General features: G+C 25.9%; 4 protein-coding genes and 1 pseudogene across 5 annotated transcripts; 2 read left to right on the plus strand and 3 right to left on the minus strand.

Annotated features, from left to right (window-relative positions):
* Positions 1–36,449: 36,449 nt before the first annotated feature.
* Positions 36,450–58,748, minus strand: LOC145837765 (uncharacterized). Of its 2 annotated transcripts, XM_082945207.1 has the most exons (4): positions 58,694–58,748; positions 57,466–57,531; positions 40,020–40,226; positions 36,450–38,832 (listed from the first exon to the last, which is right to left on the minus strand). In XM_082945207.1, exons 3-4 carry the CDS (start codon positions 40,141–40,143, stop codon positions 37,955–37,957), a joined length of 1,002 nt encoding a protein of 333 aa, XP_082801333.1. In that variant the 5' UTR covers positions 40,144–40,226; positions 57,466–57,531; positions 58,694–58,748; the 3' UTR covers positions 36,450–37,954. The 2 variants fall into 2 exon arrangements, with proteins under 2 accessions (XP_082801333.1, XP_082801332.1); XM_082945206.1 differs by lacking the exons at positions 57,466–57,531; positions 58,694–58,748 and adding an exon at positions 41,087–41,141.
* A 17,062-nt stretch (positions 58,749–75,810) lies between these two features.
* Positions 75,811–79,943, plus strand: LOC145839056 (ADP/ATP translocase 2-like). The gene is made up of 5 exons (XM_082946668.1): positions 75,811–76,000; positions 76,673–76,873; positions 77,106–77,307; positions 77,537–77,674; positions 79,742–79,943. The coding sequence occupies exons 1-5, from the start codon at positions 75,811–75,813 to the stop codon at positions 79,941–79,943; spliced, it is 933 nt and encodes a 310-aa protein (XP_082802794.1).
* Positions 79,944–92,045: 12,102 nt separating this feature from the next.
* LOC145839057 (uncharacterized) lies at positions 92,046–93,382 on the minus strand. Its single transcript, XM_082946669.1, has 3 exons — positions 93,157–93,382; positions 92,521–92,656; positions 92,046–92,337 (listed from the first exon to the last, which is right to left on the minus strand). Exons 1-3 carry the CDS (start codon positions 93,380–93,382, stop codon positions 92,046–92,048), a joined length of 654 nt encoding a protein of 217 aa, XP_082802795.1.
* Positions 93,383–112,272: 18,890 nt separating this feature from the next.
* On the minus strand, positions 112,273–115,534 carry LOC145839384 (uncharacterized). Its single transcript, XM_082946960.1, has 7 exons — positions 115,342–115,534; positions 114,265–114,396; positions 113,833–113,889; positions 113,332–113,451; positions 112,965–113,093; positions 112,611–112,686; positions 112,273–112,392 (listed from the first exon to the last, which is right to left on the minus strand). The coding sequence occupies exons 1-7, from the start codon at positions 115,471–115,473 to the stop codon at positions 112,337–112,339; spliced, it is 702 nt and encodes a 233-aa protein (XP_082803086.1). The 5' UTR covers positions 115,474–115,534; the 3' UTR covers positions 112,273–112,336.
* A 16,863-nt stretch (positions 115,535–132,397) lies between these two features.
* LOC145839058 (uncharacterized) lies at positions 132,398–134,251 on the plus strand (annotated as a pseudogene).
* Positions 134,252–144,179: the final 9,928 nt, after the last annotated feature.

Consider the following 144,179-nt stretch of genomic DNA (forward strand, 5'->3'; position numbering starts at 1 on the left):
ACATGCAACTACGGAGCTGATGGTTTGCAGGGAGTTACCCAAACATGCAACCACGATTCTGATTGTTTTGAGGGAGCTACCCAAACATGCGACCATGGTGCTGATGGCTTGGAGGGAGTTAGCCAGAGATGCAACTACGGAGCTGATGGTTTTGAGGAAATTACCCCAACATGAAACCATTAAGCTGATGATTTAGAGGGAATTACTTAAATGTGCAACCACTAGTTTGGAAGGAATTGACCCGACTAATTGCCTGGTTAGTTTATGTTACAGTAAAACTAATAAAATGACTTTTTCTAAATAATAACAATTCAGCCATGGTTTGCTGCAATAGTAAGATTTTAAAAACTTTACCATTTACAATATTATGCATATAAAATAGTAATACAGCAGTACACTTAAAAAGTTAAATTTTAACCTAACTTAACGGTTTACTATCATTTCTAACTCGCTATCATTTCTAACCCGATCACTTCTAACCCGATCACTTCTAACACGATCACTTCTAACCCGATCATTTCTAACCTGATCACTTCTGATCCGATCATTTCTAACCCGATCACTTCTAACCCGATCATTTCTAACCCGATCACTTCTAACCCGATCACTTTAAACCCGATCACTTCTAACCCAATCACTTCTAACCCGATCACTTCTAACCCGATCATTTCTAACCTGATCACTTCTAACCCGATCATTTCTAACCCGATCACTTCTAACCCGATCATTTCTAACCCGATCATTTCTAACCCGATCATTTCTAACCCGATCACTTCTAACCCGATCACTTCTAGCCCGATCATTTCTAACCCGATTATTTCTAACCTGATCACTTCTAACCCGATTTAACCCTATCACTTCTAACCCGATCATTTCTAACCCGATCGTTTCTAACCCGACTATTATTAATTTGATCTTGATTAATATGTTTATGTATTATTGTAATAAAGAAAACAGGTAAGCCGTACTCCGGGGTCCAAAAACAACTCCAATTAACTATTGTTTCAGACAAAGCTATACTTAAATTTTCCAATACAAAAAAGCTAAACAATAGCCCTTAAATAGCTGTCTAATGAAACAATAACCAAAACACTTTAGTTGCAAAGCTTTCGTCCTTTATTTAGACATTTTCAATGCAAAAACACGGCTGTAAAAACAAAAATAAATACATAATATATATATATATATATATATATATATATATATATAAATGTTTTTAATTGATAAAATGACATCTATTAACAGCAAACAAAACACTTTATATAAAAAATTTTTACTAAATAAAAAATACATTTACTTTATTCCTATAATATTAAAAAGAGTTTTGTTTTATAAAATTACATATGTAATTAATATATAAATGTATGTTAAGAACTACTAAATGACACAAAGATATACAAAAAATATACAAAAAAGATGCATCTAACAATATGTACTTTAACTACTCTACCCCTATAAATCACTGTATTGTGTTTTAGCTAAATTAATATTTGATTTGAGTTTATTTATCCAAAAATATTCTTTATAGTCAAGGTTCTTAAAATTTGGTTCTTCCAAAATACAACTTCATACGCGTCATCAAAACAACACTCTTTCTGTAGATCGTTCTTGTGTTTAACATAGTAGTGTCTATATAAGGCATTTTCATCTGTTATATCGTTTGGGTTAAAATTTGACTTTGATTTATTCCAACTATATCTATGTGCTGTCCATCTTGTACTGAAGCTATTTTTAGTTTGTCCTACATAGTTGCTATTACTTTTTAATGAAATATGTTCATTTTAGAATTAACTTCAATTTCTTTTCAACAAACAACCTTCTCTGCAAAATTCAGCAATTTATATTGAGACAATTTAGTAAATATCTTCTATGATTTTAGTTCAGCAATCAGCAAAATAGTCTGAATCACGCACTTCTACATTAAAATAAGGTTCAGTATTATTTTTATGAAATTTATTTAAAATATACTACAGTGTCAGAATTCAAACAAACTACAAAAACTTCTTCTTGTTTATACATCTACCAGATGTTCATATCCTAACTTTTAGAATTAGGTTCTGCACGTTTGTGCAACCGTTTGGTATTTTATTGTTTTTTTATCATTTTTTTGTAGCTTTGCCAAAGCATATTCATAAAATTTAAATACACTGACTAACCCCTAAGTTTAAAACATTAAGTCCAAAGAACATTAATAATACAGGTCAAATAAACATTTATCGGAAACATTAGAAAATGATTTATTATTTACATAGGAAAAGCATTTATAATAAAATCAAACTATAGAATGAACAAAATCCTACATATTAAATCAATAGTTCATAAGTATAAAATTTGTTAAATTACTGAAAGTATCTACTATAAATTATCTTATTTTAATCAAGTAAGTTTCAATCAATTTTGTTCAACTTTATGTAAAGAATAGTTTTGTTTAAAAACTAAGTCAACATTTAAACTGAAAGATATTTATGACTGCATGCATTTTTCGTTTTATTTTCGTGGTAATTAATTACTTTTATAGGGTTAAAAAATTGATTATAGGGCAAATTTAAACGAAATACAATTTTTTAAGAGTATTAGTATGAGTATATATGAAACTTTAGATAATACAGTTAAAAAAATTTAATAATCGTAATTAGTATGGTAATTTAATTTAAAATTATCATCATTAAAATATAAGTATTTAAAACGAAAGTGTATACTGTTTAACACAAAGTAAAAAGTAGAGGTAAACGTTTATTTTTTTTTATAAATAGACCCTGTCATTTACTAGAACTTAAATTAGATTTTCTTTCTTTTAGCCAATGGTAAATTATATATGAAGATTAAATAAGAAATATTATATAATAAACTTAAATATGAAAGTTAAGTGTCGAAAACTTATTATTTTAATTTTTCCATATTTCTTTAAAAATAGGTTGTATATAGAGCAAAATAAATTTACATTTTTAATAAAAATTTAAAAGTTTTAAAAATTTAAAAATAATTTTACACGATTAATAGTAAAAACTTCTTCAATATTTTTGATATCTTTTAAAAGTTATTATTTTACAGATTTCCAAAAACACAAAACTTTAGATAATTTAGCGATCATTATGTATGAATTATAAATATAAGTTAATAGATTCGTTTATACAACTTAAAAAATGAGGTAAACAAAGTAAATTAATACTATGTTAAGTTAATACTAAAATAAAAAATTAAACAAAACAAATTTTTTACGTAACATATTAAATCATTATTTTTTAAAATATTAAAAACTGAAAGTTTTTTAATTGATTTAATTACTTTATTAAGATTTGTTTGTTTTTGCATTAGATCCTTAAAACAAATAAATGTAAATAAACAAGTAAAGTAGGCTAGAAACGATCGGACTAGAAACGATCAGGCTAGAAGTTATCAGGTTAGAAATGATCGGGTTAGAAATGATCGGGCTAAACTGGGTTAGAAATAATCGGGTTAGAAGTGATCTTGATAGAAGTGATCGGGTTAGAAATGATCGGGTTAGAAGTGATCGGGTTAGAAATGATCAGGTTAGAAGTGATCGGGTTAAAAGTGATCGGGTTAGAAATGATTGTGTTAGAAATGATCGTGTTAGAAGTGATCGGGTTAGAAGTGATCGTGTTAGAAGTGATCGGGTTAGAAGTGATCGGGTTAGAAATGATCGGGTTAGAAATGATCGTGTTAGAAATGATCGGGTTAGAAGTAATCGGGTTAGAAATGATAGCGGGTTAAAAATGATCGGCTCCCAACTTAACCTACCCTTATTTTAAATCTAAACTGTTACCCATTACCTCGCTTATCCAAACATATAACAAAAAAATATTATTCAATACTTAAAACAAACACAATCCAAACTTTATCCAATCAGAAACGCCTTGACTATGCAGCTGACCGGTCAGCAGTCAGCCTTTTAATTTTGATAAGCCTGATACCAGGTCGTTATTAATATTTAATGTGTTTGAAAATCATTATTTCATTTTACAAGTTACTCAATTTAATTTAAATAAGGGTATAATTATAACTGAATATCCTTAAGGGCAAAGTATGTTTTTACTTAAATTTGTAAAGTAAATCTTAATACTAATTACTCATTTAATTTAGATATACTGTTTGAAAATATTTGTGTTTGATTATCAAACTTGCTTCTAGTAATAAGACTAGCGGTCTTTATAGTGTGCACCTTAATCTATTGTTTAGTGTGCACAGAATATTTGGTGAGTTAAAATCATGTTTTAAAATGAAGTTCATTTTCTCATTTTCTGTTAAAATATCCTATCATAAAATAAACTACCAACTCTTAACAGTTTTTTTTTATACTAACACACATAGCATTTAAAAAATAGTGCTTTTTCTTCAACTTATATTTGTACAAATGTAAACGGCATAATATTTACTTTTTTAGTAATTTAGTGCGCCCAAATTTAAAAGACCACTAAAAAAATTTTAAATTTATTTAATTTTCAAAATACTTGTAATTTTATTAAAACAGTTGAAAAAAAGTTCATCAATATTTATAAATATTTTTGCTTATTGTTATCCAATTAAAAAAGTTTTCAATTATTGAAATGTAATTTGATTTGATTTTTTTTTAATATAGTTGAAATTTAAGCTTTAAGTACTAATTAGATAGAACAAGAACCTGTTGTGTTAGTATTTTATTCAAAAAAAGTCATGGTAGACAAAAATTGCAACTAAAAAATTTCAATAAAATTAACATAAGACAAAAAAATAGCAACACGTATATTAAAGACAAATAATAGGGAAAAATGCAGTTTTGTACATCAAGTAACGCTTAAGTACATTATAAATTTTATCTTAAAATAAAAACATATATTAACACTTTTAATAACATTACTTTAAAGACAACAAGATTTATTGAAGTTGATTTAAAATGTACAAACTAGATTTAATCTTAAAGCCATTTCATTCAAACAATTGTGTAAAACTAATAACTTGTGCTAAATAAATAAACTAATAGTTAACTGATTTATTTTTGTAAATATATATAACTCTGATTATAAAAATATATTTGAAATATAAAATTCTAAAATCATTTAGGAATACAATTATCATGAAACATGATTTAAATTAAATAAAGTGTAGAAAATTTTCATTAAAAGTTATAATAAAAATAAGTTATTCGAAAACTTAACAAAACCATCATTCATAAATAAACACAAGTTAGATTTGGCACAAAAAGCAAAAACAATTACTTGCATATAAAATTTATATTAATAAATAGTTTCACTAAAGTTTTTTACCTATTTGCAATGAAACTATCTTAAAGCAATATTTAAAAAATCTCATAAAGCAGGTAAGACCTTACGTATTATTAAAAAAATAAAAATAGGTAAAAATAAATTATAAAAAAAAGAAGAAGTTCAAATTCAAAAAGATGAAAAACGCCACAATTTTTTAACTTTTAAGTTTTAGTTTTTTTAAATTTACTGGAGACACTTGAATTTTGCTTTAGTTAATACACAAGATAAAAAATACATTAAAATCAAAAAAAAAAAAAACTTAAAAAAAAATACTTTCAATCTTTTTCAATTGGTGTGTTACCAACTAACAAAAAACAAACAAAATTTCATCTGATAATTGTAATCATAAATTGTTGACTACTTTTATTAAAAAAAAAGTATAACCTTTTTTTATTTTTTTAGAAGTCAACAAAAGTATAAGCAATTATTTAGACAAAATTCTTGATCAAAAAAAATCTTTTTTATTTAACTGGAAAGGATAAATACTAAGTAAAATTTTAAAAAAAACTAATCTTTTCTGCATTCATCGTCTTGTTTGATGAGGTAGGTTTCTTAATCTTTCTTGTTGGCGTTCCCTGATAAATAAATGATTTCTTTTTGAATTTCAGTTTTTTCTATAAATAATAAAGTTGTGCTAACTTACTTTATTAGACAAAATTGCAAAGACTATTTCAAACGATAGTATTTACAAGATAATAAAAATATAAAACTAATTAAAAGTGAACAATTTAAAACTGGTTAAAAGCTAGTACTTTATAAAGCTAACACCTGTAAAAATCACAAGATATTTATACTCTTTTTTTTTTTAAAATTGACCACATTTAAACTGTTAATCGTTTTAATAATTTTTCAAAAGTTTGTAAATGTATGCAATTTATAATTTAATTTTTTACCCACCATACAGAACTGTGCTGTTTGATCCGGCCTTGGCTTCACTGGACGGCGAACAGAGCACCTCATCCAAGATGGAGTGATCGATCTTTTCCAGCGGGGCACCCTCTTCTTCCTGAGGTTTCTGCGTATGGGGAAGAAGTTCTTCTAACTGGTTGGGTTTGTCTTCGGTGGAGTTGCCTGGTTAAACAATTCACTATTAGTTGAAAGTAGTTTACAATTTTTTTAAGGTATAAATTTTTGTGAATAACAAAATTGTAAAAAAGATTTTTAAAAAGTTAAATTTTTTCATACTACTTGATACTGATTAATTGAAAAAAAAAAATGATATAATTTAAAGTAAGCTGTTCTAAAAAGTCTAGTTTTTTACTCTTACTTGTACTTATCACTTTCGTCTCTTCGACGTTCATGACATCATCCTCATTCGAGTGGTTGTAGCCTGTAAACATGAAACAATCGTTAATATTTCACAACAAAATCAGTAAAAAATATCAGGTTTTTATATAAAAAAAATTACCTAGAGTACAAAAATCCTGAGAACTGGTGCCCGGCTTGTTTGGATCTTCTTCCTCGTGTTTGGCATCTTTAGCTGGACCTTCTGGTAAAAGAGTTTTGGTGAGTTAAACATAAAAAAAGAATTATTAACACTTAAATTTATAGGCTTGAAAATAAAGTTTTAAATGTGTATGAAAAATTATGCTGTAACTTTTTATTATTAGTTATATATAATTTTTTTTTTAGCATTAAGTTTCCAAAACTCTTAATAAAATCATTCTAAAAGTTCTTTTTTTCTTACTTGCGAAAATTTTTTGCATCACTTCTGGAGATAGAAAAGCTGTGGGGTTGTTCTCATCATCATCATCATCGGACAGCGTTTGTACGAACTTGTAGCCTTGAAAAATAATATTTTTTTAAAATAAATCATAAAAAAGTTTGCTGACACTGTACAACTTACCTAGTGTACGCGAACCGGAAGTGTGTGCCTGCCTTTTCAACGGTTTGCATTTAGTTAGGGGTGCGGACCTTTTTACGGGTGCACCTCTGTTCAAGTGCAAACCATTTGCAGCTGATTGATTTATGGCGTTCACTGGTGTTGAAGCACTTCCATTTGATGCATCCATTCCAGGATTGGAAACTTCAGAAGATCTAGTTTCTCTTGATGGTGCCAAGTTCAAATCTACTCCTATGTAAGTTTGATTGTTTTCATGAGATTATAATTTTTGTAAACAAAGTTAGTAGTTGCAAAACTTAATTTTATTCAAATATAATATATATACGTCTGTAACGTAATAACATTAACTTTAAACAAACTTTTCTACTTGACAAACACAAGCTACCTGATACTTGATCTACAGACTCCCCCACTACTTGCACGTTTTCTTCTCCGGAAGGACCCTGAGGATGTTGGGGAGCTTCTGCGCCAAATATGACATCAGTTACTTCTTGGGGGATCACGTGACTGTTTGTGGCGTTGGGATCAGACACCTCGATGTTCGCCGGCAGACTTGTGAAGTTTGTTAGTTCTGAAACAAGTTAGTATTTGTAATGCTGTTTACTATGACATTCTACACACAATACTATTGTTTTTACCTCTTCTAGCGTCCACTGGTGCTTTAGGTGTTCCACTTTGTAAGGTTGTGATCCTAAAACGAAAACTAAATTAAACAAATAATACGACGTTAATGTTTAGTTTAACATTTACTCCTTACTTATTAGCAAGTAGTGATTTTTTTACAACAGGTACATTTTTTTTTAGTTAGAGGAAACTTAAAATAAGTTCTTAATTTTTCATTTTATTTAAATTGTTGTGCTAAAAAAAGTTAATAAATAGACAAATATTTACTTAATAAAGAAAAATAAAACTAAAACAATAAAAAAAACAATGAAAAACCAAAAGAAATAAATACTAGTAAAAAATAAACAATATTTACAGATAATATTGATAATAAAAACGATAATGCTAAGAATAGTAAATATTAATAAAGACACTTTTGATACATTTTACCTTTTTTGCATGTTTCTGTTGGCTTTGTGGAGGCAATAAATCTGCTTATTTATATTTTGCATCCTTTTTTCATAATCCTCAATCTTTGACATTTGTTTTTCAAAAGTTGATTCCAAGAAAGCCAAAAGACTTTCGATCCTTTTGAGGTCTACAATGATAATAACAATATCACTAGTTTTGATGACTTATCTTATTTAACTGGCTTGTGTGGTATATTTTCAACTTTGAGAACAAACTTAACAGATTTTTGTTTAAAAATTAGTAAAAATTCAAAGGATTCTTTAAACTATGTACTTTGGCATCACAAATATTTATATTAAAATGAGTTGCTAAGTACAAGCTATAAAACATTTTCTCAACTGATTATTAAACTAACCATTAAAACTTTATTACACATGTAACTGGTGTAGATTCACTTTTATACAAACAAGTACATATTAAAAATTTTGAATACACTGTGTATTAGGATAACAAAAATCGAGTATTTTAAATTAAATGGTTTTTTTTTTATAAACAAATATTATTAAGCTTTAAAACATATTTAAGTACAATCTTACCAGTTCTATCAACTCGTGTGCCTGGTCTTTGGAGCTTTATGTAGTCTTGATGTTGCTTCTTCACAAGGTGTTTCAACTCTGTCAAGTGGAATTGATACGTGCCCAGCTCTGTGTAGATATAACAATTGCAATTGTTTTATTTTAATTGTACAATTCTTTTATGTTTAAACATTTAAAAGAAAATAACTTCATTTGACTGTGTTGAGGTTCTTTTTAACTATTAGTTTAGTATTCCTGAGATAATTTAAATTCTATTTACACATTCAATACCTTTGATAATTTCCGAAACGCATTTGACTTTCTCATTTCGTTCCATGAATTGCCAACTAAACAAAAAAATAGCATGTCGAAACAAGTGGTTAAAATAATTATACAAGGATGCTTTTGTTTACACGTGAAAAATTGTAAGTCAAAAGTAAAAATTAAGTAATTATTTTTTTAGACCTTTGTAGAAAATAAAACTAAAACATAAATATAATAATTAATAATAGTATATCACAGTGGTTTTTAACCTTTGTATCATGTTTTACCCCTTTTTTAAGGTTATTACCAAAACTAACTCTTTTTGGAAAGTAATTTCAAAATTTACCTCAAATATACATAAAAATGTTTAGTTTTGAGATAAAAAGCTAGATTTTTTAAACTTTAAGCTTATTAAAAATAAAGAATTGTGAAGTTTAAAGAGTAAATTTACTTTAAAAACAACTTATAGTAAAACAGCAACTTAAAAGCTGAAAGAAGTATTAGTAAACTTTTAATTATATATCTTGTATAATAAAAATTGACCCCTTATAATATAGTAATTTACCCCAGGGGTAAGTTTACTTCAGGATAAGAATCGCTAGTATAGCGCATTATAAATTCTAATACTATTCTAATCACATTTTAACCGTTCTATAACATGCTTTTTATTTTTTTTATAGAAATTAATTTTGAATTTTGAATTTAATGTTGAATATTGAAAACCGTAAAATATACAAACTCACTCAATTTGGCTCACCAAACTCTCAAAACCTTGCTCTATCAGGTGCCTCTTCTGGGAAACGTACCTCTGTAAGCAGTCAAAGTTCATCTTGTTCATTTTGAAGACCTCTTTTTCACATTTGTTGTTTTCTTCAAGAAAGTCATAGAAGCACCTTTTTAAATTAGAAAGCTCTGTCAGTGCGGATTTGATATCTGTAAATTGTACAAAAAAAAATATTTTTTATAGTTCAAATGAAATGATTATAATTGAAAAAAGGAATATGCCTTATTTTTACAAACTTATCTCATTTTAAACATTCTTTTACATAAACCTGGGTTTCTTAAAGTACGCCAAATGAATTGAGAAATTCACAAAAATTTAGGGGTCATGAGGTCATAGTTTGAAACTTAAACTAGATATTCTGGAGGTAATGATGAAAAACAAAAAAAAAGTCTAAGGTGTTTAAATGGTGGTATTAAATCTTCTACCAGATATTATGGAAAATATTTAGGAAATTTTGGGAGCCAAAAGCCGTAAAAAAGGGACCACAACACTATAATTTGAAACTTAAACTAGATATCCTGAAGTTGATTATGAAGAGGATAAAAAAAATGTCTTAGGCGTTTTTAATAGTAGCTTGAGAAATCTTGTTGTAGCTGTTTAATTACTTTAATAAGCGTGTTTTAAAAAAAATTAGGAAATTCTGATTTAAACTATTATACATATTTTTTTAATCGTTAATTACTTGAATTTTGATACACTATCATTATAAATTCAGCAATTGTCCTTTTTAAGCATTACCAAGCTTTTTTTGAAGATGATTAAAATAGTTTTTACTATATTAGTTACAAAGGGAGCTAGTAACAATATTTATATATTACAAACTTTGGTTTTCAAGTACTACAGGTTTGAGCCTGAAACACTTCAGATATTTCCTTCTTTTTTCTTGTTGCTGATGAAGTATTTGTTGCAGGTCATCAAATATTTTTGATATGGTTAAATCTGTAAATAAAACTATTAGTATATGCTTCAAATTATGTTGTTGAAGGCTAATGGAGATACACAAAATAAAAACATATCTAGTACTACAAAAAAAAAATTTAAAACAACACATAATTAAAACATACTTTCATGTTGATCTTGTCGAATATTCTCCATATTAAAGTAAGAGCTGATCCTATATATTACAAATAAAACCTATAGATAAATAAAACTTATATTAGGAAACATTAAGTGTAATTTTTGACTTACATTTTTTATACATGGCTACTTATAGACTTTTTTAAATAAAAAAAGTACTGGTTAACAATTAAAATTATTCAAACTAATCACTGAGTAGTTTATTATTGTTTTTACATTTAAGGAACTTCTTCTGTAGATTAGTTGTGGTACACAAAGATAATTTAACATATTTAAAATATAAGAAACACAACAGCTTTTAATTTATCAAGCTTTTTGCATGTAAATTTAAAAGTTGTTTTGTGCATTTTTAAAGTTGCACCGTAGCCATCGTTTTTATTTTAAGTACACATGTTTTTCTTGATCTAAATTGATCTTATAAGTTGACAAGAAGAATTTGGTTTAATATCATTCTGTTTTAGGTAGATTTTAATTGTTTTTTATATTTACAACATTTATTTTTAGCTAAGTTTTAATAAAAACTCCTAAAGAATACAGTATTCAATGTTTTGAAAAGTATATTTAAAAAGCTTTTTAAATATTTTTAACTAATAGTAACAGTTCTATACAAAAGAGTTATGTTCTGAAAGTTTGGTGTTCTGAAAACCCTTTTCAAAATACATTAAACTTGAATAGTATTAAAACATATTTTTCAAGCTCAAAATAATATAACAGAATATTTATTATTTTGTAAAAGAAGTAGAACTAGAGAAATTTGTTTAAAATTAACTAAAACTTAAGTAATTTGAGCTACTTTTAAGTACTAACATGGTACCCGCCACCAACAAAAATTTGAAAAAAATAAAAAATTTATAGGGTAGACTTGAACGAAAAGAATTTTACCATTTTTCCTAGTAACTGCTCTTGATAAATGAGAAATATAGTTGTAAACAATAAATCTATAGTATGTTATAAAAATAACAACACAAATTAAATATGATTTTAAAAGGATTGCTGTTTAAAAATAACTGAACTGGTTTTCAACATCTTGTGTGTAAGCAAATATATAATTGTTTATGTTTTTTTATATTATTTGTGTAGTCTTAATGACTGTACAACAACTAATTTTATAAAAATACTAACTTTTTCTTTAACAGAGCATGGGGCATTAGTTGTAGTATTATCTTTGTTTAAAGATAATTAAAAAAACAAATAATTTTTTATTTTAACACTTTTACTTGTAAACTTTTTCATTAAATTATTGTGTTAAGGATAATTAAAATAACTATTTTTAACACTTAATTTATACTTTTACAAAAAAAGATTCTAATTAAATTTTACAAAAAAAAGATACAAAGTAAAAACTTTACATTCTCAGTTTTCTTGTAACATATTAAGTTTATATTGCAACTCTAGATGATCTAGACATAGAGTGTCAGCCTTGAAGAAAAAGGGAATGTAAAAAGTCTACAAGAAAATTTGATTCTCAGAAATTCAACCAGACCTAACTTATTCTTTGGATGTTAAGCCACCAAGGTATATTTGGATTAATATTTATGTTTTTTTTTTGTATGAAATTTAGGTAAAAATTTTAGAAAAACTACTATTATCCCTTTAAAATACAGTTTCAAACTGATGAAGAAAAAAGTTATATTTTGAAACTATATATATAAAAAACATTTTAACAATTTTTTTTTATTCAAAAAATTATTTAAGTTATACTTTAAATGTAATTTTTCAATGATTTTAAAATAAAATATTTTATATTTAAATGAAAAAAAATTATATTTTAAGTTGATTTTTAAACCATTTTAGGCTATATTTTCCTTTAAAGTATGAGACAGGTAAATAAAGAAAATATTTGTACAAAAACATAAATAATTTTTTTTGTTGCAAAAAATATTCTTTTTGTTTTTTATTTAGTATACAAAATTGATTACAATACTACACTGCTATTTTTTTCGCAAAATAAAATAACTTTTATTCACAATTAAGGAATAACAGAACACAAAAAGTGTTTAATAAACTTTAAAAGAGAAAAATTAAAATACTAACTAACACAGCAATACTTTTTTACAACATAATTTTTATCTAAATTTTTTGTTATTCTTTTACAAATAGTAAAATTATCATTCCATATAACATGTTTATACATATTGTGTTTATTTATCAATTTGGTGTGCACAGGGGTATTATTTAATTATTTACTGCGTACATGTTTTTAAGAGTTAAGGGCATAAGGGAGGAAGGGTGAAACACTTTTTTCACAATTTGATCTTATTTTATTTAGTTTTTATTATACTATAAGGTGCTTTATACAGATTTTGGAAATTCAAAACAATTTTTGAGATAATAGCCGGTCGAAGTCAAGGCAACAATAGGTTCCTTATGGGAGGCGCAAACTAAAACAGGGAATAACTAGAAATCACTAAAAATCTATCTCCTGCTATGTTTTTTGAGACAACTACTGTTTTTTGAGATAATATATAAAATAGTCTATTTTTGCTGTTTTAGTTTGAGCCTCCCATAAGGTACCCATTGTTGCCTCTGACTTTGACCAGCTATATCTCAAAAATTATTTTGAATTTTTATAATCTGTAATAAGCATCTTGTAGCTTAGTTGAAACTATTTAAAACATTATCAAACTGTGAAAAAAGTGTTAACCCCCTTATGCCCTTAATACTGGGTGGCCACTTAACCTGGAATTCTAGAAACTTTGAAAAAAAAACCTGGAAACACCTGGAGTTTTTAACTAGTATCACTATAAAACCTGGAGTTTTTAACAATTTCTATATGTTTAGTAAGAAAGTTTTATTTGACACAAAAAATACATCATATAAACAAAAACTTTTTGTTATCCTCAAAGTTAAAAATCAAAACTTTTTAAAGTAGCTTTACAGTATCATTTCAATGTTATTAAACAATTAATTTAATTTTTGCCATATTCTTAATTTTTAACTAAAAATAGATCTAAAATGTGTACTTTTAAAAACTTAAAAGAAATTCAGAAAACCTTGAAGAATATTTGAAAAATTAGTAGCCACCCTGTTAATATTATACTCAATGACTTAGTTAATTTATGTAGTTCACCTTTATTCTATTTGATTTTAATGTAAACTGATTATAAACTTTAAGTTTACTTTTACAAAATAAAGTTTGCTTTCGAGAATAAATATGAGTAAAATGAAAAGCAATTTCACTTTAAAAATTAGTTCATTTCAATCTGTTTAAACAGGAATCTTAAAACTAGTCATTTATAAACTTATATAAACCATTAAAAACAGTTGTACAAACTTTTAAAAGTTGTTCCTCCACAAGGCAAAAAAAAAAATCAAGGGAAATAAATGTTTTTATATTTTAATCTGGGGGAACCAAGTTTTTTTTGTGGAATTTTAATTGTCCAGGGAAATTTAGGGAAATGAGTGCTAATAACATAATTAAGTATAGTTTTAAAAACGTTTTTGTAAAATTTACTTAGTTTATAACACTTATAATGACATAACAAAATTCATTTACACAAAAACTGTTAAATCAAGTTCAATAGTAGTATTTTAGAATTAATATTTTAAAAATATACATCATATGCTTTCTTAATTCTCATTAAAAACATATTAATTATTCACCTATAAAGATTTATAAAAAAATACCATAAGTAATTGTTTATATAACTAAGAATAAGTACAGTAGTTGGTTGAAAATAAATATCAAAATATAATTTAAGACCTATTAAGTTTATTCAGAATTTTTTTTTGTAAATATGTTGACCACTGGGTTTTGATTTTGCAACGCCAAACTCAGAGAGTTATTAGGACCCCCTAAACCCCCACATCAGGCCACATAGTTCCAGTTTTATTTATTAAAAGTTACAAAAGATAATACAGGGAACCTTTTTTCATGCTTGTTGCTCCAAAAAGGATTACTTTTTTTTTTTGCAACGGGATACAGTATCATTAATTTTCCAACAAAGTCTGAACAATATTTGACAATAAATTTACAAAGTAAGGAGGTAACTAGAGGGTCCCCTAGTTCTAAAACTTCACTGAATAAAGTCAAAATTTGCTGTAAAACACTAATACCCATTATGGCCCCTTTTGTGCAATAGCCATTGGTGCTTGACCAATTTATTGTAAAAAATTAATGGTCTCCCAAAAAGGGCAATATTGCCCCCTTACTTTGGTAACTATCTCAGCAGATTACAATAAGCAATTTACTAAAATTTGCTGAAAGGGCTCATCAGTGCATTAAAAAAAAACATGAAAAATTTAGCAGGAGTTTACTTTTAATTTAGCAGGAGTTAATATTTGAAATAAAAAATTTAAAATACAAATTAAATTATTTTGAGGCAGAATCTAAGCAACTAATTAAGTAAGTCTAATTAACTCCCAACCTTAGAACCCTAGTTTTTTTTTAAGCATACTTAAGAAATTAAATACTTTATTATGTATCTTTAATTAATTTTTTCAGTTTTAATAAAAGTATTATAAATAATATAATGAAAATTATAAAAACTTCAAGTTTTCTTATATAATTTTTACTTTTTACTTTTTTTTTTCAATTTCTTAAAAATCAAAGTTTCTATTAATTTTCATTTGTGTTCATTTTTTGAATTTTTATTTTAAAGCTAGTTTTGATATTTAATCTAAAAAATGGAAAAATTTGTTAGAAATTAAATGGTAATGTTGATAATTTGTGAATATCCATATGAGTGCATCATCAGCCATAACTTTGTATTTAAACCATTACAAAGCATGTTAAAAATAAAACTGCGTTAAAAAATTATTCTTTGGAACAAAAAAGTGTGCCTATTAATTTTATAAAATCCATATCTAGTTTTTTTCATTGGCTGCTTTATGTATTTCAAACAGAGCACATTCAGTTTGAATGCAATGTGCTAATTTTTGGCTTTGTTTAGGGACTTTCCCTAAAACAGTTACAGACATGTAAATGATACAAGAGCAATAAAATAAGCTTTTTTTTTTTTGGTTTATGTACTATTTTGGTTTATGGTAATTTAAGCTTTTTGTTACAATTATGTTTTGTTTTTAAAGCTTTCGAATATTTTTATCTATTAGAATTAAAGATAAAATTTTAAAACCCTTTAAACAATTTTACAATTTATGTCAGTTTATGCTCTGTGGTAAGTTTAAAATAATTTACAAAAAAATATTTACTTATGATTTAATATTGCTTAACAATTACTACTTTAATATGTCAACAAAATTATTTTCAATTACGTCTTACCTAATTTTTCTTATTAAAAAAATATATATTTGGTTAAATTTTAAGAACATTATTTATTATAAAACATATTTTAAGTAGAGTTAAAATGTATTTTCAATGTGTTTATACAGTTCAAGGCAGTAATTGACCTTATATTTAATTTCTCACTTTGAATGGACAAGAAAACTTAAATTTTCTGAAACCTGGAAGAAAGTCAGAAAATCTTGAAGAAATTTCTTTAAAACAAGTAGACACCATGTTAATGTTATAAAAAATTATTTTAAACAATTATAAGTTGCAGATGAACAGTAAACAATTCAATTTTTTCAAATTATTCTTGATTTACTTTACCAGTTTCTTCTTTTAAAATTTAACTTTTGTTTATAGCGATTAGAAACTTATAAATAACTATACATTTATACAAATTATTGAAAAAAATACCATTAAAAATAGTTGAAAAACCATCTAGTGCAGGGTTTCCCAAACTTTTTTGCAAATGGCCCCCTTTAAAGAAATTGAAAAAGCAATGGCCCCCTTTCACAAGATTACTTATAAACTACGATAAAAAACACCAAAGACTTTTTTTTTGCTCTTCGTCTGCAACTTATGAATATCTAGTGTAAGTTTCTAAATTACCATAAAATACACATAAGACCTTTTTTTTTTGCTCTTCATCTGCAACCCAAGAATATTAAGTGTAAGTTTCAAGCTATGGCCTCAAACCCCCTCTTACCCCTTTGCTGCTCGTGGCCCCCTGAGTGTCTTTCATTGCCCACTTTTGGAAACTCTGATTTAGTGAGTCCCTAGTTGGTATTAAATCAAACAGAAACTTCTAAAAACTAACTTCAAATGTAACTAAAAATTACAACTAATTATGTTGTATGAGGTTTTAGAAGAATCTTATGACAAGAACTATATTTGAAATTGCAATAAAATATTTTCTGTTAAAATTAAAAAAAAAAAACACCCTTTTAATTAGAGAGAGACAAAAAAAATTGTACTTTAAAAGTCTTGGAAAAAATAAAACGTTCTAAATAAAATTAAAAAAAAAAACAGTGGAACTTGAAGTTGAATCATGAGTTGTAATAATTTATTACAACTTCACAACAATTTACAATTATCCATACTTTTTTTTCGTGTTTTAGATTACATTATAAACCTAAGTATCTCATCCTTGACAATTCTAAAGTGTTTGATTGGATATTAATTAAATAAATTTTAAATCATAATGTGACTCTTGTAATGTACAAAATCAAAAAAAAAATAGGTAACTCATTCTTAAAGAGAGTCTATGAATAATATTTACATTATTTTATAAAACTTGTAATATAAATTTATGTGTAATATATATTGAAAAATAATAGTTATAATAAAAATTTAAAGTTTACTGTGAATACTAGACAAAATATGTTACTAAAAAAATATTTGTTAAAAAGTATAAAATTCAGTATTATTTCTAGTAAAAATTTTTTAAATTGTAGTACTTTGCAGATCAAATTATGGGTTAAAAGATCTGAGCAAACGTGATTTCAAAAATGGAATTATAGAAACAAAATTTATTTACATTATGTAGGTTTGTTCTTTTTTAAGTCAAAATAGCGGTTTTAAGTGACCATAAACTATCCTAAATCATGTTATGAAAATACATTAAAAAATATTGAAAATCATTTGAGTTGCCTAAAAATCTGGAATCATGGAAAAACTTGGAATAGAACATCTTAGGCTATAAACACCTGAAAAACCAGAAGTTCAAGTAATTATGAAAAAAAAATCTGAAATTTTGATCAAAAATCAGTAAAAAAACCTTAAAATTTTAAATAAAAATCACTAAAAAACTTAGAATTTTAAACAACTTATAGATGTTAAGTAGTAAAATTTCGATTTGACACAAACAAAAAAATCAATTTAGATAAAATGTTTTGTCATCATCAATTTTTTTTTATCAAAAAACACATTTAAAATAACTTAAATAATAGTAACTTTTCCATGTTATTATACTACTCAACACAGTTTTTTACCTTAATATAATTTTAAACAAAAAATTGTTCCTTATACTTCTAATTTTTAAAACCTGGAGAAAATTTACCAAAGACATTTGGCAACCCTGAATCATTAAAAACCAAGTTCTTTAACAAATCAGGTTGTAAAATAACAAAGTGTTGAAATTAAACCTCATACAAATATTTATAAAAAAAAAGCTAGGCCTGAGGTTTTAAGATATCTTTAAACTAAAATGATCTTATTATAAAAATTCTATACTGACCTTTGGTCATCATGAATTTTAAAAAAGTTCAAACAGTCCTGAATGATTGTGAGTAGTATCAAACTATCTTGAGATTTAAAAAACTTCAAACAGTTTTTAATATCTTGAAAAAGTGACATTCTTGATTACATTTTAATTAACTTTATTTAAATATGTACATGCAAAAAATTGTTAAAACGTACCAGATGAGCAATAAATGTTAGACAAAATAAAACATTATTTTTAAAAACTTAGACTTTTAACATCTTAATTAGATTTAAAGATTTTTTGTGCACAGGTGAGGAAATCTAACAGCCCTCCATCATTGAGCCCCGCATAGAAGTTGAAACTGATCATCTTGAAGGGTTGCAAAGTGGTGTGTTAGAAGTTGACTCACTTGAAATTATTGAAAACCTTTATAAAACTGTTTATGAAATAAGCTGGGTTAAAATGTTTTGTTGTAAACTTGTCAACTTAATCGGATACTATTTGACTTAAGTCACTTTCATTTGCTCAGCTATGTTTAGTTAAACAAAGTTTAAATTCTTAATAGCTGTGTTTAATAATTTTTCTGAAATTAGTAAAACTATTATTGTTAATTTCTATTTACTTTGAAATATTACTTCTTTACAGACTAAAAACTACAACTTGGATTTTATAATAGTTAAACGTTATTAGGTTTCAACTTTAGTTTTGTTTGATAAGTACATTTATTTTAAGTTAAAATATTAAATTCTGTCAGGTGTAGTTTGAAACTTAGTTAGGTTATTTAAAAGACTCAGGTGTTTGAAGTTTTTTGCAAAGCTATTTTTTATCTTTTTTGATAAGTATAAGGTTTTATCTCTAAAAATTATATATTTTTAGTTAATAAAATAGATAAAATAAAACACTAAAATAATTATATCAACAAAAATTATTTTTAATACAGGGATGCAACTGAAATCATAGAAAAACCTGGCATTTGACAACTTAGTCCAAAAATAACTGGAAAAACCTTGACTAGAGAAATTTTAAAAAGATCTAGAGTTTTGAAGAAAAATTCTTAAACAAAACCTGGAAAAACATGTATTTTAAACTATTTTTACATGTAAAGTAACGAATTGAAATTTGATTCGAAAAATCTGTCATTCAGATATCTTTTGTATCATTAAATTTTATTGTCATTCAAAAACAGATTTAAAGTATCTTTTCAATGTTCTTACACTATTTAAAACATTTTTTTTAACTGTAATTTAAGTTTATACTAAAAACAGAACAAAAAACTTATTTTTTTTAACCTGGAGAAAATCAGAAAACCTGCAAGAAATTTACAAAAAACATTTAGCAACCCTATAAATACCATAAACTTTAGTACAACCTTTTATTTAAATTAAAAAAATCTTTGAACCAACAATGTCTTTATTTTTGCTCATTTGGCTAAAAAGTGAAAGGCAAGGTCAAAATGACATTTTTAGTGACTTAAAAATGAAATCAAATGTTGTACATAGTTGTTTAAAACTTGAGTTCATCTTTCAAAAACTGGTTTTGCTCTTTTCTGCTTGAGTATTTCAGAACATCAGTAAGTTTTAATGTAGCCAGTTTTTGCAGCTTTTTTTTTTTATTTTCAAGTTACTTATAATTTCTTAATATTCTTAATTAGTTAAATAAACTACATAAAAGTACGTGGAACACTTACTTGTAACTATAATTTGTACCATGTTTTTTAAACATGAAAAAGTGTTTATTGAGAAATAAAATAGGGTTTTTAAGGCAAAAATTAAATATTTTTAACTTTTTTTAAATTTATTTTTAAAAAAATGTACAGGCTTCATGTTATTGATTGCAAATATAAGAAAAAAACCTGAAAATACACTGAAGCTTTGTAAAATTATTTTCACCTCATTTTGTATGTGTCATAGCCTGCTAATTTGAAAAAAAAATAATTTAACAGCTGCATGACCCTAACTATATGCTTAAACTTGCTTTTAGCATGCTTGAGTTTTCGAAAATACATATATGAAACTTTGAATTTTTAAACAAATATATATTTTTTTTAAACTCTATATCAAACCAACAAATATATTTTTTCAAGTAGCCATGCATTTAGTATTTTTAAATACATTATTATACTCTATTTTAGGTAATGTTGTGTAATATTTCTAGGCAAATACTTAAATTCAAAAAAAAAATTGGCCACACTTCAATTTACTAAACTTCTAAAATACTTTGAAGCATGAAAATTTCTTGAAAACAAGAAGTTAAGTTTTATTCAATTGTGAACAACAGTTGGTTTGATTTCATGGTGACCATATAAGTCAATTGCCGCTTGCCACCCCACTGTGGTACAAAAATACTGAGTAGTAAAAAAATTTCAAAACTTGACTGTTTTCATTTTTTATAACAATTGCTATATATTAACTATAACTAATATTTAATGATTAATTATGATTAGTTTTTTAGAGATGTTCACGTACAGTAAATTACTAGTAAAAAAGTATTTTGTACACTAGACAATTGACATATGTATTTTTGTACTACCAAAACATTTTTATTTGTAATTTTTATTTAAAGTTTATTTATGACTATCAACATTTAAATTTTGTATTTAAACTATGTTTTATATTGACATATTACAAGTTTAACTTAAATCTATATTACCATCTATATATTTTTTTGTGTTGAATATCATAAACTACTGTGCAGAGCTGTACATTTTGACAGAAACTGACTGGTCTAGTAGGTAGATTTTTCAATATTTCAATACATCATTTTTTTAATGTTTATAAAAATTCTTTGTTAAACAGCATAACAAACTGAGAGAGCTGTTAATAATTATTTTTGATGTAAAATAAACTAGAATATATTAGCAACTATTATTTTAAACTTGGTGTAATTAAAAATAAAATAACTTTGTTCAAAAGTTCTGTTACCATCATTTTTTATGTAACAACTGGACTAGACTAGTGCAGGGTTGCCACTCTTTAAGCCGAAAAAAAACATTTTTTTAGTTTTTTTAAATCGTTAAAAAAGATTTTTTTTCCTTTTCAATTAATTAAAATCAAGTTGTTTAACAGAACTGGTTATAAAATAACAAAATATTGAAACTAGATGATTTTAAAAATCTATGAAAAACTTGGCCTTGGATTTTTCAAACTCTTCAAACTATCCTGAGTTATTCTTAAATTAACAAACCTATCCGGAGCTGTCCTGAGATTAAAAAATTCAAAATATCCTCAGTTATTCTGAGTGTGTGGCAACACTGATAGAGCTTTTTAAAAGATGAAAAATTAAAAAAACACAAGTTAAAATTTATTTATTGAAACTTGCTTTTCAGAAAATAATTTACAAAAAATTGTGAAAACCAGTAAAAAAGTATACTAGTTTTTAGTAAAAGTGAATAATGAAGTTAAATCTTTTTTAAGAAAGAAAATCTTTAAAAGGTTTTTTTTAAGTATACAGGTTTTTAAATAACTGTACGGAGCAGAACGTTCAAACAATAGCCTGTTTGGCAGAAATACAAAAAGCTATGACCAACGTTTTTATAAATATTTCTTTCAAATGTTTGTTACTCATTTAATTTTTTGCCACCTTATTAGTTTTAACCCCTGATAATCACAGTCGCCCTTAAGGAGCAATATTGTCCATTTTTGATAACTTTAGACTAGAGAACAATATTACTAAACATTATTTTTGTTTTTTCTAAATGAAATTCTTAAAACTTTGTGACCATTGAAACTTAACTCTTTAAAGTGAGTGTAAATTTGAAACTTAAGTTTAATAACAGGTTTTCCACTTTTCTTAATTTGTGCAAAATTACGAATAACACTTGGTTTTCTAAAATACTGACATATACAAGTAGTTTTAATAATATTTTTTAATAACATAATTTAGCCTGAAAAGCGTTTATAAGTTTACAAAAGCAAACAAGTGGAGTTGTAAACTTAAACAAATTTTGTTACATCTGTATAATTTTAGTTATAGAAATTTACAGAGAACATCTAAAAGAATAGTATTTTATAAGAATTGAAATTAACATAGAGGTGGGCATAACGGGCCAGGTATAAAAAAATTTAGCCCATGGTTCATTGAATTCACAAAAACCACTCAACTATCAAATTGATTTCGACAAAATACTAATTCTTAAGGTTTTTTTTACTATGGCTAGTGTAAGTTCAAAATCTCATGTAAATCTCAAAAATCTTTTTTTGGTTTTAACTTTAAAATTTCAGAAAATCTAGTGAAAGTTTCTAAATTTCGTTTAGGAGAAAGAATTTACAATTTACATGCTCGTAGGCTGGATACCACTAAAGCTTTGAAAACATTGGCAACCGGTTTTGCCCCATTTGCCCATCCCTACATTAACTTCTTTGAATTAAAGTTTACATAAGTAGAGTTTAAAATTTTCGTTATATATATTTATTGAAGAAGTAATTTAACTTTTGTACTTGGTCCACCACTGGGTATTCATCTAAGAACTCAGATTTCAAAACCCTTTTTAGAACCCCTTATGCCATCAGACCACAAAGCATTTTACTCTTGTTTTTTTTTCTAACGTCTTATTTTATTATCAATACATGTATGTTTATACAGATTGCATGTAAAAATTTTCTTTTGATTTTTATGGAGAATTTGCTAAATTAACTTTTTTTTTTGTTTTTTTTTTTGATAAAGAACCTTAATTATCTAATCTTTCAAAGTGTGCACATTTTGGTTTCTGCTAAGGTGCTTTCTAGAAAAACATTTAAAAATACATAAAAGTCATTGAATTATGTGTTACTGCTAAATAAGGGAAAAAGTATTTTTTTATTTGTCCTTTCTTTATCTTTATTCTTTACCCAGTAAAGTAAGATTAATCCTATTCAAAAACGTTTGTTTTGTTTTCCATTTATTTGTTCATAAGAAATAATAAAGCTATTTAACATCATGTTTTTTCTAACTCTCTTTGTCTACTGAAATGATCTAAAGTTTTTTATATTTATACGAAATAATTTAGTTTTTTACTTAATTAAATGGCTTTCTACTATTTATAATTCATTGAGATTCTTTTTTATAAAATATTTTTATGAATGTCAATAATTTTATAATACTACAAAAATAAATTTTGATAATCATTATTGGCATTAATAATAAATTAAATTGTGCATTTTGCTATTTATGATGTCATTTAGACTATCTAACTTTACTTTAAAGTCAAATTTTTAAAAGTACTTTGAATTAATTCATTTGATTTTGGTATAGTGGTTTTGAAATACTCATAACCAATTAAACAACATAATGAATGTAAGATAAGTTTGTTCCGTGTTTATTAAACGACAAAAAATTAGCGCTCAAAAAGTTTGGTTTAGGACCTAGGTACCTGGTGTAAGGAAAAACCTTCAAGTCATCAAGTTATACACCGCATATACAGTTTAATACTTTGTCTAGAACTAATAAATCTTTTAATGTAATTAAATAGGTCTAAATCAATTAAGCAGTTGAAGTTTTAAAAGTAATCAACGGAAGACAAAATCGAAAAAAAAAAAAACAAAAGTATGAAAAAGTTCTTTGACTTAAAAGTGGTAAAATCTTAAGCGTATCTATTAGATCTAAAGTGTTACACAGTTTATTTACACTTCTAACAGGTTTATTTTCCTCTTTTCTACAGTATAAAGGATATTTTATGACAAAAAAAAAAACAAGTACTGTCTATGAAAATAATAAAAACTATTTGTTAGTTTTTTATTTTATTTTTAATCTTTTAGGTGTTAATCACACAATTATAACTTACTTTGCAATTAGACTGGCATTTAAACTGATATTTACTCTATTACCATAAGACTTCAATATATCAAAAGAGTTGCATGCTTGTTGTAGTTTTGAAAAAGTAGCTATTTATGCAAAATTAAGGCTATAACACTAAAAATAAAGTTTATATTTTTCTTTATATACCGTTTAGAAAAAAAAACAGACTGCTTGATTAACATGTTATTGAAAACAAGTTTTTTAGATTCAAGTAGTTTCAAAACACTGTGAACAGATTTGAACTATATCTCCTAATTCTAAAAAGTGTATCTCCATGACTTTAGAAGAAGAAAAACAGATAACCTTTTCTTCAATAAAGTTAAAAATTAGTAACAATATTGGTAAAAACTAATGTTTTTTATATAATTTCTTCGAGTCTTATAACATACTAATGTTTCAAGTTGTTGAACAATTCAAAATTTATACTGCTAACAAATTAACGGACCCATGAAAGGGCTAAAAAGCTTGTTAACCATTTAAAAGTAACCTGGTTCTGCCTGGCATACTTGTCATTCATTAAGTTGTTGTAAATTTAGCAGTTGTAATTACTGTGTCTTTTCATACTCATATGATCATGTTTATTATGTTTAAGAGTTAAGTACAAAATTAGAACGCTAGATTTTACAAAGTTATATATCAGAACATAATTGATTTGTAAACAAGTTTATGATTGGTCATGGACAAGACGTTGAAAGGTATCCGTGGTGTGCGGGTCTTCGTGCACCAGATCCTAGGACTAAATATTTTGAGCTTTTTTTTTTTGTTTAGTAAACTAGAATACTTATTTACGAAACTCTAGCTTTTACACAACTTAACTTTTTTGCACAAAAAAACTACTTTAAGTACTTTTTGGAGACAATAAAATCTTCAGCTCGGTACTTGTGAAAATAAGATAATACAAAAGTTCCTTGACTAAATAGCAACAATCAGATAAACTTGTCCTTATTTTGCTCTGAAAAAAATTTGTTAGGATAACTAAGCAAAGTTTTGATACAGTTACAATGCAAGGTAATCTTAAATATATGTTATAAAAGTATCAAAACTGTAGTTGTGGACTGTAAGTAAATAATAAACAATCTTCTTAGCTTTAAACTATAAGATAACGTAAAAATAAATGCCGTTTTAAAAAGCAAATGTGTAACTTGTTATACTTCACCAAGTCGTTTAGTTCTTTTTAAACCGTAGTCAAAGCTACACTAACAAAAACCAACCATTTAAGGTTTTTAAATGCTTTTTAGTGTAAGTATTTTGATATTTATGTAATTTTTGTTTTTTTTATAACAAGTCTACTTTAAATTCGAAAAATGCTGTTGTTTTGTTAGTTTTACCAAGTACTTATGTAGTAAGATTAGTTTAGTTAGTTGTTTTAGAGTTTTCAATTTGCAATTGCTTGTATTCGAAGTTTAATATAGTTTAATGATACAGTTTAAATTTTACTGAATATGTAGTTTATTTCTAAGATTAGTCATTAAATAAAGTGGACGACTTCAAAGTTGTAAACCTACAATTTTTGTTTATTACAAACCTACAAGAACTATTTTTTAAAGTTATGTTGAAATATCAAGGGTAATCACTTATACCATAGTTATTCTCAATGATATAAACAATATAAAGAAATTTAAGTTTTAATGGAAAACAGTAGTAGTTTGAAAAAACAAACAAAAAAACTGTGATATTTGCAATTACAAAGTATGTTTGTAAAAAATATCGTAACTGCTTATAATAATAGTTTGAAAAACTGTTTCTCACATTACTTCTTGGAACTTGTTTTTTATTACTTTTTGAAAATTACTTCACTGAAATCTAGTATAAACTGCAAATCCAATAGTGATTTCTCAATTATTAGATGAAGATGCAGTGAAAAGAGCATTTAGGTTAACAAAAATGACAAAACAATTCCTAATTAAAATAAAGAATACATACTTTGTGCAATTTTGGTTAAACTTAAAGCAATTTTAAACTAGCGTGTTATAAGCTGATTCGAAATTTTTTTTTAATTAAATTAGTTGGGTTTCGTTGATACCTACATCATTTAAGGAGAATTAACTAAAAATATAGGTTTAAGTAGCAAAAGGTAGGTTATAAAAAATTTGATAAAAATGAACTTATAATATCTTTTTGGTGAAATATATTGCATAAACCTACTTTGTAAAATAAAACTTATAATTGCAAACTTTTTCTTTTAGTGGTTACTTTTTAATGTTACAAAAGATATTAAGTAAAAGAATAAAAATGCTTCTAAAACGATTTTATTACTCAATACGGAGTAAGTAAGATTTGACGAAAAATTACTTTTCAGAGTTTATATTTTTCTTATTCAAGTTATTTCATACAAGTAAAAATACTTGCTGTGAAACAACATTTCTTTTTATAACACCAAATAAATATATTAAATAGTTTTAGTGTTTAACTCGATGACTGAGAGATCTTTCTACACTCAAGATCGTTTCTTCAGACATTTTAATTGTCCATTTTTCCACTGCGTTTGAGAAACTTTCTAGAAAGTTTTACGGTTTTAAATCACTTAAACGTATACCAAGTTCGGTTTTATATATTTTGGAAAAATTGGAATATAAAGAGTAAAACTTTAATGTTCAAAAGTGCTTTACGGTAAATTTTTAAAATAGAAATAGCCTACTAACTTTTCTTCTGAAAATTCATAAAAAGTTCCGCTTCAATAAAATAGGGTTTGAGTAAATTTAAACATGAAGTTTCGCGTGATTTAGTGTGAATTACTAGTTGGTTTCTTACTATTGGTCTTTCATCCGACCCCCGAGTTAGCTAAAACATTTTATTCAGGAATTATAAGTTTCGCCACCTAAACTATTACATTTACTGCATTAGAGATATTTGGTAAGTTGAACAAAATTGCACAAAATTACGTGGAGTAATTCAATTTATTAAAAAAAAGTGTATAAAATAATCTATTTATGACGTAAACCTAAGAAAGTAAGAGTCAGTTACTTTTTGTTATAATAAGCAGTTTTTTTTTTAATTTAAATTTTTCAATTTGAAGTTGGACCAAAAAAACTTCAACAAAATCAGATATGGATATTTCCATCTCTAAAGTCCAAGCTTAAAATATGGAAAAAGCTAAAAGGAGTAAGTATTTTACTTTATACATACTAGTTCTAATAATTTTTTTTGATGTATTTATTTTCAACATCAATAAACTTGTTTTTTAATAAAACAAAGAGATTAAATTATTCGAAAATAAGTATGTTTAAAAAATCCTTCATGTGCAGAAAACTACTGTAAATACTGTTGACCATATGCACAACAATTAATAAAATGTTTTCTAGCAACTTTTTTTAAAATTAGAATTGTCAAAAAGTAAACCAAATCTAGTGTTTTAACTATAGAATTTAGAACAAATAAATAGGACACAGTAATCTTTCCACTAATAGGAGATTGATAATTAATAAATCTAGTGTTTAACATAAAAACATAGACCTTACTAAGAAGATCAAGTATTTTTTATTCAATACTTTTTAAGTATTTTTGTTACTTTTTTATTATTTTCTAAACTATCAGCAATCAAAATCGATTGAAGTAACAAATCAAACCTGGGTTTGTAAAATGTTCTTTATTTTTACATGATAAACTTACAACTGTAATTTAAAGTTAACAAAACCAGTTTACCTATCATTAAGTAACAGTAAGTTCTTTTTTATTTGCGTATTATAATGTTTTATAGATATTTTGATTTGAAAGTATATTATGAGCTCATAGACACTAAAATGTAGAAATAAAATAGTAAAGAGTAAAAAAAATTACAGATGTTATATCAAAACGAAAATAAACGAAGAAAAAACTTACTAAAGTTTTAATAATTTTTTTTGAGCTGTTTGTGAATTCTGGATCTACTACAAAAAAGTTTGTACAAATTAAAAACAAAGATAAACTTCAAAGAGAGGAAGTTAATGAAAAGCAAAAGTTTGTTGTTTTAGCAAAATATAAACAGAGGACTAAAAAAAGATTGTTAAATAATCTGACTTACAAACCTGTGAAGGTTTTGCAAGTAGAACTACTCAGAGGTTTCGGTTCATACAAAGTACTGGATTTAATTCTAAGAAAATAATTTTGAGCAAAGTTTTTTACTCACGAAGTTTTTATAAGATTTTCAAAGTTTGAAAGCTTTATAACTGATAAAATAGTTAAAGGAAAACAGAAGCGTTAAATCTTTGAAGAAATTTAGAAAAACGAAATCATTAACAAAATTCAACTTGATCAAAAAAATCTAAAACAAGGAAGTTTAGAGCTAAAACAAAGTTAGTTATTGTATTTTCTACTTTTAATGTTTTTTTGTTGAAATATTTAAGATTAATAAGGTAAAGCCGATAAGTTATTTTTATCCACATTGTAAGTTTATAAATGTTTAGTTTTTTACCTACTCAAGTTTTGTTCACCGTATTGAAAAAAAGCATTTAATTTTTTTTTCTAGTTTTGTGCAGTATTCCACAATCAAATTAGAGAAAAAAGAGTTTATGTTTGATAAAATTTTGAAAACAACGTACACAATAGTTGAAACTATCTAAAAAACAGAAAAAAGGCAATAATTTTCTATTTAAGTTTAAATTTTAACGTTTGTTTCTTTATTTGTATCTTTAACAAGCCACTATTGTAACACTAGTAGTTGTATTTTTGTTAAGTATTTTTTATGATGTTTTGCATGAAAATATTTAATTTTTTCTTTCAAGTTAAACTATATTAGTGGTTTTAAATATCATAGATAGAAGAGTATTCAAGATTTTTAAACATAAAACCTTGTTCTGTTTTAATTTATAGATTTTACCATGACTATCATTTTTCATTATACTGTTGTTAGAATATATCTATAAATTAATTTAAGATGTAACGTTAAAAGGCGTTAAATCCTGGAGATCCTGATAAGCTAAGCTTATCGGAATAAATACCACAGATGTTCCTGTGCTAAAACTTTATTTCAACTAACGGCGTTTCACTGCTCTCAAATAAATTTAAGAACAGATCTACGGAGTCTATAAAATATTAACACACATTAGAAAAAAAGCAGAAAAAGCATGTATAATTATGTATAGTGTTTATGTAGGTAGTAACTATAAATGAACTTTATGGTTTAAAAACAAAGTTTGGGATAAAAACATAAAATTATAAAATTGTCTACAAAAAATACAAATTTAATAAAAGTTGGCACTAACCTCAAAAATCTCTATGAATAGGCAAGTTTTTAAAATGAAAATTAAATTGAGTTGTGCAGAAATGTTACGTCATAATAAATTTAACAAATTGGTCAATAATTTATACAGCTTAAAAACATGAAGTATTAAGCTTGCAAGTGTATGTAATTGTAATGTGAGTGTTGTGAAATAAATTAGTACATAAGTAGACAGAGTTATTTTAAGTAGAATCGTCGGTTGTGGGGACAAATATTCGATAAATCTTGCCGCTTATTCAGAAGTAGGTCTTTATCTTCTGCTGCAATTACTGCTCTTTCTGTATTGCAAGTTGGGCAAATTCTACTTACTCCGTTGGATGCATGTTTGATCTTTGAAACAATACTCCACTCCATGTTTGGCCTTTTACCGTACCTGTGAAAAAAGCTCGAGACATAATCCGATAAACGCGTGCTTTGTTTTTTATTTATATTTTTAAAAGTATCTTTATAGTTAGCATATCTATCCTTGAAACTACCTGCTGTACTTCCGAAATAAGTTTTATCTGGGCCCTTACTTTCAACTTTAACTTTATAAATTACATTTTTAATTAAACAATTACCTTTTAATGGGCAGTTATCTTTGTTTATTTATCGGCAATTACATGTTTTAGGCATATTACTTAACTTATTACTACTAGGGTTAGTTGGTTTTGAATATTTATTTATAGTTTTATTCTTATGCATTTTGCTTATACTTTTAGCTCTATTATCACTTACTTGTTCTAAGTTTTCATTTATCAGTTTAGAAATACTTCTAGTTATATGTTGATTATTATAATCTACACTATTATTAGTACTATTGATATGGATATTTTCATTATCATTAGTATTAAAGTTATCATTACAGCTTATATCTTTATTGTTTAAAGTTTTAATATGTTTTACATTATTGTTACCATAATTAAAATTTTTACTATTAGGATTATCATTATTATTACTGTTATTATTACTATTATTAAGATTATTATTTTTATTATTACTGTTATTATTAATATTATTAGTATAATTAGAAATATTGTACATATCTACGTTATTACTAACTTGATTACTAGAATTATTATTTGTATTAGCTTTGATATGTCTACTTTTAAAGTTTGAAATTACTGTTTTGTTGTGCGATTGTATTAAAGTTTTAACATTACTCACGCAACTATAAGAAATTTTAACTGTCTTTCTATTAAAAATTTTGTTATAAAAGTGGCTTTCGGGGAAGTCTTTATCGACTAGCTTTAAAATTTTTTTACCTAAATTTATATTAACTGAAGAGCAATATGGAGAATTATACCACATTATATTTTGGTTACCCGGTTTTTTGCGTTTTTTATCTACACCTAATTTTTCATACATTAATTTACATTTAAACCTCGATTTTTTAATTCATTTTCGTACAGTGCTTTTATTTCGTTAAATATCTTTTCATTCGAAGAGAGGGTAATTAAACGTTTTTGTGTATTACCGGGAGGCATTTCTTTACATGATAAGGGTGGTCAGAATTAATATTAATAAAGTTTAATAAAGAATTCGGTTTACGGTACGGACGGTAAGTATTATTAGATAAATTTAAAGTAACATCTAAAAAATTCGTTATTTGCGCTCCTATTTCTAAAGTTATTTTAAAACCGATATCAGACATCAATCTAAACGTTGACTTTTTAATTTGTCTTATACTAAAGTAAATTAAAGTATAAAAAATTAGATGTAGATAAAAAACGCAAAAAACCGCGTAACCGACATATAATGTGGTATAATCCTCCATATTGCTCTTCAGTTAATATAAACTTAGGTAAAAAAAATTTTAAAGCTAGTCGATAAAGACTTCCCCGAAAGCCACTTTTATTACAAAATTTTTAATAGAAAGACAGTTAAAATTTCTTATAGTTGCATGAGTAATGTTAAAACTTAAATACAATCGCACAACAAAACAGTAATTTCAAACTTTAAAAATAGACATATCAAAGCTAATACAAATAATAATTCTAGTAATAAAGTTAGTAATAACGTAGATATGTACAATATTTCTAATTATACTAATAATATTAATAATAACAGTAGTAATAAAAATAATAATCTTAATAATAGTAATAATAACAGTAATAATAATGATAATCCTAATAGTAAAAATTTTAATTATGGTAACAATAATGTAAAACATATTAAAACTTTAAACAATAAAGATATAAGCTGTAATGATAACTTTAATATTAATGATAATGAAAATATCCATATCAATAGTACTAATAATAGTGTAGATTATAATAATCAACGTATAACTAGAAGTATTTCTAAAATGATAAAAGAAAACTTAGAACAAGTAAGTGATAATAGAGCTAAAAGTATAAGCAAAATGCATAAGAATAAAACTATAAATAAATATTCAAAACCAACTAACCCTAGTAGTAATAAGTTAAGTAATATGCCTAAAACATGTAATTGCCGAAAAATAAGCAAAGATAACTGCCCATTAAAAGGTAATTGTTTAATTAAAAATGTAATTTATAAAGTTAAAGTTGAAAGTAAGGGCCCAGATAAAACTTATTTCGGAAGTACAGCAGGTAGTTTCAAGGATAGATATGCTAACTATAAAGATACTTTTAAAAATATAAATAAAAAACAAAGCACGCGTTTATCGGATTATGTCTCGAGCTTTTTTCACAGGTACGGTAAAAGGCCAAACATGGAGTGGAGTATTGTTTCAAAGATCAAACATGCATCCAACGGAGTAAGTAGAATTTGCCCAACTTGCAATACAGAAAGAGCAGTAATTGCAGCAGAAGATAAAGACCTACTTCTGAATAAGCGGCAAGATTTATCGAATATTTGTCCCCACAACCGACGATTCTACTTAAAATAACTCTGTCTACTTATGTACTAATTTATTTCACAACACTCACATTACAATTACATACACTTGCAAGCTTAATACTTCATGTTTTTAAGCTGTATAAATTATTGACCAATTTGTTAAATTTATTATGACGTAACATTTCTGCACAACTCAATTTAATTTTCATTTTAAAAACTTGCCTATTCATAGAGATTTTTGAGGTTAGTGCCAACTTTTATTAAATTTGTATTTTTTGTAGACAATTTTATAATTTTATGTTTTTATCCCAAACTTTGTTTTTAAACCATAAAGTTCATTTATAGTTACTACCTACATAAACACTATACATAATTATACATGCTTTTTCTGCTTTTTTTCTAATGTGTGTTAATATTTTATAGACTCCGTAGATCTGTTCTTAAATTTATTTGAGAGCAGTGAAACGCCGTTAGTTGAAATAAAGTTTTAGCACAAGAACATCTGTGGTATAAATTAGTATATAATTTTTTGATTATGTAATCCTTTAAAAAACTTTTATTTTACTTTTTTACAAATTTTAAAATGTTAAAAATAAAGTAATCCACTAAAAAATTTTAAGCTCCGACATTTAAAAAAATATTAAAACGTTGAAATAAATAAGCAATGAGTAAAAAGAAGTTTACAGAAATACATCAGAAAAAAAACTTACTAAAGTTTAAGTGAGACTCTGTTGAGCACTTTTCTTACTCAAGAATTACTTCAAATAAATAATTCAAATTTGAAATGTTGGAAAGTTAAAAAAAGCAAATTTTGTGGTTTCTTCAAAAATTAAAAAGAAAAGTACAGACATGAGTTTTTAAATGAACATAAATTACAAATAAATGAAGTTGTTGATGATCGTGCGGTGAAGTTCATGGTTTATATAGAATATACAATTGGAAAGATTTTTTTTTTATAAAGACTGAAATTTACTGTTGGATGGATTTTAGTTAAAAGAAAAATAAAAAAAGTTTCTTATTGTTTAAAAGTTCGATAATCGAAACGAATTTAAAGCCTGATAAGGCAAATTGAAACTAATCTATACTGACTGATGGATATTTTACAGAAAAAATGAGCCATAGTTAGTTATTGTATTGCATGTTGAAAAATCTTTTGTTCAAACAAATTTAAATTGAGGTATTAAAGCAAGAAGATTAGCTATTTTTATCTACAATTTTATCCACTTAATAGCATCTTAATTTAATTAATGTTTAGTGCTTTACCTACTGTAATCATGCTTATCAAACTGAAATATATAACACATAAAAACTACTCTCTGATTTTGTAATATTTAATTTTTGAAGTACGCAATCCTGTAAAAAGCTTCTATATCATATTTTTTTGTAAATTTTGTAATGTTAAAAAAAAGTTATGTACATAACGAAAAGTTTAAGCTTTAATTATTTAAACAATTATTTAAACGTTGAAATAAAGAAGCAATGAGTAAAAAGAAGTTTACAGGAATGTATCAAAAAAAGAAAACAAAAAATAAAAAACTTAATAAAATTAAAATGACACTCTGTTGAGTAATTTTCTTATTCAAGAATTACTATCAAAAGTGAATCATTTAAATTAAAAATTTGAAAAAGTTGAGGAAAAGCAAAACTTGGTGTTTTTTTCTAAATATTTAAATTGAATTTCAGACATGAATTTTCAAAAGAACGTAAATTACAAAAAATAGAAGATTATATGTTGATTTGATGGTACTCGGAGATTTTGATTCTGACAAGTTATTTGGACTATGTGGAATATAAATTGGGGAAAAAAATCAAATTTTAAAAAGATTGAAGTTTACAGTTGGATGGATCCTAGTTAAAAGAAAAATTAAAAAGTTTATTATTTCATAAAAATTCGATAATGGAATATAATTTAAAGCCTGGTAACGCAAATTCAAACAAACTTATGATTGATGGAGATTTTACAGTGAACCATAGTTAGTTGTTGTATTTCATATTGAATTTTTTTTTAATGAGTTTAGATTGAGGAAGAAGAGCAAGATATTTCCACCACAATGATACCGTAACAGTATTTAACTTAACAGTAGCTTTGTTTAATTAATGTTTAGTTTTTAACCTACTGAAATCATGCTTGTCATACTGAAAAAAATAACACAGAATAAATTCCTTTCTTATTGGCTGCATTATTTTAAAGAAGATTATTAGGAAGGCAAAATTTGTATTGAAAAAAAGTTAAAAAATTGGTATAAAGAAATGAAATCATACTTTTATATATAAAGAAAAACTTAACTTCATAAATTACAAAGAAAAAATTTTTAACACTATTTATTTATGCCTCAAAAAAACCGTAGTAATCATATATATATACAAAAAATGTTATTTGATACTGTACAAGACAATTTTTAAACATTTCGTTTGTATTAAACCATACTTATAATTTCAATTTCACAGTTTTAAAAAATCTAGCTATTTAAATCCAAAAGCCTTTCCATGTTTTACTTAGAAACTATCTTAGTTTTTTATAATAATATGATATTTTTTTGGTAAGTTTTTATTTTTTTGCAATATGTAGTTTGCTATTTTTTAACAAAGTTATAATGTAAAAGGAATGTTATGTTTTCAAAGAACATTTCAGTCTTCTGCTTCGTATCAATTACTAAAACAATAGAATAAAGAATTAATGAGTAAAATTAAGTTTCCAGAAAGTATATCAAAAATAAACGAAGGAAAAGATTACTAAAGTTGAAATGAGACTTTTTTGAGTGGCTTTTGAGTTCTAGATTCACTACCAAAAAGTTAATAATTCAAATTCAAAATGTAAGAAAGTTAAAGAAAATAAAGAAAAGAAAAATTTTGTTGTTCTTGCAAAATATTAAAACGCAAAGTACATTCATATATTATTGAAAGATTTCAAACTATAAACTGATGAAGGTTATGTGTTGATCTTATAGTATTTAAAGATTTTGATTAAAAAAAAATTATTTGGATTATTTGGAATAAAGAGTTGACGAAAAAATTCAAGGTTTTATAAGATTGATGTAATATCAAGAAATTGAAGTTTTAACTACTGTGAAAAAATTGAAAGTTTAAAGCCTGTTCACGTAAAAAAAAATTCTGATTGGATTTACCGTAAAACCTGAGCAAAGTTAGTTATTATATTGCATATTAAATCGCTTCATGTTGAAGTAAATTTGGGTTAAAAAGGTAAAGCTAGTAAGTTGTTTTTTATCCACAGATGTGTTTTTACTTTAAAAGCATATTATTTTTACAAAGTATTTAAGCCATCAAATTTGTTTTCTAATTGCAGTACTTCAAAAATTAAAACTTATTCAAAAAATAAAAATTCTAAAACACAGCAAATTTAAATACAAAGGAGCTATTTACTCAAGATTTTGTGGGAATCCTCAACAAAGTTAGTTTTTTTATTTATACGAAACACTCGTTACTTTAGTTATATTATCCAATAACCAACTTTTTTATGGTTGTTCGCATGTTTTGCTAAAAGTCAGTTTTGTGAATGCTTTGTATTTACAATCTTTAAATTTTCCTTGCAGATTAACTTTACTGTAGATGTTAAGCTTTATAGGTTGCAAAGTTGATTTATGTTTTGAGTTTGTAAGTCTTTGTTCTTAAAACTTTTTCATGTTAAAAGTAAAGAAAACCTTCCTTAAATTATGATCATACTTAATTTAAGTTTAATAGTTTTAAAAAACAATCTTAACTTTTAAAACTTCAATGACTTTTAGAGAAAAGTTTAATGAACTTTGTATTTTTAAACTACCAAATTATTTCTATTGGTATATTAATTTACAAAAAAAAAACATCTATTTAGGGTATTACAAATAAAATCTTGTTTTTCTATTTATAATATCTGTTTTGGTTATTTCAGGAGTAACTAATTTAAAATATTTTCTTGCTAATGTTTAAAGCACATTAATATCTATAAAATTTATTACTTACATATAAGTGTTTTTTGATGTTAAAAACTATAAAAGTTAAACAAGCGCTATGGTGCTGCTTTTTTACAATGTAAACATGCTAATAGAACATAGTTTAAATTTTCATATACTGTGCGGTCAATTCTAGTTTAATATCATCTTTAGTATAAGATTTCGGCTTGAGACATGGTTTAAGACATGATACTATTTCTGTAATTTTTTTGAATGTCTTGGTAAAGTTAGTTAGAGTATAGGTTCTAACTACTTTTTTTCAAACCTAAAGCTCATTAATCATACTTAAAAAAATACTTTTTAATAAGTTTTTTATCCAGTATTAAAAAAAATTTTTAACATATTTACTTTTTGCTTCTATAAACTATTCCTATAAAGTTTTGAAAAATTATGTTACTTATTAGTTATAAATTACTGGCAAATTAACTTTGTAATTTTCTTATATTATTACTAATTAAATTAATAATATACAACAAGTTACAAACGTGGTTTGTTTATTTTTTATAAAATCTGCAAACATTAATACTTGAATTTTTTAACAAAAATCCAGGACTGAATTACGAGAAAGAAAACATATATGTACAATATACACAAAAAAACGTAGATTTACGAATACAATATATACACACTTAAAAAACAAACTGTAAAGTTTAAGATTTTAGCATTGCTACAAAAACCTTAAATACAATAACATAAATATACAAACAACGTATTTAAAAAATTCATTACTTAATATGTATATTTGGTTTTCACTAGTCAAACAGAAAATTGTCAGGTTATAGGAACTTTTATAACTTTTTGAACACTTATTTTTGGTTAGAAATTTAACTTTTTATTAATTAATGACACATAACGACAAATTTTTCTTATGGGTTCACAGGAACCCCCCTATATGCGTCGAATTATCGACGGTTACTTGGCAACGATGAAAAACGTCAAAAACGCGTTGCTACCAATACAAAACTGAAAGTTACCATTGGAAAGAGAACTTTTGTAGTTTTGGTAACCCAAATAAAACTCTAATTTTAACTATAACTGGTAGTTTTGAGGTATAGAGCTGAACAAAGGTTATTTTGACAAAACTACAAAAGCCATCTTTTTAGGGTAAAATTTCAATTTCTCATCATTTTTTGTACTTTAATCAAAGTCAAAAAACTTTCACTTTCACGAATTAAATTGCGAATAAAACAGTGCAACAATAAAATAATATTACCATGACAACCAGTAAAATATATAAGGTTGAAACTGGGTTTGGACTCTGCAGGCGGCCGGGGTTCAGTCCTGTTTCTATAGTTACCAATGACGTCATAAATACCATATTAATAAAACTTTTGATATAGACAAAACTCTGTTTAACAATATTTTTTCCCCAATACTACTTTTGAAGTCTAGAAATTTAAAACGTTGTATCAACATAAGTTGAGCTACCAAAAAATTATTCAGTTTTTATGGAGTCAGAGGTAACATAAGAAACTTCAAATCCCAAGTTAACAAGGTTTTTAAACGATTTAATGAGAATAAATTCAAATAATAAAAGCTTGAAGAAACGTTCAAGACGCCCAATCTGTTCCCTATAAACGTTTGTAACGACATCGAGTTTCAAAAAAAGGGTTTGTTTAGAAATTAGCTTCAGGGGCAACCCAGTTTTTGAAACAAAAGGGGACGGAAACGGCGTCTGTGAAAATAAAATAACGACAAAAATTAAAATAGCAACGCAGCGCGTCTTTTATGAATTGCGGCTCGAAATATGACGTCACAAAGCTTTTGGCATTTGTGGCATCATAAACACCGCGAGACAACCAACCATTTCCTCAACATTTCAGGCTTCGACACGAATCAAGGCGGCTGAGATACTTTGTTGAAACCCGAAGGGAAAGCACGAGGAAAAAGAAGGTTGCCGCGCGATCAAAGATGTAGACGGCTGTTCAAAACAAATAATAAAAAACGAGAATGATGAAAGTGTTTATAGGCCCAGCGTGTCAAAAATTTTACGAGCAGAATCCCCTGGTGATGGTGTCCATCAGCTCCTTCTTCACCCTGTCGCGCTCCCTCTCCAGCTGCTCTATCTGCACCCGCAGCTTGTCGTTGTCCTCCGTCAGCGTCTGCACCTTCACCTCGTTCTCCTGCCTCTCGTTCTTCTTCTTCTTCCTCGACTCCCGGCACGCCTCGTTGTTCCTCCGCCTCTTCTTCTGAGGTTCCTGGTGGGAGGATCCCGCTTGGTAGGAGGAGGTGCAAGGTTGCTGGAGAGCCTGCTGCAGGTAGGACACCTGAGAAGGGGAACTACCCTGATCGAGAGACTGGTCGAACGAGTCGTAGCTCGAAGTTCTGCTTTCGGGGAATTCCGAAAACTCAAACTGCGGAGGAGGGCTGGATGTGATTCTTATCAGTTGGCTGACGTCAGTCCTTAACTCCGCGGAGGGTCGCGACCTTTTTCGTTGCTGGGGACTCACCTGGTGTTGCTGTGGCGACGACAAGTTGCATTGTGACGTCACGACCTTGTTACGAGGCTGCCTGACGGTCTGCGAGTAGTTGTGATCTAACGCGACCAGCTGAGGCGCTGCAGAGCTCGTCCCAGCAACAGCCTGGTTGCCTAGCGACTGATCGTTGCCAAACGAAGAGGAAAATGAACCGAAGAAATCGTCTTCCTGAGTGAACAGTTGGGGAGTGGGTGGGGTGAAGAGCTGGGGGTAGTTGCTGGTGGCAACTATCTTGCGGGGGCTGTTGGCAACTTGAGTGAGGAACTCGTCTGGGTCGGGGCACTCGCCGGGTGACTTCATAAATGTCGTCATAACCTGCGGTTGCTGGGAAGATGAGGCGTGGTTGCTATGGTGGAATGGAGGTTTGTTGAGGGATGATGTTGAAGTGTCTGTTTTGAAGAAAATATTTAAAATAATTTAAATAATATAAACAAAAATAACATTCTATTTCAATTAACAAATTAAGTTGTGATAAAAAATATAAAGGCTTTAGTTAAGATTTCCTTCCAATTACGTTTTTCAACAAAAAAGATGCTAGTCCCTAAATTAAAAGCCTATAAGCTTAAATTATGCTCTATTGTTAAATTATGCATTTTAGCTACCAACCAAGAATAGAAAGAAAAAATAAAATATTACAAATTAATGACTAAATTAATAGTCTGTCAATAAATTTATATCAAAAATATTTTTAAAAGACGTGGTTTTATGTACGCAAATTCGTCTAATAAATTTTGAGATACAAGCTACTCTTAACAGACTTGACCTTTAAAATAATAAAATATTAATGAATTTTTAGAGCATTGTAGAGCTTTTCGAATTTATTTAGTACGCCATTGGTAATTTTATAGATTTAGTAAAAATAAGACTCTTAGTAATGTTTTTTTTATAAATGACACAATTAAAATCATTTAAGTTGTATTACAGCTTTATCAATTTTTTAAGAGTTTTACAAGTAATTACTTATAGGTAAAAGTTTAAACAATTTTAATAACAATAGGTTTCATAAAAAAAAGGATAATTATGTAGAAAAATAAATTTTATAATGAAGAAGTTAAATTGATTGAAGGACTGCAATTTTTTTTTAGAAAGTGTTTTAAATAAATTATACATAAATAATTTTATGATTTTAGTCTGAAGAAAAAGGGTACAACTGAAGGTAGAAATCTATATAGCACCAAAAACATTTGTTTTCATACTGCTTGTATAGTTTAAGCACACAAAAATAAATGTTATATAACTACCACCATTCTGGAACTTGAAAAAATTCTCTAAACAAGTACCTCTTACATAAACACAAATGCTTCCCATGAAACTCCCATATCACAGTTATTTTTAATTTATGTATATTTTTAAAGTAAGATCTAAAAAGGGAATTCTTTGAATAAAGTTTTCAAAAAATCTGTAGCAATTCAAAAACCATATACAAAGATAAAACAAACAAAAACAATTATGAAAAAAATCCAGTACATTTTATATTTGACAAAATAACAAAACTATTTATTATTAAAAAACTATACAATGTGATAAATAAATAATATTATAATAAAAAACATACATAAAATTAAAATCAACTCACTTGTAGAAAACAGTTCTTCAAAATACAGTTCATCTTGGCTCAACTGTTGCTGGGTGACGATGTGTTGCTGGGGGGTTTGTAGCTGGTTGCTAGGGTGATATGGGAATACTCCTTGTGCTGCCATCTGGTGGTTTCCACCCAACGGTTGCTGGGGTGAACTGCTCTGTTGCTGGGCATTTTTCTTTTCTGAGTCAGTGTGCAGCCATTCTGTGGTGGAAAATTTAATCAATTTATTTTTTACTAATTATATTTTGATATATAAAATAAATGTTTTCTATTTTAAAATAAAACTAGTGAGGTTTGTATTATACTTATAACAACATCTAAAGACAAATTAAATTAGCCAAAGTCAGAAAAAACTAGGAATTAATAATAATTAAAGCAAACAGTCATATAATTTATTAATTTTATAAAAAATATATTTGAAATAAAATTAAACTTTATATGTTTTAATTACATTGCTTTATCTTAGATAAACGAAATTAAGAAAAAAAACTACGTAAAAATTACTATTAAATTCATAATCTCTTAAGTAAAAATTTGTCAGCACTTTTTTTAAATGACGTGTAGCAACTTGTGTGCTATAAAAAAGTTTTTTGAACAAACACTAAACATTTTACTATCATGGTTTATTTTGCTCTAACACCATGACTAGCACTTTAACTTAGAAAAAGTAAAACTTTATGTAGAATATTTATACAAAACAATTGTATCTAGTAAACTTCATATATATTTTTGAAGTAATGTTTTTATTAACTAAATTTGGTTTTAAAAGTACTCAATTTGTAGCAAAACACATTTAACAAATTACAAAAACATTTTAAATAAATAAAGCCTTTATTAAGAATAGAAACTAACTATTTAAACTACAGATCCAAAAAAATTAATAAACCAGATAATCAACTTAACTTTAAAAATCAAAAACACTAATTACAAATATGTTGTCTAAAAATCTGTATCAAATAAAATAACTTTAATTTTTTTATTTTATTTTAATACAGTTTTATTTAATACCAACTAAAACTAATCACATGTATATTTTCAAAAAAAAATCAACAAAAACGCACCTTCGCCGGAGAAGGGGTTCAAAAACATGTCTAACATCTTTCACAAAAACTTTTCAACAAATAAAGTGACTTTGCAGCGCGCACTCAGCTTATATACGACTTCGACGAGCTGCCTAGCACACGCCTCCAACTTAAAAAGTGAGAGAGCTCTCTCCTATTCTCTCTTACTGCCAATCTGCCTTGTGATGCTGTTTCTTTATTATCCGCGCGCGCTCTACAAAGCTGTGTTATGTAACGTACGACTACTTGGTGGGTGGAAGGCAGCTCTGCTAGTTTTTTCAATTGTTATACAACACGTAACACAGCTTTAATAGTCTACTAAGTTTGAGTGCTATGTTATATAATTTGTAATTATAACTAATTAACTATCTAACCTACTTAACTGAAAAAAAAAGAAACTTTGTTAATCATTGAACACTAATTCTCTGGTATAAATAATGTTAGTAGACTCGTGCGTGGCAATTTTTTTTTTTTGATTTTTGATTTTTAGAGGTGAATCATAAATATTCTAATTACAACTAGTTAACTATCTAACTGACTAATCTGGTAACAAATTTATCAAGTCTTTTTTTTTGTTTGGCCTTTTTTTTTATGGTAAAGAAAATTTGCAATATTTGCCAGACAACTTTAACGTGGCAATTTTCTATTTTTTTCACTAGACAATAAAAATTTAAGTTCTTAAACACTTTTCAGTCAACTTTTACGTTCTTTTGTATATACAATGTTTCTGCATAAAAAAGTAAAAAGTCTCAAGGAAAATCATTTCATGTTTAGACTGATCAATATATTCAAAATCTATAAAGTGTTATATTTAAACTTCGTCTTACTCAAGTTCTATTAGTAGAAGCCTACGTGGTTTCAATGCTGAACTTAAATTTTGTACTCGCACATACACACAATGTTAATATCACACAATTTTTTTAAATAACTATAAACCTATTGTAGTATTTATCTTTAAACTGCAGTGTATATTACTTTAGTCATTTTATATTAGTCAAGTTATACGTGATTTTAGTGCAGCCTTTTAAGATGATGTTGCTTTTAATATAAATTATTCAACACAACTTTAAACAAGTTTGTTTAAACTGCAATTACCGTAATCTCTACCTAAAACTTTCAACGTCTAGCCAAACTGGCATTTGTTTAATCAAGTTGAAATTTTGAATTCAACATCATCAATTTAAAAATTTTTTGATATATTGCATAAAAATCAAAAAATTATTTAGAAAAATCTACAAAATCTGTGTTTTAGTTGTATTAGCTTATTAAAAGTTTACTAAGGACGGATTATAAATCTGAAAACGTTTTGAACTTATGTAATATGCAATAAATTTGTAGATTTTTCTAAATTATCTTTTGATATTTCTAATTATTAATGCAGAAGAAAAAAAAAATGACTGTGTCCTGGGCTGATTTAAGCATTTTTATATACACCTTGTCTGGATAATTCTTAGACATGTGGAAAAGTAGAACTGTAGTATGCCCAAGCTACACCCTCTCAAATACTTGGAGTTTTTCGTGATTCAGAATTGCTCGCTTGTGGCTTGCAAGACAACAGATAAAAGGCTTCAGGCATTTTAAACAGTCGGCATAAGCTTAGTGGTTATTTTTCATTATTGTATATTATTTTGTACCAATAAATTATGACCGATTTAGGTACTATTATTTTTTATTTAGAAAAAAAATTATACAAGTACTTTTTGGTTTTTTTATTCCTTTTTATTTTAAAATCAAGACAATTTTTGACTTTTTCATAATATACTGGAACTTCTTTTAAGCAAAAATCAAGTTGATTGAAATAATTAATTAAGTTTTATGAGATTATTTGTTTCAAGGTTTTAAGTACAAAACTATAGTAATTTTTATTACATTAAATTTCACTTACATAATACCCTTTTTCAAAATAGCAAAACCTAAAAAAATGTAATTTAAACTTCATTCTATTTCTATTTTGAATAATATTTGATTTATATTTGATGATCTCTAACTTACTTAAATAAAGTTTTTCAATAAAGTGTGATTAAACAGAATATCGTAGTCAAAATATTAAAAATTATTATTTTTAAAAATACATGATTTAAGCTTTAAATGAATCATAATGACAGAAACAAAATATTTCTTATGTAAATTTTGAAAACACTTTTAGAAAAAATTTAGCTAATTTGTTATGTCTACCATTACTAAATAAAATACATATCTAATCAAGAGTATTTTAATTCAATATTTAGAGTGCATCACCTTATCCTTTTTCGTAATAAATACTTAAAAATAATATATTTTACAATTTTCACCAGTACACTCTGTATGAAGTTGAATTTATGTAATTAAACATACATCACTTACTGTTTAACCATTACTAATAGTGTTTATTTAAACTTTAATAAACATACTTAATGAATGTCTAATATTAATTAATTAAAACAAATTCTATTTTTCTTTGTGTTTACAAGATTTTTTCAGATTCTGAAACTTTAGTTATGTAACAACTAATTTTAAAGTGAAAATCTCTTAAAAGACTAACATTTTTTTTTTAAAATATATATAATTGAATTGCTAGATTTTTTGAGCTAGCATACATTTTAGTCATAAGTTTACCTAAAAAGTGAAATTAATTATATTACAATTCAATTAGGGACATAAGGGAAAATGCATTTTATAGAACAAATAGCACTATCATGTTAATTACATTTTATACAAAAGCTTAAATAAGAGAATAGTTAATTAACTTTTCAAATATAACAATCTTTGAAAAAAGTTTTATCTTTAACTAATTAACACTAAAACTTAAAATTAAGCAATTACTTATTGAGTATCAAATTAGTTACATTAGATAACTGATACTTCAACTAAAATGATACCTTTTATATTATACAGCAACATATTACGTATAGGTTAACATAATTCGTAAGTTCAACAGTATAGGTTAAGTTTGTAAGTTCAACGTGTAAAGTTTGATAATATCAATTAACTAAAATTTAAGTTCAAACTTAAAAATCATATACTTTGTGCTTCCAAGTTTTTTTTTCATAGTATGACGTCTTAGCTATATAACAAATAGATTTTATATAATATCCAGAAAGATAGATTTAGAGCAAAAACAAATTTTCAACCTAAAACAAAAAAGAACAAAAACTTTCTTTGAGCCAAGATACAATTTATTTATCAATTTATCTATGCAGTGAAACAAAATACTCTATAAATTAATTAATGCCACAGGCTATAAAGGTATTTTTTACAAAAACTAACATCGGTTCTCAAAATAAAAATTTATAAACAGAAGTATTGATTACTATCGTTAAAATATTAAATATTTAGCTTAGTTTCCAACTACAGTTAGTTTCGTAAAAAAAAATGCATTTGTGTTAGGATATTAGTATATCATCGTAAATTTTCTCAAAATAAAATACTGTGAAAATCAATTTAATTCAAAATTTTAAAAATACTTAAGCTTTGCTAAAATTATGAAAAAATACTTTTTATTTTCAAAATAAAAAATGTTCTATTAATGAATTATTTTTAATTTGTAAAATAAACTAACTGTAATATTTTAGAGAAGATTGGTTAAAAATTAAAGGAGAATTTAGATTTTTAATGAATTCGTCTTTTTTAATGTTCCGATTATTCTACTTGTATAAGATACTTATTATAACCGAGGATCTCTCTAACATATATTACTAAATGAGTCAAACATTGTTTCATAACTAATTCACGAATCAATAAGTTTGTTTTTAATGTTTCATAAACAACCTATTAAATCACCAGCAATGGTATATTATACCTCAAAACTATTTGAAATTTGTTGAGGGGTAAATGACTATCAGGCAGCTAAGATAAAACACTGCAAAGTAATATAAAACTGTAAAAACAAAGCGGATCCCATAACCACCTTTAAAAAAACACAACTAAGTATACCATTTAGAATTCAAGAACAAATTTGTTTACTTTTTTCAATAGAACTTATTTTAAATTTAGATTATATACATAATAAAAATACAACAATTTATTTATAGAATAGAAAATTAAAAAAAAACTGAATATCATGTGTAGAATAATTTGTTTTGTTAAAAGTTTTAATGTATAAATAATCAAACTTATATATTTTCATCTAGTTCTTACTAATACTGATTGAAAACACTATATTTATTTATCATAATTGCATTACATACAAAAAACTCTTTAAACCTTAAAGTAGAAAATAACTTAAAAAAGAACAAAAACAAAAAAAACTTAGGTACAAAGCTTATAGAAAAACTAATTTCTGATTAATATTTTAGCTAATTTAACAGAGCTTAACAACATGTGGATAAAAAATTTTAATTCGAGCGTGTTTTAATTTCTTATTTACACCTAAACGAATGAACATAGTAGGTTGAGCGAAACACACCAGTTGAAAACTTTTCGAAAAATTTCAACCTGTAGTTTTTCAAAACAATTTGCACCGCGGTAAAATACAGCTTGAAAAGTATTATTCTGCCAAGAATGCAGACTTGTTCCGCAGAATACACACAAAAAGCAGCAAACTTCAGAACAAACAAACGTTGTATAACGCTAAACCGCAGTAACTGTTAAACAACCACAATGTTTGTTGTGTTAACTAACGAAGTTTATTATTAATGATCATTTACTGAACGCGAATAAACTTCTGTAAAATTGAAAACAAACCGTTGAAACGATAACAGTTTGATTAATAAAAGTCACTAAAAAATTAACAAAACTATTGAATGCTGAAAAGAAAAAAATATATCAAAGAAGTTTGTTGTGCCATTGGAATTCTATACCTGTGGCGAAAGTTTATCGAAGTTTACAAGAGAATGACGCAGCAGAACTTCAACAAACAAAATTAGCAATTCAATCGCGTTATATAATCGCGGCAACGTTGCCAGCTACACGTTGGTTTTCATCAGTCTGCTGGTATAAAGTTTTGAAAGTGTAACTTCGAAACTTACCACGAGCAGTTTGAATGAACTTGCGTTGTGGCGGCCAACTTGTAAAAATACAAGTTCAATTAAACTTTCATTTGTAAAAACCAGTCGTTGAAGTTTAAAGTTATAACTAGAGTGAGAAATCGAACTAATTAATATTATTTTATGTTGTCAATTTCAGACCTTTTGAGGTTTAACTTTGAATTAACTTCAGTTTGTACTGAACAATTAAAATTAGAAAATAGAATTATTAAAATTAACTTTGGAAATACAAATAGTAAAACAAGATAAATATGTAAAGTACTTTTTTTTTGTTTTTGAAACATCAAAATTTATGACATTTTGGAAAATTTGTTTGTTTGTACAATTTCAAAAACATTTTATTTTTCAAGCAAAGCTTACATAACCAAATCCCGGATACAAATATGAGCACTTAAAACGCAACAAATAAAATCCACTTACATACAATTGCTAAATTTCGTCAAAAAATCAAGTACTAATGTTCAGTTTATTCATGAGCTATTACTCATGTTCAACAGAGATTTTTTGTCTAAAATTTAATTTTATTATAGTTTTTTTAAGGATTTGGTTTTTCTAATTCGTTTATTCCAACAAAATGCGTAACAACAATCTAATAATTTACTTATCAAAGATTATTTGCAAAAAATAAATAACATAAAAAGATCAAAATTAAGTTTAGTGACGTTGTATCTCGAAATTAATTATTAATACCTTACGCAATTAACAAAAGATCAACTGCATTTTGTGTAAGAGGTTCAATTAAAACGTTTATACAAAAGCGAATATAAAACCTATTTTCATATTTTATCCTCGACTATAAATAATAAATGAAATTTTTATTATAAGTTAAACTATTAATCTAAAACTTTTAATCTAATCAAGTAAATAATTTAATCTTTCAAAAAACAGGTTTGTTTACAGATGCTTTGAGATTAATTTTATTCATCAAACTAAAAATCAATCCCATTTAAACAGTATGACGTCAGTTTAAAAAAGCAATAAATTTGAAGCAAAAAAACAGTCAAATACAAAACGCGAGTTTTCCATTTTACATAAACAACCAAACAACAGTGAGAAATGCTCACCCAAAACATTTACGAAGTCGACAAAATTTAATCATTTATGCCGAAACATACGTATATGCTTTTGAAACGGAAGTAAAGTAAAGAATGACAAGGTCCGCATATTGATGCGTCTCAAATAACACCAAAATAACTTCAAATTTTATACCGCGTTTATAAAAGCATTTTTAATTGTTGCACCATTTGAAACATTTTCAAAGTTAACAGCTGTGGTGTGTAGGAGTTGAAAAAATAAATTAGTAGTGTTTATTAAAAGTGCTCATTGAAAATCTTTAGTTATCAAAAATGCGATAGCAAATACTATAGATATATAGATATACATTTTTAAATATTCTTGAGTATAAAATGGTTGTAAATTTTAGAATGAAAAAATTATCTATTCTGAATCAGCTTGAATTTATAAAAAAAATATAAAAAAAGTATGTATCTAAAAAAAAAAATATATCAACTAAAATTTAGAATTAAAATTATTTATGAACATAACAAAATTTTCAAGAGAAGACTTACTAAACCTGCATTCTTATTTTCAATTTTTATTTAAAAAAATGCAATTATTTTAACAAAAGTATTAAATATAAACGTTTTATTCGGTATAAATTAGATTAAATTCAACAAAAAATAATGGAGTGAAAAATAGTTTTAAAATAAATTTGTGAATCTATAAACTTAAAAAATAAAACTCGATAAAGTTATTGGGTTATTCTAAATAATATTTAAAAATTTTTGTAAAATATGGGTCTCTTTTGATATATAATTTTGTAGATTTTATACCATTTACTGTAGGCAACTATTGATATATATTCTTACATAGCTTGTATAAACTAGTATCTATTTAAAACTTTGTACTAGATGATCTAAATAAAAAAAACACAGTTGACACTCTTAGAGGCAAAAAACCAGCCTGAAAGACCAAAAGCTAGCCTAAGTTACATCAAAATAGCTTGAGTTTCTTTAAAACTGAAAAAAAAGAATATCCAAAACTAAAAAAAAACTATTAATCAAGATAAAACAGCTACCAGTTTTAAGTAATATCAAAATAAAATTAAATTTATAACACAGTACTCAGAATGAATCAAAAAATTTAAAGTCCTAAAAACTAGCCTTAAATTTATATAAGCTGTCCAAACCAGCCTGAGTTTCACAAAAAATCTTGAACATGCATGAATTTTTTGAAAAAGTTCAAACTAGCCTGAGTTGTCGTGAGTGAATTTAAAAGGTGCCTTAACATACACATTTGAGGTATAGTCACTTTGCACAATGAAAATCATAAGTCAAAGTAGTTTATAGACTTTTATTCAGTATATATGATTTTTGAGTAGTTATAATTTATAACTTAAAATCACTTTTTGTTTCATGAAAAAGTAGCCTTTAGAATTGTTTTTTGGTTGTAGTACAAGTTGCTACAAATACCAAATACATAAAAAATATGCCCGTAGTAAATAAATAAAAACAATGACAAAGTAAGTGATTGATGCAATTTTTATCACAAGCATAAAAACATAAACAAACAAAATTTACCATAACAATGACATTGAACTACTTATATTTACTTAAGAAAGCAAACTACATATTTTTAGTATTTTATGAACCTGGTTTATTTACTAGATTACTAAATTATATAAATTATTAACTTTATGACGAAACATATTGAACTAGTATTATATGTAAATTACTTTTTTTAGTTTAAAAATATATAGGTTGCAGACTTATAAATAAGTAACATGCGTACTAACTTTTGCTTTTATTAGTTTTTATTTGTTGTTAAAAAAAAACCACAATATTTGAATGCTTTGTAAATTTTAGTTGCATATATAAAGAATTTTGAAGTAAATAGATGCATAAGACATCTAGAAAAGACAAAATTTTCAAACAAACTTAAATGTAAAAGAGATTAATATTGTGGTACTTCAAGTTTTTTAGATTTTAGTTTTGTTTTACAAGTTTACAATAACATGATTTTAGATATAAACATTACAGAAATAAGCTATCAAATGAAGTGTCATCAACTTTAATAAAAAGTTGTTTAGTTATGATAATCTTTACAATAATTGGGTACAAACAACAATTTTTAAAAGTATAATTGTGAAATCATATTAAGAAATTAAAGTTGTAATCAGGGTTGCCACATATTTTTTTTAAGTTTTCTGAATTTTTTCCAGGATTTTTTGAAAGATAAGATTTTTGGTCCATTTTTAATATAATATTAAATTTAATGTAAAAAACTGTCTTAAGAAATATTACAGTATTGAAAAAATATTCTAAAACTACTTTTATTTATACAAAAAAATATTACCTGTAAATAATATATTTTTCTTATTCAATTAAAATTATATACTTGACATGTAAAAAAATAGTTTGAAATTTTAAGTACTCTAAGTCTTTTTATCATTTTTCTTTTAAATTTGAGTTTTTTTTGCCTATAATTTAAAATTACAGGTTTTCCAGTAATCCATGATTTTTTGAAACTCTGTGAAATGCTAGTTTAAATTAAACAAATAACAATGATTAAAATTATTGAGTAAGTGAGTTTAAATAGTTGAAAACATACTTCCATGTTAACTAGTTTACCCATTACCTAGCATTACTTAATTTTTACTACATTTGAAAAAAAACATATTAAATAGCAACCATAAACATTTTATCAATTTCAAATTTTTATAAATACTATTTTTGAACAACAAATAAATAAAAAGTTCAAGCCAAGTGAGCAACTTTTCCAGCTCACTATCACAACCAAACGGAAAGCTTTTATGAACTGTGACACACGTGATGACTAAAACATAATTATTTAGTAGTCTCGTGTGCACAAAAATTAAGTTAAAATTAAGTTCGAGCTAATATGATGAATTTTAAAACAGACAATGGCGTGGGCGTCACTGGCCACATAAACTGATATTCGATTAAATTATAGAAATGAGTATAAGCAATAGTTAAATGGCACCATGTGCGGATCAAATTAAACACAGAACAAATAAGAATTTGTAAACAAGAAGCAGTGTTTGGTATTGGATTTACGTACGTTTAGAACTATTTATTAACCTCAGTAATTCTATCTTTTGCTTTCGCAACTACGAACTTTTATATGCAATGTAAAATATTTTCAAGCTTTTAAATAACTCAAAAAAACCAGCTATAAAAGCTATAATTTATTTAAAACGTTTTTAAGTTAAATGCCCAAAGTTAAATTTTCTAACTTATTCAAACAGGGTTGCCACTGGTTTCTGAGAATTTTTCTTCAGGTTTTTGAAAATTATTCCAGGTTTTTAAAAATTCACGTTTTTGTGTCTATTTTTAGTTTAAAATTAAGTTTAAAGTAAAAAAATGTGATAAGAAGTATATCAACATTGAAATAATACTGTAAAGCTACTTTAAATGTGTTTTTTAATTTAAAATAAAGTTGATGATGACAAAAAAAAATTACCTATATGATAATTTTTTTGTATCAAATAAAGACTTTACTGCATAAAAATGTAAATATTGTTTAAAATTCCAGATTTTTTGCCTAAATTGACAAATTCCAGGTTTATCCAGGTAAAGTGGCAACCCTGATTAAAGTATAATTTATACTATTTAAATAAATCTAAATTAGTTAATATTCGAAATTTTGAACAAAATATAGGTAAAATGTTGTGATTTTACTATAAAAAAACTGAACTTGGTTTATACAGAAGGCATATAAATAAGATCAGATGTATATAACACATTTAAATTACAATAAGAGAGATGTCCTTTGTTGTAAAAAGTTCAAAATAAACACGTGCACAAATATACATAAGATATAATGTTAAATATCAATGGGTTTTAAGTATTATTTAAATTGCCATTTAGTTAGGAAATAGTCATACTTTTTTTCCAACAAAATGGTTAAAAAAATCACTGACCAAGTAGAAACCGTCTAAACTAAGGGTTGGCAATACATGACCTGCAGGCTGGCTTATATAAAAATACTATGGCGTATTTGAGGCCCTAACAATTTGAATTTTAGTATATGCTATTGCGTATTTAATGATTATTTCATCACAACTTTTTCAAAAAGGAGTTTTTCTAGGATTTATTATACAATATTTTTAAGACTTTTTATACAAGTCTAGTCTCCAAATGTAAAATTTGCCCTCCGGCAAAAAAATTTGCCCACCCGTAATTTAAATACTACATGCCATAGTTTTTTATTTCAACATAAAACTTCAGAAAGACAAACTAAACTTGAGTAGTTTAACTTAATGGGTTTTTGCAAAAAAAAAAAAACCCTACAAGACTTTATATTTTTTAACTTAGCAATTTTTTTTGACTAACTTCATTCAATGGAACTGACTTATCTAATAATATAGAAGTTTTATTTCTTTTAAAACAAACATATGAGAGGCTAAGTTTTAAACTTATTTGTGAAATAATTTAATTACTTTTTTTTTATTTCACTAGCTTTACTACCAAACAAAATTCAATGTGTAATTAAACATACTTTATTTTTAAACAACTTAACAACTTGTACTAAGAAACATGCAAAAAATAAATATTTCAATAAGGTATTTATAACACATACCTTTTGCATTTACTTTTAAGTGTAAAACCTTTCTATAATAAAAAAAATTATAAAAAAAATTCTGAAAAGTTTTTAAATAAAGATGTGCAAATTAAAAATTTTATTATTAAATATTTTAAACCGATTTCGGTAAAATTTTTTTTGACTTCTTCAAGTTAAATAAACTTTAAACTTTAAATACTTTAAAAAATTCTTAGTAATAAAACTCCAACTCCACACAAAAAATATCACTTAAAATATTTAAAAAACAAAAACGGTCTAACCATAAGGATTGTACATATTGAATGGCAATTATATCTTAGATTGCGAGCTTAAATTGCTAAATGCAAGAAAAAATCGATAGTATTATAAATAATTACTCTTTTTTTTTGCGCAGAAAACAAAAATTACACTCAAATTTTTAAATCAGTATTTAGTTACATTTTAATCGTTATGTATACGGTTTCAAAATAAAAAACTTTATTCAAGTTGACCAATACAAAAAAAAATTCAAAACATGCAAAACAATTTTTTTTTACAAATGCTTAGACTTTTTAACTATTTTGTTTTTTATGAACTCGAACTATAATATTAAGTTACACCAAAAATCATCAATACTAAAATGCATACAAAAACTGCTTGTTTAAGTAAAGTAGTTGTTTAAGATGTTAATAGAAAAATTTTGCAGTTTTATAAAGGATATTTTAGTAATTTTTATTAGATGAAGGCATTAGAAATTAAGTAATTTTGTAAGTTTCTAGGAAAATTTTGCAAATTTAGTCTGAATTTTAAGGATTTTTAAGAACATTTAAGTACAAAATAGTTCATAAATCTAACAACGTTAAAATCAAAACATTATGACGTAATAATAGATAGAATTTGTTATTTTTTGAAGACATGATATGTTTAGAAAAACTTGGTGTAACCTAAACAAATGAAATGTTTTTGAGAACTAACTGTTGCTACTGTTTATTCCCTCTTTATTGATTTTCCTTATTTTCAAGTTTGTTTAATAAAAAAATTTAGTAATTTCATAGTTGTTTATAATGTATTAGTGGTCTATATTAGTATTTTAGTGTTATTTATAGCTTAATTTATCAGTATTTATATATTATTATTTGGAATGATAAAATTATTTTCATATTCATATTGTTATTGATTATCAATTTGATATTCATATTGGTTTTCAAATTGATATTCATTTGGCATTTATAATTCTAATATTTGTTATCTTGTAAGTATGAGTATATTAAGACGATCGCAAGTGACTCAAAGGCAGTATCTGTTCCGCCGGTGCTACCAGGCTCTCCGAGCGGACAGGGGGTTCCAACAACTTTTTTACTAAAAAAACATTGGATCTTATATGAAAGCTTGAAGTACAAACTACAAGCCAGTTTTAAAGATTTTAAAAATTTTATTTAATCTTTGAGACATTGTAACTTTCGGAAAAAGTTACCAATACAAACGTATGGATCACAAATTTTCAATAGTCAATTTTCTCAGAAATTTTAAAAATCACTAAAAATCTATCTTTTCCTTCATTTTTGAGCTAGAGACCTCAAACTTTCAGGAAACGTTCCTTATATAGTTTTAAAGACTTTGAATGTTGAAATTTTAAAAATATTCAAAAATAAAAATTTTAGATAAAAAACAAAAAAAAAACAGATGGTTTTTTTTAATAAAATATTTTTTTTTTAAATTATGAAAATTTCTGCATTCAATCTTTTAAAAATTTTATGTTACTCTCTCTTTGAAAACTTGAAGATTGTTTAAAAAATGAAGGAGAAGATAGAATTTTAGTGAAATGGTCTTTTATTCTATTTTTAGTTTGAGCCTTACATTGAGGTCACCGACTTTGGTAGCTCATATCTTAAAAATTACTTTAAAATTTTCAAGCAGCAAAACATTTCTGATAGCTCAGATAAAACTCTATAAAACAAGATCAACTTGTAAAACTCAAGGTGGACCCCCGCCACTATGCCCTTAATAAATTTTCCACCATTTGAAGGCTTTGGAAGATAACAAACTTTGTAAATGTATTTGATTAGGCAAAATCTGACGTTTTTTTTCAAACTTTGTCAAACTAACAGACTTATGTCATTTTTTTTAGTTTTTCCTGACTTATTCTGATATTCCTGATCTTGTGGCAGCCCTGTCTTCTCCTTAATTATTTAACTAGATTTCTTCAAACTTTTACTGTTAGTCCAATACTAGTATTTAAATAATTTTAATGCACCCATTTTTTGGAACATTAAAAAAAATTTAAAAAAGCTAATATTTCAGATGCCAACAGTCAAAGTCTTTTCAAATTTATTAGGAATGTGCAATGAAGAGTTGTGGTCTCTAGCTACAAAATGTAGAAAGAAGTTTTTTATTGACTTTTTAAATTTTAAACAAAATTGGCAATGAAAAATTTGCAGTCCATACGTTTGTATTGCAAACCTTTTACAAAACTTACAATATATAAAAAAAGCTTTTAGATTAAGAGGCAATAATAAACCTTTGAAAAGAAAAATTAGATCCTCTTTGGCTTTTAGATGGTGTAGAATTTCGTACTATACTTCTAATTATAAAAATCTAGAAGTTTAATACCTGAATTTATCTAAAATACCTTAAATCTACATTTATATTTAAATTTTGAAAACATGTTATTCAGTATCATTGTGACAATTCCATGTTTGTTTATTTAAAACTTTATTTATTAAGATAAAATTATTTTTAACAGAGTTGCCACTAATTTTTGGCAAATTTTCTCCACAACTTTAAAACTTCTTCCAGGTTTTTAAAAGTACTTGTTTTTGGGTCTATTTTTAGTCTAAAGTTAAGTTCAAGGTAAAAAACTGTATTAAATAAATTAAAATATTGAAAAGATACTGTAAAGCTACTTCAAATGCGTTTTTTAATAAATGTTTTTTGATGAGGACAAAAAACTTTATCTAAATGGTAGATTTTTTGTGTCAAAGAATTTTTTTTTACAAAACATGTAAAAGTTGTTTAAAATTTTAATTTCACAGTGATTTTGTTCAAAATTCCAGATTTTTCCAGATTTTTTAGCCTAAATTATCAAATTCCGGGTTTCTAATATTTTTATAATGTTAGTTTTTAACATTCAAGTATACTTTTTAACTATTTTTTGTAGATTTTATTATGAATTAAATTTCCTTTTCTATTCCTACTTAATGGTAGCCACTATCAAGACATATTTTGCAGCAAAGAGCATACAATAAACAAGTAAAATAACAAATAACAAAATAAATGTTTAAATAATTGTATAATCAGTGTTGTTATACTTTAAAGAATTATATAAGTTACAACATGTCATGTTACTGTAAAGACAACTAAAACTTAAAAAAAAAATATTTTTTACCGTGATGAATAACTTAATTAAAAGTAGACTGTTCAGATTTTATTGTAATAGATTGTGAAACTTGTTTGTAATGTAACAGATTTCGAAGTAATGTAATAGATTTGTATTTGCAATTACTTTTCAATTTTTGAAAGTCATAGATTATGAAAAGTCATAGATTGTGCAAAATGCTATATATTCACAACATAATTTAAATCACTAGGAGCAGGACTATAAACATATTTATGTTTTTATATTTACTATAGGCTATGAAAATTATATTTTTATTTTAAAAGGGGCTAGCCAAAGGCTAGAAAATTTATCTAGTAATCAAAATAAACACTGTAAGATGTTACTAAAACAATATAAAATAACAAAAAAGTAAAAAAAAACTTAGTTCAAATCCAAGATATAAAAAAATCTTAAAAGTGAATTCAACTCACGCTCAATTAAAATCTAACAAAAACAGCATGAGTTTATCAAAAAAAAAGCATTTTGAAAATATAATAAGTAATTTTTCTTCTTAAGTTTTTAAAACAATTTATATCAAGTGTTTTTTTTTTTTTTTTTGAAAATTTAAAACATTTAAACTAATATGTAAAATAAATTTTAGAACAAGTATAATTTTTTGACTATAAAAATAAAGTAAATAACTTATTTAAAGATGATTATAAAACTAATTTTTGATAGAAGTAAAAAATTTACTTCATTGTAGAATCGAAATACAACTGTTTAATGTTTAAACTTAAAAAACTTGAAAACAAAAGGTAAAAAAATTAAGAAGATTTAGTTCAGAAGAATTATGATTTTTGACATACATTATGACCCTTTTGAACTGTATAACTTTAGTTGCTTACACTGAAAAGTAACTGTGAATTAAAAAAAAGCTGTAAGAAAAATCAATGTAGGTCAGCTATAAATGTAAACAAAAAGAACAATTTTTAAAAACACTATCTACCACCTTATGATCTCAATTTAAAAAACCTTATAACTTTTATATTTCGTTATGAAATTTAAATTTTTCTGTAATTACCCAACAAATAAAAATTATACCTAAGAAACAATATATAACACAAACAATATAAATTGAATATTATGATAAGACATTTTAATGCGTATTGATTTTCAGCTCTTTTAAGAGGTGTGGACTGATAAAATGTTATACAGGTAAACATACAAATTTAATTGCAAAAAATTATAACAGTTATATTTCACCAAAAAATTTTTAACCCACAGCAAAAAAAAAGCGTTTACTTATCAACTACTAAAATATTTCAAGTATCTATTTGTTGATTGTATTTAGCAATAACATTACAATAATGTTGCCTTTTATAACAACTAAATATTCATCTATAAATAATGAATTTTACTGTATACAGAGTCGTCAGAGGTGATTTGAAAAAATTTTCAAGTTTATCTTAATTTCTTTCAGGTTTTAGAAAGCTTTTCAAGCTTTTCAGTCTATTTAAAAATAAAATAAAATTTAAGTTTATATATTGGTATACAAGTATTGAAAAGATACTGCAATGATATACAAGAAAATAATTAGATGTATAATAATTGTTTTATAATAATAAAAAAATTATTATTACAAAAAACAAATTATTGTATATGATAGATTTTTAATACTTAGTCTAAGTTTCATTTTTTTACATTTTAATTTTTTTTTAATTCTAGATGTGTTTAAGGATTTTTGTAGAATTTCTTTCAAAATTTCAGGTTTTTTCGAAAATTTTTAAACATTTAGTTTCTCCAGGTACTTTTTGCCTAAACTATCAAATTTCAGGTATTTCCAGGTTTCTTGGCAAATCTGTATATATAGCTAATTTGTATAAAACTATACCATAAATTTATTACAATTTTTATAAGGTGAGTAGAAACTGTTAAAAAACTAAGTGCACATTAAGTTGTGATTTTTTTTTCAATAATTAGAACTTTTTTAATCTTAGTTTTTTTGTAAAATAAAATATATCAGTCTTAATTTTTTCAATGCTATTGTTTTGAAAAAGCTTTGAAACTGGTTGACAAGCAAAGAACCAATGTAAACAAATATAAAAAATGTACTTTAATCTGAATAAAATGTCTTAAGAATACTTATAATTTTCATTCTTGAAGTATGTACATGCCAACAGACTTATTTTTAACCTAATAAACTAGTATTCGATATAAGTATTTGAAAAACAAGAAAAAAAAAAGTTTAATACAAAAATCTTGTTATCATTTTTTTATCTGGAATGATTTTAAATTAGAAATTTTGATAGCTTACAAAAAAGAACTATTTTCAAAAACAAATTTATATCAAAAAATAAACAAACAACAGTTTTGAAAGCAAATACCACAAACTTTAAAATAAACAGTTGTTTTGACATTCAAATGTGCTATGCTTGCTTGGATTTTGTGTCATACTAGTTATATGTTTAAAAATTGAAATTTTAATGAGATTTTGCATATGTTAACCATTTTAAAACATTTATTGAGACAACACGTACCTTTTAGGAAGTAAGATCCTCATTTAGAGCAGTTTTGTAGCGAGTTCTCTGGAAAACGCTCCACACCTGAAATGCACATATAACAAAGTTTTAAATGGTCTTATTTTTCTCATTTCAGTATACTTTTCATTTTTAAATTAAGTTAAAAAACAGATCTAATAGTAATAGTTTTCTTATAATTATCAAGATATATAATTAATAAAAAATTTACAAATAATTTATTGTTTTCTATTTTAAACTTAAACAAGTATTTTCATTATGATATTTTTACAACTACTTTTTACATATTAACTTTAACAATATAATAAACCAATGTATAAAAATCCTGTTCAAAGTAAAAATTTTTTGAAAAATAACTTAAAATGCCTTACCTATTAAAAATAAATAAATGTTACTAAATAGAGCAAATCTACATACATCAGGGTGGCCACTGGTTTTTGAAAAAAATATTCAAAGTTTTCTGAATATCTCAAAGTTTTTGAAAGTCAGGGTTGCCAAATGTTTTGGCTAACTTTATCCAGGTTTTCTTAATTATCTCCAGGTTTTTTTAAGTACATATTTTTGGGTCTATCTTTAGTTTTCAGTTGAGTTTAAGGTAAGAAACTGGGTTAATAGTATAAAAAAAATTAAAAAGATATTGTATAGCTTCTTTAAATGCGTTTTTTAGTAAAAAAAGTTAGATAATAAAAAAAAATTATCTATATGATAGACTTTTTGTGTCAAATCAAAGTTTAACTACTGAACATGTTAAAATTATTTAAAATTCCAGGTTTTTTGGGAACCCTGGAAAGTACACTTTTTTTGGTCTATCTTTAGATTAAAGTTAATTTTGAAGTAAAAAAATGTTATAAATAGTATCAGAACATTAAAAAGATACTGTAAAGCTACTTAAAATATGTTTTTTAATAAAAAAAAATTTGATGATGACAAAAAATGTTTTATTCATATGAAAATTTTTCAGATAAAACTAAAGTTTTACAACTTAATATGTAAAGTAATTTGGTAGTTTAGGTAATTAATTGTTTAAAATTAATGGTTTTTTTAGGTATTTTTTTCAAAATTTCTCAATTCCGTGGTTATTTTAGCCTTAATTGTCAAATTTTAGGTTTTTACAGGATTCTAGGTCTTGTGGCAACCCTAAAACATGCATAAAGCTATAACTAATTTATTAATTGCATATTAAACAATTTTTAACTGATCTTATTAAATGTACATATAAAAAACTTACTGAGAAAATCTGGTAGTAGAATTTGGAACTTAGTTATTTAGAAAATATTATGTCTGTAAAAATATACTGTTAAAACAAGCTAATTGAGTAAAAACACTTTAATGTTTTTAATCATAAATAAGTAAATAATATAAGTAAAACTTGTAACTTAAATGCTTTACTTAGAAGTTAAATTAAAAAATATATTAAACCAAACTTTTTAATGTGTAAAATTACAGCTGTTTTAGAAATGAGTAGTTCTATACTTTATTAAGACACATAGGGAAGATAATAAATTATCTTAGTAGTGTTTTTTACATGAATAACTAAAAACCGAATACTTCTACTGTTTTTAAAGTTATATGAAACTTTCAATCTAAAATCAATCAATCAAAGTTTAAGAGTTCTTTGTTCCTAATGGAAAATGCAAACCAAAATAAAATGACTAGTTCACTGAAAATCTACACCCTCATATAACTTTTGAGCAACTGATTTTAAAACATTTCAAGTCTATATTTAAAAAAATAATCTGCTAAAAGAAATTATAATGATCTTAATTTACACTTTTTGAAAAATATACTTTAAAAATAACTTTTTGACAAAAAAAAATGTCTGGTGAAATAACTTTTCACAACGTTTGTTAACTATTGTAAGTTAAGTTTCCCAGAAGTTTGAAGTCTCTAGCTGAAAAGATAAAAATAATATAGATAAACTTTTTGTTAAACTTAAAATTTCAAAGAAAGTTGAATTCTTCAGCTGTTTGTATTGCACAAGATCTACAAATATTACTATACTTTCAAAGTAAATTGTAATTAATTTTTATAAAAAAAAATTTACTTGTAAGTTTTTATATTTCCAACGAATTATTAAAAACTGACTTACTATACCAGAGACACTCTAAGATCTTGATTATATCTAAGATCTACTATCTTGATTTGCTGTACTATCTAAACTAGTAAATTTATAAAAGTTTACAAACACAAACAAAAACTTTCAAAGTAAAGTCTACAGAAAGGGTTCCTACTTAAATTTCAGTAAACATTAAATGTGCAAATATTTTGAAATATGTTTTCAACTATTAATAAGACACTGTACAACACTGCTAGCTGCTGTATAAATTTTATTATATGGTAATTAAGTTGTTCAGCCAGTTTGTATCAGGGTTGCCACAACTTTAGTCAAAGAAAAAAAACTATCTTGAGTCATCTTTAGTATTTTAATTCTTTTTTTTTGCCTATGGTGCAAATACAATGTTATTTCTTAGAATACTGAAGAGCCTGCTGCTTGGCTAAAATAAAATAAGCATTTTAAAATCAATCTAACTGATTTTTTGAACAAAATTAGTAGTATAAAATAATAAAATATTGAAATAAGATCAATAAATTGTATAAGTATTTGCCTAGCTATAATGGTAGGTTTATGGTAATAGTTAAACTAATTATGTTTTATTATATTTCAGATTTGATCATTCTTGTAGTTAATCTATAAATAAAGATTAACCAAAAAACAAATTTATTTATAAATCTGTCTTGAGATTTAAATAAATCTTAAAACTATCCTGAGTTTTTTATAAAAATGAAAATTATCCTGAGTCAGCCTGAGTTTAAAAAAAAATTATAACTTTCTTATTTATCCTAAGATTTTAAAAAAACTTGAAAATATTTCAAGTTATACTGAGTGTGTGCCAACTCTGTGGTCCCTGGTAGCTCAAGTCAATGTTTCTATAACAGATTTAAAAAAATCAAAATAATTTTTGAGATATAGTCAAAGTCGAACGCAACAATAAACAAAATTCGGTCGGAAAGAATTTCATAAATATATAAAAGAACACTTCTTGAAATTTTTAAGTAATTATCTCCAAAAATATAGGAGAAGATAGAATTTTATGAAAATAGTCTATTTTTGTTGTTTTAGTTTGCGCCTCCCATAACAAACCTAGTGTTGCCTCTGACTTTGACTAGCTATATCCGAAAAGTTATAATAACTTTTCTAAATATATAAAAAGCATTTTGTAGCTTAGTAAAAACTATTTAAATTAAGTTCAAATTGTGAAAAAATTGTTTAACCCCCCTATGCCCTTAATACTTACTTTTTATTGATTATATATATTTATTCAAAGTGTTAGTTTTTAAAAATTTACAAAACTTTACGCAGTATGTTTCTTTCAACACTTATAACAGGGTTTGTCAGCATTTGTATCAAAAGAGTCAGCCTCAGTGAACAATGTTTAGCCTGAGGGTTGAAAAGAAAATTCAAAGATTAGTCAGATCCAAAAGCAGAAAAAAAACTTGTTAATCAAGAATATTTCCAAAGTCTTAAAGCAACATTATCTATTATTTAGGAAAACACTTTTTTTTAACACTTTGAAAATTTCAAACTAGCCTAAGATTTAGGGAAAACTTCATTTAGGCCTAACTTTTGCTAAAAAAATTCAAAGAAGCATGAGTTTTTAAAATAGTCTCAAAAAAATTCTAACTATCCTGAGTTTTCTTGAAATTTAATATTTTGGCAGAATTGTCTTAAGTTTGTGGCTACCCTTTATAAGCAAGTTGCTAACTTTTCAGGCACATTTGAAAAAATTAATGGTTTTACTTTTATATTTTTCAAAAATCAAGTTATACATTATTAAACTTATTTAAACACTTGTAATAACATATTTTATTTAATAATTCCTGATCACAGAAAATTGTGAATACACTTTGTTTTTGAATATCAAACTTGAAACATAAAGCAGTAGTGTTTCTTATTAATTAATTTAAAATATTTTGTAATGCTTTAATTAGTGCATTAAGTTTCAAAAACCAAGTTTAAATGAATAGTCTGTTGTAAAAACTTTACATAAACTGAATTAAGGTAATAGAGAGGGGGCACTTTTTTGAGAGATTGTCTAGTTTTTTACATAATTGATTAAGCTACCAGTTACTATTTACTCTTGTCGAAATTTTAAGTAACTTTTGAGATATAAGTAATCAAAGTTAGAGGGTTCATTAGGTTTTTTAAGTAATCTACAAAAGAGAAAATTAGAATAATTGACTTAAACTATCTCACCCTTAAGCTTTTAAGCAATCGTTTTAAAACTTACTGAGTAATTTTTTATAGCAAGGAACATTTGAGGGCAATAGCTAAAAAAACAAGGAGAAGATAGATTATTAGTGTTTTTTTATTTCAAATCCAAGAAGATTAGCCTTGAAAAGTTTAGATTTCATATGGTTGCATTGAATTTTAAAAAACAAATACATCTCAAAAGTTATTTGACTTGTTTTATTTTATAAAAAGTATTTTATAGTTTATAGTCTAAGCTTTCAAGTAAGTCCAATGTAAACTTTTGTATTAAAAAAAATGTTAGACTATCCTATGCCCTTAAATGTTTACACTGGTTAAGCTAGGCACAAGCTATAAAAGTTAAATAAAAAATGAGTTTAAAAATGTATACATTATATCATTCTGTCTCTTATTCTGAACTGTACTCTAATTTTCTTGCTCAAAGGACTCTTGCAACATTTTTAATAGTAATCAATCAGAAGGTGTTGGCTTTTTTTTCTAAAGATTGTCATACTTCGGAAATTGTGAAAGATGTTTTTTTTTGGTCAATGTAATGTGAATGACTTATGGATAAAATCTAATCTTGGAAATACCAAATCTATGATTGTTGGTAATCTGTACAGACATGCAAGATCTCACTTTCTCTAATTTGCAGCGATAAACATTTTCTAGTAAAGTCTGGTGTGCTACATCATGTGTATATTTACCTTCCACATAAATATTTAAGTTTTAGTTAACCAAAAAATAATTAAAAACAAGGTTCCCACAAAAATAAATAAAAAATTTAAGGAAATCCATTAAGTATAGGAAATTTATAGGGAAATTATCAAAAAAACAGAATTAAAAACGTTGCAAACATATTAATAAGGTAAATGAAGTAAAATATGTCATTAAGAGCATAGGGGAGGGGGGGGGGGGGGGTAAACACCCTTTTTTGGTTTTTGATCTTAATTTATATAGTTTTTACTAAGCTACAAGATGCTTTTTACAGATTTGAAAAATTCAAAATAATTTTGAGATATAGCCGGTCAAAGTCGGAGGCAACAATAGGATCCTTATGGGAGGTGCAAACTAAAACGGCAAATAACTTGAAATCACTAAAAATCTATCTTCTCCCACGTTTTTTGAGATAACTACCTCAAACTTTCAGGAAGTGTTCCTTGATATATTTAAAAAATTCTATCGGAAGGAATTTTAAAAAAATTATTTAAAAAAAATTTATAATAAAAAAACAAAAAAAAAACTGTTTTTTTTTGTTTATTTTTTATATAATTGTTTTATTTTTATTTTTTTTTAAGTTTGTTCAGACAGAATTTTTAAATATATCAAGGAACACTTCCAGAAAGTTTGAGGTAGTTATCTCAAAAAACGTGGGAGAAGATAGATTTTTAGTGAAATAGTCTATTTTTGCCGTTTTAATTTGCACCTCCCATAAGGATCCTATTGTTGGCTCCGACTTTGACCGGCTATATCTCAAAAATTATTTTGAATTTTTTAAATCTGTAAAAAGCATCTTGTAGCTTAGTAAAACTATATAAAATAAGATCAAAAACCAAAAAAGGGTGTTTACCCCCCCCCCCCCTATGCCCTTAACCATTTATAAGTTCAGTATTGAAATAAGAAATTTAAGAGCACTTAAGGGTTTTTGAGCTCTAATTTTAGCTAAATAAGCAAATTAAGATTAACTGTGTTTAATATAAAAATTAAAAAAATTAATCTGCTAGATGGCGCCATAGAATCACAACTTTGTACTGAGATTGAAAAGACTCTAATTTAAAAAAATATATTAAATTTTTTTATGTGTTTAGTCACCAGCAGTGTTGCTGTTTTGGCTTTCAAATTTCAATCACCAAGCAAAAAAAACATAATTTATAGAGTTTTCTGGGGATTTTCACATATTTTTCAATTTTTTATAGGGAATTTTCAGAATATTTCAAGTTTATAGGGATTTATAGGGAAGTGGGAACCCTGTAAAAACAATCAAAAAAAAAACCTTTGTGGTAAGCAATTTTGAGAATTTTTACAAGACTAAAATCTCAATAATAAATACCATAAAGAGAGGAAAAGTTATGGAATTCAAATCCCAGAACAAGTTTTTCCAACCACTATAACAAACAAGATCACAATAACAACTAAATCATGTGATCACTGCCACCAGAGTGAGCCCACAATCAGTTGTTGATAAAGCACATTTAACTACTACTATAATAAATGTGTTTAACTTAAAATTAAAAAAAATAACAATTATATAAACATTTTGCTGTAATAGCATAAGTAATAATTTTATTTACAAAAATACAATGGATTTTCACCCAAGATTAAAACCTTCAGGTCTATTTTCAAATTAAAAACACTCTCCACACATACCTAATAGCATTAATAAAAATTTTGAAAATAGTTAACAAAAATCGAAGCTTCTAAACCTTACTTATTAAATTAAAATATTATACAAACAATTGAGAAACTAAAATACAAAACCTTTTATTTATGAATTCAAAAAACAATAAGTAGTTTATTGGAAAACAGTAAATATACTAATATATTCACACATATTAGTTCTTTTTTATCAGCAAACCAAAACTAGTTAAATATATACCAGTATATATTACACAAAACTAACTGACTACATACTAAGATAAAAACATAAAAATGTCAATTACCAACATTCACTTATAATACAAATTAAAGATTTAAAGCATTCTAAATTTGTTCAGTATACTGGCTCCACAAGAATTTTTAATAATTGTGTTTAAACTAATCTTTTTTAAAGTATTTAAAACTTTCTGGAAACCTAGACCACAACTTAGGACCTAAATACCTGAAGGAATTTTGACCAAGCCTTGTTCTAGGTCTTCAACTAAAAAATAATTAATTTAAATGTTTTGGGTTGTTTGTATGAACCATACTAACTGAAATAAAGAAAATGTGGCCAACTTGCAAATTAAACACCTTATTAAACTTCAGTATGCCAGATTTCACAAACAAGGAGTTTGTTGTTGTCAGTGCAAGCACCTGACAAACATAGCTTACAATTCTTTTTTGCATACTTACAATTGACTTCAAATGACAGCTAGCAGCACCACCCATATCAGATTTTCAATACTGAATATGTTGTTAGAACAAAGTTTAATATACCTTTTTCAAAGTATTTATACCTAAATATATCACAACTTTGACATTTTAAAACAACTTCTTGAAAGCCAAGTTTTAGGGCATTTTTTATGTACCTTCAATTTGTCTTTTAATAACACAAGATATTTAATATTTTCATGCTGCTCAATCACCAAACAAATTACCTTAACAGTGAATTCACTCTTTTCTGCAGTTTTACTAAAATGCAAAAACTTTGTCTTAGAATAATTAATCTATTCTTACAAAGTTATTCATAAACTTTCCCCAATTCCGTATTTATAACAGCATTCACGTGGTCAGAATCACAATGTTGGTAACTTAAGCAAGCATTATCTGAAAACAATTTCAATCCCAAAAAAAAAACAGATCAATAACTTTTTTTTTTCACAAGCCTAAATTAATTCCTCAATGATCTGATTTACTGCTAACTCAGTCAAATTATTTTCGAAAACAATACTATTTTCAATGTAGTAAATAAATTGACAGAAAACAACTGCTTAGTCTTTCACACATTAATGTCTTTAAAGTTAAAAAAAAAGAAATAGAAAAGAAAAAGGTCTTTAATTATTGAAATTGATTTTTTCCATTTTTGTAAATTGCCACCTTGGCATGCTCAAGAGTCTCAGGAAACCCCACTCAACACATATACTTTAAAGATTACAAAGATTTGGAGAAACTATTTACGCACAAGCTTCACAGAAGAATTACTAGGGATTTAAGAAAACTTACTCTTCATAGACTAAAGTTTTTTTTTTCAATTTAACTCTCTGATATGTCCTTAAAAAAACCATTGTAACGAATCCAAAGAAACTTCATAATAATCTCAAGCAATTTAGTTTTAAAATATCAGCTATAGACAAAAAAAGCTATTTGCAACATTACCAATTTCTCTTGGTTCAGCAACAAAATCACATCAAGCACACCATTGATTTTAAAGTGAGGGGTAGGCCTGGTGGCACACATATTATTAAGTGTTTTCACAAACTTATTCTGTTTTTTTATTTTTGTTTACCTCTTTAAAAAAAAGTCTTTTAGAGCATTGAATAACTCTATATAGTAGATTTCTAAATTTTGTGAAAGAATATGAAAAAGTTTGTGAAATATTTTTCGTTTTATCTTTGATGGCAGACTAAAATATTATATGTTATTGTTTAACTAAAATAATTATATTCTTGGTAATCTAAGACTTAGCTTTTAACTTTTGATCTTTTTTGTTTCAAATTCTATTTTAAGCAAGAAAAAATACTATGGTGCTAAACAAACTTAAATTTATTCCAACACAAATTCACATCTTCACCTTTTGTAACTCTCATTCTAAGTTTACTCATATTCGCATTTAGATAATAAAAAAACTCCAACATCAAACTTACTAGTCTTGAACTAAAATTTGATAACTCATTCTTTTTTTGTTTTCTTCACATGAATTATTACAAACAAAAGGCATATGGTCAGATATGATGTAGTTTACAACATCAACACTCAGTTTTTCACACCTTAGCTAGAATATACATGATAAAATAATGAACTTAACAAATAGTCACAAAAAATTATAATAGAAGTATTAACAACCTGTCTGGCACCAAGATCAAGAAAGATGTTCTAAATCAGGGTTTCTTTAACTTTTTTTCAAAATGCCCCCTTTAAAGAACTTAAGAGCTATGGCCCTCTCTAACAAGATTTCTCAAAAAACTTCTATAGAAAACCCTTACAACCTTTTTTATTTTTGCTCTTTATCATCAACTCCATAATAGCTAGTGTTAATTTTAAAGTATGGCCTTGGGGCTCCCCTTTTTACAACTTGTGGCCCTTGACTCCTTTTTTGCTTTTCATCATCAACTCAAAAATATTTAGTGTAAGTTTCAAACTATGGCCTTGTGGCTCCACCTTTTACGGCTTGTCGCCTCCTATATTTCCAAATTTTTTTCATAACACATAGTAATGTTTCAAAACTACCATTAAAAAGACCCAAGACCTTTTTCATTTTGCTCTTCATCATCAACTCTGGAATATCTAGTATATGTTTCAAATCATGACCTAAAGGCCCACTTTGGGAAAGACTGTTCTAAATAATCAAAAAATCAGTGTTTAATAAACTATTGTTTGCATCACCACTAATAACATAGTCTTTATTTCTTATAAGCAAATAGTTCTAAACACACTAGAAATTATTTTTAATTACTTGCAAGGGGTAGAATATGAGGCTGATGTTTTATTTTACCATTAAAAAAACAAATGAACCATTAAGTTCTTGTTTCATTATTTAGAGTATAGTTCTGAACAAAACCTAATTTTTTTTACAAAGTTACTGCAGTACAGGTATAAAAACTATTAAAGACCTTTTTAAAAACTCTTCCTAATTATATTTAACCCTTACAATAATCGTGATGTCATTTTTTTGTTTGTATATCTACAGACAACAAAAAGAAATCCTTGCATTTTTAGGTCTTCCAACGTTCAATTTAAAAAGTTTTCAAAGCCCTCTTTTGAACTCCTACACCACCAGACCACAAAAGGGCCTAATATATATATTAAGAGCAAAGAGGCTTTATTACATTTTTACATGTTGATCTTATTTTAAAGATCTTCAAGTTAGCTAACAGTTGCTTTAAATATTTTTTATGATGAACATTAGTTTTTGATATATGAGGGGACAGAGTCAGAGAGCTCAATAGGTTACTTATGCAAGGACGAAGTTACAAAAGAATAAAAAAACTATTTCCTTAAAAATCCATCTTCTCCTACAGGTTTCAAAGCAATCTTTCTTGAACTTTTAAGTTAAGTTTTAACATGATAATAAATAATCCTATTGTAGAAACTTAAAAAATTATGAGTAAAAAATTTAGTTTCATTTTGAAATAAATGTTGTTTTTTTAGGTAATAATACTTATATCTTTATATTTTTATCAAATTTTCGCAATAGGATTTTATTTATAATGCAAGAAATATTTTCTAAAATTTGAGGTCAATAGCTAAAAAGATCAAGGAAAAGATATGTTTTCATAGAATCTTATAATTTCTTAGTAAATTTAAAGTAAAAAATTGTAGTACATGTGTTTGTCAGGGTTTCCACTAAAATTTCAAAAGACATTTATAGAGAAATCCATAAAATATAGAAAATTTATGAGGAAATTATCAAAGAATTATTTTGTTAATAAAAAGAATTTTATTGATACAAACATATGTTTAAGGTTCATAAAGTAAAATATGTCATTAGCCACTTATAAGCACAGTTTTCATAGGAATTTAGAAATTTTGAGGGTTTTGAGATCTAATTTTAGCTAAATTAGCAAACTTAAGATAAATAGTATTTAATATAAATAAGAAAAAAAATTATCTACTAGGTGGCACCATGGTTACAGTTTTGTACTAAGATTGCAAAGATCTAGATCAAAATGTTAATTAAAATTTTTCTAACGTGTTTTATCACCACTCAGTGTCACTGTTTTGGCTTTTAAATTTCATTAACCCAAAAAAACATAATCTATAGGGATATCTAGGGATTTTCACATATTTTTCAACTTTTTTTAGTCATTATAGGGATTTTTCAAAATATTGCAAATTTCTAGGGATTTAGAAAGAATTATAGGGATGTATAGGGAAGTGGCAACCCTGGTTTGTATAATAAAAGAAAGAAAAAGTGAACGCTCACAACTATGGTCAATGGATTGGTGTGGAGAAAGACCTTTTGGTTATCAAGCCTCACGCCATATATGTGTAAATAACTTTAATAAGTTTTATTCAAAACTTTGATAAAATCTATTTTTAAGTTAAATGTATGACTTTTTTTATAACTTGAACTAATTAAAGAAATTATTTTTAAAAGGAAAAAAATGGTATGCACTCTTTTTTAAACCCATTACTGCTAATATTAACCATGAGAATCATAGTCTACCATGGGCACCACACTGTCTCTTCCCAAAGATTTAGATTTTTATGATCATGTACGTTCACATTTTTCTTGTTGCCCTCTCTACAAGAGCAACCCTGAAAATGCAATAAAAAGGTCAATAATAGAACAAAAAGGGAGAAGTGGTGAAAATGCTATAACTAACATAATTTCCTTTTCTAAAACTAAATGTGTTTAAAAATAAAACAAAAAACAAAAATAAGACTTAACAACTACTAAAAGTAAATAAAAAATTAGTTAATAAATCTCACTTAGAAATAAAAATAAACAAATTAGTTTCAACTATTTCTGTTCAAAAACCCTGTTACTCTAAAACAAACTCAACAATTATTTTTTTTTAAATTTAAAATGAATTACAAATAAATAAAAATAATAATCATACTTAATTATAAACTCACATGAAAAAGAAGAAAAAGTTAAGTTAGTAAATAAAAACTGCTTGTTCAAAAACTAAGACCAAATCAACTCTGCTCACACCCAGCCAACACAGCTGCCATTGATTTTTCTTAAAAAGAAAAAAAAATCAAGGGTAAAACCTAATAACTTAGAAATCATTTTATGTGATACTATTTAAAACAGAAAATTAAGATTGATTTATGTCTAATTGATTTTTGATTAATACATTTTTAGTCCAGATTGAAATGTAATAAGATAGTTTTGATCATTTAAGCTTTTTGGAATTTCCTCCCATACCTTATATCCAAGATAAGATAAGGACTTAGAACAGAAAAAAGTAATTTGTCTCTGAAAATCTCGTTGAATGGTTGTGAATTTTGTTTATACTTGTAAAGTAAGGATTGAAATTAACAGGCAACATACTTTTTTTGAATTTGTACATAAAGACTCCTAACTCATACTGAAACATGTTTTCAAAATCTATTTTTGTATGCCTTTTCAATATTTTTATACTACTAATATTTTCATTCCAACTTTTTAAATGTATGCACTTTGAAGCTCTATTTACAAGTTTATTGATCTCAGTAATTTTAGTTCTGCTTGCTCAACCCCAAAAAAGTAATTCATACCTAACATGACTCATCAGAAGTGAGTTAAAAATTTAATACAAAAAGTTTTGATTTAAATAGTACCGTGTTTTGTATAAAATACCTATTGTCTTTAGTAATTTTGTTTTTAATGTTTTAATATCAACAAGAAGTTAGCAGTGTATATAAAAGTATACATATGCGTATTACATAATTTGTTTTAATATGGTTAGACCAATTAAGATTACTGTCAATTGTAACACCCAAATATTTATAATTATTTACCGTTGATATAGTTGAATTACCAATTTTTATATCTAAGTTGATGTTTTTCCAAATATCAATTTTGCTTGAGTGGAAGAGCATGTATAGATTTTTTTTCATACAAATAAATGCATTTCTTCAAAAACTTATATAACAAAAAAGCCAAAAAAAACCTTACCACTCTTTCTATGCCTTAAATAAGAATGTTAATCAAAGTTACTGCACATAAGGTTATGAAAATTTGTATTTGTTATATGGAAGAAATTATAATCTGATTATTTACTTTTTATTGATCCATATTTCTTTAAATAAACTTGCACACATTTAACATTTTGATGTGCCATTTTGATTACTAACTTGATTATCTTTAAAAAAAAATTAACAAAAGTTTTTAATAAATAGAATAAAAGATTTTATAAATATAGGTGCTCAAACTTTACCTAAATGATTCAGAACTATTCTCTGAAAACAAGTGCATGTGTTGCAACCTAGAAATTAGTGTTGATATTATTATTTACATAGGTTAGCTTCAAAAAACTTTATAACCTTTGAATATTTCAAAACAAAATTTACTTTTTTTTATTTTAATTATTTTAATTCTTTTTTTTTGTAATATTTTTTGGTTTAGGATAAGGGTATATATTATAAAAAAAAAATTAAAAAATAAATTTTCAGGGTTACCACTCGTTTTTTCAAAAAAAATTTCAGGTTTTCGAAATTCCTTTCAGGTTTTTAAAAGTAAACATTTTTGGGTCTATTTTTAGTTTAAAGTTAATTTCTATAAAATATTCTGTGTTAAATAGTACAGAAACATTTAAAAGATGCTGTAAAGTTACTTTAATGTGTTTTTAATAAAGAATTTTTTTGATGATGACAAAAAAATCTTGTTTATATGATAGATTTTTTGTGTCAAATTGAAATTTAAGTACTGAAAATGTTAAAATTATTGAAAATTCGAAGTTTTTTGATCAAAATTCCAGATTTTTCTAGGTTTCCAGGTAAAGTGGAAACCCTGAATCTTGCTTTGATATATGCAATTTACTTATAAGTTTTTTATTATTCAAACTATATGTCCATTAACTTATAAACAAAAATAATTTGTAATTAAGAATTCATTTTGATCTATTAGAAATTATTTTCATTTCAGTCTGTTACACAAAAGTTATTATTTATTAATACTTTAGTTTTTCAGTGCTAATAAAAACTAATTAGATAAATAAAACTTAACAGCAGTACTGAACATATATAGAACTGTAATGAAATTTAACAAATTAAATAAATAATAATGATAGCACACCCAATATCATAATAGAGACCTAAGTTATTTTATAAACAACAGCCAAGATATATTTAAGCATAATAAGCATTATTTTAACTTTCAAATATTATTTCACTATAGTGTTGTAACATGCTTTTGTATTGGTGCTTTTACACTTTGTTTACTTTTTCAAAACTGGTGGATTTATTGATGATATTATTAAAAGCTACTAAATTAGTTAGCAACAGTTTATAATTATCTTTATAAAAGGTTGCTCTATTATCTTATATAATTAGGGATTTGCAAACTGTGACCCATAGGGGTAAAAGTACGGTTCGTGAGCATGTATTTATTATTATTAAATAATGACGTTAATTAAAATAAAAGTAACATTATTACTAAATACACAATTGTGACCCGCAAAGGATTCATTTTATTTTCAAAATTTTGCAGCGACTACAAAATTCCTGCAGCGAACCCCGATTTACATGATTCCATATGACATTGGAACAAGAAATTAAGGCAAAACTTTAAAAATTTCCACAAAAAGCCAAGCACTTTTTTTTTTTTGAAAAGTGTTTTTTATAATACTACGTATACGTATTTGTACAACCAAGTAAATATACAGACCAAATATTAAACTCGATCGATCACGTTTTGTTTTGCACAAATAAACTGAATAAAATATGTTTAAATCACAAAAAATATTTAAAAAAAAAACTTATTAAAGTATAATAGTTAGTTGTAATTAAAAGAAGAGTCAAATAAATGTTATATACCTGTTTAAAAATAAACTTGCAAAAATGTGTTGGAAAAAAAAAGTACTATAATATATATTTGTTTTTTATTTAAATACATAAAAGTTAAACATTGTTATTTGTTCAAATTAAATACTTTTTTTAATCTGTTAACATAATATCTACAAGTATTTTATACATAAAAAAGTTTTACAAACTAAATAACAAAAACATTACTCGATAATGATATCCAAAAGCTTTTTTATTCACCAGGTCCTAGAAGTAATTACTTTGAGCGCTTTTTTAGTGTCTTTAAATAAAAGTATGTTTGATTTGTCCTAAAATTAATAAAAGAGTATAAACTATAAATTTAGTTTTGAAAACAGTTTTAGGTAGTTTAAAGCTTAAACTTTAGTTTTTGGATATAAAGGTTTAGTTTAAAAAATTAGGATTAAACTTTTGTATTGTATTAGTTTATAAATTAAGAAACGGATACTATTTTTTGGATTAAGTAGAGATGTAAAAAACGATGTATAAGGTTAGTAATTGGAAATATTGCTTAAAATATTAAAAACAAAAAGAAAACTGTTTTTTAGATATGTATAAAATTCACATTATTTTAAAACTTTTAATTCAATTATGAACAGTATTTTAATAATTACGCGTATTTGATGTATATCTCAGCACATTTTCAGAACGAAACAAACATATCTATGAAAAATTCTTGTAAGAATGTAAGAGATTTAATTTGCGCTATAAAATTACCCTATAGTAAAACAAATTTGAATATCTTTTAAAAATTTGATACAAGTATGAATCTATAACTATTGTAATTTCCAGATTAGGAACTATTTTTACAGTACAAACCTTGTAATGATTTTTATTAAACTAAGTATAAATCTTAAAAAAGCAAGAAGTACTAATTTTTTTTAATGTAATTATTGAGTACTATCGAATTGAAAAATATACTATTAGAAAAGTTAAACTTTATTTTTATAAAGAACTATTTTAAAAATTTCTATATATGTTTGAAAAATTTTGCACAAAAATATAATAATAGTTAAACTAAATACTATTGTTGTAGTGTTTTCAATATTATCGATTCTACAACTTAAGTCTGCATTTTAAGTTTTGTTAGTTTAAGTTATATATAGATTTAAGAACAACATTATCATATTTAAAAGTATTATTAAAATTTAGTTATAAAATACAAATATGTAGATATAAATAAATTTTTTGCTGAATTAGTTATAGTAGTTTTGAATGTATTTTTCAATTTTAAAAATATTTGTTTTTTGAAATGTTGCTTAGTTAAGTTTTACTTGATTTTGATATAAACCTTTAATCAAAGTATGACAACTTATTTAGTTAAAAAAATATGGTTTTGTACAAAGTTTCATTTAAACTTTATGTTTAGAAAAATAGCTTTTGCCAGTTTTTAAACAAGTAGTGTACATTTATGATAAATAAAAACAACCTTACAACTAATTTATTAACACAAATAGCTAATATTTAACTCAAACAAAAATGAAATTATTTTTCTATAATGTTTTTTATTTTTGTACCTAATACTTGTTAAAGCATTATAATTAACTAAATAAGCTAAAAAATTCAAATTTTACTTATAAAAACTATGGTTTTAAATTGTAGCAAATGGGATTAAAAATTTTATTTTCACTGTCATTAATTAAGAGTAGTTTATGATTGAAAAAAATAGTAGAAATATTATTTAAAGACTAAAAAGATAATATAATGCAGATATGTAATTGTTATGCTAAGTGGACTGTCAGTAGTATGAAAATTTAAATTAAAGAAAAGCAACCTGCAGAATATTTCAGTTAAACCCTCAGAATATAAGTTATAAGTACATTTTTTTATACAATCATCTGATGTCAAAAGAGTTTTTTCAACTAAAAAACAGAAAAAGGATAATTAAAAACTACAGTAGGCCAGTTTAAAATCCTGACTAAACTCATTGAGTCAGGGTTGCTAAAAAACCTGGAATCCTCGAAAAACCTTGAAAACCTGGAACTTGAAAATTTATGAAAAAATCTGTTATTTTGAACAAAAGTTACTATAAAACTAGGAAGAACTTGGAATTCTAAACAACTTTTCCATGTTAAGTAGTAAAATTTCGGTTTGATACTAAAAATCTATTGTATACATAGATAAAAAAATTTCAGTTATCAAAAAATTTTTTATACAAAAACACATATAAAGAAGCTTAAGGATATCTTTTCAATGTCTTTATACTATTTAACACAGTTTTTTTTAAATTTTAAAATAAAAATAGACCCTAAAACGTGTAATTTCAAAAATCTGGAAGAATTTTTTTAAACCTGGAGAAAATTTGCCAAAAGTATTTGGCAACCCTGTTAACTGTTAATTTTTTGGTGGAAACTTGATAAAAAATTCAATGATTTAAATCAGTGGCCTTCAAGCTAATCAAAATCTATGCACCCTAAAATTCAAAATTAAAATTGTGTGTACCCCAACGTGCGATATCTAGTACATGGTTCAAGTTTCCTGTAATATCTAGTACAGGGTTTCTTAAACCTTCTTTCACCCTCCAACAGGTTTCTCAAAAAACTGCTTAAAATTTTCTCTTTTTTTGCCGTTCATTATCAACTTCAGAATATGCAATCCTCAAACTATGGCCTTGTGGCTCCCCGTTTTACGGCTTATAGTCCCCTAAATTTTATTTATTTCATAATAAGTAATATAAGTTTCAAACCTAACATTGAAAACCATCATCAACTCCAGAATATTTAGTGTAATTTTAAAATTCAGGATAAGATTCGTGCACCCCAAAATAATTTTTGTGCACCCAAAAAGTTTCGTGCACCCCTAAATAAAATTCATGTAAACAAGTGTGCACTGGTGCTCACGTTGAAGACCACTGATTTAAGTAATTAAGTTATGAAAAGTCTGTAAACAAAAAAGATGAATGAATTTTATGACAGAGGAAGGTAAAGTTTGTTTGTATTTTATTAAACTTTTATTAGTTTTTATAGTAGTTTTTGTGTAAGTTTGTTACAAATATTTGTTTAAAGTAGAACTAGCTTTTAATTTATTAAATCGTATTTTGTAAACACCACTTAACTTGTTATACATAAAATTTATTAATTTTTTAGTGTACTGGATCAGAAAAATAACTAGCATTTTAAAATGAATATTTTATGTCTAGTAGATACATTTGTTTGTAGCTAATATAACCATTTTTAATTAATGCTAGTCTATAAATAGTAGACTAAAAAAATATTTTACTTTATTTTTAGTCTACATGTTCTAAGTCTAGTTTTTTTTTGTTTAAGTGGTTCATTTTTAACAATGTTTTTTTTTTTTGTTTCCTTTTTTAGTTTCATTTAAATAGCATAAAAACTAAAGACAGCATAAAGGTTAAGTTTTTGGTGTTCTTACAACTTGAATAGTTAGTAATGTGAGTTTCTAGCAATTTTAAAGCTAAAATCCTTTTTTTAATTTTATTTAGTTTTAACTTTGTCTTAAACTTTGTGGAGCTTTTATTTATTAAGTTTAAGTTTTTTTTTTATAAATGAGTTAAGATCGTTGTATCAATCAAACAAAAACTGTAAACTAGCTTAAAATAAAAGTCTAGTCTATAGAAAAAATTACATCCCTTAATCAAAAAAATACATCGGCAGCATGATTGATGATGTTTCAATTTTTTGCTTAAAATTTAACTTTATTTTAATAAAAAAACCTAAATACAGTTTTCTATATTTAAAGTTTTAAAAAATTATTTTTCAATATGTATTTAGAATTAAATATTTTGTTACTCATCAACAAAAACACTGATGTCTGACCAAACACCAACTACCAGCCAGCTTGTTCACTCAAGCGTGAAGAGTTTCGGTAGGCACATGGTGATGGCAGGGGCGGGTTCAGCACTTGCCAAGACAGTAATGAGCCCGTTGGAAAGAGTGAAGCTTCTGCTTCAACTGCAAGCCACCTCAACTCAAATCGCTAAAGACAACCAGTACAAAGGTAGTTTGTTTTGTTGTTTGTTATTTATTGGTTGTTGGTGTACTTAAAAGCAACGTGGACTCTTATTCATTTTGTGAAACATCTGACTCAATATTTGTTATTTAGTACTGTTTGGTAAATAATTTTCAATTTTTTGTTGCAACAACTTTTAACAAACTATAAATGATTGAAATCAAACCTTGTTTACTAGAATTATTTTAGTCTACTTAGCTAACATGTCTTTCTTTAAATTGTTAAGCATTACTAAAGTTTAAAAAATCGACGAGCAAATATACGTTTTGTTAGTGTTTTACTTATATATATGACGTGTTTAGAGTTAAAAGTTTACACAAGGTGTTTGCAGCCTTTTACGAAGAAAGCATTTACTGTTTAAAGTCCTTTTCGGGCAACTTTAAATATAAACAAATAGTAAATTAAAAAGTTTTCTTAAGAATTTAAGTATAAAAGAAAGAATGAATCAGAATAGGCAGCACAATTTACACGCAAGCAAATGTTGATTAATTTGGCTTACTATTAATATACTCACTTATTTATTTTAGTCAAAAAACACAAAAATGTTACTTGATTTATGCATTTAAAAGTAAAAAGTTATCAAAAACATTTTTACTTAAATGTTGTTTTGTTTATGTTTTTTTTTAATTTAAAACCGGTTAGTCAAGAACAACTTTTTAGGTATACTTGACTGTTTAAAGAGAGTTCCCAAAGAGCAGGGGTTCCGGAGTTTTTGGCGGGGAAACCTGACGAACGTTTGCAGGTATTCAGCTCTACAAGCATTCAACTTTTCTTTCAAGGAGGCGTACCAACCTCATATGGCAAGATTGTTTGCGAACAAATCAGACTTGAAATCGAATTTAGCTGCGAATTTGGCTACTGGTAGACTTTTTTATATGTTTTTGATTTTATTTTTATTAAAAAAACTCTTTTTAATGGATAAAATTATGTTAAAATAAAAAAATGTACCTAAAACATTTTTCGAGCTTTTTTTTAAGCTTTGTATTTAATTTTTGTTAGACTAATCAAGTGTTTAAAAAAGTTTTCAATAAAAAGTGTACATTAAACTTGTTTAAGTTGTTTTTATTCAATAAAATATTTCTTAATTTTACAGGAGCAGCAGCAGGGGTCAGTTCCCTTGTTATCACTTATCCGCTGGATTTCGCCAGAACGCGCTTGACGACGGACGTGGGTAGGGGAGCGAGCAGGCAGTACAGGGGGCTCACCCACTGCATCAAGTCCATTGTGACGTCAGAAGGGTGGAGGGGCCTCTACTTTGGCATGTCGCTGAGCATTCCTACTGTCGTGCTGTACAGGTGAAGTTGTTGTGTAAAACATTGCGAATCCTGATACTACGCGTTGTGTCTTAAGTTTTTAACGTATTATTTCAAAGACAAGAATTTTTGATATGGTTGTTTTTATTGTAATTTAATAATGTGCAAAAGTAGCTTTAGTTTCGTTTTGAAAAAGTAAAGCGTCTTTACTCTGGCCTCTCATTGAGTGTTTCTATTTTTATGAAATAAACAACACTTATCTTTTTAACAGAGGAATATACTTCGGCGCTAATGACACTTTTCTTCAGCAACTACCAACCGACTCAGTTTTTGTCAAATGGTTGTACGCCCAGGCCACTACGACTTCTGCCGGACTCCTGTGTTACCCGATGGACACTGTACGAAGAAGGTTGTTATTTGGTATTGTGTTAAATCGTTCAAGCGTTGTTGCTTAATCCGTACAAACTATACTATTGTTCAGGGGCGTGTTTTGACTGGTTTTCTGTTTCTTATGAACCTCCTGAAAAAAGAAAACAAAAAGAAAAAAGAAAAAAACATTCTTAGAATATCACTAAAAACGTTGTTTATTGACTTTGTTTTGGTTATTTGATAAACTTTGATTAACGAATGTGAATTTATAACATTGAAAGACTCTAAGTAAACCCTATCAAAAAATGCTCGTTTTGCCCAGGTGAAATAAGTTTCAAACAAAATTTTAATTATAACGTGATAATAGGTACAAGTTTTAAAGTAGAATTTTTATTCTGGGAATCTTTTTACTAAGGTTCTCTTAGTTCTCATTATAAATTGTTACTTAGTGTAAAAAACTTTTGATTAAGTATTGTTTATCAACTAATAAGTACAATTTTACTTAAAAAATGTCCAATATCATCACTAAAGTTTTTTTTTTACTTAGTTGATTGATAATAATGATGTTGTGTGAAGCTTTTAAACCTTGAAAAATGTAATTTAGAGAGTTTTCTAAATCATCTTTAGACCACTACACCACCTAAAAATTTATTCATTCACCACTTAATGGTATTTTAATGTTTTTATAAGTTATTCAACTTTTGTATATCTGTTGGCCACATAGTTGATTCTTGATTTTTTGAAATTTTTAGCTCAAAGAGATTTTAAACCAATCATTAGAGTTCCTGCACCATCAGGCAAACATTTAATTATAATTTAATGATATTTTAATTTAAAATTTTAATTAAATAATTAAAAATATAATTTTATATTAATAGTCTAAACATTTTTTTAGTGAACTTTTAATTTTTATTTAATTTGTTTTATTTTTGTATATCTGTTGGACACAAAGCTGTATAAGACTTGTACAATTGTATAAGTCTAAAAATTTTTTAAAAGTGAAATTTTAAATTTATACTTTTATTTAAGTTGTTTAATTTTGTATATGTGTTTGTCAAAAATTGATTTTTGATTTTTTTAAATTTTTAACTCAGAGATTTCAAAACTATCATTAGAATCCCTGCACCATCAGGCAAACATTTAATAATAATTTAAGGATTTATTAATTTAATTGTTCAAACATTTTTTTAGTAAAACTTAAATTTTTATAGATTAAATTACTTGAAAAATAATTTTTATTAAAAATAGATATATAAATGTAAAAAGTTCAAAATTAAAAAAAAATTGTAAGAACTCCATGTATACTATTAATTTTATATATATTTTTTTATTTCTAAGCAGAAAAAAGCACTTAAAACACAGAGTTTTTTGGCTAAATATTGCGTACTTAACTGACAGTGCATACCTAAGAGGTGTGTACTTAAGCGGCGAGTTAAAAAAAAAATGTGAGCCCCCTTTGAAAAAAGTCTAGACTTGCCCCTGCTATTGTTTATTGAACGATAAAAATACGCTCAAAATATTTACTCCTAGGACCTGGTGCACGAAGAACCTTTCGGTTATCGAGTCGTACACCACGGTTAAACTGTCATTAATAAAAATAGTGAGATGTTAAGTGAAAATGTAACAAGTTTGTGTTATTAAAAAGCAATTTTTTCCAGTACGTATAATCTATCTAAATAGTTTTTTTATACTTTAGCTAAAAAAACATTATTATAACACTTTTTAGAATTTTTCACTGTTTTTAGCAGTACTTGAATTTGTTTTCGCAAAATAGAAGAAGTATTTGTTATATATTTAGTTGATCAGAATCAAATTAAACTTCACCGTAAGAAATTAAACCCTGAATATAAGAACTTTAAAAGATGTATAACATAAACTGTGAACATTTTGTTGAAACAACAAGTTAAGTTCTTCAGCATAGTTGGAAAAACTAACATCTGAAAATAAAAATTCCATTATAAAAATACTAAGACTAACAAAACGCAATATTTTAGGTTAGTCATGTCAAACAGTGTGCTGTGTAAAACAGTATGCTGTTTAACATGTAAAAGATAATTTAAAAACTGCGAAAAATTTTCATCAATAAACAAAACACACAACATTTCAGGTTGGTCATGCAGGGCGGAAGGGAAACCACCGAGCGACATTATGTCGGTTATTTTGATTGCGCCAAAAAGATGTACTCGAAAGAAGGGGGAGCGAGGGCGTTTTACAAGGGGGCGCTGACCAACGTGCTGAGGGGGGCAGGGGGCGCCATTGTGCTCGTTCTGTTCGGAGAACTGAAGGAAATATGCAAGGATGAAAGTTAAACATTTTTTTTTTGATGGCATTGAAATGAACTATTTTTGGCAAATTATTTCGTGCAAGTTATTTAGGTCAATGCTTAATATGCTGTACTTGCCATTGAAGAAAACATTGTCAGGCGAATAAGTTTATAGTTTTATTTTTTTACACCTGATTTTTGGTATTGTTGTTTAGATTCTACTCTTTTATCAAAAAAGACAGTGTTAAATTTTTTTTTAAGTCTTAAAGTATTTAAATTTATTTCACAACTTCTTAAACTTTTTATAAATAAATTTTGAAATTATTAAAAATATAGGGCTTCTTACTGTCTTGGTCACGGCTTGTTTGTTTTTATGAATGAGTTGCTACCAGCTTTAAAGATTAATTTTAAAAGTTTTTTATTAAAGGTGTTACACTATTATTTATAATTTAAAAATAAATTAACTTGATTTCACTGACAAATCTGTTTACAGTTTACATTTAGTTCTTTTTTTTTGATTATTCATATCAAAATGATAAATGTCTTACTAGTATATAAACTAACAAAGCGGTTTAACTGTACTCTTATATTTTAAACAATGTTGTTTTATAGGATACCTATAAAAAATACGAGTATAAATGAATTAAAACAACATCAATTTACATATATCTGCTTATGACGCTTTCGAAATATGAAACTAAACCTCAAATCAATTTATACAAACTACAACAATCAACAATACATCAAAATTCTATTTAATTAATTTTATGAAGTAATCTGCAGAAAAAAGTGTATTGTGGCAATTAACATTCACTTTTGCAATCAGAAAACGAACTTTCACTTTGCTGTTTAGTAATTAATAAAACTGAAAGTACTTGCAGCTCATTGCAGCAGCAAAACTCACAATGCAGCAGTAGAGAACAAAGATCATGAGGAACAAACATAAGTTGCTTCGTTACCATAAATCAAAAAATTCACGAATTTGTTTGAGACTTTCTTCAAATCATACTGTGCTGGCAACACGCTCAATACGATAAACTACCGAAATAACAGAAAGTAAGGCTTGAAATCCTTTGAACAAGCAACATATATGTTTAATTGCCTGGTTGAAAAAAAATTCCAATGATGAAATAGAAGATAAAATAAAAACAAATTATACAGTAAACTTCCTTTATTCTACCAACATATGTTTCTGTGTGTCAACGAATCAACACACTTCAACTGGGTTGTTAATAGGAAAGATAACTAAATCAAAATTTACTGTATAATGTTAAGAAATAGAAGATACAAATTTATTGTATATTAATTTTAAGTTTTTATGGCTGTGGGAAAGCTTGAAAAGTCCTTACGATATTTTCGATGGTAAGTTTGTGAAATGAATAATTTTTCTGCAAAAAAAAGTTTATGTTAAAAGTTAAGGCAATGTAGATGGTTTTAATTTAGTTTTTATAAACGCATTAGGTTTTATACATTTATTTAATGAAAATTTTACTGCCTTGTCAGTTATCAGTAGAATTTAAAGAGTAAGTAAATTAGTTTTATATTAGTTGTATCATTTTTACGGTCAATGAAGAATATAAATTGTTCAAAAGTTAAGAAGTTATAGATCACTATCAGTACTTATAAAGATTGATACTACTAAATTACATTTACTGCTAGTTGAATAAATATTTAATCTTTTTAACTACGTAAAAGTTTGAACAATTCAATTTATCAACTCAAATAACAGAAAAAAAGTCAAAAAAGAAAATTATTTTTGTTCTCTAAAGAAAAAATCCTGGCATAAGTAGTCAAAAGCTAGCATGAGTACTTAAGAAACTTAAAAATAATTTTTTAAAACAATTTTAGTATAACACAATGATTAAATATATAAATGTTTTGATAAAAAACAAAAGAAATAAAATCTAACCTAAATTAAAAAATAAATAGTTAATAACTTGTTGAGAACTGTAAAACTATTTAGATATTAAACTTATTACTACAAATAATTTAAGTAGCAAGTAATGTTCTCTAAACTCAGTATTTACTTTCATTCAAAACAAAACTGTAAATTTATAAGCCTACCTATTTATAAAGTAATTTTGTTTTATATAAAACTTGTTTATTCCTAAAACATTTTTAAATCTTTAGCTTGCACAACTGCATATGACATTATTAAACGGCTTTGGCTAAAATATTTTTACTGTATTCAATATTTCGGACTAAATTTCATAACATTAGTTCTAGTTAGATAAATAAGTTATATTCAACATCTTAATAACACCAAGTTGTTTAATGATACCTTTTTTATCAGAGATGTCGCTAGTGGTTATTTAATGCATACTAATGATTAAAATCCTGTCAATTAAGATTAAATATTAAGAAATTATATCAGAAACTAACCATAAATTTTAGTACACAATCGAGTTACTTATTTGTAACGCTATCAAAAATCTAAAAGGTCATATCAAAAGTTATAAGTCTAATTTTTATACGATGATCAATACAATAAATCTATATGAACTTATACACATTTCTGACAAGCAAACGTCATAAATGGAAGTAATTTTTGAAACTTAAATCTTGAGTGATATTTTTCCTACAGCCTGACTATATTCGTGATATGAACAGAGCTGAAATACTGTATAATAGTTGTTTGTGTGTAACGATAATACATACCCTATATTATAATTATTCAACGAATTCTAAAAGTAAACTCTATAATTGTACCTACTTGTTTTACGTCATATAACAATTTATTGTAACTTTTTACAAATTGTTTTTTTTTTCAGATGGAGGTCCCGAACATTTTTTTTAAGTAGCCAAGTCTCCAAGATAAAGTAATTTGCAGACCGCTCTATATAAATAAAAGTCTTCCATTAAATTTCATTCAATTAAAAAGAAACGTTTTGCGTAATCTTTATAAAAATACTATTTTAAAACAAAATTTTATAAATTAAGCGGTAATAGAAAGAAAGAAAAATGTGAAGGCTCACAACTATGGTTAATGGATTAGTGTTGAAAATAAACATTTCGGTCATCGAGCCTAACACCATATATTTTGTAAATAACGTAATAATTCAAATCTCAACAGTAATACAAATGAAAGCTTTGTTATCAAAAAAGTGGATTTTTTAATACTTAAAATAACTAAGGAAATTAATGTATGCACTCTTTTTAAAACCCATTACTGCCGTATAAACTGTCTAAATCTAAACCATGGTCTAGCATGGGCACAACACTGTCTCTTCCAAAATATTTGGATTTTTATGATCATATAAGTCCACATTTTTGTTGTTACCCTATTTACAAGAGCAACCTTCGAAATGCAACAAAAAGGTCAGCAATAAAGCAAAATGGGAGAAGCGGTAAAACTACTATAACAAATAACTGTCGTAAGTCGAATAAAATAAACTGTCCGTTACATGGTAACTGCTTAATTAAAAATTTTGTGTATAAGGTGCGTGTTAAATGTAAGCTCAGTGAAGATAATAACAAAAGTAATAATAATGTTAATGATAATAATAAGGATAAAGTGTATTTTGGTTCGACAGGAGGTCACTTAAAAAGATAGGTACACCGGGCATAAGTATAATTTTAAGCATGTAAAAAAAAAGAATGGCACAAGACTGTCAGATTTCGTTTGGTAGTATTTTGACAGGTATGGAACCAAACAAGAAATAGAATGGAGCATCCTTCACCACGCCAACAATAAAATCAGTAGCGCGAGCAAGATCTGCCAAATATGCAACCTTGAACGAATGTCAATTTTAGCAGAAGATAGTAAACAATTACTAAATAAAAGACGTGATATTTCAAACGACTGTGCAGACAACCGACGGCTATTCTTCAAATAACACCTTGGCGCTTTCTCACCTTCCATATTTTTCATTTACCTTATACATACACACACACATTCACTTAACATATATTAATACAATTATATATCCTAAGTAATATATAGTTTTATTCTTTTATTATTTATATATCTATTTCACACATGTCACTTTCTATTCTCCGACATTTCATATATTCACGTTACCCTCCTACTATAATTCTTCACACCTTTATGTGTTAAGTTCCAAGTTTAATTAGAAGCCTGTATTCAAATCACAGATAAACCGTGCTTTTTTACCTACTACGCCCAACAGAGCTACTACTTTTACTGCAGGTTTATACTTAGCATATGACCACCTTGTTATTTTACTTTTTAACTTTCATGTATAACACAAAATATTATTATTAAATATTTAAAGTATCTGTATGGGATATTTAATTTAAACACTCGACTGCTACTTTATCAATCAATTATATATTTTTTTTTTATAATTATTAAACACAAAATATATGTAATTTAAGTCATTGTGATTTTATGTATGTAGCTGCAACTTAATTATCGGTCAGCACTTTGTAAGCTCAATAAAAAGTTTTTTTTTTTTGTGTTTTGATTTCTAAAATTTTAATTTATTTCATTTTTGATTTTTAAATTTAAACTAAATCTGCTTCCTAATTTTATATAACTTTGATTTAATATTTACAAGCATTTAATATATAATATAAATGTTACATCGAGTTTCTGTGACTTTTATAGTCTTCGCCGTTGTTAAGTCTTATGAAATTTTATTAATTCATTAACTAATGGTTGATGTTTTATTTTTGTCCAAAATAGATTACAAACATAAAAACTAAATTAACAAACTTTGCAATACAGATTAAACAGTTGAAATAACCTCATTTATGTTGTGACGTAATTATTAGATGTAATGAAAGTATTTCGTTCATTCATTAACAACAGTAAATTTGAATCAGTTATTCTTTCCATTATCGTGAGTGCTTTGTTTATATTATTATTTGTTGTTTTGTTGTGTATTTTAGTTAACTTTAAGTGTTTTAGACATAATAATTACAAATAATATATAGTTTTATAACAGCCGTATTTAGTATTAAGTGTTTTACCTGTTATTAACTATTATCTGTAATAGTTATTTTATTTCAATAAAAAACATGTAAAGACCTACTTTATTCTATGCTTCTATTCTTTCATTACAGTAATTTTTTTTTACAGAACCCAGTTGAAGTGTGTTGATTCGTTAACACACAGAAACATATGTTGGTACAATAAAGGAAGATTACTGTACAATTTGTTTTTATTTATATTCCAGTGAAGTTATTTCACTAGGATCTTTTGTTAGCAAACGATTAAACCATTATTTTGAACAGTTATTTTGTTGTTAATTATTTTTATGATAACTTTACCGTTATCATTTTTAAATAAATACAATACAATATTTCCTTTAGCACTAGAACAGCAACTTAAAAATATAACACAAGATAACTTAAGCTTGACATATCCTTTCTTTAAACAAATAAGTTTCCAATAGCATTATTAATTTATAGTTTTTATGTACTAGTAGTTAAAAAAATATCTACTTACCTAAACGTTATAAATAATAAATTGTGGACTATTTTATAACACAAAGAACTGCAAACTGTACAAATAACAAAAACAGTTTAAAAACCAACAAAAATACAAAAAGTCTGTAAGAAAGAAAAATTACTCAGGATGATCTATCAAATCAGAGTATTGTTTAACAACTGCTGTATGGTAGTCAGTATTACAAAAGTGCACAAAATTGTAAACAACGGATCAAACTAGATTCTTGTGTGACTCAAATGACCTTTGATGCTTTTGTACTAGCTATCAGTCATTACGTCAAACATCTCAATGATTTTTTTCTTTTATTCTTTAGATTTTAGTTCATAACTATTAAATTCATTAATAAACCAATTGGCCTTTGATTCATCAATTTTCAACGATTCACCCATAAACTTAATTCTTTCTAATTCGATACTCAACAAGTCCACACAGTTATCAAACAACATTAGAATCAAATTAAACTTTTCTCTTATATATTTTTCTTTAATGCCTTTGAATAATCTACTACCGTAATCAGCTTCTTTCCAGATTGTTCGCTCTAAGTTAAAAGCATGAAATATAAACAGCTTTATTTTTCCATGGACTGTCGGCTGATTTACTTCTTCGCAAACTTTACCAAGACGATCACGAGCTTCTTTATACAAGGATTCATTCAACATACCTTCTGTCAACTGCTCAATAGTTTCTGTAAGTGCTCGTTTTTCTGTGCCACATGATTGAAAACTTCATTAAAAAAAAAGATTGGTGTTTAAGTAAGTCGTGAGAAAATTTAATATTTTGAATATTTTCTTGAGGATACTTTGTTAATTCTTTTGTACTAGTTTGTTTAGTCAACTTGACATTGAAACTAGTTTCACCATTTCCTGACTTTTTTTCTTGAGCAAAAGTATCACTATTTTCTTTGTTTATTTTGTCTTGACGTTCTCCATTTACATTGGTACTTGGTAATTTATCAGAAGTCTTAACTGATGGACTGCACACAGTGTTAGTCATTTGTTTTTTGCTGTACTCGTTATTTTGAAAAACTTTTACATTTTCTTCATTGTTTTCATTGTTACAAGTTTTATTAGAAATACAACCGTATTTATGCTATATAATTCTTAATATAATTCGGCTCACTTTTACATAGCTCAGTGTTAACGGTAGGTTTCAAAGAACTTTCTTCCGATTGTTTTATACTTACCTTTAACCCTTTTTACACCTTTTTATCACTTTTAAACTTTGTTTCACTTGCTGAAACAGTTTTTTGCTTCACTTTTATTGATGTTAAATACTTTATACCAAACTTTATACCAGCTATACCAACTTGCCAAAACTGATATCAAGTCGACACGAAGTTTTATCATTGCACTATTTTTATTACTCACCTTTTAATTTGAACAACAATGGTTAGCTTAAAAAAATTAAATAAGTTGAATATACCAAAAAAAAAGATGTACTTACACTAAATAAAAACGATTAATGGTCTTTAGAAAAATAAAACTAATATTTTTTGATTAAACAAGTCCTTAAAGTTTAGCTGCAAAATTTAAATTGTCAAGTAGTAAAAACCAGACATGGGACCTTAAAATTAATTAAAAAAATAGTATTTACAGATTTAAAATTTCAGAATTTACAAATTTTGAAAATTTGTGCAGTTCGTACTAAATCAAGAAAGAAATACTCTTATTTTGTAATTTAATAAACTACTTTTATATACAAGAACTATTTTCTAATAATATAGATAAACATTTTACTGCAAACTATTTTAAAACTTGATAAAAATAACAAGACAACAGTTTTTGAAAACATAATTAACTACATTATATATTTCCTAAAGTTAATGTTTCTCCTCATAAACTTTTTGTGTACTGTAAGTTTTTGGTACTGTGTAAAATAAACTAGCTTAAACTTTAATAATAATGTTAGTTTTTGTTAAATCAGTAAATATATTTTTAAAGTTTTGCATTTTAAATATTAAAAGAACTGTCAAAAGTTTTTTGTATATAAAAATTAAGTTTTACAAGCAAGTTATATATATTTTTTTACTTAGATGTTTGTATCTAAATATTTTAAGTCATTTCAATCTTTAAAAACAAAATAACAATATTTATATTTATTTTCTTGTGGCTAATTTTTGTTACAATGAATCCTTCATGTTATTTACAGACAATAGTTTACAATTTGGAAAATGTATTGATAATTGATTCTAAATTTTATTTTATAAATTTAAATAACGTGAATAAAAGTAATGTTTTTTATAAAAGTAAATAATATTAAATTTTTTTTTTTAAAGTACCGTGAACAAAGTTTAGAAAAATAAACAAAATGGTTTTATTTCAAGGAGATAAATTTCTTGATTTGCTTATAAAAGAAACTTTTCTTTCAATTTCTCGCAGTAATTAGTAATTTGTGCTGATGGGTGCTTTTATACTGTGCTATAAACACGTTAGATTTAAAAAATAAATGTTTCCTTAAACTTTTACCTAAGTTCTAAGATACTTATTAATATTCTTTGTTCATTTGAGTTTTATTGTAGTTTTTATTATAATGCGATGTAGTGATCATGTATCTTTGTGTTGTGCTTTTTAGTTAATGTAAATAAAAAGTTAGTTTTCTTTCGGTTTGTATAATAACCTTAAATGTCTTTTTTAATACCCTTTCTATTGCCTCAAACCCATAAAAACCTGCTATATTGAGATAATAAGATTTAAAAAAACCTGCACGTTTTTAGTTTACTCTTCAAAAGTGTCATTATACTTTAAAAGTATTTAATAAATTTTTAAAACAAATTAGTAAATAAAAAGATGAATTTTAAAACATTAAAAAAGAATTACATTACTTAGTTATAAATATAGTAATGATATTTTTATTTTTTTTCTTGCAAAATAAAATCAAAAATGTAAAAAAAGAATATTAATATCAATTGTAGCTATTTTATTAATTGTTGCTTTAGAGAATAAACTAGTTTTTCTAAAAAATAAAAAAACATGTACTATACATTGTTAAAACATTTATTTACTATCGAAAAGTTTTGATGTATTTTGAAATGATTTTATATAGTTTTTTACTACATGCTGTTTTGTTTTCCTTAATAAAAAACATTTTAAGTACTTAGTTTGTCGGTTTTTAAGGCAGTAAATTTTTTGAACATAAAATATATATTAGATGATAAACCATTTATTCACAATGAACAGTTTTGACATCAATGTTTCCTTTTGTCACATTATACGTCAATCAATACTAGTCAAATACTAGGTTGACATTTATATGGGTTTCCTTTAATGGGTGTCCTAGTTAAAGGAATAAAAATTTACAAAAACTGTTAAAAATTAATGTACTTTTTCATATTGACCCCTAACCCTTACCCTCTGTCAGCGTTTTATTTTCTTTTTCTTTTTATTACATTTTTTTAAAGTTAATTTTTTCGTTATTTTTTTACTTTCCTGCAAAAATTTTACTCATGCAAAAATGACCCTTGCAAAATTGTCTTCGTGCAATTTTGGCGTCGTACAATTTTGTGCACTCGTGCAATTTTGTCGTCGTGCAATTTAGACCCGAACTGTTTATACTTTTATTTTTTTAAAGTAATTTTCATCAGCAAACCTTTTTTATCAAAAGCGTTTGTATTGCATAGTTAACAACTATTTTACATCTTTACAAATGAAAATAAAATAAGATATACCTTGTTGTTTAGTAGTAATTCTTTATATGTCAAACCATTTATGCTAGTATCTTAAAATCTGTACGAAAGAAAAACATACAACGATAAAAGCAAATTAGCGCGTATTGTAATATTTTAACTACAAATGTATATTTTTTTGGTAATGGTTATGTTTATGTCTTAATTACGTGGTCTCAAAGCACTTATAAACTGACTGCTTTACTTACGAGTAGCTTACAGTACTAAAGTAACTTATTACTAAGTTATGTATCTATGTTATAAAGTAAACACACTTGAATAAATCTAAAGTACCTTTAAGTAATATATCAATAACAACAAGCCTGGAAGAAAACTGCTTAAATCGCTACAAAAAAAAAGTATAATAAATATTAGCAATCGTAAAGTTCTATACTAACACCTTTGACAAATTATGCTCGCGATTTTATATTCTTGATTCTCTAACTAGAAGTTGAGCTTAGCTTGTTGATACTTCTTGCAGTACATATAACAACTAACGCGTATTTGAAAGACAAACGTCGATATATACGCGTTTAAAGCAAACTAACTCCTTCGAACAAAAAATGTTATCGTAGGAAACAGGGAAAATTGTTTTGAGAAAGCTTACCAAATGTTTTTATCGTTACAAAAAATCCCATATTTATTTACACGCTTTAAATTTATAAAATGAAATGTTAATTTCATTACAATACAATTACTTTTTGTTAATAAATATTAAACAAGTTTATTGATTAACTTTTGTCCTTCAAAGCTTTGAGAAAATGTGAAATCACTTTAAATTTATGATCCTTTTACTTTAACATGAAAAATGTTGTATCAATTATAGATATAATATATAATCTTAAAAGTTTTGTTTACTAAATTCAGGGTCGGCGGTCTCTGTAAGTAACGGACAAGTTTTCAAGAAAAAATTGCTTAAGAGATGCAGCTGTTTTATAATAATTGTAGTGCCGGAAAATGAATAATTTTTTAAGCTGAAAGTATCTTAAAAAACTAAAAACTTAACTACTAAAAAACGGTGAATCGTCGCGATTTAGCAGTAACAATTGAGTTTCAAAAAATTCAAGTTTACAAAAAATCAAGTAAAGGTCAAAAAAGACTACTAAGATATTTTATGCTCAAATTTATGCCGAAACTGTGGCATGTAAAAGAAAATAAAGTAACATTCTTAAAAATCACTTTAAATACGAATTAATAAAATTATGACAGTCTAAAATTTTCGTGAAGTAGTAATATACAAAATACAAACTACCCGGTAGGTTTAAGTTTACTCTACAAAAGTTTCATTATTTCTTACAATAATTTGATACATTAAACAGTTGAAAAATATTTTAGAGATACACTTAACAATAATAAACTATAAATAGATTACTTAGTAATACTTGAAGTAATGATTGTTTTGTTTTTTCTATTAAAATGACCAAACCAAGTGTGTTTTATAAAAAGAGTTAAAATCAACTATTAACATTTTTTTAACTTTTGCTTTCATAAGAAAAAACTAGGTTATAAAAATAAAACAAAATGTCCTTCTTAAAAAAACTATTTCCTGTTAAAACGTTTCAAAATTAATGATGTATTTTGAAAAAAATCTATAGAACTTGGTTTTACTTTATGCTTTTTTGTTTTCCTTATTAAACACATTCAAATATTTTGTTTGTATAACTTTAAAGACAGTAAATTTATTGTAAATAAAAAAGCTAGTAGATGAATGACCATTACTTTACAATAAACAATTTTGATATCAGTGTTTTCTTTTGTCACATCATACATCTATCAATAATAGTAAAATTTCACGGTAGGTCTTTTTATAGGTTTACTAGTTGAGGAAGATTTTTTTTGCAAAAACTTCTAAACTTATTGTTTCTAGTCTTTTGATGTCACTAATTTTTTTTTTCATAATAAAAAGACCTATCCCTTCAGTTTCCTTTTGCTGCAACTAGGAAACCAATAAAAGGAAACCAGTAAAAAGTACGACCACGAATTTTATGAGCTTTAAAGTAGAAAAGTTAAGAAACTTAGACAATGAAACTTAATAAAAGGTTACGAAAACAATACTTTACATAAAAATTAACAAACAATTTCATTATCAAAACACTTTCACTTAAGTGGCATAAAGTTTGTGTTAGAGCTGCCATAATAAACTCATATAGTTTAAAGTATTAACTTTTTATTATATACTATATGTTTAATTCAACAGTTTTTAGTAATAAAAATAATTATTTTGGTGTTACAGATTAAATAGTAGGTACTACGAAATCCGTAAGTGAGGTAAAGTTACATCAACTAGTGCTTTAATAGTCGGTGTTTTGTTTTTGCTTTACTTTTAACTAACATACTTATAAATGTTTCTAACCGTTAGCTACTTAAACTAAACTAAATAACCTACAATTAAGGCTATAACGCTTTACTACGTTGAAAAAAAAATGTAAGAAGTTTTACTTTTGCTAGACTAGATAAATAGTTAAATTTTCATGTCGCCAGTAAAGCTATTTAGAAGTACTATTACTAATTTTTTACTTTTTGCAGTTAAGATACTAGTCACGGTTAAACCATTAATTTAATTACTTACCTATATAAGACTTTGTTGTACAAGTTGAATTATTTAATGTCCTGAATTTTTGAATTAAATATTTTACATACTTTTAGCTTTACTGTTTCTTTAATGTTAAGTTATGCGTTTTGAAAAACAAATAAAAACTTAATAATAAATAAGTTAGTATTCTTCACATTAACAAAAGATTATTTTGATAAATACGTAGATCAATAATAAAAGATAGAATGATTTTTTGGAAATTAAAAGTTCCTATTATTCGAATTGAAAGTATTTTGGCTAGTTTTGTTCTTACATAATTAATTAAAATGATAAAAAACGGGTTTGATTGAGCTTACTATATCTAGCAGCAAAACAAAGTTTTATTAATGTATAATTTAATGTACACTCATACCAAGTTCATTTAAAAACTAATAAAATATAACTCTGAAAGGTATAATATATTTTTATTCCAACTGAAAGTTTTTTAGTTAAACTTGGTTGTAACATGCTTAAAAACAATCTCAATTCCGCGCCAAACTCAGTTGGAACAGGCAGCAACAAAAGTGGTCAACAAAATAAGTTGAAGTTTGGCGGCAAATCTGCTTGCACCATTATTACCACCAGTAGTAGGTTGAGTGATTTCTGGTTGGGTGGTTTTTGGTTGAGTAGTTTCTGGTTGAGTGGTTTCTGGTTGAGTAGTTTCTGGTTGAGTGGTTTCTGGTTGAGTAGTTTGAGATTGAGTAGTTTCTGGTTGAGTTGTTTGTGGTCCAGACCTGTCTATGGGTTTCAAGTTGCAGTTCTCGATGGAGCAACAACTCGCCCATGCTCCTCTGTTTAAAAATGAAAGCTGGTGAAACGACAACTTTTGGTTTTAAAGTCTTTTGTGTTGTTGAATTTTTGATTAAAATTTTAGATTTTTTTGTTCGACTATAAAAAAGATTACTCAAAACTGCAAAACAACTACATATATGTACCTGTGACCAATGTGCTATATTGATATTGACAAAACTTACTTGTCTCCTGGTGTGTACGTTGATGCACCAAGATAACCGACTATTGAAGCGGCCAGTTCGTTTTTAGTCTTATCGTCAACTTTCTCATACGTGTTCTCGCAATCGTCTACACACCTCATAACAGTGACGTTTTGCACTGAAACGATACAAATAACTATAACTTCAAGTATTTAAAGGTTTTATTTTAAAATCAATGCTTCACTCATAAAACGAAACCATCAGTATTAATAAAACTTGAAAAAAATATGGTAAATACAAAAAAAGACACTAGTAGGCTAAACTTGGATTATAATTGTCAATAAGGTATGAAAAGTAAATACATTTAACACTTTAAAACTGTGTTAAGAGAAACAGCTACTTTTGCAAGGCAACGTTTCATATGAAATCATCGCGTTGCGTAACTGAAATAAATTTGAATTAAGACTAAATCACTTCTATTGATTCTCACAGAGTATATGTTAGTGCTTTTTTATAGTTCACTTAAAGTGTTCTAATAAATATATATAAAAAATCCAGTTTTAAAGTAATTTACTCACGTTTATTTCATAACGTATGTAAACTAACAAGTGTTCCAAAATACAATCGCGTAAAGTTTTAAAATCTGTTGTGCAATATTGAAAAGTGCAGCAAACTCACGTAATTCTCCGTTCGGTTTTCCGTACACACTAGTCATCTCGTCAACTTCCAAACGCACACAGGTCTGGGTGTTATTTGTGCAAGTCACGGACGTGGGCACCATGTTTCCGTTGTAGCCGTCAACCGCACCCACTTTCACTCCTTCCATGCACTTGAGGGCGCTGTTTTGCTGAACGATCAGCAGCAAGCACACGAACGTTTTAAATTTATTCTGAATCATGTTCATATTGGCGTTTCAGCTGAATCAGTTATAACAGACTGTTGATGTTTTACAACAGTTATAAAATTATGAAGTCATTTTTATAAACACTTTGCTCCTTTTTTGCGCGACTCAAATAATAAATATTTTGAAATAAAAGAGACTTACTTGTTTATCTTAATTTATTTTTTATGTTTCAAATAGCATGTAACTAGCTAAACTGTAAAATAATTTTCTGACCTTAAAATCAAGTTATTTGAAAGTGTAGATAAATAAAGTATTCATAAATATCAAATGAATAAACATACTATAGATTAAAAAAGTTTTTTACGAGTATAATTTTTCTACTACCAATAAGTACTTTACTGATATTGAATAAACTAGTTTATTTTTTAATTTACTCTCTTAAGTAAATATTTGAAAATGAAAATAACTCTAAAAACAATAGTTATACTAGATTTCAATAAATACTGCGAAACTGAACACAAGTCTAGCAAGTTTTCCAACAAAAAAACTGAAGCTAAATAGTTTTCAAAATTAAGTGCATTAAATAAATTGTTTTGAAAACTACATTTTTGCTTAAAATACATAAAATTAAGTGAATCATGTATAACTGTTGTTAATTATAGTTCAGAATAATATACAAGAGTCAAGACTCTTTCTCACAGAATAAAATGTTAAAAAACTGAAAAGCCGTCAAATGCTTTTGTACTGCGACTTTCGATACAACCACAGTTTAAACATATCATATGTATTTTCTTTTAACTTTTACTGTATTACCTTCAATAAACTTTTATAGCAAGCAAGAAATAAAAACAAACTGTACTTCGAGAAGAAAATCTCTTTAAACAATTTTAAAATAAATACAATTGAGCTTGTTTAACAAAATTTGTATTTTTTCAATGTAGTCTGCACTACCACTAATAAAACAAAACAGTTAACGGAAACGATTATTCATCGTTCACAATGGCAGCATGTATTGTTGTTTTAAAATTGTGTCAAACGGTATAAAACTTTTAATTTTATCTATATATAAATTTTTATATACTATAAGCAACAGTTATACGGTTAAAAATAAAACTCTCTCAAAACTAAAAGTTTTAATTTTACTTACTATTTAAATAATTTTTCAAAGCATTTTTGTATTTACAAGAAGCTAAGAATATTGAATCTCATTAACTAATAAATAAATATTGTTCAATACTCTACAAAAACGAGCAAATAACTTGTAAATATTAAAAAATTAAAGTATCTTATTAGTTATTGTTTTTTTTTCTTTAAGCAATGTGTGGGGTAGTTGATAATAAGTTTTTACTTATTGTTAATTTAAAAACGGGAAAATTACTTAAAAAGTACATAGTACTTTACAAATTACATCAAAAAAACTATTTGAAAAGTTGTTCTAGTAAAAAACAAGTATGTAGTTTTAAAGAGTTTACAATTTAAACAACAATTTTTCTTCAAAATAAAATTATTTAAATTTGTAAACTTTAGCTTTAAATAAAGTTTAGTTTTTTCTAAGGAATCTATTTATACCAAAAATTGTTTTTTGTTTTTTTTTTTGGTTTATGCTCTTAATTTGCTTGTTGTTAGCAAAATCAAAATTTAAAGCAATTATTTCAAAAGTTTCTTGTCTGTTTTTTAATAACTCAATTGCAAATAAAGTTGTTAATTTTATAAGTATTTGATTTTCTAAGCTTATTGATATAACAGAATTTTTTTTTATATAATAAAATCATAATAAATTAATAAATAAATACAAATTCTTGTTTTTATCTTAAAAATATATAGTAGAGTATTAATAAGATTAATTATAAGTATGCATAACAGTTATTAATTTTTTTTTATAAAAGTATAAAATAATCTTATGTTGTTAATTAATACACTCAAATGCGAAATAAAAATGTTTATAATGTTAAAGTAAAGAGTAATAAACACTTTTAAGCTTGAAAAATATCTTTAATTATTAATAAAAATAACAGTTAAAAACTTCGAACACTAGTTTTAAAATTAGTAACACTTGTTGATATTGATAGATATGTGTCATAGCTCAGCAATAAAAATAAACAATTCACAGAAACTTACAGCAGGTAAACGTTTAAAACAATATTTTTACTTTTACCAACTTTGTTGTTTAAACCAGTAAAAAATAAAGTATAAAAACATAGCTAAAATGTTTTTTTAAGAGTGTTCTACTAGTGATATACTTAAAATTGTAATTTTATGTAAAAAAAGCTAAAACGTTAAATGTCTACACAGTATGTCAGTTAAGTTACTTCACAGTCTACACTTTGCTTACTTAAACATATACGATATAATCAAATTTAAGTTCTGTCCATTTTAATTTCATCCAAATAGACCAAATTTCTATCATCAAACTTCTTCTTTCTTTTTTCAATCCAACTTTTAGTATATTTGATTCCCTTCCAAGCTTTTTGTGCCGCTTTTTTAGCAGGCGGTGTTGGTTTTGGCCACTTGTTCGACCCGCATAAAATTAAAAAGAAACAAACAGGAAATAAATAATTGGCAATTTTTTGATAGTCATCAAACTTTTGCGGGTTTGACCTGATTACAAAATAAATTAAAATAAATAATCAACGTTTCTTTAGACATAAGAGAATATCATTCAAACATTGAAAATAAGCTCAAGTAAAAGTAAAATAAAAAATTAACTTTTAATAAAATAACTTTTTAATAATTTGATAGCTTTTTTTAGTTTGACTAATATTCATTTATAGTTTTTTTTAGTTAAAAGCTATTTTAAATTTATTTTTTATTAAACAAAACAAAAAGAGCTCAAAAAGTTTGGTCTAAGGATCTGGTATATGAAAAATTATTTCGGTTATTGAGTCGTACACCACATGATTTAACAATTTCTTACGAGCTAAAAAGTTAAATTTTTTGATCTGAACTTTTAAACCTTAAGAGATAAAACAATTAATAAAATGACAAAATAGAAATAAAAATTAAACCAAATTGACTGATTTATGTGTTTGATATAAAGTTACTTGAAAAATTGGTCACAACGTTTTAAATAAGGTAAAATTGTAAAAAGCTGAATTACTTTCAACTTGATCTTTAACAGTAGTTTACTCTATAAGTTTCTTTTGGTTTTCTTTATTTTATTTTAAATTAATTGAAATGCTTAAAAAAATTAACAATTAAACGAAAAAATAAATAATTACAAGTGTTATTGGTACTAAACATCAACACTTTTAGCATAAAGAACTACTGTAAGCAGTACAGAAAGCTTGACTATACTTTAAAAAATAACTACTTACATTTCTCTGTATGAAACTGCGAATCCTCCAGTAATAATTCCACTAATCACAAATAATATTCTCAAATAATCTCTCCAGAAAAATATAGCTCCACAAGTTCGTCTCCATTCTAATATCTTTTAAAAAATTTCGTATTAGATTATTTACGATAATTCGGTTTACGTTTTATCTAATACTAGTAATAGTTGATTGCTGTAAAAATATTAAACATAGTCTGTTTTAAAGTTTTTAAGACTTATTTTTGCCTATAGCTAAATGTGATTATACAATTAATTTAAGTTTACACCTCAGTAGTTCAATTATTTTAAACATCTACTTTATACCTGAACTACATCATTAAATTTTTTTTTTTAAATCATTACAACAGTGATAATGTTTAAAGTTTATAAACTGAATTTTTACTAAAAGTCTAAAATCTCAGACAGCTCGAATTTTACTTATTCATGTAAAAGTTTAATTTAACTCAAACTGTTACCGTGTTATGCTTAAATTGATTTCTCTTAATTATTTTACGCTAGAAAACTTACGAATAATCATTGTAAAAAACTTTATAAAAGTGTAACGGTTGAAAAAATTTTAAAACTAGCTGTTGAACTTTTATTTGGTTGAACAAATGCTTATTAATATGATTGTAATTCTATAGAATTAATTTAAGAAAATAATAAATTATAACAAAACTAGTAATATGTTCTTTAAACTTTCGCTTGTTTTTTAAATACAAAATTTTTCCAACCATTTTTGAATAATAAGTCTAAACTAACCCAGCTCAAAATGTTTATTACAGTAGCTGCAATAATTGTAGATAAATAACTCCATTTATTGCGTGGATAGAACAACAATGCAACAATGTTTACGTGGTAGAAAACCATGTCCATTGTTGAACTGCAGTTTGTAAAATATATTTAAATGTTTTGTGAGAAAAAATATGACTAACACAGTAATACTTTTCCATTTACTGTCGACAAGAAACTTTAGTTTAAGACTTACATTTAAATAAAATTTATAACAGTTCAAGCATAACTTAAAATAAACTGAGTTTTTTGCAAAAACCTAGCTAGTTTGTTTAAAAAGTTTCGACTAATTTAGTAATACTTTAAACATGTTTTCACTGAATGTCATCAGAAACGTTACCGCTGAATAACAACTTTTAAACATAGATCAATCAAATAATATCATCAAAAGTGTTATAAATATATAATAATTTAAAAACCAATCTAAACTAATTCCAAAAAAATAAAAATGTTTTGTTCAAAACTAGCATAATGTCAATGTGCAGGTTAGTGCCTCTGCTCAACGAGCTCAAAGCGCAACAGCTGAGCTGCAGGGTGGTGAAGTATCCGAACTCATCCAGCTTGCCCTCATCACCTTTCGCCATTCCGAACGCTTCGAACAAGCCTCCTCTCACCCAGCCGAAGAAACCTCCGCCTGCAGCTTCCTTCGCATCAAACGATATTACCGCGTACGTCTGTTTTTTGTTTTTTTGTGAAAACCGAATGTTCATAAAACTTAGAACAGCTTTATTACCTAACACGACTTTAATGGGTAAGTCAATTAACGGTCGGATGTAATTTAAACGGCTTGGGCTTTTAATATTATAGCATAAATATTTTGTTCCCGGTTATAGCAACGGCCGATCATTTTAACATTTATTAATTACTACTATATCTTGTTATTTTTCGTATATTTATAAGGTTGGTGATTAAGGTTTTTGTGTAAGAATATTTTTATCTATCGAAGTTTTTGTTTTTATTTTAGAAACTATTCATGAAATACAAGTTTTTATAAACTTTGATGGATATGAAAAACATCAAAAACTGAAATTAAAAAAGTTTTTCTACATAAATACAAGTAACAGACACATTTTTTATACTGCTGTTAGAATTAAACTTAACTTTATTTAAAACAAGCATTTACGTGATTTCATATTACGTATACATGGTAAGATAAAAAACGTTTTTATTGTAAAGAAAAAATCGGCAAAAAACTAAAGTTTGATTATTTTCAAACATTTTGTATTTTAAAACACAAACAATGACTTAAATACACAGCATTTTAGTATATACAACACAACTAACAAACTGAGACATTGAAGTAAAAGACAGCAAAATCGGCATTATCGGGTGTTTTTTAAACAGCGAAGATACAGTTATGGGCAGGAAAAACACAAAAGCAGGCAGAACTCTGCTAATCAACTTCAGCACAATGTTTTTCGCCCCAAAATCCACAACTTGTTTTGCGGTCTTCGCTGGAAAACACGGTATTTTGTCTAATTTTTTGAAAACTAGTTCGTACAAAAACTCTTCAATCGTCATTTTAATGCTTGAGTGGATTGGAGTTAACGTTTTTGGGTTATTACCTTATTAGAACTTAAGTCAAACATTAAAAGTATAAAAAACCTGCGTTTAACTTATTTTTAGACTGAAAAACTGTAGCGTTGGCGGCTATAAAAGCAATATATTGTTTTGAGTTTTAAGTTTATAAAAATACTTTCTTTATTGCACTTTTAAATACAAAATCGTTTTTAGATTTACCAAAATTTAGACGCTTTTTGTTAACTAAATAAGTAAGTATGTATAAAGTTAAGGTACCGTTCTTCATATGCAAAATTAATGTACCCTTTAACTATCATCGGAATATTTCTGCATAATTTAAAACAACCGATAGTATCTTAATATTTTCAAAATATTAAAAAATCCGAAAATTAGTTAAATTAACTAGTTTTTAAGTTGATGGTATAAAAATGTACATAAGTGTATTGTATACTGAATACAAACTTATTCAAAAACCTTAATAAACATCATATGTAGAGTATAAAAAACAAAGGTAGTAAACTATACACAACAATATTTTTAAGTTACATATACCTTAACGGTAGGCACTATATTTTGATTAAATACAACATTTGTACAATTTTCATCTGTCGAAAAACTCGTCGGAGTATAAAAAGACACCAATAATATTTGTATTGCTTTAAAATTTGTAAAAATATAATTAATACAAGCTTTTCATTTTTTTGAGTAGTTTAAAACATACCAATAAACAAAAGATTACTTTTTTTTTGTAATAAAAACTATTAGTAATAAAACAAAGAGATTTAATATCTATCTGGTTGAAATAAAATTTGAATGTGTTTATAATTTTAAATAATTAAAAACAACCCTGCTGTGTAACTAGAAAAAAAATTAAGCAAACACTTTAACTGAATTTTCGTAGTTTTTTAACAAACTGCAAAGCTCAGCAATTACAAATGTTTGTTTACAATTCAAAAAAAATGCAAAACTACAATGTTTGGTTGTATTTAAAGATAGTTTGTATAAAATAATAAGTAACGTTTTGTATTTTAATGCTACATTATTACTAATTGTACTAAATTATTATAATTGCACTATATTTGCAATTAAATATCCGAAAATACTAATGTTTATTAAAAGTTGATTCGTTAACTGAAATTTACTATCTATACAAACTAATTAAATAATCAAACACTGATATTCTTTAATAACTAATGTTTTTAATAAGTTTCTTAGTTTAACCATAAATGTCAAAACTATTTAACTTTGAAAAATAATATACAATACTTTTGTTGAATTTTTTTAATGTACAAAGTTGTATATACATAACTTACACAGTTGTGTATACACAACTTCGTATTGTATTTTGAAGTATCGCTGAGTAATTACTTTTCTTAAAATTGCTTAATTACTCTAGTTATCAAAAACATATATTTAATTATTTAGACTTAAAATGTGTTAAGATATTATGTATTTAATTTGAAAATAATAAATTTTAATAGACTTAAAACAGGTGGTATTTTTTCTCATGCCATTCATTCACCATATTAATCCTAAACAACTTAAGACACATATAAAAAGCTTTAAAGCTACCACTAATGATGAACTTCTTTTTTTAATATGTAAATACTCGTACATAACTTGAAAAACTACTTTTTTACTTTGTAAAGTGTATATTTTTAAACGTTTTTAAGCAGTTTACCAATTTTAATTTTTAACATTTTTCACAGTATTTACAAATGCAGGTACTTATTGTCTTTTACTAAATTAAAATAATGCTTTATTTTGTTATCTTTGTTTATACTAAAATTACAAATTTTCATCTACCACATTTTAACATCAAAATTATCGAGAAATAAGCGTAGCAAAGGGCTTTTTCTTATTTTTATATTGCGGTTTATTAGTATAAACAAAATGATTAGATGACCTTTTAGTAAAACTAAATCTTTCAAATTAAACTAAAAAATATCAAAAAATGAGTTGAAGATTTTCCTTATGGTAAGTATTTTTTACGAGTTGTAGAAGTACTAATTTTACTGTTTAATTATTTTCAAAAAGTTAAAATAAAATTAACAACTATTCAATTATACAAAGCTTCAAGATTTTTTTAGACAACGGGCGTTGAAATATAAAAAACGTTTAATGTAAATTAAATTATTTTATTTTAAAATAAATTTATATTGCTTTAAAATTCTGAGAATTTACAAACGTATTTTACAGCTTGAAAAAATACTTACGTAAATATATAAAAATTAATGTTTCTCGTTTATATATGTATATTTAAAATATAATTCTTAGTTAGGTTTTTAGCACTTAAAAGTACTTATCGTGTTATTTATTGAAAAAAATTTAATTAATTACTTTTTATTTATGTGTAGAAATCTTCAAAATCATTCTAACCGCTAAATTTTTTATAGGGAGTTCTATTGTCTATGAAGACGTCGCATCGCTAAAATACAATCAGGCAATAATTCAAAATATGGTCGTTTTAAAATAGTATTTATCACTTAAGGTTTTTATCTTGGATTCTCATTCAAAATCAATTAAAAAACACTAGGCTTCATTTTGAAACATATATTGCAAACAACATTCAAACTGCTAAACAAAAAAAATAGAGCATATATTTAATTTAAGCTATTTATTATAAAAACATTCTAAACGTAAGACTCCACACAAAATGTGAAACCAAATAATAAACGTTAAAACAAAAACATATTTTAACAAACCAAAGTGCCAGTTGAAACAAACGTCATTCTAGATAGCTTTGTTACTAAACACAAGCTTCATACTGCCAACGAGCTTACAATACAATGTAACCCGCCCACAAGTAATCGAAGCAAAACAGCGGATTCATGTTCCCTTCACACCCACCGCACTCCTTCAGCTTGCTCATCATGAAAGCGTTCACCAGCCCGACCGTGTTCACCTCGCCACTCTCTGTGACGTCACACATGCAAAAGGACTCCCTGCCGTTCCCGAAGTCGGCCTCACCGCGCACCGTGTCCAAGTGAAAGCTGGGAAAACTCTCGCTGTAGAACTTTCTGACGGTCTTCACTGTAAGGGAGGTGTTGTAGTTGAAGGTGATCTCGTGTTGGTACAAAAACGTGTCGCCATTCCACATGTTGAAACAATGAGTTACATCAATTCCCATGGTTGTAGTTGAAGAAACTTTATAGGGATTAAAAAACTATCTGAAAAAAGCTCATAATTGGATATACATTTTAAATAGGTTGTAAAAAAAATATACTTTAGTTTATGGAATTTCTAATTTTAATAGCAAAATTAACAATATTTCTGAGTTTACATCATATATTATAATTTAAAATTAAATGTAACGTGTAAATTTTTAACAGTATAACTATAAAACATACAAATATTAGTTTTAGAGTTTTAGTTATAGAAAAATAATGGTTTTATATAAATATTAAAATTGACTTAAAATTTATAAAGGTTTTATTTTGAAACAAACTAAAAAACTATTTAAAAGTTTAATACTTTTAAGTTTTAGAAAAAAGTTCGTATTATGTTCATGTTTATTTTTAAAATTAATCTTGGTTTGAGGTAAAAAAATATCAAGAATAAAAATTATCTCTGAAAGTTCTTGATTTTGTTGAGTCTACTTTGCAGTAGTAATTTTATACATTATGTTAATGTCAGTAATATTGTTAATTAAAATTCACCATTCACAATATGTTTGTGTATAACTTATGTACAGTCCAGTATTGCAAGACTATACCGTTATCATGAGCTATTATAAATGAGTTTTCCACTTAAATCATTTCAATAAAAAACCTTAGCTCTGAATAAACTAGTAAGTTAAAATAAAAGACAGTTTTTGTATAACATATATATATATTTTTATAACTGTTACTATCTGACTAAACAAATAGTGTATACTAAAAATTAATTTAAAGTAGTAAAAAAAAAAAAACCAAAATATTAAAACTTTACTTAACATTTTTACTAAATGCTGTGATTTGTATGAAACTAAAGAAAATATTTATTTTACTTCTTAAGCATAAATTTTTGCAAATCTATATTATGAGTTTTAAGTTAATTTATAAGTTATATTGAAATTTTTCTTTTAAAAATTTTAAGATGTAGGTTTTTTTGCTATAAGATTCCAACATATTTTGTAGTTTTGAAGAATAAGGATAAATCAAATAAATTTAAAATGTTTATGTAAGTTATTCTAAAACTGAAACAATATATTTTCTGAACAAGTTATCTCGATTGTTCATTTTATTAGCTTTTAAATCATTTTTGTTTTTTGGCTTTTAAAGTGTTTAATAATATTTTAAATTAATTTCTAATGTTAGATTTTGTGTCTTACTTTTACTCAAACAGTATTAAGCTATTATTTAATGGTTTTTTAGTTTGTTTAAATAGCTACTTATTAAGTTTTTCAAACAAAAAGCTGTATTTATTTAAAAAAAATAATAATAACACGATTTTAAGTATCGTTGCTTAAAGTATAACTAAAAATATTATAAGTTAGTGTTGTTATAATATTATTTTTATAAGCTATTTGTTTAAAACTTTATTATCAAAAGATATTGTTTTATTTTATTTCTACTTTTGTTACTAATAGTACGGTTAAATTAAAACGTGAAAAGCTTTACTGATAAGAAAACATATGCAAAAAATTAAAAATTGCAAAGTTTGCTTTTTAATTTTAGTATGAAAAAAAACTCCTGTAGATTTTTTTGTATTTTTTAGTTGCTAACTTGTTTAAATGTAAAATATACAGTAAAGTTTTAACGATTACTTTTCTAATAACCAGAAAAATAAATATTAAGACTAAACTGATGAGATTCTTTAACTTATATAACTCATACTACATTTCTATTTGCGAGGTTTACTATATACACTCTGATGTTTCTTGATTACTACAGTTGATTTTATAGCTAATTATGATGCAATAATATACAATAGTATCTTACGTTTTTAGTTATTGTTTAGTATTAGCTTTAATTTACTTTAAATACATTAAATAAGTTTTTAAAGTTAATAGTACAGAGGGCACAACCAAACAGTTTTTTTTTAGCGAGGGGGTTGGATTAGTAGATCATTTGCAAAAGCTTGGATACCAGCTATTGTTATATACAAACCTTGCTAAATATCAAAAGAATTGATTAAAAAGTTATTTAGTAATTTCTTTAAAAAAAAAAGCACTTAAGTATTAAAAACCAATAAACGAATCCAAATATTTGATAAAATAAAACCTAAACAAAAAACTCAAAAACAAAGCTTTTTTTAATTTATAGTTTGTTAAACATTATAATAAACTCGACTATCAAAATTATGATCAAAGAATTTAATGTATTAAAAACATTTACTATTGAGCTGTACACCCTTTTTAAAGCTTACAGTTGTAAAACAAAAGTAATAAGTATTTTTAAACTGTTTATGTATAATAGCCTATATTAAGCGTTTATTTTACTAACTTTACAACTACTGCTTTATGCACAAATTTTATTTTAGAGTCATAGTTTTAAAATAGCTGATAATAAAACTTCAACTTTTACTTCAAAAAATATTGTTTAATAAAACTAAAAAGAAATGTTTTACTTAAAATTAGTTTTTATATGTAGTGGTATACTTTAGCAAAGAATAAAGGTTACTTAAACTCAAATAAAATCTCTAACAAAAGTGTTTTTTTAATTTCACAGTACATTCATAAAAGGTAAAATATGTTTATTAATTAATATTATTAATAAAAAAGCAAGATAATGAAGCCTTCTTTGAAGAATCAGTTGGTTATAACTTTTTTTGGAACAAACCCTCGAATAACAAATTCTTTATTTTTCAACAGAAAGCTCTGTAAGAAAAAATAGTGTTTTAGAAATAAAAATCTACTAAAATAGGTAGAAAATAATTTATTTCACTTATTGAAACACTTAGTTGAAAAGAATTAGAAACTAGATACTGTTACATAAACTAGTTTTCAAAAATCTCTCGAAGTTTTATATGTATAAACAACTTGACTTAAATTTAGATACTTCGATTAGTAAACAAAGCTGTAGTTTATTAGCTATTTTGTAAAGTTTATCTCAAAGTTAATAGATGTATACGTGCATAGTTCATTTTTCATTAAAAAATTTAATTAGTAGACTATGCTGTCTTTTAATGACTCTCCACTATTTTCAATATAAGATAATATTAATTATAAAACAAGTTTTTACTTTACTTAGTTGCCCTCGCAAAATTAAAACTAGGACCTCGGTAAAACACACTGTACCTTAAGTCTCCTTGGAAGGACGTCATGCTGTAATCACTTCTCGGTCTCCTAACAGCAGCCCTACCTGAGTTTACCTGATGACGTGTTACGTGCCCAGGTCTTGTTTGATGACTAGTTTCTTGCCTAGGTCTCATTTGATGACTAGTTTCTTCTCTATGTCTCATTAGATGACTAGTTTTTTGCCTTGGCCTTGATTGATGTCTAGTTACCTGTATTGGTTTTATTTGATACGAATGCACGCATTCCAAAGTTCTTTCTCGAGAAGTGCTCAGCTCTGAGTTAACATTACTAGCAGCCTCTTGCTTTTGTTTTTTAACCTTTAAAATTCCGCTTGACATAAACAAGTGATTTAGAGTAGCTTTTGAGTTGTCGTTAGTATTATGTTGATTACTAAAATTTTTTACATTAAGCCTGTTTTTTGTTGGATTTTTGCATATAGTATCGCTTATCATATGGTTACTTTTAATTTGGATAGTGCTTGGCACTGAACTAACATCATTAGAAAAACGTTGATTTTTTCTCTTATATTTGAAACCTTTTTTAACTTAAAAATGATCGAAAGACTTTGTTGAGTTGTTGTTAATGACTCTGCTAATTTCTTCACTAAAACTTTTTACACTGAGTTGGTTTCTTGTTGGTGTTTTGTTTAAGATTTCGCTTATCAAAAAACTGGTGTACTTTTCATACTTCCTTATTCTCTCAGACCTGTTTTTTTAATCATCGATGCAGGACCAAAATTGACACCTGATGATTTACCTGACAAAAACCTGTTTTTGCTTTTGGAACTGGACAAACTTGGTCTGATCAAACTTCTAGATAAACTATTGGAAGAAGATCTAGTTTGGGTTTTTAAGGTAAGGAGATAATCATTTTTTGTGAGATCACTAACATCGGGATCCGTCATAAAAGATACTAAAATTTTTCGACGAGAATAACGGTGTTTGTTTATTAATAAAACTTAATTGCTAGAAAATAAAAGAGCTATTTAATAGTATATATATAACTTTTACAGTTTACTTTTTAATTATGTTTATACTTCTATAAGAAAAAATTGTCTAAGTTTTTATATCTAATAGTGAAACAGTAAAGTACTTAAACTAATCTAAAGTTTTTGTTTAAATCAATATTGCATTTTAAAAATATATTAACTATAGTTGAAGAAAGACAGTATATTGTAGATTTAATCAATTTCTTAATGTTTAAGTTTAAAATATTTTTTAAAAAGTAATTTGTTAAACCGAAAAAAAAACTTATTTTATATTTTTACTCCACAAAAACTAAACTAGACAACAAAAGCCACTAGCTGCTGATATGCCATATATTTTTCTAATTTTTTAAATATTTTTTCAAGTTAAATATCCTATTGTAGTTCGTAATTTAACTTTTTGAATTTTGTTATAACAACTATAAAAATATACGCTAATATATAAGGTGAAACTGTACAAATAAAAGCTGAAGTGTATGAAAACATAAAAAAAATATTTGAAAATTTTATAACAGTTAAATAAAACATTAAGTAATATGTCATTAAAACTTGACTTAAATAAAAAAATAGTTTATATTTTTCATCTTTTTATATAAAGTGATCTGTTTATGTTTTTTTTAGTAACTTTAAACGGAAGCTTTTCTCAAGGAAGTATTTCCAAATTAGTTCTAAAATAGTTTAATTTTTTAATCTCTTCTTAATTGTTCGAAAATCTTTGTTTGTTTAACATGATAAATACTTTAAATATTTTCTACAGCTTCATTGTCAATATTAAACATAACAGCAAATAAAATCCTTAATTTTCTGTAAGTTTTTTAAAAAGTTCTGTAAGTATTTTTTAAAATTACAACAAAAAATTGTTGATTGCATAAATAAGATGTTGATAACGTTTTTCTCTATAGCTTAAAAAGTTTTATAAATCTGTAAAATTTTGCTTAGTTGATTTTTTTACGTTAAAAAAAAAATCCTTTTTTTTTTGGCATATCTTAAAGAATCTAACTAATATTATAAAGTTCGATTAGTATTACTTGATAATGTTCGAAAATAACTAAAACTAACTTTAATTAAAAAATATATGTATTTAGTTTAGAACTCATTAAAACTCAGTTGAAAATATTTTAAAATAATACTTATGAAAGAATAAAAGTACATGATTTAAACTTTTTATTTTTTTAAGTTTTTTAAGTGTTACTGCAATAAAAAAAACACTTTTGTATAAAATAATGTTTTATATAAATTTATGAAATCATGTTATTTGACTTTTTTTTTTTGCTAATTTACACAAGTTTAATTGTTGTTTGTTTTTGTAAACAATTTTGTGCTATGGTTTTTTTCTGTAATTAGAAAACAATACTTAAAAGTCTAAATTACCGTTTAAAAACATAAGTTATAGTAATTGATATATCGGAATAGAACTCAAATTAATGTTTTATTTAAAAAAGATTCGATTTTTCACACTTTTGTTAAACTAATTTATGTTTAAGAAATTAAACCTTTTCCAATGTTGTTTTTTTAAATATATTGTATAATGAATAGATTTTATGTTTGATTTTCAATACTTTGTTCAATATATTATGAGAAGGTTTTATTTGTTTTTCTTTCATAATTTAATGTTTAGGTATGTATTCATAAGTTAGTGTTTAATTTAGATCTTTTCGTTTGTTTAGATTTGAAAAAAAAATTATTTCCTTTTATATAGTCAATGATTGTATGATAAATAATAAATAATAGTAAAGTATCTTTGATCTAATGGACTTATTCGCTCTATTTAGGAAAAATATCAATGTTAAAAATACCACAGTCCTTTGATCGATACATGTACGCATAAGATTGTTTTTACAGTTTCAATAAATAGAAAACAGTTTATTACTAATCGCTAGCTATTCAAAGTGTTACCGTTATACATAGATGTCTTTTTTATCTTTAAGAATCTAAGTAATCTGTTAAGAATATTTTTAGTATGTGTTTTTTTTAACTAGAGTTTAAATGCATTTTAAATATTATCGTTTTATAAACCCTGTTTAGTTTTTCGGAATATATTTAAATAGTTTAAGATTTAACGTTTTCTGAAAAACTATTTAATAAGAAAAATATACAAAACATTTTTAATAACTAATAAATTTTATACTAAAGTATGATTCAAACAACTTTTAAAGCTTCACAGTCTTATAACAACGTAAATTTCTAGCTAAAGTTTTTAAAAACTATAAGTTTAGTTATTGTTTATATTTCTAATACATGTTAACATGATAATTTACCTTAAAAATAGTATAATGTGTGTAGATAAAGAATATCTAAAATAAACAAATATATGTAATGAAAAAAAAAGTAGGTAACATTTAAGGGTTTGAAACAGAATAATTAAGTATAAACGTGAAGTTTGATTTTACTTTTAGTTGCTTTGTTTTCTAGCTTAACTGTAATCAAATACGGTTTTATTCTGATTCAACTAGTGATGTACCGGACTCACTATCCGGGTCCGGATCCGGCCGGATATTGCCATTTTGCCGGATCTTGATATGAAAAAATCCGGATCCGGTTCCGACCGGATTCTAATTAAAAAAAAAAGTCCGAATCCGGGTCCGGCCGATTCGGATCTAGTTAATAAAAAAGAGCATACAGAAATTTATTTTTTCAAAGACAAACCTTGTGTAAATTAAAAAGAGTCATTTCCGTCAGAAAATACGTTAGAAAATTAAACACCTACCGTGATTGGCTCATTTTGTACACGTGACTAATTTACATTTGTTTACAATTAAACTATGAAACAAACATTTCAGAAATGCAACTCTTTACCTATGTTGTAAAACTAAAAACTTTACTACCAAATTGTCAACCTTATGGCTAGCTGTTCTACTGATTATTAGATTAAAGTAATTTTAGACTCAGGCTAGTTTATACTCACTCTAGCTAGTTTTTTTGACTTAAACAGTGGCAACCCTGCTATTTTGAAAATTTTTGGGAATTTTTGAAAATCTAAGGCTGCCTCAGGCTAATTTAGTTTTTTATAAAAATTAAGGCTAGTTTTAAGATTTTTTGAAAAACTCAGGCTAGTTTTCTTTTAGATTTTGAATGAGTTTGAGATAATCCAGTTTTCAACATTTTGTGATTTTCTAGTTAGTTTTATTCAAAATTTGATTTTAATTGATTTTAGATTAGTAAAACAAACTATAGGGGGGTCCACCTTGATTTTTACAAGTTGATCTTATTTGATAGATTTTAATCTAAGCTACCAGATACTTTTTACAGATTAACCAAATTCAAAGTAGTTTTCGAGATACAAGGGATCAAAGCCGGCCAGCTCAATAGCTTCCTTATAGAAGGTGCAAACTAAAAAGGCGAAAAAAAAAACATTTCACTAAAACTCTATCTCCTCCTTCAGTTTTTAAGCAATCATATTTAAATTTTGAAAATTTACTATTTACTAAATTTTAAATCATTTGAGTGTAGGAAATTTTTTATTTTGAAAAAAAGTCCCCTTTTTTCAAAAAAAGGTGTTTTTTTTTGAATTTTAGACCTTAAATTTGTAAATTTCAATTATTTGAAATTCCAACACTTGAAAGCTTTTAAACTGTGTAAGGAATATTAAAAAACTTAGGAGGAAATAGATTTTTAGTGAAATGGATATTTACTCGTTTTTAGCTTGCGCCTTTCATTAGGTCCCTATGAAACTCTCCAGCTTTGACCGCTTATATCTCAAAAACTAATATGAATTTTGTAAAGCTATTAAAAGCATCTGGTAGCTAAGATAGTATTTTATTAAATAAGATCAACTTGTTGAAAAAGTGTTGACTCCCCTATAGCCTCAATTGTAAATATTACTTAAAATGTTCAACCTTGTGGCTAGCTGTTCTACTGATTATTAGCTTAAAGTAATTATTTTTTGTTTTCCAAAACCTCATTCTGACTCAGGAAAGTTTATAATCACTCAGGTTAGTTTTTTTGAATCAAAGAGTGGCAACCCTGATATTAGCTAAAATTAGAAGATATTCTGGTTGCCAAAAATCATGGAAAGTTTATAAGTTTAGCAAAAAAGATATTTCTGTGTTTTTTATTGTTCTTTCAATTTGAAGTTTTTTTACTGTTCTTTCAATTTCAAGTTTTTCTTTTGTTCTTTCAATTTTAATAAATTTAAAAGTACATATTGTTCAGAAAATTAGCAAACCTACCAGCTACTATTTTTAACTGTTAATCTTAACTAGACCTCAATAACATATCATAAACAATCTTATTATTTAACTATTTTAGCAGCACATTAATACTTTTAGTCTAAATTTTTTTTAACTATAATTTTTCAAAATTCAAAAATATATAGATAGATATAACACATAAAAGATAAACTTCACACAATTATACTTAGTTAGTATTTAGTTATATAAAATTGCTTACCGTACATAGTAGTTTTTATACTACTTACATTACTAATAACTTAGAGTATTAAGAATCCGGTTCCGGATCCGGCCGGATTTTAATTTGAAAAAAATATCCGGGTCCGGTTCCGGCCGGATTCTAATTTGAAAAAAAAGTCTTGATCCGGGTCCGGCCGGTTCCTAATTTGAAAAAAAAGTCCGGATCCGGGTCCGGCAGGATTCTAATTTGAAAAAAAGTCTTGATCCGGGTCCGGCCGAATTCTAATTTGAAAAAAAAGTCTTGATCCGGGTCCGGCCGGATCCTAATTTGAAAAAAAAAGTCTTGATCCGGGTCTGGCCGGATCCTAATTTGAAAAAAAAGTCCGGTTCCGGATCCGGCCGGATTTTAATTTGAAAAAAATATCCGGGTCCGGTTCCGGCCGGATTCTAATTTGAAAAAAAAGTCTTGATCCGGGTCCGGCCGGATCCTAATTTGAAAAAAAAGTCCGGATCCGGGTCCGGTACATCACTAGATTCAACTAAGAAAAAAATACATTTAAAATTGATTTTCTCATAATTGTTGTAGTTTCTCTCAAGTGATGACGTCACAATTTTACACACAAACGTTTGAATACAAATCAACCGACGCGTATATATAGTAAGTTTGTACCAAAGTTAACTGTAAGATAGTGATTATAGACAATTTCTGAATAATGTGACGAATCTTTGTCCCTCTAATATGAATCTTACTATTTCTACTTTTTACAAAATATTTTGCACTTAAATTTAAACAATGATAACGGTTAAATCGAGTAAAAAATATTAAAGAGTTCTTTAAAAGAATTCGTTCAATTAATTTTAGACTTTAAAGTATTTTTCAATTAAAATACATAATACACTTTCTAATTAAAAACCTAATTTGAATGACGTATACAAACAAATTTAAAACTAACTTTATATAGCACGTTTAAAACTTTAAATTAGCAAAGGTTTAGGTGTAATAGCTCATTGAATAAATAAATAAATTAATTAATTTAAGCCGAAATTATCTATATTAAGTAAATAATAAGTAAAACGAATTTATTAATTCATAACAAAATTTCACAATGCGATTTAAGTTTGCAATTTTCAAATAAAAGTTTTGCAAACTTTTATAATAAACACAATACTAAAAATAATCAAGCAAGTTTAAACTATAATTTTATATGAACGTTTAAATAAAAGTTATAAAAAAAAACCCAATAAACTGCAAAAGTTAATGATTTTCAAAAAAAAAAAAAAAACATAAACCAAATATCTAACAAACTTTAATTTCCTAATAGTTACTATATTTTTAGTAACTGAAAGTTTATAGTAAACTAATGGGTTATCTATTACACTTAAAAACTAAAAAAGTATGCTAAGTTTTTAATAGCTTTTGAGTAACCATTTAAAACTTTTTTGCATTTACTAGATTATAAAAGAACAAAAAGATTGAATTTAGCATATAATAAAAAATAAACGTCAAAATTACAAAAACAGTATATGTTTATTTACAACATTGAACAATAAATTATTATTAACAAAAAAATAATATTTTTGAATGTTATGTAGTTATTAGACGCAGTCAAAATTATTATATTAACAGATTTAAGTGATTTTTAAGTTCTAATATACTTGTTTATATCAAAAAATTTTAAACTTGGTAACTTATTTTGAATAGAATCAAACTGTTGCGTTTTAAATATTTAGATTAAAAGTTTATTAAAACAAAGTTTAAATTAGAATAAGCAGTAAAAAAATATGAAAGATGGATTTTTTAATTGTTAGACTACAAAAAAATTACTTTTGTTTTTTATTGAGGTAATTCAAAACTTGAAGTTGAGTTTATTGGTCTGTCGTTTCTTTTACCTTTAATTTGTTTACAGATTTAAGTTTTTATTTTAATAATAAATTGAAATAAGTGTTGAACTTTATTAGAAGAACTTTAAAAATTTTTGTACATTTAAAACATTTTTTTATCAATAAATTTGATTAATGCTTTTTATCAACAAAGTTAACAATTTAGACTAGTTATTTAAGTTTACATAGTAAATAACTAAATAAAATTGTTTAGTTTAAGTTCTAACTTTCGCTGCTTGAAGTTCTTTCATTTTTCAAACGTTTTCTGCTGTTTGACGACTTGAATATTGTTTTTATTGCTACCTGTTTCATTTTAAAAATAAGTATTAAAATATAAGCACATTTTGTCACGCTTTTGTAAAACTTTAGTTCGTTGACTATTTAAAAGTTCTGTCTTTGTAGAACCATTGTAAAAATATATTAACTAGAATGGTATTAACTTTCTTTGAAGGTTATTGTATAGTTTATTACACACAAAATATTATATATGATTTAAGAAAAATTTTATAGAAAACTCATAACTCACGTTATAAAAAAAATAATTTTGATTTCGAAATTAATAATATACTTTTCAAAATAACCTTGTAATTTATTGAACTTGTAGCTGAACAACAGTAAACTTTACAGCAAAATCCGCATGTTATTGTTGAAACTACCAGCTGAACACAAGCTACAAGCGATAAAACAACAAACATCAGTAGAAGTGGAGTCTGTTTTGTTTGTTACTTTTTTGTTATTAATAGTAAACTAAAAGAACTCCTTTAGATAAAATACATCTAAAAATTTTAAAAGTAAAACTCAACACAAATGTTAATGCATTTAGCTGAAACCAAAAGTTTTTATTCTTTATAAATAGTTATAAAATTAAGTATAAGCAACTAATTTTTTGATGAACTCATAAGAAATTATCTTTTTTATACTACATAAAAACTAATTAACAAAACTTACTTTAATTTTCACGCAGCAGCCATTGTTGCTGAGTAAAATAATTGCAGAGGATAAATCCAAACACATCATGGCGGAAGATAATATTATTGAAACTGCACAAACTGCCCACGTCACTGTCACCTGATTAGTTTAGTATTGTACGTCAAGTTAAAAGTTATTCTACATTAAGTTTTTTATCAAACAGCTTATATTTAAAGAGTTTATTCTCAAATAGTATTTTATTAATTATAAGGTAGTTGAACTTTAATTCAAGTTTTATGTACGCTTTAAAAATTATTTTAATGTTTCTTTTATCTTATAGAGAAAAAGAAAACAGTTAGCTTCTATCAAAAAGTGTTTTAACAAGCAGTATTTTATACTTTCTGTTAATAATTTTAATAAAAAATAAATAAAAAAACGTTTTAAGAGCTTTAGCAAAACAACTTTATGATATTACTAATTGTCAATAGGTAGTATTTTTAAAATTCTCCAAAACCTTACATATAACAAACAAAAACTAACAACTCCAGCATTTCGGTTTTTAAACACATAAAAAGTTGATACTGAACATGACAGAAACTGTAAAAATAAATTTTATAAGTTATTTTTAACAACTCTATATATGTATACATTGAAGAGTATTTATATCTAAAGATTATGACTTATTTAACTTCTAAAGTATGGTATAAGTCTAGAAAAACGTTTAATAGATAGTGCTTTCATCTAATGTTATCATTTATGTGTACTTCAATATTTCAAACAGTTTTATTAAAATAATGTCAAGTTTAAAAATTTTAACTACTTAAGATTTTACAAAGTTGTTTGAGTTTAGTAGATTAAAGTATAAAAGATAGAAAATATATAATAAAAATAATAACAATTCTAGATAAACAAAAATGTCCTTTAAAAACTTTTTGAATATAATTTAAAAAAACTTAGTGAAAAAAGACTAACTATAGGACCACACCAAAGACCAGGTGACAAGTTCATAAACCTGTAAGACTCATAAGATGGGTCGGTGTTTTTCAAAACAAATGATGCTGTTGTCAGTGATATCGATAATAAACCGCTTATTAGGTGAAGGACCTGTAGTGATAAAGTAATTTTAATAGTTAACTTTATTTTTAAAATTCAATTCAGTTAGAACAATAATTCTAGTATTAATTTTTAGTTTAACCTTTATAAACCGACAAAACCCGTCACCAATACTGATCTAATCGTCTAATTTCGTTTGAAAATTCTAAAAACTGCATGATTCTTAAACTAAACACATACCTTTTTTGTTAGCTTTAAGCCGTTTTAGTTACGAAGTAAAACCTAGTTTCCTGAAAAATTTTCTAAACTTAAGTAAAAATCCTTTTACTAAGAAATAAAAATTGTAAAAAAAAAAAAAATTTGAATTGAGCATTCATAAACAATTGAAAGTGTTAAATTGTTTTATTTAAATAGAAACTATTTTTCTATAAAGAATATTGTTTACTGTTTTACATATTTTTTAAAAGTATTTAGTAAAATTTTATGCTTTTAGTTAGATAGTTTAAAATATAAAAACTTGGTTGTAAAAAAGGCATCAAAATTACTTAACATTTTGTTAAACAGTCTAATGAGATAGCAATAGTTGCGTTTACAACAAGTGAATTTTTAAACAATAAAAAGTTAAAACAAACTTTTTGTTTTAAATAACTTTTAGTTAAACTATTTTTTTTTAAAGCTATCAGCAGGTTAAAAAAACTAAAAACAAAATTCAAATCGATTTATCTGCTCATAATCATACGGTAGTAACAAACGACCACAACTTCTAGTAACGAAAACTTTGAGCAACATGCATTTTAATTAAGTAAAAATATAATTCAAGTATAACATTATAAATTAACATATGTTTTAGCTGCCAATTACATATTTTGATTACATAAAACCATTTAAATAGATTACAAGTTTTAATCTTAAGCACTCTAAAACTACTTAATTATAAAATAAAAAAAACTCATACTGAAGTTTCTCCTTATAACAACACGGCAGCTTCAAACGAACCGCGAGTTTTTTCAGCGGCGTGACGGACTTGCCGATCTCCGCGGAAACTTTCTCGATATTCGTTGTCACGTCATCAAAGATTACGTCATCGAACACTTCCGAGTCCTGCTGGATGTTAGAAGTAGATGCCATTTCAGGTGTGAAGTTTCCGAAAAGTTTCAAGTTGTTTTTTTATGGCTTGAGGCAGTTTATTTTTTTTAATCAATCTTAAACGTGTTTATATTGTCTGGTGAAGTAATGATGATAAATGGATTTAAGTTGGCCAAAAATTCTGTTTTAGTATTTGGAACAAAAATTTCTGTACATACTTAAATACATTAAGCAGAAAATTTCAAAAATTTCTTGAACTTTATACTTTAAACTTCAAAAAAAAAAACTATTTAAACAAAAACACTAGATTAATAAACTAGAATTAGCTAAAACGTTTTTTTTGTTTATAGAACACATTTTTTGTTAGAAAATTTAACAAATTTAAGCAGATTAATTTTAGTATTTGTTCAACTTTATACTTCTAACTTCAGTTATAATTCCTTATTTTATTAATAAAACAAAACGAAAGTATCAATTTTTTTTTTCAACCAGTGAAACTTTCACTTTAAGAAGTAAACTTAGATTTTTGTATTTAAATCTTAGTAGAAAAATATTACTACTGTTCTTAAATTATCTTGACAAGCGTATAAACACAGTTTTCTATGTCATTGAACTAGTTTTACAACTTTTACTTTCACTTCTTACTTTTGTTTACATAAACTTGTTTAGCTATTCACAAGCTACTAAATCAAGCACAATAACTACTAGAAAAAATTATATTTTTCTTGAAAATATTCTTTAACAAAAGAAAGGTATAAAAACGAAAACTGTAAACTTAGGTTTGTTGACTTATTCTGAACTAAATTGAAACAACTATGAGTTTAAATACTATAACTTTGATTTTGTTTCAAAACAGGCTATATGATATAAATGACACTTTTTTAAAGTAATGGCTAGAAATCTATTTGAAACTTGATATTAAGTTATTTTAATTACACAACTAGCTTTATTCGAATTGTGAACGAAAAATACATCATGAACATGTTTCATATAAAACCGCATTCAAACGTGAGCTACAATTGTAATTGGCAGTTTTCTATTGTGAATTCAGTTTTTTTTATGACATACATTTCAACACCTTACTTATTTTTATTATTAAATACTTTCTTAGTTTATTAAAAAAAACTGTTATTGTGACTTAATATCGTTCATTAATTCCAAGACCTAAATCTAATCACTCAACTCTGAATGAACACTTTTAAGTTTCAAACTTTTAAAGTATTTTCAGCCTTTTCAAATGTAAATAAACTATCTTATTTCAAAAAAATGAATATAATTTTTTTTCATTACAAGGTAACAGATAAAACTTTATAAAAAAAAAGAAAACGCTTACTTAAAAATTAAAATTTAAAAGTTGCAGCTTCTAACACCAAACTTTTTCCTTAAAGTTTTGTTTTTTTCTCTACCAAACGCACTGTGTAAACAAAATTTACTTTTTGCTCTCTAAACTTCATAATTTCGCCTTAAAGCTTTGTTTGCCAAGCTAAGTAGTGGGTGTTTATCGAGTAATTGATTTATACAACTCAAGGCTAAACTTAAACTGAAGCATAATTTTTCTAAATTATTAAAAACAAAAGTTTGAAAATGTTTTGAATAGAAAAATGAAGTTAAAATATACACTAGTTGTAAAAAAATTTTTTTCTTTAATCTAGTGACTGCTATCAAACAACACAGAAAATAAATTATTCATGAAAGTTGCGTAAGTGAACGAAACGTTTCACTTTGGTGTTTAGTATAAACAATCCACGGTCGAGCTGGCAGCAGAGTGCTGTAGGCAATTTACAATGTTGTTGTTACAACCACTGTGATGTCATAATCAGTTTTATGTTGCCAGACTTCGATGACGAAATTGGTAGAGGAAATTATCGATTTGTGAAATCATAAATTTTGGTCAAAGTTATTTCACTGTAAGCTTGAATGTTTTTCATTAATACAGTGTAGAACTTGAAGTTTAAATATATTTGTATTTATTAACGCTTTTTATAAAACCTTTTTAAATTCGAAACCTTTTTAAAACGAATTTGGTTTGTATTTACTTTATGTATTTTCTTATTTGAAAATTTGCATTTAGTAGTTTGCTATTTCTGTTTGTAGTAACAAAACTATCAAGTTACAAACGAACTTTAGTATATTAAAGTAATCAGCTTATGGTTTAATACTTTTTGTTTAATTTTGGGCTATAAGTTTTTTTTTTTATTCATATTGAGTTATACTTTTGTAGTTAGGTGCAACTTTCATTTGGTATTAATCAATTATGGTACAGTAAACTATTTTTGTTTAAATGAAATGTTTATATGTTATAATACACGCAAGTTTATGTACTTTTTTTCAATGAAAGTGGTAAAGGTTGACTATTTTTTTTTAATTAACTTTCCTTGTTTTAGGATTGAGCTCTTAAAAAATGTTTAAAAAAGAGATGTTTTACAGTTGATTTAGCAGACACTTTTTTTTTTCATGTTGTAAGTTATTTGCTGTTTAACTAGTTTTAATTTTTTAGTTTTATTTTTTATCATCATTTTGCTGTCAAAATTTAGTCAAAATACGTGGTCGACTTATGAGAAAATCATAGACAAGGTTATGATTTAGATTTAATTTTGACTAGCTTTTATCATTGACTAAGGAAAAGCTCTAACCTTTTTATTTACATGCTTTAAAAGCTAGAATAAAAGTTGAAAAACAAACATAAAACTAATTAACAACAAATACTAAACAAAAAACAAAATAACAAATTGTGAGAAGCATCAAAAATTAAAGTTTTCTTTCTGTACAAACTTGTTTTTACTAATTAAAAACTCATGAAAGTTAACGGTCTGTAAACTTCACTTGCTTGATTCTATGAACACTTACATATAGCTTTACATCCAACTTTGTTAAGAACTTGTGTGGTATTTCACAAAGTACGATAATTTATATTTCATTTCATACTTTTGCGATTGACTGTGGTAACTAAATTTTTGAGTCTCTTCGATTAAAACTTAAATGACTTTTTACAACGTTTTAAATGGTATTTATACAAAAAAATGTGCAAATTAGACTTCTTTACTACTTGGTGATAAAATATATTACATTTTATTAAATCGAGCAATCTTTTTTAGTTAAGACTAATAACTGTATAGTGATATAAATACAAAAGCCTTATTTATAAATAATATGACATTAGTGATCTTAGTAGACATTTGTCAAACTCAGTGGCCTCCCCTAACGGTTAATTTAGTTTAACTTATATAAACGAAACACGGATTTAGATTCTAAATAAGCACAAGTAAAATATGATTTGTGAAATAATTATAATGTAGTAAGTTCCACAGTATATTGTTTTAACTTTAAACTTTAGATATTAGTAATACTAAATAATAGAACTTTGCATCAATACTTTTATCTTAAGACGTCAATCAAGTAAAATTATAAAGACAACTTTTTTTTTTACAGAAGAGCTAATTTTAAGTCTGTTGACTTTGTTAGTGGTGTTCACATGTTCGCTTTTCAAGGCTTAAACACAATTTAAAAAAACAAGACTACCACATGATCTCACAGACTCGAATTTTCCGTGTCACTCTTCAACCTGGTTGTTAGTTCTATGCTCATTTTTTGTAGTTCCTTCATTCACAATTCAAAAATCAATTGAAAACAATGGGCGCCTAGCGTTTGAGTTTTACATAATATAACTAGTAAATTTAAAATATCTTATCACAGACAAAAACTTTAAATATAAATGTTTAATAAACTTGCCATAGTTGCAAATAATGACTAAATTAGTATTAAAATCAGGGACAAAAACTTCAAAAATAAATGATTTCCAAAATTTGCCATGTTTGCCATTCTTTGCCAAAATAATTAAATTAACGTAAAACAATGAACCATACAACATCTAAAATAAAATAGTATTACGAAATTATTATATAACAAAACAAGAAAAATTACAATTTTTTTTTTGTAAGTAAAGAAACTTTGTTCTTAAATAGTAAAACATTTAGGACGGTGGGTCACTTTTGGATATCGTCATTTTAGCACATTTGGTTGATTTTTCACGGCGTCTTTTTAGCACTGAAAATCACCTTAGCACAGTCGGTTACTTTTGCATTGAGGGTCACTTCTGCACGGCCTTACTTTATTGAACAAAAAAATCTCAAAAATTTGGTCCAAGGACCTGGTGTATGAAAAAACTTTTCGGTCATCAAGTCAAACACCAGGATACAGTTTAACATGTCCAGGACAACATTTTAGCACGAAGAAGCATTTTAGCACGGTGGGTTAGTTTTGCACGGAGCGTTATTTTTGTACTGACTAAAGCTTTTTAAGGTAGGGAGAACTATGAAACTTTTTATGCAGTTAATTAGAAAATAATTTTAAATACTATAAATTTTTAAAGTTTAAACTGGAATCAAAAATTCCTTTTTTTTGTCTAAAGTAACACTATTTAATATCAAATCTAAAATCGTTAAAATTTGTTTCTTCTTAATCATAGACATTTTAAACTAACTACATAATACGATAAAACAATAGAATAATTATTAATCAATACCATAGTATTGTTTTGCTTGAATAGTTAATATCAAAACTTAAAGTTATATTATTATAACAATATAACAGATATTAATTTAACTTTGCTTTAAAGTTTGTAATATTTTCACTTTACATAACTAGATAATATTTTGAACTATCAACAATTGTTTTATTATCCATACCAATAATCTAGCTACAAATTCGAAAAAATATATATCTAGTGCTTAATTAGTCTTTCAAGTTATATTTAAGTTTAAGTTCATTAAAGCTTGCTATATATACTTTTACACTATTGTCAAAACAATTTAGAACTATATTTTTAAATCAATATAATGCAAATTAATTTAAAAATTTTTGATAAAGCTTGAATTTTCTACAAATTTAATGCGTATTTACATTTTATTTTGTAATTTAGTCATACAACTTGTGATTTATATATTTAAAAGTTCTAAATATTTATAATTATAATTTTATTATAATAAATTTTAAATGAAGGTTTAAAAAGGTTTGGTTTGTGTAAAAATTATGTTCAGTGCAAAAAAAAAACTACAAAAAAACGTTACAAGAAAATAACAAAAAACGGTGCTAATATGACGCTGAAAAAGTGTCGTTACGTGCAAAATTAACCCTCCGTGCTAAACTAACGCTGTGAAAAAGTGTCATTACGTGCAAAATTAACCCTCCGTGCTAAACTAACGCTGTGAAAATGTGTCGTTACGTTCAAAGTTAAACTTTCGTGCTAAACTGACGCTGTGAAAAAGTAGCGTTACGTCCAAAATTAACTCCTGTGCTAAACTGACGCTGTGAAAAAGTGTCGTTGCGTGCAAAATTAACCCTCCGTGCTGAAGTGAAGCCGTGAAAAAATGACGTAACGTGCAAAATTAACCCTCCGTGCTAAACTAACGCTGTGAAAAAGTGTCATTACGTTCAAAATTAACTCTCCGTGCTATACTGACGCTGTGACAAAGTGTCGTTGCATGGAAAATTAACCCTCCGTGCTAAAGTAACGCAGTGATGACTATTAAATCCACCACAGGACCATCAGCAAACTACTATTTTCGCCTTGCTACTATTTTAACTAATAAGAAAGATACATAACATGGAACTACTAACATGAATAAATAAAGTATGACAGTTGGACCAAAAAGTTTTTTTTAAGTTATCTAAATATCATTAAACTATAACAAAAAATAATAATATTTTGTTTCCTGCCATTAAAAGCTGAAATTTAAAAATCGAAACTGAAACTTAAATATCCTGTGAATCACAAAACTATTTTATATATAATCAATTACACTTATTGTTTAGTTTAAGAATATATTTTTTATTTTATAGCCTTCAAAATTTCATAAGTCCTTTACTTTTTTACTTGAGATAAAAACTTCTAATTAATATATAACTGATAGTTTAAATTTATTTAGTATATTTCAGTGTAAACTTATTACGTGATTGAAATTTTGCACAAAAGTCACTAAAAAACCTGAAAAACCATTTCTACTTCAGCTGAACACTTTTAATTGATATAAAACTGTTAATCTTTTTTTTTATACTTTGATATAAAGTTATTCTGGGATTGAATTTACCATGGTTGCCACGAAACCTGGAATTCTGAAAAAATCTGGGATTTGACAGCTTAGGCTTGAAAAACAACTTTTACATGTTGATAATAGAATTTTTGTTTGACACGAAAGATTTATCATATAGATTAAAAAAAAAAGTTTTCATCAAAATTTTTTATATAAAAAACATTTTAAGTAGTTTTAAACTATTTTTTAACATGTTTTACTGGGTGGCTTGGTGTTTAGCTAACAGATCCTTCGCTCTACTGAGCATAAAAAATAGATTTTTTCAAGAAAGTGTTCAACGTTTAAAAAAAGCTTACGGTTATCTAATATGAAAGTTCATTGTCGTAAATAGTTGAACAGCGATGTAACCAATGCGAGTTGGATAAATAAAATATAATTATCAGTTTGAAACAGGCATATTTTCTAGTTTATTTTTACTGTAACCTTACACTATACTTACTATATTTTTCACTATTTGTACAAATTAGTTATGTTGTTTTCAGGTTTTATTTATTATTTTATTTAAATGTTTAATGACAAAGAAGAGCCACCATGTAATTGTAGAAACAAGAACTTATGCCTGCTAGAAAACAAATGCTTAACCAAGAACGTTATATATAAAGCTACGGTTACAACAAAAAAAGAAATAAAGCAATATGTTGGGAGCACGGGAGGAACTTTTAAAACAAGGTTGTATAGCCATTATAGTGATATGAAGGTTTACAAGGAGAACGGAATCAAACTGTCTAAATATATTTGGAAGCTAAAATGCAACAATACTAACTACAACATCAAATGGGAAATTTTACACCACATCGGGCACATAAGGAAACCGCAAAGAATCTGCAGGACCTGCACCTACGAAAAAATGGAAATAGCGAACGCTGACGGGGGAACTTCTTTAAATAAAAGAAACGAATTAGTCTGTTCTTGTGTACATTTTAAAAAGCTTTATCTTAAAACTTAAGAGCATTTTGATAAGCAAATCACTATTTTAATATGTACAAGCAAGTATTCAAATTCAAACCAATATATAGTTACGTCACAATACGGTAGTAAAACTTTTTCAAACGAGTAAATTTAACATAATGTTTTAGTTGAAGAGTTGTTTTCTTAGTTAGTTATCTACAAATTTCGAAAGACTACTAAGTGTTAGTATAGATATATTTATTTTTTTATTTTCTTTATTTAATTGTATAAGTTTTAAGATTATATAGTTATTAAGTAACTCACATTTTTCTAAATCTAACATAAGAACATTATAATCTTCATATACTAGTAAGTTTAAGCTATAAGTTTTAATTAGATTTATTCAATTTTCGTTACAATTTTATTACTTTTTTTAAATTTCTTTTGTTTCAAGTTTGGCATAATGTCTTCCTACATGATATTATATAAATTTTTACAGATTTTAAACAACTGAAGATCTCGTTTTCAAACGAGTGAAACATTGTATTGTTAATAAAATTTAAAATTTGTTGTTTATCATTCTTCTTTTATTTAAGTTTAGAACTTTGATTGCCAACTTTAAAGTATAAAGTACGTATATTGTTTTATTAGTTTATTTAATATTCCTGCTTAAGAATTACAAGTTGTCTAACAAAAGAAAAAGACCATATCCGTCATGAAAAATTATTTTGAAATAAGTTCTTTAACGAGAAGTATATTCTATGTGTTCCTAGCAAAATTACAGGATTGTTAAGTACTGCACTTTGGAATTTTATTAAAATTTTATAAGTTTAAAAAGTCTAAGTATTGGCTTTACTAATTACCTAATGATGTTTGAAATTCTGATGTTACTGAATGATATGACCTAAAGAACTTGCTTTTCATAATGATTTCAAGTAAGTGTCCTATGAAAACATATGACTTTGATATGTGCATGGAAGTAATTACTTTTTACATTTTAGAAAACAATAGACATAAAATTTTCATTTTTAGGAAAATAATAGGACAATAGTAGTAACAAAAGTTATAGATTACAAAGTGTGCACTTGTTAATAGCTTTTAGGTTAAAATATTTTAAAGATTTTTAATTTCAACTTTTCCATATTTGTTCATATTTCTATTCTAAATTTCATATAATCTCTAACTAATTTGTATAACAAAAAATTGTAGTTAATAACTAATTAAGAACAGTTTTTAAATAATCAAGTTTATTTAAATCTATTTCCCATAAGTTTTTGTACAAATTTTAAGATTTCATTTGAAATTTAGGACAGAAGTATAAATAAATATGGAAAAGTTGAGATTAAAAATTTTAAAAACAATTTAACCCAAAATTTAGTGAAATTTTTGATTTTATAATGTATCTTAATATAAATAATTTTAAACTAATCTATTAAACTATATGGTGATAGAGAAATTCAGAAAAATTTAGAGAAATAAGTTTTGATATAAATAGTCTAATAGATTTATACAATAATTTTCTAAACTTATTTACTATCTTACTGGCTTAAACATATTAACAGGAATGTAAATCTGGATATCTGAAATATCAGAATTATACACTGTAAGCCAAAAAAAAAAGGAAAGTTTAGGAATTTGAGAAACTTAGTGAAAAACTAGAAAAGGTGAAATTAAAAAAAATATATCTGGAATAACCTTTGAATTTAAATTTTTTTTAATATGATAAGTAAAATTAATAATTTAAATTTAGGTAATAACAAGTTTAATGAAATTTAGATAAAATATGCTAAGTCTATCAAAAACTATTTTTTTTTGTGTCATCTAAACACTTTTAATTTTTATTAAACACATTGAAGTAGTACTACAAAATCTTTTTAATATTTTAATTCTATTTAGACTTTTTATACCTAAATTTATTTTTAAACTAATAATTTTCCCAAAAAGTTGTTTATTCAAAAACCTGGAAATATTTTCAAATTTATTGTCTTTATTGGTGTATTTGTTAACTTAAAAAAAGGGTTGCCACAAAATCTGGAAAAACCTGGAATTTGACAATTAAAGCTGAAAATCTGGATTTTAAGGAATAAAAAAAAACCTGGAAATTAGAAAAAAAAGCTTAGAAACCAAAACCTGTAATTTTAAACAGTTTATACATGTCAATTAAACAACCTTAAATTTAAAACAGAAAATCTATCACATGATTAATCTGTTTGTCATCATCAATTTTTTTTTATGAAAAAAAAAATATAGTAGCTTTACAGTATCTTTTCAATGTTGTTATACTATTTAACACATTTTTTTCCTTAAGCTTAACTTTAGACAAAAAATAGACTCTAAAGCCTGTACATTCAAAAATCTGGAAGAAATTTTGAAAACCTGAAGAAAATTTTTCAAAATCCAGTAGCAATCCTGTAAAAATGACTTTTAAAAATAAAGTGGGGTGGAAAATTGCAACTGAACTAATTTTGAAACATTTCAATTATAATTAAATCTTTGTGCATTTTTTATTAATTTCTTTTTAAAGTGCACATTTTGTTGATCTAAATACTGGGTGGCCATTCAATCTGGTATAATCTCAAATTTTAGAATTTAGGCAAGGTAAATCCTGGGGTTTTTCATTATTTAGAAAAATATAAATTTTGAGAAATAACAATAAAAATTACATGTAAAATGATAAAGTTTTGGTTAGATAAACAAGTTAAACTGTACACAATATTTTTTTCTACTATATATAGAATTTTTTTTTCAGTTTAAATTATTTTTACCTTATCTACTTTTTAAAATAAAAGTGGTCAAAAAGACTCATACTTTCTTAAAACCCAATGAAAATTATGAAATCTTGACAAAATTACTAAAATACCACCCTGCTATAACGCTTGCCACATACTCAGGAAAGCTCACCACATTTTAAAGATTTTAGGATTTTGAAAAAGAACTAGGATTAATTGAATTATTATTTTGCAAAACTCTTGCTAATCCTAGTTTTTATACTTGATGTAAAATTAGTCTTTCTGGTTTTATTTTCTAATAAGTATCTTATGAACTGTATTTTAATAATTGAATATTATCTACTTAGTAATATGTTTTTTAAAAATTATTGAAAATTCATTTAAGTGTTTGACCCTCCCTACTTCATGTCTAATATACTAAAGCTGACAGACTAGTTTGTTGTCACTTGCTGGTTTTTTATTTCCTCAAAGGAAATTTCTATCATAATATTCAATGGCTACATTTTTAGTTGAAAAATATGAAATATTTTTTCAGTGTGAACAATAAAATAAAAATTTCACAAAATTTTTTATTTAATAAACAGCTATAAAACTTTGCTAAGACATATTTTTTTACAGATGATCAAGCAAAAGTTGTGACCGTTGTCTTTATATATAAACCTAAATTTTTATAACTTAAAATAAAAATTTTACATAGTTTGTAAAACAGTTCTAAAATGTATGATTCAAAGTTTTTTCAATGTAAACTTGACAAGCCAGTGAAAAAGCTTGTAAGTTTTATTTCTACTCGTAAGTTGTAATTTTGTAAAATAATTTTTCTTTTACATTTTTTGTAAATCTTTTTACTGAACATAAATAAATGAACAATCATGATTTAATAATAAGACATTATGTTTAAGTTTAGTTATAATGTTTTGCTTCTTTGTAAGTTAACCACACAGTACAATTACAATATGTAATCTATTCAACTGTAATGTTTGAAAAATTATAAGTAATTTAATGGTGTTACTGCTACTAATATGAACAAATTCACAATCTAAATATTTTTATTCATAAAATGCATAAAAATATTTTCTTTCATTGTAAACTACTTAAAATGTTTGTGGTTTGAAATGCATAGACTTAGTTTAGTTGTAGACTTGGCTATTAAAATAACATAATGTTTTACTTGAAATTTTCAGGCATCAAAAGTTGTTTAAGTTTTATTAAGTAACTGAACTTTTATTTTCAGCCAAAATTGCATGTCACCAAAAATAAATAATAGTTTTTATTATGTTTTATATTTTAATATCATAAAAATTTTAAAGTTATTGTTGTCAAGTTTTTTAATTTTTGTACATTATATGATAAAAATAGTTATATTGATGATTAATCGTATTTATGTATAATTAAAAACATAAGTATATACATTTTATTATAGAAGGATAAATTTTAGCTAAGTTTTTTAGAAATAATTATAAGTTTTTTTTTTAATATCTTGAAACCTATTTATTTATGTGGAACTTACACATTTACAGGGTTGTCACATACTCAGGGTACTTAGGGAAACTTAAAATATTTTAAGATTTTAGAAAATCTCAGGGTATATCAGGATGACTCAGGGCAGTTTTGATTTTATATAGAAATCTCAAGATAATTTTAAGATTTTCGAAAAATGTCAAAGCAATTTTTTTTCTAGATCTAAATGAGATTTAGTTGATCCAGTTTCAAATTGTTTTGTATACCCAATTTTGTTCAAGAACTTGGTTTTTATTGAATTTGAAAGGCTTGTTTATTTTTTTTAGCCTTGCTGCTAGCTCTTCACCATTCTTAGAAATAACTTATTTTCGTTAATTTTTATTAACTGTTTTATTAAAATTGAACTAACATTGAAGTTAATAAAAGTGCATTCAAAAAGTACTTGTAATCAAATGAATTTAGATTTAAGTTAGTGAATTAAAATGTCAAAAAAAAATTTTTTAAGTATTTTCTGTTATATATAAAGTTAAATAACAAGATTACATAAAATAATCCATGAGTTATGTTTTTTAATCTTAATTAATAAAAAAAAATTTGGTTGAATCTTTGAAAATAGTATTTCTTATAGGTTTAGTGAATATCTAATACTATAGAAGCATACATCAGAGTTGCCACTTTACCTGGAAACCTGGAAAAACCTGGAATTTGACAATTTAGGCTAAAATAACCTGGAAAAACCTGGGATTTTGATCAAAAAACCTGTAATTTTTAATAATTTTAACATTTTCAGTAGAAAAATTTTGATTTGACACAAGAAATCTATCATATAATTAAGGTTTTTTGCATCATCAAAACAATTTATTAAAAAAACACATTTAAAGTAACTTTACAGTATCTTTTCAATGTTTTTATACTATTTAACACAGTTTCTTAAATAGAAATTAACTTAAAACTAAAAATAGACCCAAAATTGTGTAATTTTTAAAACATGGAAGAAATTTGGAAAACCTGGAAAAAATTTAAAAAAAGGAGTGGCAACCCTGATACATATACAACCATCCTTTTAATTATATAAAAAAAATGAATAGGAGGTATAAAGTAGATTGTGACAGAGAAGCCATAATTTTTATTTTTAGAATTAAAAAAACCTGAGGGTGACTCAGTGCAGTTTAAGGCCACTCAAGGCAGTTTTTAGTCACTCAGAGCAGTTTTTTGACTTAAAGAGTGGCAACCCTGCATTTATTGACTTAATATTTATAATAATAATTTTGTTGCATGTCATGCATAAAATTAATTACTTAAACTTTTACTTAAACATGCAGCATAAAAGTGAAATACTAGTCATGAGATAAAAGTTCCTATGTGTTTTTTTTAACAGCATTATTCACTAATTAAGTGTGTTTGTGAAGTTTATAAGTTTTCAAAAACTTCTTTTCAAAATATTAGTTAAAAATTATAATGATTTTTAATAGTATACTTAATAGTAAAATATTTATTACCTTTTTCTTAATACATAGAGAACTCAAAATCTAGTCAACTTTGTGAAATGTTTTAGGGTTATAAAACAAAAATAAATATACTGGAATAGATTAGTTTTTATAGTATTTGTGTTGTAGACTTCAAAGTTTGCAGTGTATGTGCATAGTAGATTTGATAGTTTTGTTTAAAAGTTGCAGTTTAATTTTTTAATATTCATTCCAATTTGCGAAAAACCATCACTTATTGTTATAAAAACAAAAGTATAGTTAGTATGAATAATTTTAAATAGTTACCATTGTTTGATCATATAAAAGTTCAACTACATACAGTTTTATTAATATCTTGAATTTTTTTAATAATTTTTCACCATTATTATTTTAATTAATTTTAAACTTCAGTTTTTTAATTCATGTCATTGAAATAAAAAATACAATGTGATTCTGAAAAGCATTAAAAATAAAAAAAAGTTTTATAAAACTAGTTCACTTTTATGTTATAATCATAATTTGTTTCTTAAAATTAGTTAAAATAAACCTGACTGTTTTCATTATGAGATCTATATATTAAAAAGATATTTGACTACAAATTTACTTAAAGTTGTCAACAGTCATAAGAAATTTTTTAAAGAAAGCCTAATGAATATTAGAAACACAACAAATTTTTGAGTAAAAACTTTTTTCATCGTTTTCTGAAAGCTTAATATTTTTATAACTTGAAAATAATTTCAAAAATTTGAATAATTGTAGTTGAATTTATTATTATTGTCATTTACAGGATGGTAACTTTTTATGAAGCTTCTACAGAGTTGTACCTACTTTAGTTTTACTCAGTGACTGTGTTTATTCAAATGGTGCATTTTAATGGTTTATGGCTTAGCAAATGATATAAAAACTGATGGCAGCTTAAGGATATCAGCTTAAGAGTTTTCTTTTTAAGTGGTATCAAGTAAGTATACTATACATAAATTTTAAATTATTATACAACCTTTATATAATTACATTAGATCATAACTGTTTATATGAAGTTTAGATTTAAAATAAATTATATTCAAAATTTTAAGTTAAATAACTTGGCTTATATAAGTTATTATGGATGTATTGATTTGCTTAAAGTAAAAATAAATATTGCTAACTTTTTAAGTACTAAGTAGACAAAATATTCTTGAAGTCAAGTTAGTTATTCCAAAGATACTTTTTTCATAATTTAAGTTATTTTTTGATTTGCTGGTTCAAACAATGCAACTATCTCCACCAGTGGTTCTTTAAACTTTGCATAGTAGGTAGCTGAAGAAAAGATTCATTGGTAGTCAGCATTATATTTTAAACTAATACTAATATAATTTGATGGGTATTATTGATACATATTGTATTTCTAAAGAGTTTTCAAAATAGTTGAAAGTATCGTATGGTAGAAATGCGCTTGTTAAAAATGTCTAAAGTTATTTCTTTTCAAAAATGCACACTTTGAGAAACATTAATCAAAAGTTTTGTGCAATTAATGCAAAACCAATTAAAAAACCAAATAGAAACCATAGTAATTTAAAAAGTTATGTAAGTTCACTAAATTTAATTTCTTTTAAGCTAATGACTTTACAATATTAAAAAAAATACTTACAATATGTTAGTAAAAATATTTCTTGTTTTTAGTGAAAAATACTTTTTCAATCTTTTTTTTATAATTTATTGTGAATAAAGTTAGCTAATATAAAATTTCTAGACTAGACTGTTAGTCCTTATCAAATTAATGTCTTAACTCAAATTCAAAGTTCCTGTGGATTAATCATGCATCAAAATTTGTATATAATTTTAATGTAAAAAAATTAAGTTTGAAATTTGTATATAATTTGTTTTATTCTTGAACAAATAAGTTTTAATCTAGTTAAATTTGTATACTAAGAAACAATAAAGTTTATATGCTCAAAGTTTTTAAGTATATTTAAAGTTAAAAAATGTTATATTTTAAAAGTTTGTATTCTAAGTTTCAATGATTATTTTAGCATAAAACTGGTCTTAGTCATGTATAGAAAATACATAGCTACTGATATTAATATGAGTAATTGTGTACAAAAAAGATTTTAGGTTGTTTTTTTTTAATCTTCAACAGTTTGTTTTAATTCTCAACAAAATATACACTTATTTTCAGTAAAAAAGTTGTAGCATGGCATTTAAATATGTTTTTAAGCTAATTGTGTTAAAATGTTTAATGGTGCATAAAACTACCTAATTAGTCATAAAATTTTACAAGTTTTTATGTAAATGTTTATTTTTGAATTTGTATGAGTTTTTATCTCCTAGCTAAATTGAGTGTGTGAAGTTTTTATTGAAATTTTTCAAAGCTTCTTTTTGAATAGTGTGAATAAAAATTTTCAAACAAGTACTGTTCAGTATTTAATTTCTAAATTATAATTTTAGTTGAAATGTTAAATTACATATTAATTTTTGTGAAAGTTTTGAAAGGTCAAAACATTTGTATAAATATAGTAAATTAAAACAGTAACAGTGTTCTTTGTGTTGTAGACTTGTATTAAGTTAATTTTATAACTTTTAGGTTCTTTCTTTGCAGTTAACTCCTCATATTTAGTTTAAAATGTTCGATATATAAGTAAAATTGTTACACCAAAGTTATATGATAAATCACTTGTTACAAAAACTGTTTTATAAAACTTCTTAACCACTTATAATTAATACTCTTTTAAAACTTTCTATATGAGTTTTTTTTGCAGTTTTTGCGATTTTTATTATAAAGCTAAGTACACTTTCTACAAAATAAATAAATACATCTGATTTTTTTGCTTATTGCATACATATTTTTATTTTTCATGATATTTAAAAATTTATTAAGAACTACTGCTACAAGTTTCATACATTTATCAGTACTTAAATACTTATTTTGGTACTTAGTTGTTACTTTTAGTACAAACAACAATGATTAAGACAAATAATTTTAATCACTTCACTATATTTAAACGTTTCGAATATTATTATTTAGTTTCTGTAATTGAGTGGTAATAAATTGTATACTACTAATTTGATATTAAAGATATATTTGCATTGTGTAACAAATCTTAAACTGCTGAGGTAAGATTGCTGAATCTAAAAGCTTTATTAACTTTCTTTATAAACTCAGGTTCAGGTATAAGTTAGTTATGGTGACTGAGTTTCATTTTTTTAACTATAAATAATCTAATGTAGCTTGTCTAATTTTCAATTAACTCAAATTTTCGGAGAATTTAAAAAAAAAACTTTTCTGCAAAGCCTGCTAGTTTTATGATAAATGTGTGCACAAGTTCTTAAGTCCCTTTTTTGTGTGTAGAATAAATGGTTTAGACAAGGGTTTCCCAAAGTTGGCCAAGTGGACACCTTGGTGGCCATTACTTAAATTTAGTGGGCCATGAGCAGCAAAGGGACCACAGAGGGGCCATGAGGTAATAATTTGAAACTTACACTAGATGTTCTGTAGTTGCTGATGAAGAGCACAACAAAAAAAGGTCTTATATTATTTTTATGGTAATTTTAAAACTTTTAAAACTAGATATCTTTGAAAGTATTTATGTGGTCACAAGCCGTAAAACAGTCAGTCACAATGCCTTTATTTTAAACTTACACTAGATATTCTTGAGTTGATGATGAATAGCAAATAAAAAAAGATCTTAAGCCTTTTTAATGGTAGTTTTTTGAGAAATCTAGTGTCTTAAAAGCGACCTTTGAAAAAAATTGGGGAAACCCTGATTTAGACTTTTTATAAGAACTCAATTTGAATTTATGTTACAAACGACATGTTTTATTTACATTGTTGTGACTTAATTCATTCTTAATAAGTTTGCATTAAAAACTACTTGTATAAATGTAATTCCTTAATGTTGTTAAACAATCAACTATTATTCAAAAAAAAAAATGATACTGTACATTAGAAATTTTTAATAGTAATAATAAAAAAATCATTTGAAAATATTAAAAATCCTTTAGCTCTTCTATGATGCTTATAAAGGACTAAAAAAGGACTAAAGTATCTTCCACTGAAAAATATTTATTATTTAAGTTCACTTACTTTTTTATCTTCATTTCAATCTAGAACTCTAGAAGTTCTGTTTTCAATATCACTAGTCAAAAAATTGCAACGGGAATTTTTATTATAGGTACAGTAAAGTTAATCACAAAAAAAAAACAGTTTTTAATAACAGGTGATATATGCTTTACTAATGATTTAATATGTTGCTAACAGATTTGTGTTTATTTATTAAGTAATGTCTAACGGAGAAGGATGGAGTCGTGGTATTAATGTGAAATCGGAAGGTTCACTATCATGGCGCAACAAGAATAACGACAGGAGAAATGACAGTGGCAGCAGTGGCAATTACAACAAGCCGTACAGGTCAGGCAGCAAAGGCAATAACAATAGTAGGGGATATGACAAACCAATAAAATCTTATGGTTATGATTCCGGTAATAGATCTGCAGGCAATAACAACAGATGGGGAAATGACAAACCAATAAAATCTTATGGTTATGGCCAAGGTAATAATTATGGAGGTAATAATAGGTGGGGTTCCAATAACAACAGGAGTAACAACAGTTACAGTCAGAAAAGCTACCAAAAAGTCAGGCCGCCAACCAAGGAGGAATGGGCTCAGATGCCTGTGGTTGAAAAGAATTTCTACGTTGCTTCAGGAGTCACTGAAAACCGCAGCAGCATGGAGATCAAGAAGTTTCTCACCAACAACAGCATCACGATCAGCAACGGCAGCGAGTTAAACCCGATCCTGACGTTTTCGGAGGCGACATTCCCGGATGTTCTGCAACAGAAGCTGTTAGGTCAGGGATTCGACAAACCGACCATGATCCAGTCTCTGACTTGGCCGTACGCTCAAGCTGGTAGGGATCTGATCGGAATAGCGAAAACTGGATCGGGAAAAACCCTTGCCTTCTTGTTTCCCGCCTTAGTACATGTAACTAGCCTGATGAAGGTTCACGACAGGAGTGGGTGTAAACCCATAGCACTTGTGATGCTGCCAACTAGGGAACTAGCCCAGCAAGTTGAAACCGAAGTGACCAAGTTCGCACCGAAAGGGTTCAGGTACACTTGTGTGTACGGTGGAGCGCCGAGGTACCAACAGCAGAAAATGCTGAGGTACGGTTGCGACCTCTTGGTCGCCACTCCCGGACGTCTGATTGATTTTCTTGAGGCTGGTGATATTGACCTGACTGCTTGCAGCTATTTGGTGCTCGACGAAGCAGATAGAATGCTCGACATGGGCTTCGAGCCGCAGATCAGGCAGATACTGGAGCATATTCGTCCCGACAGGCAGACTCTCATGTGGAGCGCCACCTGGCCCCAGAAGATCCGCAAGCTGGCCAACGACTTTCTGAAGAACCCAGTTCACTTTCAGGTGGGATCAACCGAGCTCACTGCCAACCACGACATCAAGCAGAACGTGCTGGTCCTTAGCGAGTTTGAAAAGTACGACCGAACGTTGGAATTATTAGACGAAATAACCGCATCGCCTGATCACAAGACCATAATCTTCATTGAGACGAAGAAAAAGTGCCAGCGGGTTGCGGACGACCTGTGGCATGAGAACTACAACGTTGAGTGCATCCATGGCAGCAAGTCGCAGGACCAGCGCGACAAGGCCATCAAGTCTTTCAGGAGCGGGGAAACACCTATACTGATCGCCACCGACGTGGCATCCAGGGGCATAGACGTGGTCGATGTGAGGTATATTGTAAACTACGATTTTCCCAACGACATCGAGGGCTACGTGCAGCGGATAGGAAGAACGGCCAGGGCGGGGCAGAAGGGGACTTCTTACTCATACTTCACTAAGAAGGACTCAAAACTGGCCGGCGACCTGATCAGGATTATGGAGGAGGCAGGTCAGACGGTGGAGCCTAACCTGCGCCAGTACCAGAGATACTCGGGTTTCTCGGGAGGCAGGAGCTACTCTCAAGGAGGGAACAGATGGGGAGGTGGTGGATACCAGAAGAAGAGCTACGTCAGTCCATTCGACAACCAGGCGCTTGGAGGAAATGAGGAGGAAAGTGAGTTCATAATGACACCCGATGGTCCTGTGATGCGACCAAAGAAGTAACACTGCCACCACGTGATAGCTGCTTTTTTACTGTTAGTTTGAAATGATAAGTGATGTGCGTGTCTGTTATTTTTTTATAAATTAGGTGCATTCCCTTTACATGTGATTTTTGTTTCAAATTAACTTTAACTTATAAATATCAAGCTGTTAGAAAATTTTTCTGAAAAGTAAATGATGAAGGCTATTTTATTGTAAGTTATATTGCAGTTATGTATATTTTTCACTTTGCCTTAATAAATATTTAAAAATTATTTGCTTTTTGATTTATATGGATTCATTTGTAAATTATTTATTTTATTATGTTATGAATTTTTTTTTTGCCTATACTGTGTACAGGTAATATTGGTAAACGAAATATATGTTGGGCTGAATATATGATTTAAAAAAACATAAATTGTTAAGTATTTAATCTTAAATACATTTAAATTTGAATATTTATTAAACAGTAGTCTTAATTTTTAATTACAAAAATCCAAAATGTTTTCAAACAATACAATGAAATTTAACTGAAAATTTGGCCTGAACTTATTAAAAAACGAAGTGAGAGAGTTTTATTAAGTTCTGACAAAATCAGTCTTTTAAAATAAATCACACAAAGTTATGTAAAACATTTTACAAAAGTTAAGCTATTACCTACTAAATCAAATAATCGTTTTAGTTATTTATTCTGTTAAGTTCGATTTCACTGTCGTCGCTTTGGCTCACAATTTTGTCTTTAGTTTGTGTCAGACAGTCGATTTTGTGTGGAATAAAGTTGTGAATTTAAAGACACTAACTTAAGTAAAATATACAGGGTTGCCACTTTACCTTGAAAAACCTGGATTTTTTTTTTGAAAAAACGAGTGGCAACCCTGAATATACCTACAAAAACTTTAACTCTAAATCAACTCTGAGGTGTGCGACACTATTTTATTTTTAAGTGAACTGAATATAAAGGTAATAAGTGTGCTTGTGTTAATTGGACGGTTTTACAGCTTACTGAGCAACGAATAGATAACAATCTCAAGATTATGCAGTTTTAAATTGCTGGTTATTTGTTCTGTTTTATTGTTTCAAAATGTAGGCTTAATAAGAAATTTCATTTCATGAGATTATCTGTAAGAAAAAGCAAGTAAAATTTGCTTGAGTCAAAATATAGAAGCATAACTTTAATAAATAAAATTCTAAGCATATAAAAACTACTAATTGATATTTAAAGACAGGTTTTCTTTCGAAAAAGATAAATAAGCGAGTTATATTTGAAAAACTTTCGATCAAGTTATATTTGATGATATATTAAGCATACATTTAACTTCACGCTATATATCAGGTGCTAGAAAACTTGAAGATATAGGAAACAAAAAACCTGAAACTTGAAAAATAATGAGAACAACAAAAAACATTAAAACAAAAATTTCTAAAAAACCTGGAATTTAAATTGCTTTAAATTTAAAGTAACGAAATATCAGTAATATGAAATAAATCTATCATAAATGTGAAAATATTTTTGTATCATTATTTTTTTTTACATTTAAAGACTTTTTATAATGTGACTAAACTATTTTAACAATTTTTTTTACTTCAGTTTAATTTTATACTAAAAATAGATCAAAAATCTTATTTTCAAAAACTCTTGAAGAAATTTACAAAAAAAACCTTTGGCCCTTTTATATATATTCTTTATTGAACGACCGACTACGCTCCAAAAGTTTGGTCTAAGGACCTGGTGCATGAATAAACTATCCGGTTATCGGTTTATACACCAGTACAGTTTAACGTCATGTCCAGGACTGTATCATAGATTATCAAACAAGATTTTAAATATGATTATCAGATTAAGTGCGTATTAAACACTTTTTCAAACACAGAAAAACATTGATTAAAGTAGGTTTTTTTTTCTTAAAATTTTTAAACTGCATTTAAATAGTTAAAAAACTTATAAACTTTTTATTTTATTTAAAGCGAATTTAGGTAACATAAGTATTGAAGCTGATTACTTAAATTAACTGGTACAATAAGGATTAAAATTCAATAGCTGACTGAGAAAATTTAATGGTTTAAGTATTCGTATAACTAAAACAACGCTAGCCAGAAAAAAATCTTAATTCTTAGCCTTAAAGTGGGCCACTTTGTCGATGAGACTTTGAATTTGGTGAAAAAAATCACGGAGAGTAAAATGTACATTATCAACTAGTATGTTTTTTAGTTGAGATCCATAAAAATATCGAGTATTGTATTGAAAATATTGGCGAAAGTCTACTAAGCCTGCATTTTCGTCTCCCGTAGGACAAGCTCGAATTGACCGACTGATGAGTCATAACAAGGACAAAACCGGTCTCAGTCTACCGAAGGCTTGTGGTCTGATGATCGAATTGATATGATCAAAGCTTATGTTAACTTGACCATTTCATAAATGAGTCAAGTCTATCAAATTTAAACATTGAAGTTTTTCTTTGTTAAACTGCTTTTAGTTTAATGAATAATGTGCTTACTTATTCAGTTATGAGTTTGTTTTGACAATAAAAGAACACGTAAATAACTTCTGAAGAGAAATTATGAATAAGATACTCGGAGAAATCAAAGAATAAACAAATTTAAACTTTAACTATTTTTAATTTAGCTTATAAAACGTGTTTTGTCAATTTTACAGTAAAATAATGCGCATACTTCCTTTATTTAACCTGAAGAAAGTTTTTAAAACAGAATAAGACCGACAGGCACTAAACATTTGTAGACCTTAAACAAAAGCTATGCTCAGTAGTTAGTTGAATATAAGCTTGAAATATACGAGAATATAAACTTAGTTTACAAGTTCTATTGACTTATATCTTGGGTATTTTTGTATTTAGAACAAACTAGAAAACTTATTAAGAGCTATTAAAAATAAAATAAATATAATTAAATTTCAAGAAACATATTTGTTTCTAAACCAGTTCAATTACTCTCGTAATTTTCTGCGTAAAGTGAAAAGTATGTGTACACATTGGAAAACAAGTTTTAGATGGTCAAGAGTTCTTTATGCTCTTGTTAAAACTTATAATTTTTATTGGTTACCACTTCATTTAAAACAAATATTTTTTGTTCGTTTATACCATCAAAAGGTCGTTATAAGGTCTTTAAAATAATGTTTTTAATTTAGTCTAATTTTGAAATTTCGTGGTGTGTGATTGTTATCCAGCTTTTTGTAGTAAGATAGTACAGTACACTACCGCTTAAGTACGCAAATTGAACCCGACCAAAAAGTGCGTACTTAGCACGAGTAGTGCGTACTTTTTGACGATGTAGTATAATATGAAATTTAGTTGTTAGTTTTCTTTCTTATTACTAGCCACCAAATAATTAAACCAAATAAACAAGTCATTTATTTTAAATAACATTTAAAACATAATTCTAATTTGCAAATTTCTTTAATAGATTTTAAAATTATTAATTTTTCAATAAAAAGCTTCTACATAATTAATACATACATTTAATATAAAAAGTCAATGTCAGTCAATGATTTAGAAAAAAATATTAAGCTACATTTTGTTTTGTTAGAGGGAAAGTACCAACCTACTTTGTGTTTACCAAATATTTTCAAAACATCAATGTATGTACATTTAAATTAAATTATGACTTAACTATTTTGTATATGTAGGTTTTTTTAACTTTGTCATCTAGATTTATTTATTTTATAGCATTATAGCTAAAATATCATTATTCTTTTTACTTTTCTGCAACCACTACATAAGTATTTAGTTTGTTAACATTTAATAACAGGACTGTCTCAATCTCAGGCCACTTGGCCTACTCAGGATTACTCACCCTAGTTTAAAAGTTGTGAAAGTATCAGGCTAATTCAGCAGGTTGGCCATTCTACCTGGAAACATTAAACAATCTGGAAAAACTTTATAATTGAAAATTTAGGCAAATAAACTGGAATTTCTTGAAGTTCTAGTATAACATCCTTTACTTTGTCCTTCTGGATAAGTGCGTACTTAAGGCGTGATGCGTACCATAAAAAGTGCGTACTTAAGCGGTAGTATACTGTATAAGCTTATGAGAAATTTAATGTGGTTTAAAAGCACTCTAACGTTAATACTAAGTTTTTGTTCTGACTTTTCCTAACTGCTCGCAAGTTTTTCTCGATCAACTGTTCTTTTTATCTTTCTTCGACAAAATAAACCTTTAGGTTTTGACTTTTCTTATTCTTAAGCTGCTCGTAAGCAAATTTTACTTTACAACGTTTTTCGTTCAACTTCGATAAAGCTCTAGAATAATATTTCAGATAGTTAGGAAGTTATTATAGTGACGTAAATTTTAAAGTTTGGTTAAATTTAGAGTTGATCATTGCTGTAGTTTTTGTTAAACTGTTTGCATAATAAGAATATCAGCCTTATTTTTGAATATTTTAACGAAATTATTATTATTTTAGATTAAATGTAAGCAATAAACATACAAAATTAAGTTTATATATTTTTAATTCACGTAAAAATAAGTATTACGTTTGACATATACTTCTAAGCATTGCAATTTTTACAAAATATCAGTGATGTCAAGATTTTGAAAATACAAAAAAAAAAACAATAAACAAATATCATAATTTTTAAAGTACTGAATTGAAAAAATAAAGTATTCACGTTTATTACAAGAACTATTCTTAAAGAAGTATAACGTTTTAATACGAATATACCTTGATTAGCATATACACGTGATGAGCTTTTCTTATACGTTTTAATCTTATAATAGTTCTTGACTTATCATTTAAAAATTACTTTATTTAGTAATTACGTCAGCCAATTAAAACTTTAATATTTAAAAAAAATTTATCTTGTTTTCCTGACTTGTTTGTTAGATTCTTTAGTATTAAAGTTTATAACTCATCTTGACCTCATACTCTTCGTGTTATAAAAATAAAAAACAAAACAAGGGTTCCAACTTTGAATACTTAGAAATGGGTGAGCAAAAAATGAGGTATAAAATGTAAGAATTTTTATGGACTAAACTGAATATAAATGCAAAAAGAAAGTTACTTACTCATGCAAGGCAGTTTGGTCGAGGTGTTAAGACGCCGGCTACTGAGCGCGATGAATAGGTAGGTCGTAGGTTCGAATCCCGGCATTAAATGTCCGTATGTCATTATTAGATGGAAAATGACTAATATACAAATATTTTATGTCAGCCAGAGACTCTCCTGAGGCAGACTTTCATCGCCATGCTAACACCGCGATGATTCATCGTTTTATTAGTATATTTTTTTAATTTTGTTAATAAACGATGAAATTTGAAATGTAAAAACAAGTAAGATGAATTACAACATTTTTTATTTGGTTGTTTTAACTACTTTAGTACCAACATTTGCTTAAAACTATTTTGTATCACTGTTTATTAAGCAATTATAGTGTAGTAGTTGTTCTGTTGTTTTTATATATTTATTTTTGTTTAACTCACAAAGCAGCTCTTGATAAATTGTTCTTAGATTTTTACACCAATTGGTCCAGACTAGATTAAGAGACTATTTAATACTACCAAAATTAAGAAAGAGAAACAAAAACTAAAAATACATAGGGTAAGAAATTTCAATTTTAATAAATCAGTTTGTTAAAAATTACAATGTAGTTGAAAATTTTAACAAGTTGCTTACTTTTTAACGTGTCAATAAAAAATTAAAAACTAGTTAAAAGAAACAAGAAGTTTTAAATGTTATATTTAACATAAATAAAATCTGTATTGAAACAAGACCGAACCGATATTTTTTTAATAAACCACCGTTAATAATTAGTGATACGCTGCACATGGTTTAGCTTTTTATAATACTTGAAACTAAGCTGGACAGAAGTATACATACATACATAAATAAAACAATAGAAGTTTTAATGTTCATAAAATTGATACAAAGCTACAGGCTAACTCAGGGTCTGAAGCCTTTTTTAATGTTACTTTTAAGTAATTTTATAATTTAAGTCTATACGTTTTATGTGAGGTATGAATTTGTTATTTCGTTTATGTTTGAAAATCAACATACAACATTAATTTTTAACCATTAAGTTTACTTTAATGACCAATATAAATGCGTATGTATAATTTCATGCAACGAATGTTAAGTTTTCTATTTGGCAATACGACATTATTTTTGACTCCGTAATGTTACACGTTTTGCTGACAAAATAGTACTCAGCTCATGTGAACTAATTGTCAAGTGTCAAAACTTATTTTAAGAAAGAAAAAAAAAAAAAGACTAGAAGTTAGATTTATTTTATCCTTTGGTGTTTTTCTTAATTAAAAAAAGCTCAACATTATAAATTAGTACTCTAGTTGGACAATACCTATACATTAAAATAAATGATTAACACATTTTTTATTGTTCACTATACCAGTACATAGTAAAAACTTAATTTCCATGCATTGTCATAAAAATTAAGTATAACTATAATTTAAATTGTAGTATTAGTTTGTAACTAATGTAATAAGAAATCACGAAATTAGGTTTAAATTGTTTTTACAACGTATAAAGTTCTAAAATTTATTGCCTTCTACTATGTGTAAAACTTACATATACTAGTAACGTTTATGTGTAGTTTATTTACACAAATCTTATAAGAGATTTACTCAAACTTGTTAACCATAGATAAGCTTGTTATTACTATATATATAAAATAGAATATTAAAAGTAATTTTTGAGTATTTCAGACTTTTTTAATGTAGAATACAGCTAAATTTTGATTTGTTTTTACTTATAAACTTACGGAAAACGTTTTTACTCTAAAACAGTTATAAGTAGTTATATTTTCTTTCTAATGTTTAAGTTAAAGTTCTATTGTTGATTTTAATTTTAAATGTGGATTTTAAATAGAGCTTGCTTACAAGACATTTCAATAGTAACTATATTTTTATTTTGTATATCATTTATGTTTTTTTTTAACTCAGGAAGTGTGTTAAAGTAGTAAATAAATGAATAAACGATTTGACTTCAGTAATGTTTTACGACAAATTTAACGTTCTGTTTTTGTAAGTATTCAAAATATAAGATAAAAAAAGCACAAATAAAACAACAATTGAATATATATTATTTATACATCAACTGCGTTTATCATAATTTAAATTTCTTAAAATGTTTTCATGTGAACATGCAAACTAATTAAACTAAATTAATAATCTGTGTGTTTTATTCGGGTATGTGTCAAATATGCTCAAAAGGACTCTGTGGCTATTTTTTTTTGTTTTATATTTTTATTAGTTTGATATTTTCCTTAACATTTGTATATATTTTTATGGTTCTTAATATCACTGTTACCCCTAAGCTTTACCCTAGCTGGTAACTTTTTATTTCTTCTTCATTTTTTTTCTTTTATAAATTATTCTAAATTATTTATCAAACAATTTTTTTTTAATTATCACTATTACTCCTAACTAACCCTTATTATTGGTCGGTAACTTTGTTTTCTTCTTACCATTGTTTTATTTATTTTTCTATTTGTATCCTTTTTTTATCAGTTGTTTTAATACTTTATTGTTCTCGTATTCGTATTTTTTTACTATTATAACTGTTACAACTGACCCTTACCCTCAAAAGGTAATTAAAAACAATAATTTCTACTTTTATCTTTACTTTTTTTACTCTTGTGCCCAAATGATCCTTCGTGCAAAAATGCTCCTCGAGCAGAAAGTGTCCCTTCGTACAGAAGTGTCATCGTGCATATTTGATCCGTCTCTATTTTGTTCGTGTTGACATTTTCAAACGTTACTAACTAAAAAAAAAACTTAGACAAAACTTTATTTTTTCATTGTGTATTAAGTCTAAAAGAGTTTTTAAATTTTAAACAAACTTTCAACAATATTTGTTTTAAAAGAACTACATTTAACTGAATAAATTAATTGTACATTTCAAATTTGAAGTATCAAAAAAAAAACTTTTCAAGTGTAACCATACAAAACAGAATTAGTTTCATTAAAATAAAATGTGGAACGCAAAATTTCTAGTTTTTGTTACTTTCTTATCGTTCGCATTGGCTCATCAAGGTTTTTAAATTTTGACTAAATTATTTAAACTCATTGAACAATATATAAAGTAATTAAGTTATATTTTCAGTTAGCAAAAACGCCTGCATGTATAAATTGGTTGTAGATTGAAGACTGCAAGTTTTTCGGTTGTGACTGACTGATAAGTCATTATCAGGACGAAACCGGTCTCAGTCTACCTAAAGCTTGTGGTCTGATGATCTAATTGATATGATCAAACCTTGTAAACTTTTAGCTTATTATTAGTTAATTTTCAAAAAATAATTTTCATTTGAAACAACTGTATTATACATTTTATTTATTTAGTATGTTTAACATTGTTAAAACTTTGACATTAACGATACATTAGTAATATTAAGTGTTTTGTATACAATGATAAAGTTTTACTAAACTAGTTATTAAAGTCATAATAACTTTGATATGTTACTTTTACGAAAAAATATTATTTTAACACCAAAATATTTACAGAAATCAATGCAACCAAACTTGTATTTGCAAAAAGAACGGGAATCGACAAGCTTACATTCGTGTGTAAATTTTCAATGAAAAGTAAACAAAATGTAACATGGCTATTTCATGATTTTAGTATAGATGGTTATCCACACTTTAAAGTTACTAACAAGTACAAACACAAGCAAAATATACTTGTCAGCACGCTAAAAGTTGTAAGTTTGTTAACTATATATTTTTCAGAGTATGAAAAAAATTCAACTTACATTATAATATTTATTCAAATCAGACTTAAGGGACAGTGACAAAGCTAATATGACAAGTTATACTTTTTTTTAGGTTAGACCTGTAATAACATATCATCGTGACGATTATACGTGTAAAAGCGAAAATGCAACTCATACATTCTCAGATGTGGAAGGTTAGTATGTAAAAAATTGTAATATTTTAAACACTTTAAACTGTTATAGTTGTACGTACATTTATTGTTTGAATGAAGACACCCTTTATAATTAGATGATTTATGTAAATTTATCATAAAATAAATGTGTTGTAAAGTTTATTGAACAACAAAAAAAAACGCCCAAAAAGTTAGGTCTAAGGACAAGGTGTACAAAAAAACGTTTTGATTATCGAGTCGTACACCACTTGGATACCTTTCAACATTTTGTCCCGGACAAACAGAATAATAGTGTATTCATAAAATTTTTATAAAAAAATTTATACGCTTTAATATAGCGAAAATTTATACCTTGATTACTTGGTTATGCGTGTTTAAAAAAAATGCATTGTTTAGTTTATTAAGTTCTCTACAAATATAAGAAAGAGTCGGGAAAGAGTCTTCTTAATATATCAAAAATGATATAGTTTACTAAAGTTTTTTTTACTAAAATCTTCTCATTATTTCCTAAAATAAAAAAAAATAGGAAAAAATTATTCATATTTAATAGAAAATAAGTATAAAAGCAACTACATTTAGCAACATTATTTAAGAGTAGTAAGTCTATCAATTATTAAAAAAACAACAGAATCAACAATAATGAGTTTAAAACTTAACAAGACTTTTAAAAAACATTAATCACTACAGGTATTAATGTGTTTGACGACGATGGTACAGGAAGATACTATTTCAGCAGTTACTTTCATAAATATAAATTTCATGTTAAAAAAGTAAAAAAAATATGTAAAAAATGGAAAGCTACTTTTGTTGGTATACGAAATGACAGAAACAGGCTATTTTGTTGTAAGTTGATAAAACAATAGTTTAACGTTATAAACTTAATTTTTTTATTTAAAATTAAATTGATTATTTATTTCAAGGGATAGTGATTAAAATAAAATATTGATAAAATACTTTTAGTTGGAATGGGATGCCGTTGTGATATAAAAGGTAAGAACTGTTTTTTAAACTAAATATTTTCCAAAGTGAGCTACATATAAAATAAAAACTAAAAAAATATCTTAATGAACTTTTTTCTTTGTAATAATTTTTTAATTTTTATTATAAAAATTTTAAGCATATAAGACTTTGAGCAATAGTAAGTTTTAAAACAGGGGTCGGCAAACTGCGGCCCGCGGGCCAAATGCGGC

Source organism: Thalia democratica, chromosome 6 (assembly GCF_965202585.1).
Source record: "Thalia democratica chromosome 6, ktThaDemo2.hap1.1, whole genome shotgun sequence".
Taxonomy (NCBI): domain Eukaryota; kingdom Metazoa; phylum Chordata; class Thaliacea; order Salpida; family Salpidae; genus Thalia; species Thalia democratica.

Coding starts and splice junctions, on each gene's coding strand:
- LOC145837765 (XM_082945206.1), bottom strand. CDS start 41,123: ATGTTAGACATGTTTTTGAACCCCTTCTCCGGCGAAG. Junction 40,227..41,086: donor GAACCCCTTCTCCGGCGAAG/GTGCGTTTTTGT, acceptor TTTCCACCACAG/AATGGCTGCACACTGACTCA. Junction 38,833..40,019: donor TGAAGAACTGTTTTCTACAA/GTGAGTTGATTT, acceptor TCTTCAAAACAG/ACACTTCAACATCATCCCTC.
- LOC145839056 (XM_082946668.1), top strand. CDS start 75,811: ATGTCTGACCAAACACCAACTACCAGCCAGCTTGTTCACTCAAGCGTG. Junction 77,308..77,536: donor CCTACTGTCGTGCTGTACAG/GTGAAGTTGTTG, acceptor TCTTTTTAACAG/AGGAATATACTTCGGCGCTA. Junction 77,675..79,741: donor ATGGACACTGTACGAAGAAG/GTTGTTATTTGG, acceptor ACAACATTTCAG/GTTGGTCATGCAGGGCGGAA.
- LOC145839057 (XM_082946669.1), bottom strand. CDS start 93,382: ATGAACATGATTCAGAATAAATTTAAAACGTTCGTGTGCTTGCTGCTG. Junction 92,657..93,156: donor AAAACCGAACGGAGAATTAC/GTGAGTTTGCTG, acceptor GTATCGTTTCAG/TGCAAAACGTCACTGTTATG. Junction 92,338..92,520: donor ACGTACACACCAGGAGACAA/GTAAGTTTTGTC, acceptor ATTTTTAAACAG/AGGAGCATGGGCGAGTTGTT.
- LOC145839384 (XM_082946960.1), bottom strand. CDS start 115,473: ATGGCATCTACTTCTAACATCCAGCAGGACTCGGAAGTGTTCGATGAC. Junction 114,397..115,341: donor CGCCGCTGAAAAAACTCGCG/GTTCGTTTGAAG, acceptor TTATCACTACAG/GTCCTTCACCTAATAAGCGG. Junction 112,687..112,964: donor CAAGTTCAATAAATTACAAG/GTTATTTTGAAA, acceptor AAAATGAAACAG/GTAGCAATAAAAACAATATT.